We start from the raw sequence: 121896 nt of genomic DNA on the forward strand, positions 1-121896 counted from the left end.
CTCATACACCACACTCTCCCCACGACCCTCTCTCATACACCACACTCTCCCCACGACCCTCTCTCATACACCACACTCTCCCCACGACACTCTCTCATACACCACACTCTCCCCACGACCCTCTCTCATACACCACTCTCCCCACGACCCTCTCTAATACACCACACTCTCTCATACACCACACTCTCCAAACGACCCTCTCTCATACACCACTCTCCCCACGACCCTCTCTAATACACCACACTCTCCCCACGACCCTCTCTAATACACCACACTCTCTCATACACCACACACTCCCCACGACCCTCTCTCATACACCACACTCTCCCCACGACCCTCTCTCATACACCACACTCTCCCCACGACCCTCTCTAATACACCACACTCTCTCATACACCACACTCTCCCCACGACCCTCTCTAATACACCACACTCTCTCATACACCACACTCTCCCCACGACCCTCTCTCATACACCACACTCTCTCATACACCACACTCTCCCCACGACCCTCTCTAATACACCACACTCTCTCATACACCACACTCTCCCCACGACCCTCTCTAATACACCACACTCTCTCATGCACCACACTCTCCCCACGATCCTCTCTAATACACCACACTCTCTCATACACCACACTCTCCCCACGACCCCTTCCTCCAAGTAAACAATTAAAACAACAGTGTGTTCTCACAATACACCTGAATATACTCTCCTATAATTTAATAATCCCATTTAGCGCGGTGGAGCGGGGCGGGTGATGGTGCACCAGAGGCCAGGTGTGTGAGAGGGTGATGGTGCACCAGAGGCCAGGTGTGTGAGCAGGTGTTGGTGCACCAGAGGCCAGGTGTGTGAGCAGGTGTTGGTGCACCAGAGGCCAGGTGTGTGAGCGGGTGTGTGAGCACCAGAGGCCAGGTGTGTGAGAGGGGCCTACACACGTGACCAGGGACACAGACGGGAGTAACATTTGTGTGCAAGAGCTGCTGGAGATCACGTGGGCTGCTTTGGTATTAGGCTTAATGAAGGCGTATCAACTCTGGCGGGGTTATTCTGCCCTCCTCAAGTAGCCTCGCAGTTTACATGTATACCGGGAGACAGGATACTCATTCATATGTGTATACTCTTTCGTTATGTGCCAGGGTTAAATGTGATGCTATTCTTTAAGATTTTTACTTGTCTTCGGATTTTTTATGCACAAAATCTGAATCTTGGGATTTTTATGCATATATATATATATATATATATATATATATATATATATATATATATATATATATATATATATATATATATATATATATCCCTCTCAGTCAACAGGCATCACTTGACAAGAATTATGCAGCAGTCAAAAAAACCATCCTCCAACAGGAAGATAGGTATCATCAGCAGATATCGTCCAACAGATATGAGCCAGCAGGAGTGTCCAGCAGAGAGAGAGCCCCACCATCCAGGACAGACAGGCGTGAGAAGCGCACCGCAGTAAGCGAAGATCACGGCCAATCCCACCAACTCGCCCGGGGTGGAAAGTGGCGAAAGGGGCCGAAGAAGTTATTCAGGGGGAGGAGAAAGAGAGAGTTGGAGAAAATACAATTGGTGAGACTGGTGGCGGGGAGTGTGGAGCCGGCGGGTGGCTGCGGTGTATGGCGGAGGAGCGGGTTAACGGGCCGCTTTGTTCCCCGCGGCTACTTCACATCCTGGTCTTCTATGAACGGGATTTTATGGCTCACTTTTGGGTCGAAAAATAACGAAGGCCGCTCCACCACTTCAGTTGTGTCCTCATGCTTGAGGCTCTGAACATTCCTTCTATTTGGACAATTTCCTTTAAAACCTATTATCATGTTTACCGTATTCCTTCTTCCAATGTCACGAGATTCAGTTCCCTCACTGTTTCTACGGAGTACAGTCCTCTTAGCTGAGAAATGAGGCTTTTTTCCATATCTCTGGACCTCACCAGATCAGTCTGACTGATATTACCGAAGTCGCTCTGTTCGAGAGTATTTTTTTTAGAGGTACTACCCCTATGCGTTTGGAGTCCGGGTACCCCCCCTTCCCCTCCCTGTAGTGATCTTACAATCATCAAATTATATTAGTCCTTACTAAAGGCCAGTCGGCCATTTTGAGTCTACTTATGGCTTGTGTCTACTTCACTTTACACTGCGTCACACAATGTGTTGCGTCATCAACTGACACTGGTGAGAGTGAACTTGCGTCACCAGTTATATGTTGCGTCTGGAGGCCGGACGCTTGAGGCAAGTCCATTAAACTTTGCAGGGTGACGGGTGTGTGTTAGGGTACTGCCATGGTTGCATGCTGTAGGTTCCTGACTCTTAAATGATGTGAAGTTACAGTGACGAAGGTCGTATGCAGTGTTGATGTGGCTAGTACTCTAGTACTGACGCTGGTTGTACTCACTCATTACATCTCTCCACTCTGATATCTCCTCTCTCTCTCTCACTGTGACCCTTTGCCTTCTCCCTGGGAGGTACTCCCTCATCCAACTTCGCCCTCCAGACACCTGCCTGCTTCTTTCGTTTGAACAGGAGTCTCTTCTGAGAAACGGCGTCGAAAACTTTCATACAATCAGGGAAGATGCAGTTTGCCAAACACTCTCTCTCCTGTTTGAATTGCGTCATCTTGTCGTAAAACTCTGAAAACTTGGCCAAACAGGATTTCCCTTCCCCTGAAACCATGTTGATGTTTGGAGACAAATTTCAACTGTTTCAAGTGCGTGTGCGTGTGTGTGTGTGTGTGTGTGTGTATGTGTGTGTGTGTGTGTGTGTGTGTGTGTGTGTGTGTGTGTGTGTGTGTGTGTGTGTGTGTGTGTGTGTGTGTTCACCTAGTTGTGCTTGCAGGGTCGAGCATCAGCTCTTAAGCCCCGCCTTTCGACCATCATTAGTTCTCTACAGTGACTCTCTTCGTTGGTTTTAATCATATATACATGTAAAACTGTGTATAAAATTGGTTTCGGCAATTTCCTCACCTAATCCACGTGCGTGCGTGCGTGCGTGCGTGTGCTTGTGTATGTATTTACTATTGTGCCTGTAGGATCGAGCTGTGTGTGTGTGTTTGTACTCGCCTAACTGTTGTTACCTAATTGTGCTTGTGGGGGTTGAGCATCGGCTCTTTGGTCCCGCCTCTCAACTGTCATTCAACTAGTATACTGGATTCTGAGACTATTCGGCTCTATCACATCTACATTTGAAACTGTATATAGAGTCAGCCTCCACCGCATAAATTTTTAGTGCATTCCATTTGTTAACTACCCTGACACTGAAAAAAGGTTTTACAATGTCTCTCTGGCTCATTTGGGTACTCATTTTCCACCCGTGTCCCCTTGTGAGTGTTTCACCTGCGGTAAATAGTCTCCCTTTCTCAACCCTACCAATTCCTCTGAGGATCTTGTATGTGGTGATCATGACTACCCTAATTATTCTGACTTCCAACGACGTGAGGATTAGTTTCCGTCGTCTTTCCTCGTAGCTCAAACCCGCAACTCGCGTGCTAGTCTGGTGGTATACCTTTGAACCTTCTCTGATTTTGTCTTATGCTCGACTAGACGCGGACTCTCACCACTCACCTATCCCCAACCACCACTCTCCTACCCCCAACCACCACTCTCCTACCCCCAACCACCACTCTCCTACCACCATTACCACCACTCTCCTACCACCATTACCACCAACCCCCACTACCAGTGACCCAGATCCTCCAACACATCATTTATCACCAATGGTCGTGACAGCGTGTGTAGTAACCTAACTCCTGCAGCTCAATAGCCCCCTCACACACACACACACACACAAGCATGCAAGCAAGCACACATACACGCACACACACACATATGGGGCCTTGCGGTTAAGTGGACTGCGCTCGGGGGTCGTAGTCCTAAGGACCCGGGTTTGACTGCCGGTCGAGGCGGAAACAAATGCCCAGAGTTTCTCTCACGTGATGCATCTCTTTACTTAGAAGTAAATAGGTAACTTGGAGTTAGACAGCTGCTTCCTGATTGTGTGTGTGTGTGTGTGTGTGTGTGTGTGTGTGTGTGTGTGTGTGTGTGTGTGTGTGTGTGTGTGTGTGTGTGTGTGTGTATTAGATTTAAATATATGTACCAGACATAATAAGAGTAAAATATAATAACAGTTAACGAGACGTATCTCTGTATATTAACAATTATTTAACAATAACATAATTATTTTTCTCGTGATTGCATCCGAGTTTTGCTTTTGATGTTGTCCTCAGGGTATCAGATCAAGGCGCTCTATATTAACATCAGGCCAAATAAAACTGTAAAAATGAGCTTTGGAGACTTAATTCTTCAGCTTCCTTCCTCAGGTGAAGACAGGTGTAAGGGGGAAATAGGTTAGAGTCGTGCTAGAACCATTGATCCCACACTTTCCGTCACATTAGTCTTGATTCAGACTAGGGAAGTACCCTCTGGAGCATGGCTCTCTCCTCCTCTCATATCTCTCTCTCTCTCTCTCTCTCACCATCTTCCCAGTTCTCCCTTCACCACCTTTCCTACCCTTCACCATTTCCCCTACCACTTACCACCTCCCTTACCCTTCACAATATTTCGTGCCCTTCATCACCTTCCCCTGTCATTCACCACATTCCCTTCCTTTCATCACCTTCTCTAGTCCACCACTTTCCCTTCACTCCTGTAACCATTTTCACTAAATACCATCCGGACTAAGATTCATCTAACACATTAAATGTTAGTTTCTCTTATGCATAAGTGCGGTCCCCATGTCTCTCTCCGCTCTACCCGACTGTTATCCCTCTCTCTCCCCCTCTCGTCCCTTCTCTCGTCTCCTTCCCTATCCCCCTCTCTCCTCCTCTTACCGGTACTACCTTTACCACCTTCCGTCCTAACTCAAACTTAATAAGCTGGATGAATCTCAGTGAACATAAAGGGAAGACATGAGATTCAAGACATTCTAAACCCTATATGGAGCGGGTTATTTATAATTGCTATTATGAGTTCCTTTAAGGAGAGGTTTACAAGGGCTTTATAAGACCAGAATTTGAATCACAGAAAATGATTCTCCTGTATTTTCAAGTGTGCTGGTAGGGTTTGTTCTCTTAATTTGTCACTCTGTACAATATCCAAAATTTTTGCCTGACTAGAAACGTACCAACCTTAACAACCCACCTAACATCGAGTCCGATGCATAGAAAAAGGTATATATTTGTGAGCTGAAAACGTTAAAAACGTGATCTATTTATTAATAGAACGAGTTGAAAAAATACATACATCATTAACTCTACGGTCGACGTTTTTCATGTTTCACTTTCCTTTACCAGGCCGATCAGGGGACATTCATGAAGCAGTTACGCAAGTACTTACAAAAGTGTACATTTTTCCCCTCAATCTTTGACATCTTTGGTTACATTTATTAAACAGCTTACAAGCATGAAAACTTGCCAATTAACTGTTGTTATTGTTATAAACAGCCTCCTGGTGCTTCGGAGTGGGGGTTGGAATAACCCAACAATAAGTTGGGTTATCCCCAACTATGTGGTCGACCGTAGTACATAGTTACTCTTGCACCCAAAAACGCTCCACTGTTATTGTTACAAAGTCAGAGAATAAAGCTAAAACCCAAAGTTAACATTTCCTAGGCCCTAGTATCGTGCATATAGGTACCATACCAGGCCTAAGATAGCATGTATTAGTCCTAGGATTGCTTGGACATGTTACCTTGGGTTACTTAGTTACATTTCATTCATTTAAAATTGTACATTTTAATAGATTTTTAATTTCTTGCATTTATGATTTAATAGAATGGCATTTGGGGTAATTCAACATTACAAAACGTGTCGCCCAACAGTTCGAGTCCTGGCCAGGGAGGATTAATTGGGCACCAGCAGTCCTTAACTATTCGGCCCTGAACACCCAACAGTAATTGGGTTGGCCAATTGCTTGTTAAACAATGATCTTATCTTCCCCAGGTCAAACCAGTACGGTAAGGCTTACCATTGAGCTTATGGGAAGGGAACCGTCTCGGGCCGCTAGTCGCAAGACGTCTGGTCCTGTACTCACCTGTGAAGAAAAGAAGAAGAATGTTACTGGTGAGGCGTTTTACAAGCAGAATAATTAATCTATATTTAGGTGCAAGCGTGCGGGGCCCTAACGTCACTCTCAAGTAGTGATGGAAGTCCTGCCGGGTCAGTACAAACTTTACACACACTCATCATGTCCCCCACCAGCACGTGGAGTGGGGGCGGCTCTAACCTCCGAGTGTGCGGGGAGCAGAAGATGTGTGTGTGTGGGGGGGGGGTGATACAGGTGTGTGGAGGTTGTTGACTGTATGGAGGTTGTTGACTGTATGGAGGTTGTTGACTGTATGGAGGTTGTTGACTGTATGGAGGTTGTTGACTGTATGGAGGTTGTTGACTGTATGTCTCTTTAATAAGGTACTACTTGTTGTAACCATGTAGACGATGGTACAAATATCGACGTAATGTACAACTAGACAGTAGAGTTTGGTACTATTCATTTTATAGAGTCCGGAAAAGATGAAGCTATAAACCAAGCTAAAATAATCCTAGGCCTAGTACAGCACATATATGTACTATATCTGACCTCACATAGCGTGTATGAGGCCGAGGATGGGTTAGGTTTTATTAGCCAAACAGAATAATTTTCCAGTTCGTCCAAATTCAATAGTACAAAAGGCTACTTTCTACTGATCCATCATGACACACTTGCACTTTAACCCACATCGTTACTGTAAGTACTTTACCGTGAGGCGGGTGGTGGGCAGTACGCAGGCGCGGTGACCCTCTCCACCCTCCCGCAAGGTCAAACACCACCGCTCAACACCAGGACAAAAATACGCTTCTCCAGCAATTTGCCTTAACTTCCCCGAGGTAGTTATAGCTTGGTAATTAACAAAGCTTCCGCAGCGATTCCATCAACTTCTCTTAGAAGCAATAACTTCCTAATTCAGCAGACTTGTGCGGCGCCGTCTTCAGGCGGACACGTTTTTGTTCTAAACTGCAGCTCCTCTTCCGCCTCTCGCGGCTCTGTCAACACTCCTAGGTGTGTGTGTGTCTGGGGGGGGGGGGGTGTCGAGGCACTCTCCCCGTCTCTGGAGGCACTTGCCACCAAGAGGCACCAGTGCCACAGACGGAGCGGGCGGCACACCCCAGCCTTCTCCCTCCTGAGGGAGTGAGATAACACCAGCTGCACCACTCTCTCCTCCACTTGCACTGCTCAGGGGCCCGTGCTACTGGTCCAGCCCCCACAGCACAGTACTCACCAATGAGGTCCTCAATCTGGCAGACACACTTGTTGATGCCACATTATATTCTATCACATCAACGATCTCAAGTCTCGGCTCAAGTCACTGGTTGTGGTCATATTCAGCACATCCTCCTGTTATGGTAGTACTTATAGTAACGAGGAGGACTATGCTATATATATACCGATCTACAACGAAATTAGAAAGTAGGCATCGAGACTATCGAGTTGGACAAGCCGGATAATTATTTTCTACTTATGTTGCAAAGACAAACTAACCTAACCTAACCTTCCTAGGCCTTAACACGATATCTGAAGCCTAATAGATTACATGTGTGTGCTATACTAGGCCTACGAATATTTGCTTTTTTTAGGCTTCATTTTTATCCAACTCTGTAAAGTGAATAGTACAAAGTTCTACTAAGTGCTTAGAACGTCAATCTTTGTACTATAACTACAATCTAAACAGGAGAATGGGTGGTCATATTCACTCATAACCTTAGGCAAACAATGTGGCAAGTGAAGATAGGAATAACCCCAAACACATAACTAAAATAAACAAACACTTAATAAAACAAATGTTAACTCGCTTGTGGCCAACTAAATGTGACAGTTAACTATGGTAACATTCTTCACGAAAATTTCAATGCTAAATGACAATACCGCTCAGAGGTCTCCTCACAGCGGAATTACAACTTTCTCCAGCACAAGTGAAGACCCTTCTTAGTGTTGACTCGTAATTGTTAGAAGCTCCAGTAACCACAGGCTTGTTGGTTAACATGTAGGAGACCCTCGCGTCCCCTTGGTCTACATTGGTGAACACAACAAGGGGGCCACAGCACTGCCCCTCACCACAACAAGGATAAGTCTTCAACACAAGGTCCCGCAGCAGAGTCACCAACACGACAAAGGAGCTCTTGCAGCGCCTCGAAAAGAACATAATTCGGAGCCACAAATTTCCAGATTAGGGGGGCAGGAAAGGAAGAAGATTGTGTGCAAGGAAACTTGATTAGATGGTTGGGATAGAGTATGAGTGAGTGCGTGCAATCTGCTCCGACGACGGCCAATAACACTGGGAGGGGGAAAATAGTGGGAGGATGTGACGGGAATGTCCACAAGGAGACAGAGGAAGCCAAGAGGATTTAATGAAAGCTTCTCCCTCGAGCTTTTGCATCCAATATCCTCTGGGGGGAAAATGTTAGGTTAGAAGACAAAAACAAGAGGATTTATTCAGAGTTTATTGCTATCAGCGATGAATTATGCAGCCGATGCGTGAATTGTAGAGGAGGGGGAGGGGAGAAGAGGCACAATAAATGAGGGAGGGAGAGACACAAAGAGAGTATTGGGACCCCACGAGTGATTGGCTTAAGGTTTAATTAAATACTTGGTAACTGGTGTGAATGTGTTGTAAGCGCCTGACTTATGCCCAAAGGTGTGTGTGTGTGTGGGCCTGAACAATCACCTGATTAATTAAAAATATATATGCCTCGGCCTACGTACCTGCAAAGACAAAAAAATATATATATAGATATAGACAAAAAAATGGCGAAATGTTAGGCGTGGGCTGTAAGGGGGCAGGTGGTGGGGAATTACTTCAAATTCCTATGAATATTTTAGGGATCATTATCAGTTTAAAGAGGATGACCCCAAGGTGGTGTTGGACAGGTAATTGGTGAGTGGGTGAGGAGTTACGTGAGTAACTCATGTACCTGTGGCGCTGGCCCTTCCCCCCAGAGCCTGACCCCGCACGACATATGATATATATATATATATATATATATATATATATATATATATATATATATATATATATATATATTATATATATATTATATATATATTATATATATATATATATATATATATATATATATATATATATATATATATATATATATATATATATAAAGTAAAACCGCAAGGCACAAACTTCACTGGAATACATAAATAATATACTCAAATATAGGCCAGCAATCACCTCGCACGACTGCCTATCTGAAGTGAGACGAGACCGCAAACACACACACACACACACACACACACACACACACACACACACACACACACACACACACACACACACACACACACACACACACACACACACACACACTGGGTGGAAACTGAGTACCGACAGCGTGGAGTCTTTACCTAGTCAAGCAAAAGACGAACTTAGAGAAAGTTTAGAGGTACGCTACTAGACTAGTCCCAGAGCTGAGGGGGTATGAGCTACGAGGAAAGAATACTGGAATTAAACCTCACGTATCTAGAAGGTAGAAGAGTTAGCGGAGATATGATTACCACCTACATGATTCTCAGGGGAATTGACAAAGTAGAGAAATACAGGTTATTTAACACGGGTGGAACACGAACAAGGGTACAGAATGGAAATTTAGCACCCAAATGAACCACAGAGACATCAGAAACAATTTGTTTCAATGTCAGAGTCGTTAATAATTGGAATACATTGAGAAATGATGTTAGAGTCAGACTCCATACACAGTTTCAAATATAGATATGACAGACGCCAATAAGCTCAGGAACCTATACACCTGTTGGCTGATGGTTGAGAGGCGGGACCAAAGAGCCGAAACTCCACCCCCGCAAGCACATCTAGGAGAGCACACACGCACACCAAGCCTTTGTACACTAAACATGACAACATAAAAGTGGGAGGCACATATATCAGAGCACCACATATCTGACTCGGTCCCCCGCCCTCGGAGCGTCACCTCCAAACTGGTTTTCTTTAAAAAAAAAAGTTGCAGAGAGCTCTCGTCTTGACTATATTATAATACCCCTGCTGGAGCACAGATTATTCTCCCCTATCTATATATTTGCTACTCTCTCTCTCTCTCTCACTCTCACTCTCTCTCTCTCTCTCTCTCTCTCTCTCTCTCTCTCTCTCCCTGCAACATAGCGACAAATTTATCTGCATCTTCCTATAACCTATTTCCTCTCTGCCTTTCTTGCCAGTTCCTCTCCCGCACAACATTCCGTGTCTCCGATAATGTGATGATATTCACCTTCCTGTGTATGGTGTCCACCACCACCACCACCACCACCACCACCACCACTCACCACCACCACCACCACCACCACCCACCACCCACCACCACCACCACCACCACCACCACCACCACCACTCACCACCACCACCACCCACCACCACCACCACCCACCACCACAGCATACCAGCGCCTCACCGCCCCTGCACTCAACATTCCCTCTGAATATTCAGCCGCTACAGAAGGCGGAATACATTCAACACCGAGTCCTGTACCTGCCCCGGCCTAACGCTCTGGCTCACCACACAAAATATGAATTCTAATCAGCGCTCTGCCTCAGAATTATTTCAAGTTATTTATTTCCCTCGTTATCAAACCTCCCGGTGCATAAAATTTAATATATTGGGACTTTAATGCCAGAAAACACGCCAAAAGCCTTCGGCAGAAATCAGTTTTCTGTTTTGCCTCTTCAATCCTTGCTTGCTTTCCTTCTCTTCTTGTACATTTATATAATAATTGTTGGGTTTTGCTGTGGCGAGTAAGAGGACGGGAGCGGCAGTCTCCTCTACACCGCTACACAATATCCAATCTAAATGCATGCACTTCTGCTGGGGGGGGGGATTGTCAGGGGAGAGGGGGGGAGGGTGTTGTCATGTTGGGACTTCGGGGGGAGGGGGAGGAGTAAGAGAAGGGTACTGCTTGCGGCTCAAGATGGCAGCATGGGTAAGAGGCCTCTTGCTTTTGATGTCTGTAGCACCACTGTAGCCCCCCCCCCCCCCCCCCCCACACACACACACATGAATGGTCCAAGAAATGGCTGCTAAAGTTCAACCCGAGTAAATGCAAAGTAATGAAACTAGGCAGTGGAAACAGGAGGCCACAAAGAACTTTTTCAGTGTCAATAGTATTTAACAGGTGGAATGCATTAGGCAGTGATGTGGTGGAGGCTGACTCCATACACAGTTTCAAGTGTAGATACGATAGAGCTCAGTAGGCTCAGGAATCTGTACATCAGTAGATCGACGGTTGAAAGGCGGGACCAAAGAGCCAAAGCTCAACCCCCGCAAGCACAAATAGCTGAGTACACAACCATGTTCCTACTTAACTTGCACGGCCCCCATTAGGCCTCTCATTCCCAACACAGGTGCGCCATATCCATTCCACCCTGCACTCCCCCCTGTGCTTGCACTCACTCAACAGTGCAACATTCACTCACTCATCAACTTTGGTTTACATTGGTAGGAGTGCGTTGTGTGAGTGTATGAGGCGGACACCAGCACCACCACCGCCTCGACCCCCAGTCTTGGTGAGCCCCCAGAGTGTGTGGTCTGACTGGGAGCAGAGCAACCTTCCTCCACGATAGCAACAGCTATCACCGTGCTACGATATCACCCTCCAGGTCATTATAACCACGCTACGATATCACCCCCCAAGTGATTATATATATATATATATATATATATATATATATATATATATATATATATATATATATATACATATATATATATATATATATATATATATATACATATATATATATACATATATATATATATATATATATATACATATATATATATATATATATATATATATATATATATACATTATATATATATATACATTATATATATATATATATTATATATATATATATTATATATATATTATATATATATATATATATATATATATATAATATATATATATATATATATGATATTGTCAACAGCGTCAGTCGGGACATAGATCCTGTGTTGCTAAAGCGACTGAAACAATATTCCATTCAAACATTCAAATATTTATTTAATCTGTCAGTCTATCACACAATGGTAAATTATCAGAGCAATACTGGAATTGATATCAGTTATCTCTTCGTAAATGTTGACCGCCAAATATATTGTAAACTGACCTGGAGCACCATCACCACAGTATACCCTGGGTGGTGTTGGTGCACCATCACCTCAGGTATACCTTGGGTGGTGGTGGAGCTCCACCACCACAGGTATACCCTGGGTGGTGGTGGAGCTCCACCACCACAGGTATACCCTGGGTGGTGGTGGAGCTCCACCACCACAGGTATACCCTGGGTGGTGGTGGAGCTCCACCACCACAGGTATACCCTGGGTGGTAGTGGAGCTCCACCACCACAGGTATACCCTGGGTGGTGGTGGCGCTCCACCACCACAGGTATACCCTGGGTGGTAGTGGAGCTCCACCACCACAGGTATACCCTGGGTGGTAGTGGAGCTCCACCACCACAGGTATACCCTGGGTGGTGGTGGTGGTGGTGTTTTCAATAAACTTTGAACAGTTTGGGTCTGACAGAAGCAGAGTTAAGACAATAAAAGTAAACACATGTCAATTTGCACCGCCGCGTTATATTACAGAGGCAAGACCTGCAACTCCTTGTTAACCATTTGCAATTCAAATATCGAGGAGCTGCACTCACTAGCCAAGTGAATAGTTTACGCGGGTATACAGGATACTATGAGTTACTCCTGGGAATTAGATTCAAGTTCAAGTATGTTTATTGAGATAAACAAGAAATACATCTCAAAGGGATAGAGTAGCTTAAGCTATTTCTACCCCCCACGGGAATTAGATTGGCTGCTGATGAAAGCATCATCAATCATTTGTGGATATCAATGATTCAAAAATAAAATTGTGCTAAAATAATTGTTTACATTTTTTTCGCAAATGTATTTTGAGTGTGAAAGATGTTTTATATATTAGTCAGTACTAACAGGAAAATTGTATAATCTGTTAGGATTTTTCAGTACATAATAGATAGCAAACCCGATAGATTTGACCTGTTGTTTAAGATTCGCTACTCGGAATAAACAGTTGCAAGTAGCACGGGCTATGGCGATCCCGTAGCGATTATATTTATTGAAGAGATTTGAACGTTACGCGAGCTTAATGGCAAAAAATTTTTCTGAATAGTGACAATTGGTAATAGTTTCAGCTAGGTGGTACAAGGCAGTTGCCAGCGGGTGGAGGCGAGCCGTGCTGGTGGCTGAGTATTTACGTGTTAAGCCTTCACCGGGTAATATCATCTTTCTCCCAAACAACGCGCTGTGTGTCCCTCCCGCCGCTCTTTACACCCAAGAGGTACAGCTGCGCCGCCTGCCCTCGGGGCTCACCCAGCAGCACCCGGCCACCAGTCACCCACCACCAGTCACATCTTCAAAGCCATTGTAAATTCCCAACTCAGAATATTTACCTCTCATATCATTGTGTGTGAGAAACAGACCAGGGGGCCAGATTCACGAAGCAGTTACGCAAGTACTTACGAACGTGTACATCTTTCCTCAATCTTTGACGGTTTTGTTTATATTTATTAAACAGTTTACATGCATGAAAACCTCCCAATCAACTATTCTTATTTTTAGAAACAGCCTCCTGGTGCTTTGAAGTTCATTAACTGTTTAATAATTGTAAACAAAGCCGCCAAAGATTGAGATAAGATGTCCAGGTTCGTAAATACTTGCGTAACTGCTTCACATCTGGCCCCAAGTCTCTAGCTTGCAGGCCGTCTTTTGTGAACCAACACGGCTGATGTGGAACACTACAAAAAGACTCACGAAGTTGGCTTAACTCATCTAACTCTTGTTTTGATTGGTTGAGCCAATAACCGTTTGTCTTACCAAAACAAACCAAACTTATCAACCAGTTTCAACTATACCTACAACCTTTAACCTAAAAACTGACATTGTGGTAAGGAATTGTGTTACATGCATGAGATCATAAGATAAAAGTTCACGACACACACAAAAGAAGCAATTAGGCTCTGTACCTAAGAGTCAGGGGCGATACAAAGGCTATTAAACAACCTTTCCCCGCACGCTGGACCATCACTTATCAGTATGCAACCATCCACACTATAGTCTTGCAAGGATTTAACAAGACTCGCAGCTCCTTCCATCACGTATGTGTAGCAGTGTGCACCGTATATGCTCACGCATCACAAATTACAACACAACGTTTCGGTCCGTCCTGGACCATTCTCAAGTCGATTGTGAGAATGGTCCAGGACGGACTTGACTTGAGAATTTTCCAGGACGGAATTGACTTGAGAATGGTCCAGGACGGACTTGACTTGAGAATGGTCCAGGACGGAATTGACTTGAGAATGGTCCAGGACGGACCGTAAACGTCGTCGTCCCTTCACCTTCTAGTGTGTGGTCTGGTCAACATACTTCAGCCACGTTATTGTGACTCCTCGCCCGCTTAGAACACAAAATTAAGGTTCGGATTTCCTATGATCTGTTGCTTCTTAATAAAATCAAAACTACATTAATATATTCTCTAAATTAAGAACTGGCCACATGGCTACGAACTATAGCTACATATATTGAAGCAAATGTTTAATCAAGCAAAATGCATCAAAGGATTTTGTGGACATTTATACATTTCATATTTTCCATCAACTCTTCCTCAACTTATGTTCATTCCATTCAGCGGCCGACCCCAAAGACATATTCATCATTTTTAAAATGCTCTTCATTTAAAACAAGCATTTTCTAAAATAAAAATTATTATTATTATATATTAGCATATTGTGCATATTTAAGTATAGGTTAGGTGTTTGGGTTTTGTTAACGATTAATTATGTTTGTAGTATGTGGGCGAAGCATTTACAGCAACCCGTCCTCACACTAGGCTGTTTAAAGCAGCGGCCGTTCTCCCCACATGCATTCATCAATTTTTGATGAACTTTTTATTACTTTTTTATTTTTATTCATTTTTTTATTACAAATTGGTTTGTTCTCGTATATAAATTATTATTATACATAAAAAATCTATGTATAGTTAGGCGTAGGTTGGGTTGGGTTAGGTTAGGTTAGACGTAGGTTGGGTTGGGTTAGGTTAGGTTAGGTTAGGTTAGGCGTAGGTTGGGTTGGGTTAGGTTAGGTTAGGTTAGGTTAGGCGTAGGTTGGGTTAGGTTAGGTTAGACGTAGGTTGGGTTAGGTTAGGTTAGGCGTAGGTTGGGTTAGGTTAGGTTAGGTGTTTAGGTTCTGTTAGTGATTACTTATATTTGAAGTACGTGGATGAAGCATTCAACCCGTCCTCGACTCAAGTCCATTCCTTCCAGCGGTCGACCCAGCCCGTCCTCTAACAACCCGTTCTCGCATACAAAGATCCAAGCTCTTTAATCCAGCCGCCAAACCCCGTTTATGAATGAAAAACAGTTTATACACGACTTACAACTGATGACGTCCGAACACTTCCGGAACAAGTGCTTCACTGACGAATTTTGTTCGAACCACAACGCTGTAAATGCTTCACCCACGTACTACAAATGCAAATTTACACGCGTGCTATAATACGTATACATATAGACACACACACACACATATATATATATATATATATATATATATATATAGAGAGAGAGAGAGAGAGAGAGAGAGAGAGAGAGAGAGAGAGAGAGAGAGAGAGAGAGAGAGAGAGAGAGAGAGAGAGAGAGAGAGAGAGAGAGAGAGAGTGTGTGTGTGTGTGTGTGTATATTGGCGACGACCTCCAACACAGCGCGGTATGTACGACCCGCAGTAGCTGCAGGAAGTGCCTCACACACAAGGGCAGTGAACAACCACTCCCCATACTCCTACCACAAAAATAAAATAATGAGTGCTACGTTTAATTAATTCAGAGCAGGTTTTTATTAGTCGACCATCACAAGGGACCAAGTGTGTTAATTAATTAGCGCAAGTAAGGCGGGTCAGAATTTACCTCTGATATTAACCAGCGAGAACTCTGTGGATTTCAAAGAAACATTTCATATATTATTATAAAAGATAATTATTCACTGGATTTTAATCATATTCATGTGAGTATATAGCCTGATATCTTGGAAGATATTTATGCAATATAACCTGCAAGTTATTGTGACCCCTTAAAATCGTTCAAGCTGTACTCTTTACAGCGCAGACGGGAGAGATGCATACAAATTTATGTATTTTATGTATCTATTTTTTATGTACTATAGTGAGAGAAGGGGGGGTAAGTGTAAGAGGGAAGATTAGGAGGGGGGAGGATGAAGGAAATTATCAAGAGAAAGCGCCAAGCCATTAAGTCTATATAGCACTTGGGAAGGGTTCAGGATAAGGATTTGGAATGGGACGGGGGAGAGGAATGGTGAGAAGAAGAGTGTGGATATTGTGAAGACATGTGGAGAAGGAGACTATTCAAAAAAAAAGAGATAAGAGAGGGAGGAGCCGAGAGACCGGGCCGGTGCCAGGTGCCCACCTAGTTACTATATGACAGTAATGACTGACCGCTTCCGCTAAGTAACATACTGTGGTGCCTGCTTGTATCACCACACAGTAACTATACATAACTGGTGTCTACCCCCTGAGCCCTGTCCTTAATCAACACACGTATCAATTATCCACAATGCTATTATCATCGTCTAACTCTGAAGGGTTATACGATGAGGAGAGATTCAACACCCACTGAACACAAACCATCCGGAGATGATGGAACATATGAACATTAATGCTTGACACCAATCACAGCAACACAGTTGAGAAGATAAACACAAGGGCTCTTATCTACTACCGGACAACGTGTTCGCTCAGGGTGAGGCATTAACAACAAGAGAATATTTGGGTAAAGACCCGGCCGACACAGTGACAATAGGATCAAGGCTCAGGTGACCGGATGGAATATGAATAAGGACCTTCCACCAGCACAGTGGTGTACGTGTACTCACCTACGTGTGGTCACTTACGTGTGCTTGCAGAGTCCAACGTTAGCTCTTAGGCCTCGCTTTTCTAACATTAGTAGTTTAATGCAATGACTAGTTAGCTGCGACACATTCATGTGAACTATGCCATTTATTTGCAGCATTTATGCTGAAGAGTTATTTCTGACATATCTGAGATACATTAAAGTCTGCAGTTTTTAAGTGTTAAAATTTAAGTATTCCCTTGTTAAAATTTGACTCCAGATTCGCATCCCCCCCAAAAAAAAAAATTGCGGTACTTAATGCTATTAGCCGGCAACCTATTCCACTCGTCTACCTCCTTATTACAAACCAATAGTCACCTTATACCTCATGACTCTAATCTTCCTCCATCTTATAGACATCGTCGTGGGTTTTGACCAGATGTGAGCGTTTCAAACACCTTGCCCCTATCTCCCAGGCTCCTCATCCACTTGAAGACCTTGAATATGTCTTACCTCTTCCTGCGCTTTCCCAGGGAATTCAGGACCAGCTCCCACAACCTCTCCAGGAAATACAGGTAAAACCAGATCCCAGAACCTCTCCTTGTATGGGTGGTCCTCGACGCCAAGAATCAGTCTAGCTATCCCATGTTAGATTTTCTCGAGAGCATCAATGTATTATATGAAATTGGAGACGAAAATTGGACGGTGTAATCCGCGAGCGGCGTCACCACGCCCAAATATAATTGGAAGCCGCTCTTTGTGCATTTCTTGCTGATGCTTCTGGATATAAAGCCAAGCTTTCTATTGGCCTTTACCGTGCTGATCACTGTTAATCGTCACCTCCCCCACCCCCGCCCTCCAACTTGAATTACCCAAATGTGTATCGTTGGGCGGCAGGTGTGGGTCTGGGAGCAAATGTGGGCCTGGGGTCAGGTGTGGGCCTGGCAGCAGATGCGAACTTGGGAGCAGGTGCGGCCGAGCACAGCTTGTGAACGAGAACCGCACTCCACACACACGCCGTGGTGTGTGTGTGTGTGTGTGTGTGTGTGTGTGTGTGTGTGTGTGTGTGTGTGTGTGTGTGTGTGTGTGTGTGTGTGTGTGTGTGTGTCTACCAGTCTCCGTGGTGTAGTGGTAAGACACTCGCCTGGCGTTCCGCGAGTGCTTTTTCATGATTTCGTATCCTGACCGGGGAGGATTTACTGGGCGCAAATCCTTAACTGTAGCCTCAGTTTTCACCTGTTGACTGACGGTTGCGAGGCGGGACCAAAGAGCCAGAGCTCAACCCTCGCAACCACAATTAGGTGAGTACACACCACACTTCTCTGGACGCAAGTTATTACGGCTGGTAATGGAATTAGCTCTCGCAACAACCTTGCATCAGTCACGAGTCGATAGACATTTGCCAAGTTATCTTGGCTATAATGACGGTCCCTTCCTGTAAACACGTCCCTGCTTATGGCAGAAATACTCTCCCGGAGATGAGGACAGCGTTATCAGAAGTGAGGTTAGTCCAAGCACAATATTTTTATTCCTTGTATGACATTTCAGAAGATTCAATTCAACACGTTTTTTTTTGTCCATACAAAAATCATGTGGAATTGAGAGTGAGCTTCGTTTTTTCAGGGGTGGTGATGGGCAGCACTCTCAGGGGTGGTGATGGGTAGCACTCTCAGGGGTGGTGATGGGTAGCACTCTCAGGGGTGGTGATGGGTAGCACTCTCAGGGGTGGTGATGGGCAGCACTCTCAGGGGTGGTGATGGGCAGCACTCTCAGGGGTGGTGATGGGCAGCACTCTCAGGGGTGGTGATGGGCAGCACTCTCAGGGGTGGTGATGGGCAGCACTCTCAGGGGTGGTGATGGGCAGCACTATCAGGGGTGGTGATGACCAGCACTATCAGGGGTGGTGATGAGTAGCACTATCAGGGGTGGTGATGAGTAGCACTATCAGGGGTGGTGATGGCTGACGAACTCTACGGACTTGTGGTTGCACATTTCATATCCTGTGACATCGTCAAGGAGGGTTATAGAGGCCGATTTTCCCTTAAGGGTGGTACAAGGGCTAACTCTGACGTGACATGAACCAAGCGCTGCTCGAGGACAATACACACATCATCAAATGTGAGTCTTATGTAGTCTGTATCACTCATAAACAGGGGGGGGGGTTATTGACTGAATTAATGCTTAATGCTCATTTGGTGTTTGTTGATGTGGATGGGTTGCCAGTTTAACCCGTCCTTATCAACCCTAAACGCTCGTTTATTCCATCAATAAATCTCCTGTTTATAAATGGCGAAAACTACGCACAACTCACAACTGATGAATGTATTTTTCTCGAGTAGGGCTTCGATCACGTCCTCTGCTCGAATATATGCGTCATCCACGTAATACAAGTACCTACAATTGCCAAAAAACCTAACCAACAAACCTAACCTACGTTAGACCTAACTACTTAACACCTTCTAGTATGGAGTAATATTACCTCATATTTGAGAAAATACAAATTTTGAATACGGAGTAACGTTAAAACGATGAATGAGTCTTTGGGTTGGGCCGCCGCCTGGACGAGCCTAGCCTGAGTTTTTCATTCAAAAACAGGGCGTTTGGAGGCTGAATTAACGATTATTTCTTCAATGTTTACGATGACGGCTGTTCTGTTGCATACTCTTGTTGTGGTGCCCTCGTTAGAACTGAAGCTTGTATACATTCGTGAGTATATCGAGATATTTTATTCAAAACCTGAACCAAGAAGATTAGGCTTAGTCGCAAATGGATTTTCAAGCAGGCTTGCCACCCGAAATACATGTCCAAATCAACTGCGAAACTTTATTGATTGCCCATCTCAGGTCCGGACCTGAGCATAACAAAACCTTTGAGGTATGAACAAAGAAAAAGGCAGTTCTCAAGCCCTCGCCGCGTCACCTCAAGGAGCTGGAAATGGTTAGCTTTGTGAAATGGTCAAAATCCCCAGCTGAGAAGCATCTGAATATTCTACGAGGTTATCAAACCCAAGGAGCATGAAAATGCTGATTGCTGGGCTGAATATATTTTAACAGTGTGTGTAACTTTTATAGACATATACGTCTTTGTTTCCTTCATCTCTAATAGTCTTGCACTTATTTAGATTATTTATACAACAAATACTGAAAGTAAACTGTAAGAAAGATATGAATAAGTCTGTAGTCTATTACATGGTAGTCAATAAATGTACGCCGGGTGAGGTGGACAAGGGCGAAAGTTAACGATGTGTTGATTAAAACACAAAAAAGTTTAAGGCCTGTTGAAAGGCCTTTCAACAGTACCCAAGCTCAATCCTCTACGTACAAGAATGGATACATTCGTGGTCAGAGAACGAAAATTAACAAACTTTTCCAAATATTTATAAATATAAAAACGTTAAAAAGTGACTTTCTATCCAAAGGTCTTCACCCCGCAAATCGCTTTCTCGAGGGTATTGGACCCGCAGAGCTGAAGGTTCTTTATTCTCACAAGTTCCTAAGTTCCTCACTCTCAAACACCTTCCAAGACTTTACAGTTATTCTTCTTTTATTTTTCTATTTTCTTCTTCGCTTTAATGTAACACGATTATTACCAGCGTCATGGTTGTTATTACAACCAGGTGGAGGCTGCCTCCATAATACACAGTTTCACATGTAGATATGATAGCGTTCGAGAAACTCGGGAACCTGTACACCAGTAGATTGACGGTTGAGAGGCGGGACCAAAGAGCCGAAGTTCAACCCCGGCAAGCACAACTAGATGAGTGCACACACACATACACGAGAGTCCCTTAAATACATATTAACTTACCAAGTGTCCCAGAAATATATAGGCAAAAACCAAATCACGGAAAATACACACAACTAGTCCCTTAAAATAAATAAATACATATAAATACATTATATATATGTATATATATGTATATATATATATATATATATATATATATATATATATATATATATATATATATATATATATATATATATATATATATATAAAGCATGTATACACAGAACATGTTATATATTGGGAGGATGCATAAGGAATTAACATGAAAAATTAACGTGTATATAAATTTATAAATAATAAGCCTTAAGTGCTGCAGCGTCCAAGCCTAACCCTTACACTTATGGTGTGGGTGTGTGGGTGTGGGGGAGCGCGAGAGGAGTGTGGGGGGCCGCGAGAGGAGTGTGGGGGGCCGCGAGAGGAGTGTGGGGGCCGCGAGAGGAGTGTGGGGGCCGCGAGACGAGTGTGGGGGCCGCGAGAGGAGTGTGGGGGGCCGCGAGAGGAGTGTGGGGGCCGCGAGAGGAGTGTGGGGGGCCGCGAGAGGAGTGTGGGGGGCCGCGAGAGGAGTGTGGGGGGTCGCGAGAGGAGTGTGGGGGGCCGCGAGAGGAGTGTGGGGGGCCGCGAGAGGAGTGTGGGGGGCCGCGAGAGGAGTGTGGGGGCCGCGAGAGGAGTGTGGGGGGCCGCGAGAGGAGTGTGGGGGGCCGCGAGAGGAGTGTGGGGGGCCGCGAGAGGAGTGTGGGGGGCCGCGAGAGGAGTGTGGGGGCCGCGAGAGGAGTGTGGGGGGCCGCGAGAGGAGTGTGGGGGGCCGCGAGAGGAGTGTGGGGGGTCGCGAGAGGAGTGTGGGGGGCCGCGAGAGGAGTGTGGGGGGCCGCGAGAGGAGTGTGGGGGCCGCGAGAGGAGTGTGGGGGCCGCGAGAGGAGTGTGGGGGCCGCGAGAGGAGTGTGGGGGCCGCGAGAGGAGTGTGGGGGCCGCGAGACGAGTGTGGGGGCCACGAGAGGAGTGTGGGGGGCCGCGAGAGGAGTGTGGGGGCCGCGAGAGGAGTGTGGGGGCCGCGAGAGGAGTGTGGGGGCCGCGAGAGGAGTGTGGGGGGCCGCGAGAGGAGTGTGGGGGCCGCGAGAAGAGTGTGGGGGAGCGCGAGAGCAGTGTGGGGGGCCGCGAGAGGAGTGTGGGGGGCCGCGAGAGGAGTGTGGGGGCCGCGAGAGGAGTGTGGGGGCCGCGAGAGGAGTGTGGGGGCCGCGAGAGGAGTGTGGGGGGCCGCGAGAGGAGTGTGGGGGCCGCGAGAGGAGTGTGGGGGCCGCGAGAGGAGTGTGGGGGCCGCGAGAGGAGTGTGGGGGCCGCGAGACGAGTGTGGGGGCCGCGAGAGGAGTGTGGGGGCCGCGAGAGGAGTGTGGGGGCCGCGAGAGGAGTGTGGGGGCCGCGAGAGGAGCGTGGGGGGCCGCGAGAGGAGTGTGGGGGGCCGCGAGAGGAGTGTGGGGGGCCGCGAGAGGAGTGTGGGGGCCGCGAGAGGAGTGTGGGGGGCCGCGAGAGGAGTGTGGGGGGCCGCGAGAGGAGTGTGGGGGGCCGCGAGAGGAGTGTGGGGGGCCGCGAGAGGAGTGTGGGGGGCCGCGAGAGGAGTGTGGGGGGCCGCGAGAGGAGTGTGGGGGAGCGCGAGAGGAGTGTGGGGGGCCGCGAGAGGAGTGTGGGGGGCCGCGAGAGGAGTGTGGGGGGTCGCGAGAGGAGTGTGGGGGGCCGCGAGAGGAGTGTGGGGGCCGCGAGAGGAGTGTGGGGGGCCGCGAGAGGAGTGTGGGGGGCCGCGAGAGGAGTGTGGGGGCCGCGAGAGGAGTGTGGGGGAGCGCGAGAGGAGTGTGGGGGGCCGCGAGAGGAGTGTGGGGGGCCGCGAGAGGAGTGTGGGGGGCCGCGAGAGGAGTGTGGGGGGCCGCGAGAGGAGTGTGGGGGGCCGCGAGAGGAGTGTGGGGGGCCGCGAGAGGAGTGTAGGGGGCCGCGAGAGGAGTGTGGGGGGCCGCGAGAGGAGTGTGGGGGGCCGCGAGAGGAGTGTGGGGGGCCGCGAGAGGAGTGTGGGGGGCCGCGAGAGGAGTGTGGGGGGCCGCGAGAGGAGTGTGGGGGGCCGTAAGAGGAGTGTGGGGGTAGCACTTACCGGCAACAAGTAGTATAAGCAAGACGGCTGGGAGACCTGCCCAGACAGGCAGAGCGCCTAAGAGCTGTGACCTCCTCCAGGACGCCTCCATTGTTTACCTCCCGCTCAGCGCCTTCAGCGTCTTCCCTGCCAAGTGGAGGCGGGGGCGGACTCTCTCGCTTACGCCCTACGCGCCTTACTCAACAAGTACTTTACATATAAAGTTTGATTGCAATTTTCTGCATCGACGTCAGGGTGTTTGAAAGCATCTTAATATAGCCGTTAAGAGAAAGAAAGAGGTTAAAAAGAGTGTTGAGAAAAGTTCGCGAGTGTGGCAGTAAGGCTGGAAGTGTGTTGTGTGAGGCGGGAGACGGAATGGCGCGACGTTACCCTGGTGGCCGCCGCACGCCAACTGCCGGGAAACTGGGATGAAGGGGCTGTTTATCGACGTTCCGGGGACCACGGTCTACGGTAAATTTTCGTTAAAACTGTGTTACTTTTTTCGTCTTCCTACGTCTCCAAGCTGTGTTAATCTAACCCATTGAAATTAAAGGTTAAACTCATCCCTGTATTTGTATTTTTGGTACTGTCAGTGATCGATTTACTTTTGGTACTCTCAGGAGACTAGGAGTATAAGGGTATGGGACACCGACCGCAGCGGGCTGACACATGCTGGACATCTGACTCAAGACCAGGTCCTTATCACTGACCCCCAGGGGTCATACATGCCACTTCTTCATCTATATGAAAATGCCCGTCACAAATTTTATAAAGTTCCATGCATTTTAAACATGTTATGGCAATTCAACATTTTCTCTATTAAATAATTTATTTTGTGTTCACTGCCTTGCACATTAAGCATCATGGAACAATATCATAAAACTTCTCCTGTCCCGTCTAACAAAAATGACTTAATTGCATACATGAAACGAGACAAAATGCTGTAAGATCGCTACAAACTAACTGCACATTAGGGTTTTCAGGTATTCATGCGTTGTGCAAAGTACTTTATTAAATATCGATTATTCGCACACCCTTCATTATTGCAATTACCCAAATCACTCTCAATGAACTACCCAACTTCCAGCATAAAGGAACTTACTTGCCGGCCAAAGAACAGCCGAGTGCCCCTCCCCCCCCCCCCCCCCGTGACCAGGGGATAGTAGTAGGCATCCATCAGTCTCAGGAGACTATGGAGTTGCGCTCTGGTTGTCGGTCTGGAGTGGCCTCACCAGGGCGCAAAGCCAGGGTAGGTTGATTCGGGGGAGAAGCTGTTACCCAGGCAGCAGGTCCCCCCCCCCCCTCTCCACGGCGCTGAAAGTCTCCAATGGAAAGGCAACCATATTAAACTATCCCCTTGCAGCCCGTCCTCCAAACAAAGACCCGAAAGTGATTCCATCTACCCGCCAAACCCCCTGTTTATGAATGAAAAACGGTTTTCACACGACAACTGATTTCGAACAATTCCGGAACAAGTGCTTCACTGACGAATTTTGTTCGAACCACAATGCTATAAATGCTTTACCCACGTACTACAAATACAAATAATCGCCAACAGAACCTAAACACCTGACCTAACCTATCCTATGCCTATATATACACAATATGCCAATATATTATAATATTAATTTATACTTGAGAAAATTCCCGTTTTGAATGAACAGCATGTTAAAATTTATGAATGCGTCTTTGGGGTCGACCACTGGATGTAATGGACTTGAGTCGAGGACGGGTTGCCCCTTGAGATCAGCCGTGGTTCAGCTGGACTTATTATCCAGTTGGAGCTCTTATTCCCTTATCTGAATCTTGTTATAGGAGTCGACCAGAGACGCAAGCCTAACCCTTGGCTTGGAAAATATTGCAACTAATGGTACCAATAACCTTATTATAGTGTGAGGTAAATGTATTTAACAATCACTTAACTACTGTTAATAAATTATTGACCCGCGCATTTGAATTTCATTGTACATGAAATTGTAGTTGGAATGGATATAGGTAACACTTGTTGTGTCATACTGCATGTGTGACAACACGAGAAAATACAATTTTTTCGGGATAGTTTAAATAATGAAATTATTTGATATTAAGGATTTACATAATACTGTACTTGGCATAAGTCTTTTGACCGGTAAGGTAAGAATATGTCCAAAGAATGTCGAGATGGGTATAAGCGTGCACCAGGATTAAATGATAATGGTTGTAGATTGAGATGTTTATTTGTCTAAAGTTACGCATTACTGTCATAGATTCTTCCTGTAATTAGGTATAGTGTATGGCATGCTTGAGATCGATCTGGGGGCCCCACTGATAGGCTTTAAGTGGGGGAGCCAAAAGCCTATTAAAGACTTCAGAGCAGATCACAACTCGTGTGTGGGAGTAATACTGGTAATATAGTAAAGACCCAGGCCAACTGGTAAGTGTACATCTTCTGAACTTCAAAAAATGTACCTAGATGTACCACTTTCATCCTAGTGTATTCACCCTGTGAACACCCAGGCCCTAAAGTGTTTATTCTGTGACCACTCAGTCCTAACACCTAGGCCTTATAGTGTGCAAACTGCAGACAGGGTTTGGTCACGTAACATTAATCTCTGGAGTAGCCTCCCCGAAGTGCGCTTTGTGGCTCTTCATCTGTTTGTGTTGCAGCACAGAGTGCAATATATCACCACTACGTGCTGGACTTAATGCGCCACCCTCTCCTTCACGGTTTCATATTTTCATCAGTCCTTAACTTTACGATCCTCAACTTTACAATCCTTAACTTTATGATCTTCAACTGTAGAGTCCATATCTTTACTAACCTCAACTTTAGTCCTAAATTTTACACGTCTCATTATTACAGTCCACAGTTAACATTAGATACAGTAGTTACATTATACGGTCACAGGTTACAGATAGTTACAGGTACACATTATACAATTACAGATAGTTGTAGTTACAGATACATTAGTTACAGTATGTATCCCGGAAACTGGGACCACCACTGCCAAACCATTCGTCCAACAGTCATCTTGTGTTGAGCATCAGTGCTGCCCTATATCTCTCCAGGCGACCTTGCCTGTAACCATTTCACGACCAAAAATAATATTCACTCCAAACAAATCTATCACCTACGGGTTATTCATGCCCGTGCCACCTCTTGGGCGACTTAACCTTCATCAATCATTCAATCAATAATCAGCGTCACCCTTTGCCCTCAAAGATAAACACTTAAGAAGTACTTATAATGTCGTCAATACAACGAATAAATCAAATAAGCACAGGCAAAAAATCATAATAATATCAGATTCCTAAGAGATAATCAATCTTGAAAAAAAAGCTATGTAAAAGGATGGGAACAGAGTGTGTCACACTGAAATTACCTACAGCCACAATGTAACTCAACTACAACAAAAAGTGTACAATGATAATTAAGTTAAGACGGATAAATGATCGACATGTCTTACCTCCACAGCGTCCACACTGCCACTGAGGTGTGTACGCCAGGCAGGGGGAGCAGCTGTGGCATGTTGCCGCCTCCTCATATTACCACATCTACATAATTCTCATATAGAGCAACTTATATTTTCGAACTATCAGTTAAATAGCTTCATTAACTGATAATCAATAATCTCCTACATTTATAATTGTAGGGCTTAATTCCTGAGCCCATTATATGTCTCTGTAACCATTTCCACATCCGCCCACTGGATGGGTATAGGGTGCATAATAAATGAACTAAGCTAACTTCTACAGGCATACACGGTGATTCTATTATAAAACATTTCCACAATAAAATAATAGTTATATGAATACAGTGTTTCCTAGCCTCTTGCTTTAAATGCGAAATGAAAGAATTGGCAACATTGCCTGACTCCCTTTGCCTACTCTAGCAAGCGTATAGCCTACAGCAAGAAGGATATATTTCTCAGCCCATTAATTATTTCCTAACTCTTTCCTAGATTATCTAGATAATAAATGTATTTTAATCACCCTTTCAACTTTTTAAAAAATCTCATCACTCAGACTACACTGTAGACGACAACACAATCTGTGTATACTCGCCTTTTGTTATAATTTATAGACATGATGTGCAAATATTTGTAAATCCGTGACTTTTCCTATTAATCATTCAGTCTGATGTGCAATATTCAAATGTGAACTGTAATCCATGCACCCATAATGTAATTAAAATGAGCCATAAGTATAGCCTAGCCCGGCCTGGTAATTATGCACGTGTTCCTATCAATATTTACTCACTTTCTCATTTGCATATTCAAAATGCTTAATTTGCAAACTATATATCATTTTTTTGTGCCGACTATAATTAATTATGCTCATTAGCATATGAATTACGTATGCAAATTACCCAGGCGAATTCAAATTGTTTAACTAGTCATAATAACCTTGAACTAGGTTGTATCTAAGTATCATAACAGTATCTAAGTTTATTAATACTAATTTGAGGTATCTGCAGCAGTTTGCCTGCTTATTAATTTATACAAAGCTCTTAAATGTAGCATTTTCCTGTCATTATTTAAGTGGACATGGTTTTCCTGTGTTTTGCCTACCTCAAATAACCATTCATATTTCTTGACTATGTGGGTGCCAAGTGGAGTGCCGCTGACCAGGCCAGTGGCTCTCACCATCACGCCGGCTGGTGTCACCATACACAATTGTGAATGTGTACATTACTGTTTTTTTTTTAGTTTTGATTTGCCTCAAATTTGGTGATCAAGTTACAAGGGTAACGATTAAATAGCATCACTGTAAGTAATATTACAGTACATGGTCATGAAGCAGGCAAGTAAGATGTTTTAACATACATAGGCAGTGCAAGTAATTATCAAAGAATTCACCAAGCCGGCGAGGCTATGTAGCACCATCATAGGCACTGCAAGCGTTTAGAAGTATGTACCTTATGTACGCTCGGCAAGCTTGAGAACCTTGGTTAGTGCTTCGGTTATGATGTCTAGAGTAAACCAATTAATCTAATTTACTACTCGAAGAGGTGCTAGGGCTGGCAATGTTCCATTCCCACCTCGAGGCCACCAGTCCAACACCTGATATGTGTCATTCTGCGTTCACTCATTTAGTGTGATGAACACCCGCGCCTGTGATGAACACCCACACCTGTGATGAACACCCGCACCTGTGATTAAACCCTTGCACCTGTGTTGGACATTTGCACCTGTGATAAATACCAGTAGCGATGATTACTGATTAATACCTGTAACTGTGATTAACTTGTGCACATGTGATGAACACCTACACCTGTGCCTGTGTAACACCTGTAGCAAGTGTTGTGGAGGCAGGTGTGTTTGTTCGCGCCTCGCAGGTGCCGTCATGTTCCCTGCACCGTTGGACAGTGGGTCAGGAATATTTATGGGTACAGTCTGGTGTCTTCACGGCGCTGCAGGAACCCATATATTATCATTCCTAGTACACCTGCGTTTCTTAATTGCCAAGGTGAGGCACAAGACCGAAATGCTTTACGTATTAGTGGCTATATTGAATGTATAGTAGTTTGTGCTATATTAAATGCACTTGTTTGTACAGATTATGGCGCTGCCCAATAAACTCGCTCCTCACGGAAAATTTAAATAAAAACAAAATAAACCACGGAACTACCTACCCACCGAAGCCGTAAATGTCAAAACAGTAATACAATTCAAAATTCAAAAATTCAAAAAATTCAAAATTCAAAAATTCAGAAAATTCAAAATTTAAAAATGCAATTCAAAATTCAACTCGATAAAATCATCTTGACAAATAAGAGGAGCGGGGGGGGGGACTTTCACAAACCGCCGGCTTCCTGTCCTCGTCGAGGCCGCTAGTGAAATGGTCTCCCTTAGATAAATTCTAGCTCGGCTATGATGGTTGAGATCAGGGTTGCCAGATCTAAATTGCTGAAAGTAGCGAGCTGACAGTCTAAAAGTAGCGAATTTGTAATAAGAGTAGCTCAATTTTTTTAGTGAATGATAAGGGTTTCAAAGTAATATATTTTGATATATAGAGTACACTACACGATGTTAATTGTTTTATGAATATTATTTCTGCACATACACACACACATATTCACTGGGATATATTCCTTAATTTGTTCTATACCATTGGTGTGGGTGACGGGATGTCAGCTAACCTCACTAGTGTGAACACTGATGTAAAATATTTATTCATGTTTGCTGGCCTTATGTCGTCCATTATAGCTTATTTATAGTCATCTTTTAAGGGTACTACTGAGTCCTTTGTTTTAGGGGTTTTTGACTCCATTAAAATGAATTTCGCTTCATGCAGGTCGGCGTTCAATCCCCCGAGACCGTCCACAAGTGGTTGGGCACCATTCCTTTCCCACCGTCCCATCCCAAATCCTTATCCTGAACCCTTCCCAGTGCTATATAACCCTAATGGCTTAGTGCTTTTCCCCTGATAGTTCTATTTTTACTTCCATAAAATGAATAATACCAAATTTGACTTTCCATTGGTCCATCGCGTCGATATTTGACAAGCGTCTGAATAGTTACAAAAAGGACTATCTTAGGAGGGTTTAGTGAGGTGGACGGGTGATGAGGGAGTTTAGTTAGGTGATGAGGGAGTTTAGTGAGGGTAGCAAGGGGGGGGGGTGGAGAAGGGCACTGGTCGTTTCGTACATAACTGTTTAGGATATCTTCGGCTGACAACTTCGGATACACGAACTCTTTCGTATACACATGTGCGCTGGCTAGTGTTCGCTGCCACTCTCGTCTTTCTAGATAATAAAATGACCAAAAACGAGGCAATAAAAGTTGATAATAAGTTAAGAATATGAATAAATAGATCTCACATTATCATATAATTAGCAGCACGTCTTTAAATAATATGTGAGTTAGGTTCTTTTAATTGTCCTTATACAATTTAATGAATACAAAATTTTTCCTGCCTAAATATTATTATATTATGATAATCACAACATATCTGCATTAATATTCATCAATCAATCGATGTTTAATTTATTTAGAAATACATCACATCTCCACAAAAAGAGTATATCCTAATGATGGTATAAAATCTTTAGGTACGAGATTTGTAGATCTAAAAGGGAATTCGGAAGTAATAATGATACAGCTGATGCCATCTGTCGGCAGAAGAGAACACTCAACTGGCTGGTCAACAGTGGCCATAAGATACAGCTTACGCCATCTGTTGACATCAAATTACACTTATAACAAATTACCCCACAAAATACAACTAACGCCATCAAGTTTTTTTCCAACGCACTCTAAATAGCCAAACAGCAACCCATAAGGCGGGTTGTTGTGCTCGGGTAGGAGGTTCCAAGCTCCGCCCACAGATGGTATGGGGTGCATAATAAATAAAATGATGATTGGTAGAAACTCTTTGTTGACACTCACCAACAGCCAATCACAGGAAGGGATCAGCAAAAGGTGCCATCCATTTAATAAATCATCTTTATTCAGCACACCAGCCATGCTTATGATATTCTGCTTCAACTTTAATCTACCTAAAAAGTGAAATGTTAAGTATTTAAAAGTATTAATATAGTGATAATTAAATACTGCAGGATGTAACGAGTGTTACAGAAACATGGGCTGGCTACCTAACTTGTGACGTCATCAGTGGGTGTTGCCTCACACAAATAATATCGGCGATACAATGCCTCCGCCCTCTTATTGGTCTACATTATTCAGTTAGATGGAAATTTCTGTCTTGTATAAAACAGAAATTGTTGTTCTTTTGTACAACAACAAGGTTATTGAGCAAAAGGACATTTCTTATTTTACATTTTATTCATATAAGCGTTGGCATTCCCCGCAACAGCCAATCACAGGAATGTATTTGTTGGAAACTCTGCCTTCAACAAGTTGATTCCTAATGAACTCTAACAATAAATTCGTTTAATAAACGAGTATTTAGGGTCAAGCTACAGATGAACATTATAGGATAACGGTGTTTTAGCTTGCAGCTTCGTTAGACAGAATCCCTGGTCTTAATTTAAAAAATAAAGAACTAGAAAGCGTATTTGATCGCTAACTTTTCGAGAAATAAATCCCAGTCTCATATTTGCGAACATTTATGCGTTGATTTTTTGGCTTAAGTTCTTATTATAATCCCTTTTGCAATCTCAACACCATCTGGCTCGTATATTGTAACTATCTTCGTTACTTAGTCTCAAAACCTTACATTTGTCTTACATGTCCTCAACAGTAGATAAAAAAAAGTAATTGCAGAATTCTAGTTACCTAATACCAGCATGGTATAAAACCTTATTATAAGCTACCAGACGTATAGATTAGTGTTTAAAGTAATAATAATACATTATTATTAATGTAATAATAATTATTATTAATTAATTATTACATTATTATTAATTACATTAATTATTAATTAAATACATTATTAATTAATGTAAACTTTAATCTACCCAAAAAGTAAAGTGTTATTTATTAATAAAGCGATAATTAAATATTGCAGGATATAACAGGCTACCTGACTTGTGACGTCATCAGTAGGGGTTGTCTCTACACAAATAACATTGATGATACAATGCTTCGCCGCCCTATTATTGGACCACATTATTTAGTTAGATGGTAATTTCTGTCAGGTACAAAACATAAATTGTTGTTCTTTTGCACAAAGACGTATTTCTTAATTTACATTTTATTCATAAACGAGTGGCGGCATTCCTTGCAACAACCAATCACAGGAAGGTATTTGCTGGAAGCTCCGCCTCCTTATAGACGTTATCAGGAATGTCCAGCACCTTCATCTAGCTCATGGCTTTCTGTTTCATATCTTGAGTATCCAAACTATGAATTTGTTTTCGATTACTATTATAATTAAAAATATGAGATATAAAAGTTGTTACACAAAAATGGCTAAATTCTACCAATAAATGGACTGTGTCTGGTATACACACAAATGTACATTAATTTATTACTATTATCCATTATTAATTACAAATGTAATGTATACTGTATAGTTTTTTCTCTCGTCATTACTTTGGGTAATATTTGAAAGTTGTCTATGTATTTATCGATCTATTATTTTTTATGTATATCATCAACATTTTCATCATTATCATCAACATTATCTTGGAGTCAGACTCCACCAATCACTGATGGTTGTACAACAAGTGGAAGCTGCAGTTATAAAAGCAAACAAATCCTAGGAATAGTCAAACGATATTTTGACGAAGGAAAAGGTAGTTATACAACTGTATAAATCTCTAGTGTGCTTCCACTTGGATTATTATATCCACGCAGTGAGACCTCATCTTCAGCAAGATATCTGCTTTGGAGAAAGTTCAACACCGGGCGACTAAAATCTTTTCCGAACTAAGTCGACTTTCATACCGGGGACGGTTGAGGGCCACAGGGACCAGTGTCGGGCTGCTCTCGGCAAAACTATTAAATTACTGAACAATTTGGAAGATATTGACCCAGAACACTTCTTCAAAAGGCTAGATGTAAGACGAACTAAGAGCAACGGATTCGAGCTCAACAAGCCACACTGAAGGAGAGCAAATATTTGTTTTCACCCATAGAATTGAAAAGTTGTGGAAACGCATACCCGCCGAAGCCGTAAATGCCAAAACATTGCTCGATAAAATCACCAGGGCAAATAGGGGACATTTGACAAGCCGCCGGCTTTCTATTCTCACTGAGAGATAGTGACCCTCTGGTAAATTCAGGTAAATCTTAGCTAATTAAATAATTCTGAAATCTCCGTGGCGCAGTGGTAAAGCGCGCGCCCAACACGGCTCTTCGCCAGCGCTGTGACCTGCCGCCCGGGAAGGATTGACCGGGCGACAATCCTTAACTGTTCACCTAGCAGAGAAATGGTTGTTTGGCCTATTTGGCTGGTCAGGGAAGAAATTAAGATTAAGGAGCTGCTCGAAACGCTATTCATGCTAATGGCTTTACAAGAATTCACAAGAATCTACTTTACAAGAAAGAAGAACTCTTTTTATATATAAATACAAAAAATACGCTGACGAATCTTGTGAGCGTTGCGACTTGTATCTGGCATAATTAAAATATTAACTTAAATAATTCGTTTGTTAAACAATATATGATATTCAGATCTATATATTACTTTAGAAAGGGCTATAATGCATATATAAATATTAATTTACATACTCCTGGCGCTATATGCTAGGAATTTCAATATGGCGTTCAAATAATTTTAGGCAGAGGGTCTCTGGGGTCGGTTGAACGCTTCCGGGTCATCGACTACCCGCCAGTCGTCAGGAAGCAGCGGCGGTGTGAGTATGTCGCTCCCGTGTAGGTAAGGCTGATCAATTTTTTTTTTTTTTTTTTTTGCTATCTGAGCAGTTGGGAAGTACGCATGAATATATAGTCTACTCCACATACAATGCTTAATGCATTATACATTTGATCACTATTATAACATTGAGTGGTAGTAATGTCTCCGAAGGTCAGTTTCCGTATTTTTTTTTCATCCGGGTTCTGTAGTATTCAAATGTTGGTATTCCACTAATGCTAAATAGTCCGTCCTCTCTCGGATATTGTGGAAGATTTTGAGGGTCATGATTTGCCAATATTATATGGGTAGGATATTACGTAGAATACACTTCCCCATAGTGTTAAACCACCCCGTCGTCAGGCTAGGCTAGTTAACGCGGCGGTCGACCCCTGTCTCCACCTCCCAAGACGCATTTGTTATAGACTTTCATGTACTGTGTATTAAAAATAGTTTTTATCGTGTATAAATTAATTTTATATTCTATGTTTAATTAGACGTATAGTAGGTTCGGTATTTAAGTTCTGTTGGCAATTATTTGCACTTGAAGTATGTGGAGGGTGAAGCATTTACAGTTGCCTGTCCTCAGGCCAGGCTCGCCTACGCCGCCGCCCGACCCAAAGCCGCGTTCGTCAATTTTATGGCACTGCATATTCAGAATTATTCTCTTATAAGGTAATATTATTTCATCAAGTTAATAGTTTAAAAACTAAGTTTAGTGACAAGCGACAGTCCAGTGCACTGCAATAGTTGAACAACTTCCTAACGGGAAGGAGCGGGGACACCCCTCCAGGAACTGAATTTACCCGAGGCGAGAGCCACTAATACTAGTGGCCTCGATGAGGACAGTAAGCCGGCAGCTTGTCAACGGTTCCTGACATTTGCCTTGATCTTTTCCAGCTGTATTTTAAAACCCAGCGAGCCTTGGTGTTTACGGTTTCGGCGGGTAGGCGGTTCCACGGGTTTACAACCCTATGGGTGAAAAAGCATCTGCTGTTTTCTGTCCAATATTCTGGCTTGTTGAGTTTGAACCCGTTGCTCCTTGTTCATGTAACATCTGACCTTTTGAAGACAGTCCTGATCGACATCCTCCAAATTGTTGAGAATTTTAAAGGCTTCTATGAAGTCCGCCCTGTCATGCCTGGTTTGTGGTGTTGTTAGCCCTGTGGCCCTCAACCGTTCCTGATACGAGAGATGACTAAGCTCTGGTAGTCGTAAGACATAGCTCCATAGCTCTGGTAAGACATGGCTCCAGAGCAGCTATGTCTGAAGATGAGGTCTCCATGCCTGGATGCAATAATTCGTGTGGGGGCGCACCAGAAACTTATACAATTGAAGGTCAACTTTCTTTTCCTTGAAGGTAAAGGTACGCGTGATTATTCCCGGGGTTTGGTTTGCTTTTTTACTGCCGTTACGGGTTGTGTACGGTCGGGCTTCGGTTCGTGCATGGTGATGCTTCAGATGTTGTTTGTTTGATGTTGGTTGTTTTGAATTGTTTGTTTGGTTCATTCATGCTAGGCTTTCGGTTACACAACTGGTGGGGTTTCTGTTACACAACTGGTAGGGTCCAGATACACAACTGGTCAGGCTCCGGTTACACAACTGGTCGGGCTCCGGTTAAATAACTGGTCGGGCTCCGGTTAAATAACTGGTCGGGCTCCGGTTAAATAAATAACTGGTCGGGCTCCGGTTAAATAACTGGTCGGGCTCCGGGGGTGTCATTTGGGCTTCGGGTTGTGCATGGTCGGGCTTCAGTTCATGTATTGGTGTGCCAGTACCTCATGTTTCTTTGCTAGATCATCATGGTTGTTTCTTTCCTATGGCTGAGTGCATGTTTATTTTCAAGGGCTTCATTGTTCTATTTTTGCAAGAGTTCTAGGTTTCTTTTGTTATAGGGCTCAATTGTTTGTTTGCTTTGGCTTCAAAGTTAGTTGTTAAGGCAAGGGGGGGGGGTTGTTAGGTAGGGCTAAGGAAAGGTTTGTTTGGTAGAGCTAGGGAGAGAGTTTGGATGGGCTTTGGGGCTGTTTCTTTAGCAGAGGTAGGGAGGGAGGGAGTTTGGTTTGGCTCTAGGGCAGTTAGTTTGGTTTGGTGTGGGTTGGATGAGATGTTTGCTTGCTAGGCTTGCAGTTACACAACTGGTCAGGGTTCAGTTACACAACTGATCCGGGTCCGCTTACACAACTGGTCGGGCTTCGGTTACACAACTGGTCGGGCTCCGGTTACATAACTGGTCGGGCTCCGGTTACAAAACTGGCGGGCTCCGGTTACGTAACTGGTCGGGCTCCGGGGGTGTCACTAGGGCTTCGGGTTGTGCATATTCGGGCTTCGGTTCGTGCATGGTTGTGCTTCAGAGGTTTTGTTTGGTTCGTTCATGCTAGGCTTGCAGTTACACAACTGGTCGGAGTTTGGTTACACAACTGGTTGGGGTCCATTTACACAACTGGTTGAGGTCCGGTTACATAACTGTTTGTGCTCCAGGGGTTGTTTGTGTACCTGTGCTCCAGGTTTGTTTGCTAGGGCTCCATAGTTGGTTTCTAGGGCAAGTGGAGGGTTTTAGGTAGGGCTAAGGAGATTTTTGTTTGGTCGAGGTAGGAATGGAGTTTGGTTGGGCTCTGGGGCTGTTTAGCTTGGTGGGGTTGGATGAGATGTATACTTGCTTGGCTTGCGGTTAAACAACTGGTGGGGTTTCTGTTACACAACTGATCAGACTCCGGTTACACAACTGGTCGGGCTCCGATTACACAACTGGTCGGGCTCCGGTTAAATAACTGGTCGGGCTCCGGTTAAATAAATAACTGGTCGGGCTCCGGTTAAATAACTGGTCGGGCTCCGGGGGTGTCATTTGGGCTTCGGGTTGTGCATGGTCGGGCTTCAGTTCATGTATTGGTGTGCCAGTACCTTATGTTTCTTTGCTAGATCATCATGGTTGTTTCTTTCCTATGGCTGAGTGCATGTTTATTTTCAAGGGCTTCATTGTTCTATTTTTGCAAGAGTTCTAGGTTTCTTTTGTTATAGGGCTCAATTGTTTGTTTGCTTTGGCTTCAAAGTTAGTTGTTAAGGCAAGGGGGGGGGGTTGTTAGGTAGGGCTAAGGAAAGGTTTGTTTGGTAGAGCTAGGGAGAGAGTTTGGATGGGCTTTGGGGCTGTTTCTTTAGCAGAGGTAGGGAGGGAGGGAGTTTGGTTTGGCTCTAGGGCAGTTAGTTTGGTTTGGTGTGGGTTGGATGAGATGTTTGCTTGCTAGGCTTGCAGTTACACAACTGGTCAGGGTTCAGTTACACAACTGATCCGGGTCCGCTTACACAACTGGTCGGGCTTCGGTTACACAACTGGTCGGGCTCCGGTTACATAACTGGTCGGGCTCCGGTTACAAAACTGGCGGGCTCCGGTTACGTAACTGGTCGGGCTCCGGGGGTGTCACTAGGGCTTCGGGTTGTGCATATTCGGGCTTCGGTTCGTGCATGGTTGTGCTTCAGAGGTTTTGTTTGGTTCGTTCATGCTAGGCTTGCAGTTACACAACTGGTCGGAGTTTGGTTACACAACTGGTTGGGGTCCATTTACACAACTGGTTGAGGTCCGGTTACATAACTGTTTGTGCTCCAGGGGTTGTTTGTGTACCTGTGCTCCAGGTTTGTTTGCTAGGGCTCCATAGTTGGTTTCTAGGGCAAGTGGAGGGTTTTAGGTAGGGCTAAGGAGATTTTTGTTTGGTCGAGGTAGGAATGGAGTTTGGTTGGGCTCTGGGGCTGTTTAGTTTGGTGGGGTTGGATGAGATATATGCTTGTTATGCTTGCGGTTACACAACTGGTCGGGCTCCGGCTACACAACTGGTCGGGCTCCGATTACACAACTGGTCGGGCTCCGGTTAAATAACTGGTCGGGCTCCGGTTAAATAAATAACTGGTCGGGCTCCGGTTAAATAACTGGTCGGGCTCCGGGGGTGTCATTTGGGCTTCGGGTTGTGCATGGTCGGGCTTCAGTTCATGTATTGGTGTGCCAGTACCTCATGTTTCTTTGCTAGATCATCATGGTTGTTTCTTTCCTATGGCTGAGTGCATGTTTATTTTCAAGGGCTTCATTGTTCTATTTTTGCAAGAGTTCTAGGTTTCTTTTGTTATAGGGCTCAATTGTTTGTTTGCTTTGGCTTCAAAGTTAGTTGTTAAGGCAAGGGGGGGGGTTGTTAGGTAGGGCTAAGGAAAGGTTTGTTTGGTAGAGCTAGGGAGAGAGTTTGGATGGGCTTTGGGGCTGTTTCTTTAGCAGAGGTAGGGAGGGAGGGAGTTTGGTTTGGCTCTAGGGCAGTTAGTTTGGTTTGGTGTGGGTTGGATGAGATGTTTGCTTGCTAGGCTTGCAGTTACACAACTGGTCAGGGTTCAGTTACACAACTGATCCGGGTCCGCTTACACAACTGGTCGGGCTTCGGTTACACAACTGGTCGGGCTCCGGTTACATAACTGGTCGGGCTCCGGTTACAAAACTGGCGGGCTCCGGTTACGTAACTGGTCGGGCTCCGGGGGTGTCACTAGGGCTTCGGGTTGTGCATATTCGGGCTTCGGTTCGTGCATGGTTGTGCTTCAGAGGATTTGTTTGGTTCGTTCATGCTAGGCTTGCAGTTACACAACTGGTCGGAGTTTGGTTACACAACTGGTTGGGGTCCATTTACACAACTGGTTGAGGTCCGGTTACATAACTGTTTGTGCTCCAGGGGTTGTTTGTGTACCTGTGCTCCAGGTTTGTTTGCTAGGGCTCCATAGTTGGTTTCTAGGGCAAGTGGAGGGTTTTAGGTAGGGCTAAGGAGATTTTTGTTTGGTCGAGGTAGGAATGGAGTTTGGTTGGGCTCTGGGGCTGTTTAGTTTGGTGGGGTTGGATGAGATATATGCTTGTTATGCTTGCGGTTACACAACTGGTCGGGCTCCGGCTACACAACTGGTCGGGCTCCGATTACACAACTGGTCGGGCTCCGGTTAAATAACTGGTCGGGCTCCGGTTAAATAAATAACTGGTCGGGCTCCGGTTAAATAACTGGTCGGGCTCCGGGGGTGTCATTTGGGCTTCGGGTTGTGCATGGTCGGGCTTCAGTTCATGTATTAGTGTGCCAGTACCTCATGTTTCTTTGCTAGATCATCATGGTTGTTTCTTTGCTATGGCTGAGTGCATGTTTATTTTCAAGGGCTTCATTGTTCTATTTTTGCAAGAGTTCTAGGTTTCTTTTGTTATAGGGCTCAATTGTTTGTTTGCTTTGGCTTCAAAGTTAGTTGTTAAGGCAAGGGGGGGGGGTTGTTAGGTAGGGCTAAGGAAAGGTTTGTTTGGTAGAGCTAGGGAGAGAGTTTGGATGGGCTTTGGGGCTGTTTCTTTAGCAGAGGTAGGGAGGGAGGGAGTTTGGTTTGGCTCTAGGGCAGTTAGTTTGGTTTGGTCTGGGTTGGATGAGATGTTTGCTTGCTAGGCTTGCAGTTACACAACTGGTCAGGGTTCAGTTACACAACTGATCCGGGTCCGCTTACACAACTGGTCGGGCTTCGGTTACACAACTGGTCGGGCTCCGGTTACATAACTGGTCGGGCTCCGGTTACAAAACTGGCGGGCTCCGGTTACGTAACTGGTCGGGCTCCGGGGGTGTCACTAGGGCTTCGGGTTGTGCATATTCGGGCTTCGGTTCGTGCATGGTTGTGCTTCAGAGGTTTTGTTTGGTTCGTTCATGCTAGGCTTGCAGTTACACAACTGGTCGGAGTTTGGTTACACAACTGGTTGGGGTCCATTTACACAACTGGTTGAGGTCCGGTTACATAACTGTTTGTGCTCCAGGGGTTGTTTGTGTACCTGTGCTCCAGGTTTGTTTGCTAGGGCTCCATAGTTGGTTTCTAGGGCAAGTGGAGGGTTTTAGGTAGGGCTAAGGAGATTTTTGTTTGGTCGAGGTAGGAATGGAGTTTGGTTGGGCTCTGGGGCTGTTTAGCTTGGTGGGGTTGGATGAGATGTATACTTGCTTGGCTTGCGGTTAAACAACTGGTGGGGTTTCTGTTACACAACTGATCAGGCTCCGGTTACACAACTGGTCGGGCTCCGATTACACAACTGGTCGGGCTCCGGTTAAATAACTGGTCGGGCTCCGGTTAAATAAATAACTGGTCGGGCTCCGGTTAAATAACTGGTCGGGCTCCGGGGGTGTCATTTGGGCTTCGGGTTGTGCATGGTCGGGCTTCAGTTCATGTATTGGTGTGCCAGTACCTTATGTTTCTTTGCTAGATCATCATGGTTGTTTCTTTCCTATGGCTGAGTGCATGTTTATTTTCAAGGGCTTCATTGTTCTATTTTTGCAAGAGTTCTAGGTTTCTTTTGTTATAGGGCTCAATTGTTTGTTTGCTTTGGCTTCAAAGTTAGTTGTTAAGGCAAGGGGGGGGGGTTGTTAGGTAGGGCTAAGGAAAGGTTTGTTTGGTAGAGCTAGGGAGAGAGTTTGGATGGGCTTTGGGGCTGTTTCTTTAGCAGAGGTAGGGAGGGAGGGAGTTTGGTTTGGCTCTAGGGCAGTTAGTTTGGTTTGGTGTGGGTTGGATGAGATGTTTGCTTGCTAGGCTTGCAGTTACACAACTGGTCAGGGTTCAGTTACACAACTGATCCGGGTCCGCTTACACAACTGGTCGGGCTTCGGTTACACAACTGGTCGGGCTCCGGTTACATAACTGGTCGGGCTCCGGTTACAAAACTGGCGGGCTCCGGTTACGTAACTGGTCGGGCTCCGGGGGTGTCACTAGGGCTTCGGGTTGTGCATATTCGGGCTTCGGTTCGTGCATGGTTGTGCTTCAGAGGATTTGTTTGGTTCGTTCATGCTAGGCTTGCAGTTACACAACTGGTCGGAGTTTGGTTACACAACTGGTTGGGGTCCATTTACACAACTGGTTGAGGTCCGGTTACATAACTGTTTGTGCTCCAGGGGTTGTTTGTGTACCTGTGCTCCAGGTTTGTTTGCTAGGGCTCCATAGTTGGTTTCTAGGGCAAGTGGAGGGTTTTAGGTAGGGCTAAGGAGATTTTTGTTTGGTCGAGGTAGGAATGGAGTTTGGTTGGGCTCTGGGGCTGTTTAGTTTGGTGGGGTTGGATGAGATATATGCTTGTTATGCTTGCGGTTACACAACTGGTCGGGCTCCGGCTACACAACTGGTCGGGCTCCGATTACACAACTGGTCGGGCTCCGGTTAAATAACTGGTCGGGCTCCGGTTAAATAAATAACTGGTCGGGCTCCGGTTAAATAACTGGTCGGGCTCCGGGGGTGTCATTTGGGCTTCGGGTTGTGCATGGTCGGGCTTCAGTTCATGTATTGGTGTGCCAGTACCTCATGTTTCTTTGCTAGATCATCATGGTTGTTTCTTTGCTATGGCTGAGTGCATGTTTATTTTCAAGGGCTTCATTGTTCTATTTTTGCAAGAGTTCTAGGTTTCTTTTGTTATAGGGCTCAATTGTTTGTTTGCTTTGGCTTCAAAGTTAGTTGTTAAGGCAAGGGGGGGGGGGGGTTGTTAGGTAGGGCTAAGGAAAGGTTTGTTTGGTAGAGCTAGGGAGAGAGTTTGGATGGGCTTTGGGGCTGTTTCTTTAGCAGAGGTAGGGAGGGAGGGAGTTTGGTTTGGCTCTAGGGCAGTTAGTTTGGTTTGGTGTGGGTTGGATGAGATGTTTGCTTGCTAGGCTTGCAGTTACACAACTGGTCAGGGTTCAGTTACACAACTGATCCGGGTCCGCTTACACAACTGGTCGGGCTTCGGTTACACAACTGGTCGGGCTCCGGTTACATAACTGGTCGGGCTCCGGTTACAAAACTGGCGGGCTCCGGTTACGTAACTGGTCGGGCTCCGGGGGTGTCACTAGGGCTTCGGGTTGTGCATATTCGGGCTTCGGTTCGTGCATGGTTGTGCTTCAGAGGATTTGTTTGGTTCGTTCATGCTAGGCTTGCAGTTACACAACTGGTCGGAGTTTGGTTACACAACTGGTTGGGGTCCATTTACACAACTGGTTGAGGTCCGGTTACATAACTGTTTGTGCTCCAGGGGTTGTTTGTGTACCTGTGCTCCAGGTTTGTTTGCTAGGGCTCCATAGTTGGTTTCTAGGGCAAGTGGAGGGTTTTAGGTAGGGCTAAGGAGATTTTTGTTTGGTCGAGGTAGGAATGGAGTTTGGTTGGGCTCTGGGGCTGTTTAGTTTGGTGGGGTTGGATGAGATATATGCTTGTTATGCTTGCGGTTACACAACTGGTCGGGCTCCGGCTACACAACTGGTCGGGCTCCGATTACACAACTGGTCGGGCTCCGGTTAAATAACTGGTCGGGCTCCGGTTAAATAAATAACTGGTCGGGCTCCGGTTAAATAACTGGTCGGGCTCCGGGGGTGTCATTTGGGCTTCGGGTTGTGCATGGTCGGGCTTCAGTTCATGTATTAGTGTGCCAGTACCTCATGTTTCTTTGCTAGATCATCATGGTTGTTTCTTTGCTATGGCTGAGTGCATGTTTATTTTCAAGGGCTTCATTGTTCTATTTTTGCAAGAGTTCTAGGTTTCTTTTGTTATAGGGCTCAATTGTTTGTTTGCTTTGGCTTCAAAGTTAGTTGTTAAGGCAAGGGGGGGGGGGTTGTTAGGTAGGGCTAAGGAAAGGTTTGTTTGGTAGAGCTAGGGAGAGAGTTTGGATGGGCTTTGGGGCTGTTTCTTTAGCAGAGGTAGGGAGGGAGGGAGTTTGGTTTGGCTCTAGGGCAGTTAGTTTGGTTTGGTCTGGGTTGGATGAGATGTTTGCTTGCTAGGCTTGCAGTTACACAACTGGTCAGGGTTCAGTTACACAACTGATCCGGGTCCGCTTACACAACTGGTCGGGCTTCGGTTACACAACTGGTCGGGCTCCGGTTACATAACTGGTCGGGCTCCGGTTACAAAACTGGCGGGCTCCGGTTACGTAACTGGTCGGGCTCCGGGGGTGTCACTAGGGCTTCGGGTTGTGCATATTCGGGCTTCGGTTCGTGCATGGTTGTGCTTCAGAGGATTTGTTTAGTTCGTTCATGCTAGGCTTGCAGTTACACAACTGGTCGGAGTTTGGTTACACAACTGGTTGGGGTCCATTTACACAACTGGTTGAGGTCCGGTTACATAACTGTTTGTGCTCCAGGGGTTGTTTGTGTACCTGTGCTCCAGGTTTGTTTGCTAGGGCTCCATAGTTGGTTTCTAGGGCAAGTGGAGGGTTTTAGGTAGGGCTAAGGAGATTTTTGTTTGGTCGAGGTAGGAATGGAGTTTGGTTGGGCTCTGGGGCTGTTTAGTTTGGTGGGGTTGGATGAGATATATGATTGTTATGCTTGCGGTTACACAACTGGTCGGGCTCCGGCTACACAACTGGTCGGGCTCCGATTACACAACTGGTCGGGCTCCGGTTAAATAACTGGTCGGGCTCCGGTTAAATAACTGGTCGGGCTCCGGGGGTGTCATTTGGGCTTCGGGTTGTGCATGGTCGGGCTTCAGTTCATGTATTAGTGTGCCAGTACCTCATGTTTCTTTGCTAGATCATCATGGTTGTTTCTTTGCTATGGCTGAGTGCATGTTTATTTTCAAGGGCTTCATTGTTGTATTTTTGCAAGAGTTCTAGGTTTCTTTTGTTATAGGGCTCAATTGTTTATTTGCTTTGGCTTCAAAGTTAGTTCTTAAGGCAAGGGGGGGAGGCGGTTGTTAGGTAGGGCTAAGGAAAGGTTTGTTTGGTAGAGCTAGGGAGAGCGTTTGGATGGGCTTTGGGGTTGTTTCTTTAGCAGAGGTAGGGAGGGAGGGAGTTTGGTTGGGCTCTAGGGCAGTTAGTTTGGGTTGGTGTGGGTTGGATGAGATGTTTGCTTGCTAGGCTTGCAGCTACACAACTGGTCAGGGTTCAGTTACACAACTGATCCGGGTCCGCTTACACAACTGGTCGGGCTTCGGTTACACAACTGGTCGGGCTCCGGTTACATAACTGGTCGGGCTCCGGTTACAAAACTGGCGGGCTCCGGTTACGTAACTGGTCGGGCTCCGGGGGTGTCACTAGGGCTTCGGGTTGTGCATATTCGGGCTTCGGTTCGTGCATGGTTGTGCTTCAGAGGTTTTGTTTGGTTCGTTCATGCTAGGCTTGCAGTTACACAACTGGTCGGAGTTTGGTTACACAACTGGTTGGGGTCCATTTACACAACTGGTTGAGGTCCGGTTACACAACTGGTTGGGCTTCGGTTACACAACTGGTCGGGCTCCGGTGACATAATTGGTCGGGCTCCGGTTACACAACTGGTCGGGCTCCAGTTACATAACTGGTTGTGCTCCAGGGGTTGTTTGTGTACTTGTGCTCCAGGTTTGTTTGCTAGGGCTCCATAGTTGGTTTCTAGGGCAAGTGGAGGGTTTTAGGTAGGGCTAAGGAGATTTTTGTTTGGTCAAGGTAGGAATGGAGTTTGGTTAGGCTCTGGGGCTGTTTAGCTTGGTGGGGTTGGATGAGATGTATACTTGCTAGGCTTGCGGTTACACAACTGGTGAGGTTGCGGTTACACAACTGGTCGGGCTCCGGTTACACAACTGGTGGGGCTCCGGGGATTTCATTTGGGCTTCGGGTTGTGCATAGTCTGGCTTTGGTTCGTGTATGTTTGTGCTTCAGATATGTTGTTTGGTCGGTTCGTTCATGCTAGGCTTGCGGTTACACAAATGGCTCATAAAACGGAGGAAAGGGTCCTGAAAGATATTGTTGATAGGAACATTTTCCCTACAGACAAAAATCAGAAAATACAAATGACAATTTACTGTAAAAAAAAATGGTCATCCTACTCATGAAGTAGGATAACCATCCTACTCCGGACACCAAGCATAATGACTTAAAGGAAACCAACGTCGTCTATGCCTTCAAATGCCCACTTAGGGACTGTAAGCCTCAAAGAATTCAGTATATAGGCAAGACAACAACATCTCTTTCCAGGCGATTAACGATGCATAAGCAACAGGGCTCCATTAAGGAACATATAAAATATATTACTTTGAAACCCGTTTCAAATTCGCAACTTTTAGACCGTCAGTTCGCTACTTTCAGCAATTTGGATCTGGCAACCCTGCAGGTGACAGATATCCGTCCCTGAGGCAGGGTCCGTGAGGCAGGGGTCTCCCTAAGACAGGGTCCCTGAGGCGAGGTTCCTGAGGCAAGGTCCCTGAGGCAAGGTCTCCCTGAGGCGGGGTCCCTGAGGCAGGGTCCCTGAGGCGAGGTCCCTGAGGCAAGGTCCCTGAGGCGAGGTCCGTGAGGCAGGGTCTCCCTAAGACAGGGTCCCTGAGGCGAGGTCCCCGAGGCGGGGTCCCTGAGGCAAGGTCCGTGAGGCGGGGTCCGTGAGGCAAGGTCCGTGAGGCAAGGTCCCTGAGGCAAGGTCCCTGAGGCAAGGACCCCGAGGCGGGGTCCCTGGGTTCAAGTCGGCCGCTCTCTGACGCTGTAACTTTGTACTTGATGACGTCACAGAGCAGCTGATCCCCCAGCTCAAAGTTTGTGTTGTGGCGCACCACTGTACTCTCCCACCAACCTGCTCTGTGCTGAGTGCCAGGGGCTCCCCCACACCCCCAACACTACGGTATACTACACTACGGTTTGCACGAGTTTACCTATTGACTCCTGACTACCGTGGTAGATGTTAGTGGGGTGATTCCGTGAGGAGTGGAGCGAGGGGGTTGTTGACTGGTTTGAGTGTGGTGGTTGAGTGCACGAGTGCCAGGGCGTGTCTGCACTCGAGTAGTGGTGTGTGAGACTTGCAACATCATGGCATCCATCCCCATCCCCGTCAGGGAGGTGAAGAACGGTAGTGTGGACGAGGAAGAGGAAGAGGAGGTGGCCAGTTCTCCTTCCCTTCACCCGGACGCTTACGCCACCCTAAGCCACGACGAGACCAATGGGGTGCCTCTCGACACACACTGGACCTTCTGGATAGATAAGTGAGTAGCTGTAGTGTGGCCTGCACTGTGTCTTCACCACCAAGCATCACATTCACTCTAGAAAATCTACCACTTATTCATGCCCGAGCCACCTCTTGTGGTGGCTTAATCTTCATCAATCAATCAGTGAAGTATGTTTTCCCCTTGTACGGCTCTCTCTCTTGCTGGGTCTAGAGGTATAATGTTTCATTCGTTGTTCGATAGTGGACTATATCTTGAGAAATCTCATTTCATTCTCAGAAATAATTCGGGGAAAAAAATCTGAAAACTTAACCTCTACCTAACCAGAAGATTATGGATCAGTCCAATACAAACTGTATCCTACTCGTTCAGCATCCTATAGGCCTTTATTGAACATATTCTTAATTCTAAATAAAAGTTCAGTATTTAAAGGATTGTATTTAGAATTATCACTTCTTGAAAAGCGCTGCATGCTCTTATACCAGTACAGTACCTGTACAATACTGGTATGATATAGCAAGTGTCATGGACAGGGATCTTGTTGGGCTTTAGAAGTTATCCCTTGCCAAGGGTGAGGCTCTGTGCAGCCACCCATCCATTTACTGGCCATACTTAACAGTACTTAATATTTACAAGAATTTACCTGGGGGGGGGGCACTATCTCACTAGTGGCCTCAAGGACAGGAAGCCAGTGGCTTGTCAAATGTTCCCCCCTTTTGTCCTGTTGATTTTTTCCAGCTAGGTTTTTAAAATTCAACAGTTTTGGCATTTACAGCTTTGTCGTGTAGGCGATGCCATGGATTTATAACCCTGTGGGAGAAAAAGAATCATTTAAAACTAAACAAAATGTTTAGTTTTCATCATAGTTATTATTAATAGGCACAGTCATATATTCTGTATAATGTGTTTACGTAAACATGAATTGTATCACTTGTTACATTACAGTATAAGGAAAAATCCCAGATCTCACCCAGATCTGAATTGGGTCCAAAATGTTATCTGGATTTTGGAGGTGACACTGAACTGTAGTACTTTAGTTGACTTACTTGATATCTAAAACTCTTCTTTGAATTGTGCAACAAGCTGGACCATTTTTTTGCTTTTCCTTTTGATCTAGATAATTTTTCAGCAGTACTAGAGCAAGGTGGAATCGTGTATCTGGGTTGAACCAAGAAAACTCTAAAATTAAAGTTGTTACTTAACTCAGTATTAACATGTGCAAGATCAAATAAGCCAGCTTGTGAACATTTTTGTATATTTGACATAGGTAAATAAATAGGGAATACGGTGAACATTAATCCTTTCACAGCAACACCATGGTTTGGCTTTGTTTCCTGATTGGATCAAATTGCTCTTAAAACAAAAATTTATGTTTAGATTTTCTGTCTTTTGTTTTGCACACTTCTAGTAACCTTTCCACCTGTGCTATTCTTTATTTTTATAGAATAATAGGGGTGGTAGGAGAAGAAAAGATTAGTGTTCAGTGAGAATCCACAAGGTCTTCTCTGAATACTCTTTATTTTCTTCTTGAGGCTGTGGGTCCCTACAATTGCACCACAAGTGGTACCCCCTATATATGAATAGTAAATATAATACAAATGAAAAAGCAATAATTTCCTGTCTCCATTTTCCAACGGAAAATATTGTCCGAGTTCAGCAATGAATAAAAATATTGTTCTGAAGTGATTTTAATGTTTTAGTGCATATTATTTGTTATTTTCCAGAGCGACAAGAGGAGCCACTGCTGCTGAATATGAAGCCAACATGAAAAAAATATATAGTGTATCAACAGTACAAAGTTTCTGGTCTGTGTATAATCACATACCTGATGTCTCGGAGCTTTCACTTCGTTACTCATATCACTTGATGCGTGGGGATCGCCGACCTATGTGGGAAGATGAGGGAAATCAGAATGGCGGAACATGGAGAATTAAAGTATCTAAAAGAGATACCGTAAGTAGGAGAGATTTATTTGTTTATTTATTTATTTATATACAAGAAAGTACATTGGGTTCGAGAGAATACATAGCATAGTAGTTACAAGCTTGTAAAGCCACTAGTACGCGCAGCGTTTCGGGCAGGTCCTTAATCTAACAGATAATTTTAAGTACGTAAATTCTAGCAGAATGAATAAAATAACAAATACATTGCAAGAAAAAAAATGAGATGAGATAGAATAGTAAGTATATTAAAGCACATTGGTATATTAAAGCTCTGATTGATTACATTGACAACTTGATTGGTAATTTAAACAAGATTAACAGACACCATACAGCAGATTGATAGCACATATAAGAAGACAGCAATGATCACAATGGTAAAGATGTTCGGATTGAGTACATAAAGAAAGGGAGATTGGGTAGCAATAGATACAGTGCAATTTTAAAGCAAAAGGTAAAAAACTATGCAGATGAAATTAGGTACTTTTTAGTTTTGTTTTTGAATGACGCAAAAGTTGGACAGCTTTTCAATTTATTAGGGGAGTGAGTTCCATAGACTGGGTCCCTTTATTTGCATAGAGTGTTTACACAGATTAAGTTTGACTCTGGGGATATCAAAGAGATTTATTTCTGGTGTGGTGATAATGGGTCCTATTGCATCTGTCCACGGAGAGTTTCAGAGCAGGATTTGCATTTAAGAACAGGGTTTTGTAAATGTAATTGACACAAGAAAATTTGTGGAGTGAGATTATGTTTAGGGAGTTAAACAAGGGGGCTGAGTGTTGTCTGAAAGCAGAATTTGTTATTCTGATAGCAGATTTTTGCTAGGTGATGATGGACTTGAGGTGGTTTGCAGTGGTTGAACCCCATGCACAGATACCATAATTAAGATAGGGATAGATTAGTGCATAGTATACAGAGATGAGAGCAGAGTACATAATATCTTATTTTGGAGAGTATCCCAACTGTTTTAGAGACTTTCTTAGTTATGTATTGTATGTGGGTGCTGAAGTTGAGTTTCTTGTCTAGGAACAGGCCAAGAAACTTTCCATCATTTTTATTGCTAATGTTTACATTATCTATCTGAAACTGAATTGCATTTGTAGATTTGCTTCCAAATAAGATGTAGTAGGTCTTTTCTATGTTAAGTGTTAGTTTATTGGTTGACATCCATAAGTGGACTCTTTTTAGTTCATTATTAACAACATCATTTAGTATATGTGGGTTGGGGTTATGAGTAGATGAGGGTAGTATCATCAGCAAACAAAATTGGTTTCAGAATGTTAGAGACATTAGGCAGATCATTGATGTATATAAGAAATAGGTTCTTGTTCTTTCCATAAAGTCTATTTGAACTTTAGTACCGGGTCCATTGAAAAACATTTATGTACATTTGATTCATTAATTGCCTTGCTTTTCAGTCCCGTGTGTGGAAAGAGCTGCTACTGGCAGCAATTGGAGAACAATTTGAAGGTCACCTTGCTCCTGGAGATGAAGTATGTGGCATCACGGTTTCAGTAAGGGAGAGAGATGATTTACTACAGATCTGGAATTATGATTGTGCCTTGACTAGCCAAGCCACTCTCATGAAGAAAATTCATAGCTTGGTTCCTGATGTGGTATTCAGTGCTGAATTTTATAAACGTGAGTATAGAGCTAGGGTGGAGGAGATAATAATGTCTATGGCATGGTGATTAATGCAAATTTGATTACATTACCTTGCGTTGATACTGGGGGTCAAGGTCAACACGGCCCCGGTCTCTGACCAGGCCTTCCCCGTAGCATTAAGTATTTTTATAAGTTATTAGTATGTTTCTTTGTGAAGTGCTTGATGCAATATTTATTTTATATTTGACTTAAATATTCATTCTAAAATATAAAATAGAAACAGTTTTGTATAATTTGATATATAAATGTTTTACTACTGGTAAACATTGGGAAATTACAAATTATATACATTTGATGTACAGCACAGTACTGTATAGTAATATACCTGTTGTAAATGCTAGAATATACCTAATTTGCCATAAGTTTGCTAACAAGTTACTTAATGAAAGTTTTCCTTAATAATGATATAAATTCTTGTCCTTTCAGCACATCAAACACATCATGCTTATGAAGGAGAAAAGTCACAAATGGGTGGTATGATGCTTGTGAACTCATGAACAAGGCATAATGTAGGCCTGTTTGTGCTCGTATGTTAGCATTTTATCCCATAGCTGTTGCTCCATAGGTCTAAGTACACAAATTGTTGGGTAGTCTCACAATTTTCTACTGCTGGTATATTTGTAAGTCATTAAGAGTGGTTGATCAGTAGGAGATATTTATCTTTTGTATACATACTGTAGATGAAATGAGAAAACCTGGCTGCCCTAGAGCCAATATTTCTTGTACTATAATAAGATTGAAAAATTTGTTTTCGTTTATAAAATATTCTTTAACTTGTTCTTGTACTGGGGTAGTTATAGTTTGCAGTTAGAACCTGCTAGAAGACAAAGCAATTCAAGGACACAAGATGTAACTAAAATTTTTAAATATCACCATTTTAAAGTGATAATTACTGAATAGACATTATCTTAAATCCAGTAATTTTTCACTTCATATGGAGAATTGTATTTATATATTAAATACAGTACCCTATTGGGGATTTCATATAATGTAGGATATTTAACATATGGTTTCTTAATGTAAGGGATTACGGATGGTGTCAGATGCAATTAAATCTTAAACACAAGTACAAGAATTAGCACAAATGGTAGCTTAAGAACTCTATTGACATCACATTTGTTATTTTTTTATATTTTTTGCATACTTGTATTTTATTGCGAGGATGCATAACAGTTTTCCTCTTGATTTAATTAATTAATCCACAGTTGTCCTTGAAATCAAACTTCTTGCAGGAACTCAAGTTTAAAATAATTTCTGTGATAAAAAAAAAAGTGCTAGGAAAGCAATATATTCTTGTTTACATGTATGAACTGTAGTTAAGTGAGCACTGTGTGCTTCCTTTTATTCAGATTAAATATTAATAATAAATCCATTTGGATTTTAAAAATTTGTAATAATCATTCACCTAGAGCTCGAGGTACATTTCCATTACAGTACATGACAAGAATGGATTCATGGATTTGGAAATTTAGAAATAAGGGATACATTAAAATGTATAATACTTATGAAAATAGTACTTTTCTGTGTTTTTTCAAACATTATTAATAGTACTGTATAACTATTAAGTTATACAGTACTATTAATTATTTTATAGTAAAGTTATACAGTACTATTTTTAACTAGTACAGTATTTTAAAACTATTTTGTCAAAGAAACATTGAAATTTAGCATTTGTCCCATTTACAATTTTTAACCAAGACAGTAACATGGAAATCTATTTTGCTGCGTGAATATCTTTATAGTTACCAATTAAAATTTTCACAATGTGAAACTGTAGTAAAATTAATGAAATGCTTGCAAACATTTCATAGCTTTATAGCATTACTCCTGTCTTGTGCATGTATCTCTTGGCATTCTTGATTATTTGCTAATATATCTCTGTAGTATACTGTATTTACATTTCCAGTGAAGGAAGATCTTGCAGGGCTTGCTTGTTCTGAAGTGATAGGTAGCAAAGTAACACAGTAACATGTATGGTAACAATGCTGGAGTGTTATGTTGGTGTGGGCTCCTTTGCATTTACTGGTGGCCCATAATTTGTGCACTATGGTACCAGTTTATGCTAAATCCCAAAAGAAATACTTAAAAACCCAAAGTTACATGGGTTTACCCACTTTTATTATCAAGATTTATATATATATATATATATATATATTATATATATATATATATATATATATATATATATATATATATATATATATATATATATACATACATATGTATATATATGTATATGTATATATATATATATGTATATGTATATATATGTATATGTATATATATGTATATGTATATATATGTATATGTATATATATGTATATGTATATATATGTATATGTATATATATGTATATGTATATATATGTATATGTATATATATGTATATGTATATATATGTATATGTATATATATGTATATGTATATATATGTATATGTATGTATGTATATATGTGTCGTACCTAGTAGCCAGAACTCACTTCTGAGCCTACTATGCAAGGCCCGATTTGCCTAATAAGCCAAGTTTTCATGAATTAATTGCTTTTCGACTACCTAACCTACCTAACCTAACCTAACCTAACTTTTTCGGCTACCTAACCTAACCTAACCTAACCTATAAAGATAGGTTAGGTAGGGTTGGTTAGGTTCGGTCATATATCTACGTTAATTTTAACTCCAATAAAAAAAAATTCACCTCTTACATAATGAAATGGGTTGCTTTATCATTTCATAAGAAAAAATTAGAGAAAATATATTATTTCATGAAAACTTGGCTTATTAGGCAAATCGGGCCTTGCATTGTAGGCTGAAAAGTGAGTTCTGGCTACTAGGTACGACATATGTATGTATATATGTATGTATATATGTATGTATATATGTATGTATGTATGTATGTATGTGTATGTATGTATGTATGTATGTATATATGTATGTATATATGTATGTATATATGTATGTATATATGTATGTATATATGTATGTATATATGTATGTATATATGTATGTATGTATGTATGTATGTATGTATGTATATATGTATGTATGTGTATATATATATATGTCGTACCTAGTAGCCAGAACTCACTTCTCAGCCTACTATGCGGGGCCCGATTTGCCTAATAAGCCAAATTTTACTGAATTAATATATTTTCTCTAATTTTTTTCTTATGAAATGATAAAGCTACCCATTTCATTATGTATGAGGTGAATTTTTTTTATTGGAGTTAAAATTAACGTAGATATATGACCGAACCTAACCAACCCTACCTAACCTAACCTAACCTATCTTTATAGGTTAGGTTAGGTTAGGTAGCCGAAAACGTTAGGTTAGGTAGGTTAGGTTGTCGAAAAAACATTAATTCATGAAAACTAGGCTTATTAGGCAAATCAGGCCTTGCATAGTAGGCTGAGAAGTGAGTTCTGGCTACTAAGTACGACATATATATATATATATATATATATATATATATATATATATATATATATATATATATATATATATATATATATATATATTAATGTCGTACCTAGTAGCCAGAATGCACTTCTCAGCCTACTATGCAAGGCCCGATTTGCCTAATAAGCCAAGTTTTCCTGAATTAATATATTTTCTCAAATTTTTTTCTTATGAAATGATAAAGCTACCCATTTCATTATGTATGAGGTCAATTTTTTTTTATTGGAGCTAAAATTAACGTAGATATATGACTGAACCTAACCAACCCTACCTAACCTAACCTAACCTATCTTTATAGGTTAGGTTAGGTTAGGTAGCCGAAAAAGGTAGGTTAGGTTAGGTAGGTTAGGTCATCGAAAAAACATTAATTCATGAAAACTTGGCTTATTAGGCAAATTGGGCCTTGCATAGTAGGCTGAAAAGTGCATTCTGGCTACTAGGTACGACATATATATATATAATATATATATATATATATACTATATATATATATAATATGTGTGTGTGTGCAGGTGAATTTCAGAGTTATGCAGATTGAAAATGGATTAGCAGTTATAACCTGGGCTAATCTTCAGATATAGACAGATAATCTTCAGATATAATGGGCAGATATATATATGAGTAAAGTGTTCTCAGGTGTTCTCTGCAGTAAATTGGGCTCCCACATAACCAACTTTCTTTATAGTGTTGTATTGCCACTCTGGCTTAGCATTTTGTTTTGATAATTATTTCATTCTGTTTTGCAAAGTTGTTTTTTTTTGCTATAGACTATTTATATATCATTACATATTCCAAATATTTTGGACTTCATTATGTGCTGAATTTGTCGATGGAAAGTAGAGGCATCTTTAATGTTGAAATAAGGTATTGTCAAGTAAAGTTGATACACGTTGAGTGATGCCTAACCCTGTTTTTTCCCCATATGCTTATTCCCTATGTATATGCTTGATTTACAAAGGTTTACATGCACAAACATAATTCCCCCATCTCCCCACGTTAATCAGGGACTGCCTGTCTAATAAAAAAGTACTTTTAAAATTTTGTTATTTTGTGAAAACAAAATTAAAATAATTCTTGCAATTTTAATTATGAATAAAATGTAAGAGCAAATTAAGTGAATTGTTGTACACTACAACATGAGCATTTAGCTTCTTGCAACAATTTATTGTTGTTGACCAGACCACACACTAGAAAGTGAAGGGACGACGACGTTTCTACTTGAGAATGGTCCAGGACGGACTGAAATGTTGTCGTCCCTTCACTTTCTAGTGTGTGGTCTGGTCAACATACTTCAGCCACGTTATTGTGACTCATTGCCTGCAATTTAATGTTCATTGATTTTACAAATAAAGATATGCTCTTTGGTATTACTTTATTTTCAAGAGATTAAGCTTTATTTAACACTACTAATCCCCCCATCTTATTATTTTGTTTGTTTAGTAGGGCTTTAGATGACTGCAATGTAGTGGTTTTGACCTAATGAAGACGGTGTGTGTAGTGGCGCTCTTGGGGGAAGGGGGAAGGGCCCTCGAGCTAGTGCAGGTGTTGACCTTCCACCGGCCTCCTGTGTGTTTCTTACATTGGCTGCCACATTCTGTTCATGAAATTGTTTGACTGAATTCTTGATACAGTATCAACATTTCTCCACCGTGTTTGCATGTTATGTAGTTAATTCCCAGGTATTTTTAATTAATCCAATTACCATGACAAAATTATAAGAAAATCACTGTACATGGTACTGTACTTACCTAGATGTACTTGTAAAATTGACCTTTAGCTGCTAAGTCCATTATGTGTGAGCACTCAAATGTGCCTGTATAATCAGAGCTATGCTCATGGTGTCATGTCTTTATAATTTTATTGTGTGACACTTGAAACTGCTGATGGTTTTGGCATCCACCAACTTCTCACTTACATTGTCCCAAACATCCATAGCTCAGTTTGCAAAAGAGAACTTCTGTATATTTTTTAGCACCTTTGATTCCTTAGCTTGAATTTATGGCCTCTTGTTCTTGAAGTTAGTTTTCACAAATTTATCCTTGTCAATTGTCGATTCCCCATGATTTTGTGTGTCGTTGTCATATCGTATATTTTCTTCCATCTCTAGTATTTTAATGCCTCCTGTTTCTCAATTCTAGACAGCATTTAGTAGCACGTCTTTAAACCTTTTGATGTTTATTGATGTGCTTCTTGAGATATGGCCATCACACCCTGCTGCACATTCAAATATCAGCCTCACAAATGTAGTGAGCAATTTCTATAGTATTATTATTCCATTCATAAATTTAAAAGCAAATCTGAAATTTGCAAGCATAGCATGGACTCCTCTCATACCACCTCTGATGTGGTTCTCTGGTGACGTTTTACCCTTCAGAATCACTCCTAGATCTCTGTCCAGGGGCCAGATTGACGAAGAAATTACGCATGTACTTACGAGCCTGTACATTTTCCTCAATCTTTGACGGCTTTGGTTACATTTATTAAATAGTTTACAAGCATGAAAACTTAACAATCAACTGTTATTGTTATAAACAGCCTCCTGGTGCTTCAGAGCTCATTAACTATTTAATAATTATAAACAAAGCTGCCAAAGATTGGGGAAAGATGCATCCTTACCCATTGGCAGCCTTGTTGGTCTTCTGTTACTTATAACAAACTGCATACGCTTAAGAGTTGTGTCCTCATGGCCGTCCTACCACCGTAACCAGCGATGGGAAACGGCCCTGGTGAGGTTGTGTATTGGTCATACTCGCTTAACACGTGGTCACTTAATGGAGCGCTTCCCCTGCTCCTTATTGTCCAAGCTGCATTGTTCCTCTTACAGTCGTACATATCCTTGTTGAATGTCCTGACTTCCGGGACAAGCATGTCTTGTTTTCTGATCGTCCCCCGCAATCGCTTGTTCCTCGATAGAATTCTTGGTGAACTGATACTTTTGATATTGCTCGCCTTGTGCGTTTCTGTTCTCGTATTGGCATCCTTGGTGATATTTAGCACCCTCTGATTATTCCACACATTTGATGGTGTTACATAGCCTTCCCGGTTTGGTGCCTTTTGATAATTACTTACTTGGAGAAAGATGTACACGTTCATATGTACTTATGTAACTGCTTCGTGAATCTGGCCCCAGATTCTTTAGCATCTTTCCACAGTTTATAAGATTAGTGGTCTGTTTTTCCCTATTCCACATTACATTATTTGGCATTTATATTCATTGAATTCCATCTGCCATGTGATGCTTTATTCACTGTATTTTGTCTAGTTAATTTTGATGGCACGAGTGTCGTCTAAATCTAAACAAGTCGTTTATTCTTTCCAGTAACTGTGGATGATGCTAACATGTTCATATAGCTCTGAATGCCCTCTGGCAAATCGTTTATATAGACAGTAAACAGTATTGTGCTAGAACTGAACCTTCTGGTACTCCACTAGTGACATTTCTACAATCTGGTGCAGTGTGTCTATTTACTGCCTTACTTACTTTGTCAAGTTTTTTTTTTAGCCATGTCTGTAGTCTGCCTGTCACCCTCTTCTGTATACTCTAACTTCTAGAACAACCTCTTTGTGTGGAATTTTTATTTATATATTATATATAATATATATATATATATTATATACACACAGTATATTTGTTTGTAGTACATTATGTAGAGTACAAGGTTTAACCCTGCAGTGAACACATTTCATGCGACAGCTGTGTGGCATGCAAAAAAAAAATATTCCCTGATCACGAGGAAACTTAAAAAAAAATTTTATGCAGCTTATTTTGGCTGTGGTAGAGAGAGATTATGGTGACGTCACTGATTTACGATCTGATGGACAAGATGCCTTGTGAGGCATCTAAAGATCTCTTCCTGGGAGATGAAGTTGCTTTATGTCTCGACCTTTGCCTTCTTAATTTTTAGCTTGTCCTCCTTTGTTGTTGTCCTCTTCCCTTGTTTATCAACCACTCTCCAACTACATTATCCTGCTTTATATTCTTCCACTTTACATTCTTGTACTTCACCAGCTCCCTTGCCTCTCATCTCTGCACTATGCTCCAGGCAGAACTCTTGATTTTGAAGTGGTCATGTTTTATGCCATTGTTGACCTCTGGCCTGCTGTTTATCCAGTAGTTTTACTGAAACTTCTAATTAGCATAACATAGTACGAGTATCCCTTGCAGCCTCTTACAAGGGATACTGTACGTAATCTGGCCCTACTGCCTTTATTATATCTATTTTTTTTTTTTTAACTACCGTACCTCTACTGTATTGTCTATTATACTGTACTTTCACGTCTGTTTCTGGCTGTAACCTCCCATCCTCAGGCTCACTCTGGTTCTGATATGTAGTCCTCATAAATGAGACCAATTTTGGAACATGCATCATCAACGTGGTTTTCACACCTTCTCGAACTTGAGATAACCAGATTTGCCACCTGATGAGTTACTGAAGTAAATTGATGAAACTGAGGGCAGGCTGAAGACATTAAATGTCACACCATTGGATAAACAATCATGGAAGAGAGATGGTCATGACAGACAAAATACTGTGCCAATGACCTAATTAATGTTGCCAGAAGGATAATTTATCAATAAAGCAATAGGATGTTTGAAAAGGGTTGGATCAGGATGAACAAACTTAACATTGGAATGAACTAGACATACAAATATTTTCATGGATTCAAGTACAGTTACAGTATTGAGTGACACAACCTATGAGATTTGGAAGATATTACACCAGTCAAATTATGGGTACAAAGGACCCCAGTACACACATATTGATAACAATCCAAAAATTATTTGAAACTAGTGTGAATTCTTTGTGTCTGGTGCACCACCAGTCACTCTTTCGCTGCTGTCCTGGTGTTTTTCTACAAGCTGCTTCATTGTATACATGGGGAAGGTACTGGTGCAGACATTGACTCACAATGTGGCTGAAGATATGATGTCCAAACCACACATTAGAAGATGAAGAAATGACGCCGTTTCGGTCCATCCTGGACCATTATCAAGTCCAGGAGAGACTTTCTAATGGTCCAGGATGGACCAAAACAGTTGTTTCTTTGTCTTCTGATGTGAAAGTACTGGTGTCAGGCTGTCATGAGGTTGCATAAAGAAATATGATCCTATAACTCTCGGCATTATTTCAACTTTAAGCTATGATAATTTGCAGATCAGATATGCTACTCTATTGAGAGATGACCCAAACTACTGGCAAGTCGAGATTTGACTTGCCAGTACTCTGCATACTGTATTTAAGTGCATATTGTACATGCAAGTTATGAGCACTAGTACTGTACTGTCTAGAAATATGATTCCAGTATTGTAATCAGGTTTATATAAATTAAAATTAAAAAAATAAATTAATAATTTAATGAATAACAGCAAAGATTTGGGGTGTAATAACTGTACATATGGTCTAAATATTCTTGAAGTATCAGAAAGCTTTTAAGCTTTTATTATCTTTGGAATGTTGAGAGATAAGCTTTCATAGCATAACAGAGCTATACTTTAGAGTGTGCAGTTTTATTAAAATTTACTGTGTACACAGTTTGAATTTAAATTACACAGTAACCTTGGTACTGTGTACCAGTACACAGTACAATACAAAATTATTCTGTATATATTGAACCAGAAGTGTCTTCTGAAGTTACTAGTCTGAAATGAGATGGATCAATTTCCATCACTTGGGTAATGCTGGCATCGTCATTTTCTTGCATTGTTATTGTAGAAACTTCACCTTTTGGAATCAGAGTAAGAACAGAATCAGATCTTTTACTAGATGAATCTTCAAGAATCACTTCTGACAAGACATCCGAGGATTCTACCGAGGTAATAACTTCTCCACAATCGGTTGATAATGAATCATGTTTGCTTGTGACTGCAACCTGGAATTAAATGAGGTAATGTTAACACAACCCTTTAATTAATTTACACAACTTTAGTCTTTCAGAAATTGAGAAGTTATGGAATTACTGTATTCAAAATATAAATTTTCAGGGCACATGCTTATCACTCGATACAATATGAAAACCGACAACTTGTGTGGTTGATGAATTCCTGGAAAATGTCATGTTAATCCTAAGTAAAAATAAATGCAGTCAAACCCTTAGCTTAAATTGAGAGGACACACATTTCATACCCAACCATTGGAGCAATTTGTCAAGAGAAGTTGGGACTTCGACTTGATCACAAATCGAAGTCCCAATGTCTGTTGGTGTACATGTGTGGTTGGTGCTGCAATTCTTGCACGGTTAGGTGCTAGGGGGTTTCAGGCTTTCCTTTGTCCCTTTTTTGGGTGTTTTCTTCATTTTGCCCTTTTCTGCTTGGGGCTTTCCATTTTGCCTTATTACGCTTTTCCTAGGGTTGGTGCGGTTGACCCTTTCCTTCTTATGTTACTCCCCAAACCTTTCCACTGGCTTCGGGTAGCCAGGGTGTCTGTCCACTTATATAGAAGGTTACCAGCATAGCAGTCCTAGTGCCTGGGCATACCTGTAGGGAACATTCACCCTGTATGCCTTGGGGAAAACCCCAGTGGCCTTGATTGTACTGTGGGTACCTCTTCCGAGCCCGCTCTCACTTTGTGCAAATTTAAGGGTGGTTCGTCATCTGTGCCACTGGGTGACATACATATGTCCTACCTCTGCCATGTTGCCTGCTGGGTTGGTGACACCTTCGATCTTGAGTCATCTCGAACTTGTGCCCCACATGTGACGTTTTTTATCTACTCTCCTCTTGAAGTTCAGAGGAATCAGGTGGTGAACCACTTTGCATTTGAGGTTGTGTGTGTGTTGCAGTACCCATCTAGTTGTGCTTGTGGGAGTTGAGCTTCAACTCTTTTGTCCTGCCTCTCAACTGTCAATCAACTGTATCATTATGTTTGGAGATCCTTTTTGATATGTTTTGGAATGCCTTACCTTGTGTTTACGTTATGTTAGTTCTAAGGATCAATATCCCTGGTCTTTGACTAAGCCTCCTGGCTGGTGGTCTAGTCAACCAGTCTTAGATTCAGCTGCATGCATTCTCAGGTATGAATCACAGCCCAGTTGATCAGGTATCCTTTGGAGGTGTATATCAAGATTGCATGTGGAGCACAATATTGAATGTTTTAGAGCACTCTAATTTAAATTTTATTGTGACCTACTTAGAACTACTATCCATTACTTGAACCCTCTCAGTTACAAGATGGTCAGTGACTACTGTACACTGTTCTTCTATTTCACTAGGCTAATTTATTCCATAGATTTTAACAGGGGAGCCGGTCGGCCGAGCGGACAGCACGCTGGACTTGTGATCCTGTGGTCCTGGGTTCGATCCCAGGCGCCGGCGAGAAACAATGGGCAGAGTTTCTTTCACCCTATGCCCCTGTTACCTAGCAGTAAAATAGGAACCTGGGTGTTAGTCAGCTGTCACGGGCTGCTTCCTGGGGGTGGAGGCCTGGTCGAGGACCGGGCCGCGGGGACACTAAAAAGCCCCGAAATCATCTCAAGATAACCTCAAGATAACCCCCTTACTTTAACTTAATCCATTATATAAAAACAAATTCAACTATGGAAGATTCTGCACTTAAAAGTTGACATAATGAAAATGCTATTCAAGAAAGGAGTACCTGGTATTGATCTGTAATTTCTAATTAAAAATATAGAGCTCACTAGTCACTGAATTTCTTACTGGCAATTGCAACAAGAACAACATCACCTGAGCGGAAAGGCACAAAGTTTACCTGATTAGATGCATTATCCTCGGCCAGCACAGTGACCTGCATTTCCTTCGAGTTGTCATGGTCTTCATTTTCATCTGCATAAATAACAATATAACTGTCCTCTCCACTTATATCATCTGCTCCTACTAGTGATATGAATGGTGCTGTAGCAAAAGCTACTGTTCCTTCCTCCTTTTCTGCATTTGTATTTGCACTATTAGAGCCCAGTAAAAATTCCAGTTTATGACAGTCTGTAATATGGCTTTCAATGGTTGAACGCCTCATAAAACCTTCTCCACACAACTGCATGAATAGAAGAAAGAAGTATTATTACAACAATTCTAAGCATTGTATAAAATTTATATTAATAAAGGCTTCTTTTATCAACTTTATTTCATTTATAAATACTGTAAATGTACCTTTAAAATTTCAAAACAACACTGATCTAAATATATAAAAAACAATTCACAAGAAATTACTTTATATTTACTATTTATTAGAGTACTCTATGCATTTTACATACTGTATTACAAATTAATATTCTTGTTAATGCAATTTGATTTTAATGCTTACTTCACATCTGTACCGCTTGTTTGTAGAATGAACATACATGTGGGTGGCAAGATTGTTTTTCTTGTTAAAAGCCCGATTACATACATGGCACTTGAATGGCTTCTCACCAGTATGCACTTTATTGTGTTCTTCCAGTTTGGGTTTACTAATGAAAGTTTTTTTGCATATATCACAAGAATACTTCCTTATATTGAAATGAGCATACTGTACATGCTTTGCTGCTGATGAATGTGTTGAAAAATTTGCATTACAGACAAAACACTTAAAAGGCTTTTCTCCAGTGTGAGTTCTCTCATGATTTTTCCAAGTGCTATACTGTTTAAACCATTTTGTACAATAATTACACCCATAAGGCCTCTGATTATTATGTATTCGCATATGAGTCCACAGGTAAGATTTGCGGTTGAACTGTTTACCGCACACCTCGCATGATACTCTCGTTTCTCCCAAATGGCTTTTCATGTGCAAAATGAAATTCCTTTTATCAGTCAGTAGTTTAGAACAAATTTCACAGAAGAACTGCTCTTTTTTCCAGGAGTGAACAGATCGCATGTGTAACTGAAGATATCTTGATAACTGAAAATACAGTAATATGAATTAATGAAGAAAACCCTACTACACAATATCATTCACATTGTACAACACAAAAGTTTAACCAAATTTATTATACTATATTATGACTTCTGTGCTAATTTATAAACTACTTGAGATAATAAAAAGAGGTAATATGATCACTACATACAAAATAATAACAGGAATTGACAAAATTTACAAATGAATACTTGAAAACTGCAACTACAAGAAGAGGGTATAGATTCAAGCTAAGGAAGCAAAGATAAAAAAAAAAAATAATCTTTTACAACAATCAAAAAAAAAAAAAAAAAAAAAAAAAATTATCTTTTGCAACCATCAACCATCAACAGAGTTGATGGTTGAAACAAGTGAGAAGGTGGTGGATGCCAACACCATTAGTATTTTTAAAGCATCATATGGTAGAATACTGGAAAGATAGGACACCATGAGCCGTTCTTATCCAGTAACTACAATTAGGTAATTACATACACACATGCATGTGAAGACAAAATTATACGGATGCACTTGGAGTCGAGTTTCCAAGGGAAACAACTGATTAATTATAAAGATAACTAAATTTCTTCAGCAACATTAAAATTGTTCTCCAAGCTTTCAGCATGTGGAAATTGGTGAAATGTAAGTGGAGGATTTTACATCAGGTTGGCCATTCAAGGGAGGAATTTTTCAAGTACACAATGTTTGAAAGATATTGACAGAAGAATAGCAACATTTATATAGTTTTGAACATGACAAATTTCCCACACAATCTGTCTTTGGTAAAAAATTTGACTAAACATAGTGTGTGGCAAATATGTATCTTGCTTAAACAATTTAAATACATAATATATATTTGTTTATGTATTGTTCATAATATATCTGATGTTTCCCATAAAATATCTTAAAAAAAAATACAAAATGAATACTGAACTTTATTCAGATAAAACCCACAGACTTACCTTGAATGGTTTCTCACACAGCGGACACTTGTGTGGCTCAGCATCGCCGCTCTTGCTAACACAGACTGTAACGTGTGCATCTCGGTAACGCTTCTTTGCAAAAGTGGCACTGCATATATGGCAATCAAAGCTAGCATCATTCTGCACACTGTGTACGGACTGCAGGTGACGATACAGATCATTATGCGTGCTGAATATCTCTGTGCATTCAGGTATCTTACACTTGTAGGGTTTGATGTTAAAGTGCACCTGAAAGTAATGGCACTCGTGTAAAGTTCATAATATATTATATTTAAGTGAAAATTGCTTTTTGTTGAATATAATTGAATGTTTATTTACTACATCAAATAAGACTGCAGAACTTCCCACTCTACCTGACAATCACGGTAAAAATGTGCCTATACAAAATGTGAAGAAATTAAGTATTTTAACTTAATTAGTTGAGAAAATGTGATACTGTATAACACGTTTATCTTACAGTACTGTAAGATTAGTTTACCATACAGTAGTGCAAGATTGGTTCACTATATAGTAGTGTAAGATTGGTTTATTAAATAGTATAGTAAGATTGGTTTATTATACAGTACAAAAAAATTGGTTTACTGCACAGTACTGTAAGATTGGTTATAGTACACAGTACTATAAAATGGTTTACTAACTTTTCTTTCCACTTATTTATTGATCAAGTCTTAATGGCCAATCTCATCAACCCTTAAACCAGTCCTGTTATTCTGAATCAATAGACCTATGATGCTCCTTTCATTTGTGAATGATTAATATACCTCTGACTGTTCTAGGTTCCTACATAATCTATGTGGCTGGCATTCTTCATGAGAGACCTCGGGCAATCATTTGCCATATTGGGACAAAATATCCAGAAAGCCACAGTTATCTTCTTGAACCTTATTGTACACACTTGGCACCATTTCAGCATCCACTTACTGATGCCTATGTTTGGAAACATTGACACTGGAAAAATTTCAAAAACGTTTATGGGCCAAGAAGATATTTATGATAGAGATATCTATTAGAAATAGTTTGTCTGAAAATTAATTTTAACCAATAAGAAGTGGCTGACCCAAATTCAATAAAAGCCTGGTCCATCAAAGGCAAGAGGTCCTGGTTATGAAGAAGGAACCAAAAAGATAGCCAGCCGCACTGCCAGTGTTGAAAGATGGGGAATTTGGAAACCTGCACATAGTACATCACCTCTGTGGATTCCACTCAAATCCAGAAGTGTAGATCGAGGGTAGGCAAAGGTTAGCCACCATGCAATCCATCTTAATTAACAAAGGGGACCACACACCATTAGACATTAGAAAGAATTTTGTCAGTATAAGAGTAGTTAACAAATGGAATGCATTAGGCAGTGATGTGGTGGCGGCAGACTCCATACACAGTTTCAAATGTAGATTTGATAGAGCCCAATAGGCTCAAGAATCTGGACACCAGTTGATTGACAGTTGAGAGGCGGGAACAAAGAGCAAAGCTCGACCCCTGCAAGCACAACTAGGTGAGTACACCTTCCATGTTAACCAAATAACCTTCCTCAAAGGAAACCAGCAACTAATTAAAGTAAAAAGGCACCCAGTTACTGAACTCTGGGTCTCCTCTCCCCAAGCCCCGGACACCTCAGGAAGAGGAGACACTTAAGAGCAGCGCCAGGATCCATGCCAGACATAGAAGACAGAAACATGTCTCCCCACAGGGAAGAATCCAGAGAAAGAAACCCTGGAATGGCAAAGGCAATGTCTATCATAGCCTTGAGTTATCATCTCTAGATGGTTTCAACACAATACTAAACAATATATACAGTATTTGTAATATATCAAGCTACTGCAAATATGTCAAGATATATTTGCAAATATATCAAGATATATTTGTAAATATATCAAGATATATTTGTAAATATATCAAAGTTAATACATACTTTGTTATAATGGCCGATGAGGTCCCTTTTCCGCACATAAGAGGCACTGCAATGATCACATGAAAAGCTCTGTCCTTTGTGGGATGCTGCATAATGATCACAAGCACCCCGCTGAGTGGAGAAACCTTTGTGACACTCGCTGCAAATCCAAGGCTTTTTTGAGGTACCTTCAGTTCGATAGCACATCTTTTCCCGTTCTTCGCGCATCTGTGAACGTTTCTTACCCTGTAATAAAAAATATTTAATATTGCAACTGGATAGTGAGTATATATCAGGCTTTAAATCAATATGAAAAGCTCCTATCTGAGCACAGATCCAGCTGCATTTATGCAAGCCCTCCATGTGCACCAAGTGCCCTATTCTTTTGTGTTTGTGTGGAATGCAAGCACTTTTTCTCTCTTTTAATTAATAAAACTAATTTAGAATATGAATTATTTAGCAACAGATTAGTCAAGCTGGGGAAAGAAAAAATAAACAGCATTAAACTCCCGGACGCAGGTTCGAATCCTCGTTACGGCTCTTGTGGATTTGTTCATTTAAACAGCATTAAATGTAATGAAATGCCTCTTTATGGTTCTGTTTGGCTTACTGGGGCCAAACAGAAGGGTGGGATGAAAAAGTGAGTGCAACTTTGTAACATTTACCATCATTTGTTTACATGGTTTGGGGAGTTCTATGGCCATTTTCAAACCTGCAGGTCTCGAGAGGAAGCCAGCTGTGGTTTATTTTGCCTCGCTGACTTTCTGGGTGCCTTCCTCAGTGGTAGCATAAATAAATAACGTAATATATAAATTTTGTCTTTGAAAGGGGTTCTGGCTCCCCAACGGGGCAGAAAACTCCGCGACTCATGCCATCTACATCAGAGATGGTAGCTTCAGGGAGCCACAAGGAGGCTTCTCCCAGAAAAAGTATCAAGGCTGCAGTAGATGAGAATCCACAAACAGCATTACATAGAATTAGCAATATCACACATTAAAAAGACATCTACCGCAGCACTCCACTACTTCATTAGATCAAATGCATAGAGCACTTCATGCATCATTCCGTAGTTAAACACGAACACCCCATTTAACAAATTAAATCCATATACAGTAGATTTGTTTTCTGCTTCTGTACTTCTGATGCGTTTTTCACTCCCATTACCTGCTTCCTCACCATGTCTGCTTATCCTAATCATCCTCACATTCTCCTACTTACAAGTAAGTAATTATCGAAAGATGGCACCAAGCTGGGGAGGCTATGTAGCACCGTCAAAAGTGCAGGATATTCAAAAGGCGCTAAATATCACTAGGGATGCCAATACGAAAACAAAAGCGCATAAGGCGAACAACATCAAAGGCATCTGATTCACCAAGGATACTATCGAGGGACAGGTGACTGCGAGGGACAGTTGGGAAGCATGACACACGCACATCCTGGAAGTCAGGACACTCAACAAGAATACGCACGATCATAAGAAGGACAATGCAATTCGGACAAGAAGAAGCAAGGCGGCGCTCCATTAAGTGCCGTGAGTTAAGTATGTATGGCTAATACCTCCTACTTACAAATTCCCTTCAATACACTGCACTGTCACCACAATCATCGAACCAATATGAACTCTGTACGCTCCTCAAACGTATAAATTAGGCAACCATATTTTGCATAGCACATCCTCTCATTACATTTTCATTCTTTACTCTTTCTATTCATTATAGCAACATCATTAAAACTAGTTTGCTTTGTATTTTGTAAGTCTATCAAAGTAAAAAATTCAAAGAAGTAAATTTAAAAAATTAATGTCCAACAATTTCATATGCATGTCATAGAACTTACCAAAACTTTAAGTTGATTGCCGACCCCAGTTACCTCACGTTCTTCAGAAGGCACTCTAGAAAGTTGGAGGTCTTTATGCTCATCAGTACTAGTAGATATTTCTGGATCGTCCACAATTTTTGCCATACCATCCTGCGTATCATCTCCATCACAATTAGCCATGAGATTGGTATTTACATCTCTAGGTTCAGTACATGCTGGCATGTCGTGCTTCTTTCCTTTAAAGATTTCATGATTTTTGGTTGTATTCTCATCTGCTACATGTAACGCGTGTGTTGTATTACTGAAAAATGCAGGCGAGTTATCAGGTGGCAATGTGTTACTAACTTCACTAATACAGTTCGAGTTTTGGTCACAGTCATCCAAAACTTCCGTCTGAAAATTTCTTATGCTTCTCCTATCTAACTCTTTATCACTCATTTTGAGTTCCTTCTTTATCACTTGTGCTGATAATGATCCCAAAGTAAATTTTTCCTTATTTATATTAGAATTTACCACTAACAACGTATCTTCTTGCAAGGTAGTTAATGAAGAAAGTGAACTACTTGCAGTATCATCCCAAAACATTGATTCAGAATTGGGCAATACAGAACGAAAACAATTTTCTATAGGTTCACTCTTAATTAGAACCTGCTCATTTATTTTGGTAGATGTTTCTTTACATTGCATTTCTGTACCTTCTGTTTCCATTGAACATAATGAACTACTTTCTCTTTCTTTCTTTATGATACCTTTAGTGATATATTTAACCATATTTGTCATACATGCCCTTTCTTCTTCTTCACTGACAAGAACAGGAGTCAGTTTTTCTATTTCCTGTCTTCTTGGCCTCCCAGGTCCCTTCCGTGGCTTCGTTATTTCCATTATCTCGCAAGTTTCTTTCATGTATGCTTCTATATCTGCTAAACTTTTTCCAATACCTTCATTCATTTCTAATATGTCAATATCTATGTTAGATATTTTTTTGCTACCTTCTCTATCACAAGCAACTTCTGAAAGATCAGTATTTTCCTTCATGTTGCAGTGCTGAATTTCCAAATGATGTTTGTGTCCAGTTGTTCCATTTAACCTTGACATTAAATCACATTTCATTGAATTTAACTTATTCTCCATATCAGCAATTTTGTCAATAAGCAATGCACATTTCTTACATAACACCCAAGGCTCTATTATTGACTGAGAATCTATAACATAGGGTAGAAATTGCTGAAATTTTTTCAGAGCATTAGACTGATGTCCATCAGGAATTTTGTTAAACCAATTAGAGGACTTTCTAAAATCTGTGTTTGTGTGCGCTTTACAAGCTATGCACAAAGGCTTTATGACGTGGGTCGACTTCATGCATTCATCCAAAATAATGGTAACATTTTCAAATTCCTCCTTAAAATCCATGGGTTCTTCTTTCACAACAACTTGGTCAGGAGCTCCAGAAAATAATGACTCACTTTCACCGGCAGCTGAAGATTCAACCAAATCCTCCTCGTCTTTCTCATCCAGTCTCAAGTCTGTTTTGACCCGCACTGGTCGATCAGATTTGGCCAGGTGATAATTTTCCTTATGGGCTTCAAGGCTTGCTGCAGTCGAGAATAACTTGAAGCATAAATAGCAACGATGAGTTCTGTCTCTACTTGTTCTGTTAGTTCTATGAAAATTTTGATCTACACTCATTTTCTCAATTTGTTGATTATAATGTTTGGATTTTATTTTAAATTCACCATCACATTTTATGGCTTCTTCACCTGAAACATTCTTTGTAGACTTCTTTATATTAGGGACTGTATTTAATGTTGAATTACTTTCCACCACCTTGTCATTTACTACAGGGCTATCAACTTTTTTTAATTTTTTTCCCCTTTTTCTGTACTCTGAATTAAATTCATCTTCAAAATCTGACCACTGATGATCTTCCTCTTTACTAGATTCTTTCTTATTTGCTAAATTAGAGAGAGATTTTCGTTTTGATTCAACTTTTTCCTTTACTTTACAATTTATTACATGTTCCTTGAAGAGTTTGTGCATAATATATTTTTTCCCACATTTATTACACTGAGATTTTTCATGATTTTTACGATGCTTCAAAAACTCTTTTAAGACACTACACTTAAACAAACACAAGCGACACTGAAAGGACGTCTCCTTGCTGTGGACAGCTTGTATATGTGATCGTACATACTGAGCGTTGAGGAATTTGGCACCACAGACAAAGCACTCATCATTCCATTCTTTATGATATCGACGACAGTGAATTTGAAGGGATCTTTCCGAATGTAAAGTAGCACCACATTCTTCACACGTTAATATGGAAAATCTGAAAAGCAAAACAAAAATAATTATACGCTGCACTCTAGCTCAGAGGATAATTTTTAAAGAGCATTAATTGTGAATAACTATGATTTATTTGAAAGTTAAATAATAAACCCAAATAATAAATTATACAAAATTAGTGTGTTTTAGATCAAGGTAAACAAATCTCAAAATAATTACTGTAATGGTAAAAATTTTACGTATTAAGTTCATTCATAAAGTTTGCGAAGTGCACTTTATTTTAATTAACCTGGAAAATACTCCTCGTACCTGTTGGTAATGATATTTTCTTTTGGCTCCTTTTCTTCTTCCACTGGTCGCAATACCTTCACCTGAAACATTTTGATACCATATTCAAGTCATTAAGTATCCAAGACAAAGTTGAGGCTAAAGATAAAGTGGGTGTACCAGCAGCAGTAGAGTTGGAAGTTTTAGGTAAAAAATTACATGACCTCAAGTGCTCAAGTGCAGATTTTCCAACGCAGCAGTTTTTCAAAAATGAGAGTGAAATTAACAGTTGTGTGGTGAAAAAGCAAGGTAAGAAAAGCATATGAATATTGGTTGAATGATAAGGAGGAGGTAGAGCTAAATGATTCAGGCACAGAAGAGTTAATTATGGAAGATGAGCTCATCCCAGATTTGCGAGATGCTATATACAGTACTGCTCTGGGCAAAATATATGCGAATTACCATCATTGTTAGTCAAGCAACTGAAGCATTAAACAAGTGCCATGGCAAATGGATGGAAGGACAAAGCCCTCTACTGTATTCCACCCCTCTGCTGGCAGTAGAAAGAAATTATTACAAGAGGAAATTATTATTACATTAGGAAAATTTATAATTATCAGGATATGTCAAGAGGTACAGTACAATAAGTGTAAAAATCAAGATGAATGGAGATAATAACTCGCTTTATCCCATTTAGCTAAGAATGGAATATATTTAATAGAAATAAGAGGATAATAATTCAGACAAAATACAGTTTGATAGCATGTGTGAGAACGATCAAGAAATCCAACTCCAGGTAGACATACATTGGAATATAGACAGGGTGGTGCAAGGAGTATAGAGAGTATAGGAGAACAAACTGGTGAAATTAATTCAGGTCATTGCATGAGTAAAGGATTGAGTAATTTACGTGTGTTTAAATCAACAATTTAGACCTATTGCCTTACTTATGAGTCTCTGTCCTCACTACAGTCACCCAGTGACTTTCACAATCGACTTGAGAATGGTCCAGGACAGACCGAAACGTCGTCGTCCCTCACTTTCTAGTGTGTGGTCTGGTCAACACCTATACTGTATCTTCACTCTTTTTTTACAAACGACTTCTATCCAGCTTTGTCCATTACCATACATTGCTTATACATTGTGAACACTCACTTCCCACTTCCTCACCATGTTCATCCATCATCTTCCAGACCTTCCATTCCATCTACACTCAAATTCATTTGAATTAATATGCTATCTTCACCACTCTCTCATCATCCATTCTAAACAAAACCAGTCATATAAAACATTTATATGACATACCACAGATCCAAATACAGAAGCAATATTCTGTAGAATCGTGTTCTGTCCGTTTGGTCCTTTCTGCTGGTATTTTGCAACAGATGACAAATTGTGGGCAATCATATCTCCTCTGTCAGTCTGAACAATTTTTCCTTCCCCAAGAGACTTGCGAGGTAGATGCACTGTTGGATCAAGATAAATAGAATTAAAGTTTAAATAAAAAAGCTATAGATTCCAATAAAAGGATGCCATTTATGTACAGTATTAAACATTCATAACGGCAAAAACGTTTAAAAGAGGCCAATTAACTCGGATCACTAATAGACGAGCAATTAGAGGAAAGGTGAATGTCCCCTGCTCCAATTAGGGGTTCTTGAGAAGCACTAGCCCAAGATTCCAAGTGGTGAATTTGAATCTAATACGAAGAAACTATGAGACTTGGAGCAGCTTCAGTTTGGGGGTATTGTGTTACACTACAGTAATTACCATATAAAATATAGAAAGACATTTAATACAAATGTAACATAACTTACTTTTAAGAGGTAATCTTTTCTTAGTCTTGGGATTTAATAGAATACATTGTTTGAAATTGGGTGTAATAGTCAATAAAGGATCTTGGGTCGAGAGTGAAGCAACAGACATCTCGATTGGTTTAGAAGTACTCATATTTTGGACCAAACTTTTCTCCACCTCCAGGTCATCCATTTTGGAAGAATCATTTAAAGAATGTCCATTGCTGTTACTGTCTTCTTGTTGACATATGGGTACAAGATCCTCCTCATGATCCTTGCTAGACTTAGCAATACTTGAGGATGATATTGAGGGACCCATATAAGTATGTTCACTTATTTCAGAAGAATCTTGTGCAATATCTACTAAAGTATTACTCTTGAGCATCACTGATGAAACAGAGACTGGACTCCTACAATAAGAAAATAATAATAATAGTTTCAAGTACATCATTTATGAATGTACAGTTTCCGTGGTGTAGTGGTAAGACACTCGCCTGGCGTTCCGCGAGCGCTATGTCATGGGTTTGTACCCTGGCCGGGGAGGATTTACTGGGCGCAATTCCTTAACTGTAGCCTCTGTTTAACGCAACAGTAAAATGTGTACTTGGATGAAAAAACAATTCTTCGCGGCAGGGGATCGTATTCCAGGGACCTGTCCGAAACGCTACGCGTACTAGTGGCTGTACAAGAATGTAACAACTCTTGTATATATCTCAAAAAAAAAAAAAAAAAAAAAAAAAAAAAGAATGTACGATAAACACATTAAACATCTTAGATTTAACTTTGAAAATACTCTCCCAACATCCCCAGGTTTATAGTTTACAAGTTAAATATTTTAAGTATCTTATAAAATTTAAATAAAAATCTAAAGAAAGCCGTGAGTACTGTATACGACAAATACTAACCTGAGCAGAATACCCAGAGATGAATAGTATCTCCTTGTAGTTAGGGAGCCGAAAAAAAGATCATACTAGCATATTCTGGAGAGTGTCGTCAAACTATGGTAACTTGCAGTAATTATTGATGTATTAGGTTTATTTTTTATTTTTATTTATTTATATATACAAGAGTTCTTACATTCTTGTACAGCCACTAGCACGCGTAGCGTTTCGGGCAAGCCCTTAATCTTATGTTCCCCGGAATACGACCCGCCAAATTCTTTAACAACCAAGTACCCATTTTACTGTTGGGCTAAACAGAAGCTACATTTAAGGATTTATACTCAGTAAATCCTCCCCGCCCAGGATACGAACCCAGGACAAAGTGCTTGTGAAACGCCAGGCGAACGTCTTACCAGTACGCCACGGAGACTGCACTTAGTTTTTTTGCAAAACTAATTGTATGAATCAAAAGAAGAGACAATTCTACTAAAGACACTGAATATTTTCTAATAGTAAAAGATTATAGACATTAAATAATAATAAATATAAAACATCATTAGTTCATTCAGCAGTCCATACAGCATCACAGAAAAGAAAGCATTACCATGCACAAGCAATCATCCACAACACACAACAGGCAAACAGTACTCTTCACGAATTATCATGTATATTACATACAAATTCATTTACTCGAACACTGTCGGAAGATGTAAATTATGTATATTACGATTAAACTAGAAGATTTAATGTTCTTTCTTTAAGAACTTTTGTTTCTTTCAACATCATCATCTGTTCCTAATTTATTTATGTTATACAGTATTCCATAAAGCAATATAAACCTGCCTTTGCCTTTTGGACCCTGGGCAGGTATGGGCCCCTACATCCGAGGCTATTTTGACCTTCAGATGGAAGAAATTTTGGGAAGATGGGTAATCCCATTCCTTCAATGCATGAAAATCAGTATTATACACAATACAGAAAACACTAACTGTGCTGCATCCTTTCCAGCTCTATCAGGAGTATTGATAAGAAATACATCTTCAGTGCTATTGCCACCAACAACAAATATTTGTACTTGATCATCGCCAACTGAACTTGAGGCTTCACTCCCGCCACACTCTACAGCTTCAACTTCCTCCAGTGCTGAGCTTTCTTCATCATCTTCACCAATGGGTCCTAATACCTAAAGAGTAAAAATTAAAGAGTGTAAGTGAATGTGTAATTACCAAAGTGATTTTCTTAATTACCAAAACATAATTACAAGACGAACTATGCTCATGCTGCCATACCTTTCCAATTAACTATGTCATATTAAGGTTTAAAGCCTTCAGTGGTGATAGCATACCTACTTTTTTTTTTTTAGTTTAGTCCATTTACTATGCACCCCATACCCATTCTGTGAGCAGTAGTAGAAATGGTTACAATGGGTTCAAGAGCCAAACCCCAAATTTTTTTCAGCTAAGCAAGTTATAGGACTGAATGGGCTGCATTATTAGTAATGAGAGATATACTGATGTGATCACAATTTTCACTGGTATCTTATGTGCCTCTAACATAAACTCGCATAGAAGAAAAACAATCCCTTAAATTGCCCATTTCTAAGAGCCTATGGAGGAATTGTGTCCCCTGAATATGCAGGAATAAACAAAACTGATAAGAGTATATAAGATATGATGCTGGAGACAACACTAAAGCTGAAGACAGAAGTGGAACTCATCAGTATAGATCTATAGGAAGATAATACCTGAATGATCTGGCCATCTGGAGTCTGGAAAAAATAGTGTCCAGAAGGTGAGAGCTGCAACTGAGGTTCAGCTTCCCCTTCATTATCTTCTTCCTCACATGTTTCCTGCCGTTCACTCTGTTCAATTTTCTCTTCTTTAACTTTTGGTAGGCCTGCATCCTTAAAAGTCTCAGTCTTTTCAACAACAGAGGAAATGGCAATAATATCTGTGACATCTTTCTCATCATCTGAAACAATTTACATATATGAGGACTGAGTAGAGATTAAATATAACGGCATGTAGCTTCTAACAAGTCTTCAAAGGTCATGAACAGCCTTCAACATCACAGTGGTTCAATTAATCAATGCCATATTTTCCCTACTTCTCCTACTTCTATCAGAAGAGACATCAGCCCAGAAAAGATTGGAGATAACATAGAAAATTTCCATTTTAAATTACACCTGTTTGCCTTACCTTACGCACCGAACAGCATCATGGAGATCCTGCAACACCAAAATTAATATACATTCATTGCTACATAATCATAATAAATATGTCAGCAAGTAGAGGTTCATAAGAAACCAGTACACAGTGCTCCTTAAATGAAATAAACATAAACAAAGCAGCCATTATCCCACTCCAGGGAGCCGGTTGGCCGAGCAGACAGCACGCTGGACTTGTGATCCTGTGGTCCTGGGTTCGATCCCAGGTGCCGGCGAGAAACACTGGACAGTTTCTTTCACCTTATGCCCCTGTTACCTAGCAGTAAAATAGGTACCTGGGTGTTAGTCAGCTGTCACGGGCTGCTTCCTGGGGGTGGAGGCCTGGTCGAGGGCCGGCCCGTGGGGACACTAAAAAGCCCCGAAATCATCTCAAGATAACACACACATTCCCATAGTGGGTAATCAGCCTTATCAAACTCTAATAAGCAGCATGAGGTTTATAAGTATATACTATACAGACATTTATCACTATAGCAAGAAACAGTATGCTAAAATGCTGTTTTTTAATTATGCTGGCAGCAAAGAAACTGATAATATAATATAATTTCTTTGTTTGCATAGACAACTGTGTACCATATGCAAGCATAAACATGGAGGGACAAAGCACACATCCATAATGTGTGTACATAATGCTAGTACATAATGTACTAGCTCTATCTATTAATGTACTAGCTCTATCTATTGTATGTACTAGCTCTATCTATTAATCCAACAAACTTTGTAAAATCTCTTGTATGTATGTACCTTACCTAAATAAACATTTATTTATTTATATTTATTTATCCAATAAAATGCACTAACTGTATTAACAAGTGCTTTATTAACCAAGAGAAAATTACCGTATTCACAATGTATCTTAGCAGTTGACAAGCCTTCGGCTTGAATTTATTAGTTGCCAATGTAAATGATTGGTTGAGATACTTTTAAGCTCATGATAGTTTAGTGGGTAGTGCATGTGTCTGCGAAGTACAGGAACACAAGTTCTATCCTACCACATTACCTCAAATAGTAAAACCATAATAGTGCTGATTATGTATAGCACTATTTCAATCATCCAGAACAATGCCACTTTCAAAAAAGAATCTTTTCAAGAAAGTGACTATGTATCATGTGTTAAGGTAGAGTTTTTTCAGCAATGTTGTGCTAAACATACATAGACCTTAGCAGTATTTATTCATTCTGCAAGTGTAGAGTATTGTAATCACTTCAATTTAAGTTATAACTTTCTCTAATAGATATAAATACAAGAAAGGGTTGATTTGTGTTGGCTTAACCCTGTTTTCTCATGGAATAGCAGGGAAAAATGACAAAGAACCAGCATTGAATGTAATGAAACACCAATTTCTAGGCGAGTTCCAGAGACTCCCCGGAGCCTACGGGGCTCCCCCCCCCAGACAATATATTACATGGACCAAACAAAAAAGTACAGTATGAATAATTTTCTTAAGTACAGTACTGAATAATAGTTTATATATTTTAGTGCCATACCTTCTCCACTGACTAAAGTAACTTCCAAATTTGGAGTAAGAATGTTCGTAGAATTGCTAACCGCATTTGAAGCAAGAACGGTGTCACTAATTTCTTCTGATGATCCAACAAGCTGAAAAATTTAAAAGATTACTATAAGGATAAACATAATTTGCAATCACATATTTTTTTTATTACAGGGGGACTAAAAGCACAGTAATATTATACATAACTCCTGGGGAATAACCCATGATAAGAATATTATGATATTGTATTCCTAAAAATACAAATCCTGCCCATCTCATGATACAATATTATGTACATATACATTATGAGCATTGATTGACAGTTGAGAGGCGGGACCAAAGAGCCAAAGCTCAACCCCACAAGCACAACTACATGAGTACAACAATTGCGGACGAGCAGTCACAATAACAGGGCTGAAATATGTTGACCAAACCACACAATAGAAAGTGAAGAGACGACGACGTTTCGGTCCGTCCTGGATCATTCTCAAATCGATTCTCACAATCGACTTGAGAATGGTCCAGGACGGAGCAAAACGTCGTCGTCTCTTCACTTTCTAGTGTGTGATTTGGTCAACATACAACAATTGCCTAACTCCCAGGTACCTATTTACTACTAGATGAACAGAGGCAATAGGTGAAAAGAAATGTGGCCAACAATTTCAGTCGTGCCAGACACTCGTACCCAGACCCTCCAAATCTTCTCTGAGGTTGCATCCCATGGAAGGTTCAGCCTTAGGAGGGACCTTGGTTCAACTCTAAAGTATACATACACAGGGGCTTCCTGTCTCCGACAAAACAAATTATTTCACAAATTATTTCCCATTACTCTTGCTCTAATAATTCTTACTCCATCTCACTCATCATTTACATTATCATTCAACATTTTATTACATAAACCAGTACATCAAATTTTCTTTCCTTAAAATGATTACCTCCAGCTTCCTCCTGCACTTCATTTATTTCACACGGTTATAAGAAACTTCCTTTATGTCCGGGGCCTGGGAATTTATGACGCAAGTTTTATCCTTCTTGGGCAGGAATTTGGGAAATGGGTCCACATTCTAATCCCTAGACCACGTTATTAGAGAGAATGCCAAACATACTGCACTCTGCAAGGTGCTGGGAAGTGAAGCCACCATAAACAAATATGAGTAAATTACCTGAACTGGGTCACAAACAATAGACACTGTGCCTGACTCGTCCACTTCATACTGCAACTGAGCCGACTCAATTAGAGATATAAGCTGCTTCACATCTGCCTCCTCCATTCTGAAAATTATTAAGAACATCCTTAAATCAATAGCATGATTCTACAATACTGTAACTACAAGACTAATATTTTCATATACTTTATGCTTCAACACTGGAGTACAATATAAGTCACTATCAACATTAAACAAGAAAACTTTCCTTTAAATAATTTTATTTTAAAATGTCTACTGAATACAGCAATGCTATTAAATGAGATTCGGAAGGAACTACAGTATGATGGAACTGAAATGTGTAGTACTTTAATGTATAATTTCAGCAACAGGCACATGAATTGAACTTGCATTTAATTGCTGAAAAAATCAGCAGTGGAAGTTTTTTTAATAAGGTACAGTGCAACATTTGCAGTACTGTAAATACCAAAAATTTATTAAAACCTTAAGTGGAATAGAGTAAATAAAACAGAAGTGCCCTGAACTAAGTTCTGAAGTGGGGTGTAATTACCCAAGTGTAGTTACAGGACGAAAGCTACACTCGTATGTCCTCTCTTCCCAGCACTCTTTGTGATACTGTATAACGCTTTGAAACTACTGACAGTTTTGACCTCCACCATCACCTCGCCTAATTTGTTCCAACCGTCAACTATCCTATTTGCAAAAGAAAAAGGAAAGTATCGGTGCCCAGCCTCCTGGGCCATTGGGGATCGAGCGCAGACCTACGTGAAGCAAGGTGTTTGCTGTACTGACCAGTCCAAGTTGTTGGACCAACATGAGATGTAAGAATAGTACAGTGGCTGTGATGTTCTTGACTCTCAATTATGAATCTCTGGTTCGATCCCCAGGTGGGACAGAAAAGGTTGGGCACATTTCTTTTCATCTGATGCCTCTGTTTGCCTAACAATAGTTAACCAGGAAGTTAGACATCTGTTGTGTTGTACCTTATTACCTGATTTACCCGAGGGCCACTAACCCTAGTGGCCTCGACGAGGACAGAAAGCCGGTGGTGGCTTGTTGAAGGCCCCCCCCCCCATTTTCCTTGAAAACATTGTACTGTCACTCCTCAATAACTAATTTGTATAAGCCGTAAATAACCTCAATGTGTTCGTTCCCACAAATAAGTGGGAATTTATTGTGGGACGCCTTTGAGAGCCCCAAGACGCGGCCTGGATTACCCCAGGTGAAATTAGTGGTGATGGTGGTGGTGGTGTGATGGTGGTGGTGGTGTGGTGATGATGGTGGTTGTGTTGTGATGGTGGTGGTGGTGTTGTGGTGGTGGTGGTCGTGTTGTGGTGGTGTTGTGATGGTGGTGGTTGTGACCAAGGGAATACAATATGGAGCAGTTCCCTGCGAGGAAAGGTCTCCAGAGCTCACCTGGGTGTGGGACACGCGGGGGGAACCTCTCCATAACATCCACAACTCTTAACTTGTGGCGATGTTGTTAGTCGCGTCTCAACCTCCACAATGTTTACATTCCTTCTCTAGTTTTTTGGGGCTGCGACTTTCATTAATAAAAAAGTTTTTAAAATTGATTTTAATTTCACCTTTTAATTGTAGATAATATCCGTTTTTAGGTATAGATTTTTTTTTAATTTGAGTTCATTCAGATAATGAAACTTTTCCCTTTCCTTCGGGCGCCCTCGTCTACAGTGGTGAAGAGTGATCGTTCACACCACTTCTCGCGGGAAATTTAAATTCAGAGAATTATTTTCAAGATTTGTTATTGTATATATATAGAATCTTTCTTAGCTTGTCTGTTTGTGGCGTATAGGAACACTAAAAAGTGCGAATAGTGCACAATAATTCACCACACCAGTAATTTAAAAAGTATAACAATGCCCATCACAACTAGATGTCTATAATATTTCTTCTAGTGTGAACACTGATGTAAAGCATTCGTTCAGTGCTTCCTGCCCTTTTAACGTCTATTATAACTTGGCTAGTCTCATCTTTTAAGGGTCCTATCGAGTCTTTTGTTTTGGCTTTATCTATCAAATTACAGTTTCAAGTCAGGATTAGAATAAAAAAATAAGGTTTTGTAAGTGTAAATGAGAATGAGAATGTAAAGATAATGTTAACAAATGAGAACAGAAAAAAAATTGAAAACTAAGGCAAAAAACACAGGAAACTAGCAAGGATCAGGGCATGTACCGTATCATGTACGGGAGAAGGTTGGATGGGCCTCACCGCAGTTGATGCAATGAGTTTGGGAAGAAAGACAATTTGTCTTAGAACAGCCGGGGTCACCACACAAAGGGCAAAGGGTATCTTACTACTGCACTTAGAAGAATCTTGTGAGTTTCCAACAGCTATTACAGAGGCGTGAAGAGAGTATGTATTCATGAATAAAGCCTCTGGAACTGGCAAGAATTTTGAAAGATGGAAAGCTCCTACCATCAGAAGTCATCTTAACTACTCAGAGGTTGATGACAACGGCCACGAGGGGGTTGAGTGGACGTGTATATCTGGTGGATAGAATAACCTTGGGCCGCAAGGATATATTTAATATCCTCATGCAATCTTTGAGTTCCAATATCTAGTTGCAATATAGTGTGGGAGAATGACTGTCAATGCTGGCATTAATTGGGCATTTTAGGAAAACTGGAGCAATGCAGGACAAATGAGGTAGGTGGGCGGGTACCTCCTGAGACAGGGCCGCAGCCACATGCTTCAGTCCAGATGGGGTTAAAAGTAACAGCTATCTACAATCAGCTAGGTGCTTATGGATGTGTAAATCATTAGGGCGTGTATATTCTTTGTGACAAACATCAATATATTTAGGCCAAGTAATAGGGCCAACCAAATCTTGAAACATAGCAGGGTTTGAAGGAATCTTGTGTATTTATTTATTTATATGCAAGAAGGTACATTGGGTTAATGAGAATACAGAGTATTCATGTTTTACCTTCTTGTAAAGCCACTAGCATGCATAGCGTTTCGAGCAGGAACGCCAGTATTTGAGTCCGGCGAGTGCCATGATTCTCCATTAAGCAGGGGGCAGTAGTCACAACGATAGATTGAGCCACTCCAGGTGACAAGGTTTAACATGTTTGTTAAACATGCAATTTTTAACTTTTTGTTTTTATCCTTAATTCAAATGTACATTTGAGTATCCCTTCAGTTTGGCCAATTTTCTCCGCATCTACTCCAAATACCTACCGGCTGCTATAAAGGATCCTTTGACTATACCAATAATTAACAAGATTCTTTTTCATTTCTGGCAGTATCAGTTATATCAGTTGTCCTACATTCATAGTAATTATTTAAAAAAGGCACCAAGCCAGAAAGTTTGTAAAGATATTCAAAAAAGTGTTAAATATCACAATATGAGAAAGACACAAGGCAAATGATATAGGTATCCAACTCACCAAGAATGCTAACAAGACAACCCCATAAAGACATTAGGAAAGCACAACACTAACATCCCAAAAATTGGGGCAATCAACAAGGTGCACAACTAAGTGGGACACAACACTTTGGACAAAAGAGAGCCAGACTTTGTTCTATTAAGTGACCATGAGTTAGATGGGTGTGACCGATATGCAACCTGCTAAAGTTGTCTTCCATTACCTATTACAGTGGTGGGAGGCCAAGGAAAAATGCCACATTTAAGAGCACACAATTTATTACCTGGAATGCCACCACCAACGGTTGTAGATGGTAGCATGAATGACCAGAAGGTAACTCATAGCCATATCGGGGCAATACCATGAGGGCAAGGATGGAACGACTCGAGGAGATATTGCGAACACAAACCAAAATTACCCTTTCATTTATGTTTCCCCTCAAAATTATTTGACTTTTTCATATCAATTTTAAACAAACAACATTAATTGGTAGTTAAAGCAAGGCAGCCTTACCTTATACTAGGGTTTGCAAAGCCTTGATATTTACATTTTTATTTTACACTAGTGTGTGTGTCTTGCAGATTTAGTGCATGGAAGAATTACTCAACTTTCTAATGGTCACAAGATTTGGAATACGCTTCACCACAATTCTGTAAATGATCATTTTGGTTTAAAATGTACTCTCGCCACAAATTAGTCTGGCATCATGTTTCGTAGGCACTCTGGACTAGAGCATTTTCAAACTTCTAGACATGCCACTAATACATTGGAATATCCTGAATGTTAATTTATAAGTCAGCATTATCACTCCTACCCATCTGTTTCATAAAAAGCAGGCCAGATCAAAAAGTTTAAAAAAAAAAAAATAAAAAGGTACCAATCTTGTGGCTGCCCAGCTCAACTCTCGTGTACCAATGGAACAAATGACTCGAGCATATACAGTATTATATATATTGGATCATCAAAATTAACAACACAGGTTAAAAATAAAAATACAATTTATTGAAATCTTTGAGAAGTTATACCAAATAACTTATGAGACCGATTAGCTTTTAGTAATTTAAAAATTTATACAAAAAAGTTTAATACAATATTCTACACACACTGATAGTAACATGTATACAGTATTTAGAAAATCAAATATTACATTCATATTAAACTAGCTAGTAAAAAAAAAACAAAAAGACCATTTCTAAACCTAGTGGGCCAAATGGTAAAGTGCAAAATGAATGGCTGGACTCAATCCCTCCAGCATACTACCATTCACAAACAAAGGCTTTGGTCAATTCTCCCATTGCATACAATTTCTAGTTAATATAAAATACCATTCACTGCATATGCATTTAAATATTCACCAAAATGCAGGAAGGTGTAACTAGAAAACTGACGCTAACAAATGAAAAATGTTTTACATAACTTACCAATTAACCTCACACCGGAGAGATGATTAAATAAGCCATTTATATTAATTAATATTCTAAGTTACAATAGATTCCACAACACCATGATACAAGTGTACTGACAAATTTTCTACCAGAAAGTATCAGATAATCATAATTTATATATATATATATCTGTACATATGATTTAAATGTTGAAATATGAGATATTTATAAAAAAAAATAAAAAACACAAGACCTTACATTACTTCTTAATATTTATGAAAATACTTATATTAAGAGGCCATCTGTTTTAAGCTTGACCCGACATTTGTTTTATTTCTGAAATTAGACGACGATTGTATTCTTTTGGATCCAACGGTGTGCACGCAACTACTGTACACTTCAAACGGCTCTCGTCCTGAAAAAATTTGTATGAAAAACAATGTAAGTGGAGGCGACAAATGAATATTCTACACTACATGATCTACATTATTTTAATATTTAACCCCTCAATATAAATCATTAACATCCTGGGTAACAAACAAGATTTTAGAAACTATTTGAAGCCAAAGTTAAATTTTAATTTAAAATTGTATACTATATCTTGCCAGTTGTAAGTCTGAAATGGAGTCAAATATCAAACTGTTTTCCTCAATTGTGCATAAAGCACAATATGGTACAAATTTAATTCTTCAGCAAGTTTATTCAAAAACTTTTGCTGTTTAAAAATTCCCAATTTAGTTACAATGATTTATTATATATTTTATATGCATACACTGAAAATATATACATGTATAATATATATACACATACATACATAAATAAAAACATATACACATATACTGTATACATATATTGTCTGATGTCTGACTGTGAATATTTGGTTCTTCTATCACACCTTTTTCATAATTTATGCTCTTTGGTGCAGTGGTACCTCAGTTTTCGTATTTAATCCGTTCCCAGAGAAAGTACGAAAACTGAAACGAATTTCCCCATAAATAATTTAAATTGAATTAATCCGTTCCACACCCCATATAGTTCATTCAAGCAAATTCACATTTGTATACATGGTTAAAATTCAAGTAAAAATCTAAATATAAGAAGGTTCAATTAATCAGATAAATCTAGTCTGCTATTGACCAAAACATTTTTGCACTCATAGGTGGGAGGAACATCTAAACAATTTAAATGGTGCAGTAGAGCAAGTGAAGGATTTAAGAGGGAAGAGTAAAAATGGAAATATTTGAAAAACCCATGACGGCACATCTAAGTTGTTTAATTTTTTAATTAAAGACCTGTCCAAATTTAACCAAATTTTAATTTAACCACAAATTTAACCTGTCCAACTTACATTGTATGTCTCCATCTTGACACGGAACTTAAAATTATAACTCTGGAATGCAGCTGCGGTGAAGACATTCTGGTAACCTTCAGGATTATTCTCTCTCATGGAACCCAGTTCTTGGGCTGTAACTCCAAGCAGAGTTTCAGCCTGATCTTGGAACACTGTTACCCACTGATTGTCTGTGAAGTCTGCAACGTTGGCCTATTGCAAGAGAAAATGGTTAATGAATATCTACTGTTATTGATATTTGTCATGTGAATCAATGACAATGTGATTATTGACATGTGATTGACCCACAAAATTAACTCAATTTAACAATTGCAGGACAATATGCATTAAAAAAGGAATAGAAAAATGATAAAGGGGCCAATTAATGGAATTAAAGTCCTTAAATTATTAGTTTATAGATGGTCTGATAACTCGTAAATCCAGAAGATGAACTCACTTGAAGCAAAAGTCGCCAGGAGAATGTATCAAACTCTCTGTTGCACTTCTCACACCTGTACATGCCATTGTTCATGTCAATAACCTTCTTATTGCATGACTCAGTGGGGCAAGCAGTATAGAGGGAATTTTCCTTTTTCATTAAAACAATAGTTGCTTTATTTGTATAATAGTCAGCAACATCAGCAGCACTTCCCAAATTTTCAAGCTTGGCTTCAGAAAATACTTTGAAGTTGGTACCCATACCTGAAAACAATTATTTTATTAATATGATTACTGACAATGAAAACAATCTTAAACAACGATGCATTGCGTATCAAATAACCCGAAATAGTTCACGCCAACAAATTTTCATCAACTCTTTCAATTGCCTCGTGTTAACCTTTACACTGTTAGTTAACCTATGGCAGCTTCCACTTTATGTATGAGAGGATATAAATAGAGCTGCACCGTAAGTCAAAATCCCTTCACATTGACCGAGAAATTTGTACATGTATGTAACATCTTAATTTTTTTTTTAAATATCTTAAAACTAATATGCTTTTGGTTTAAACTTACACTGAAAAATGTGCAATTTAGCAATAGCAAAAGAACAGCAAGTACAGTAATATATTTACCTCCTGTACTTCTTTGGTTGGAAAGATTAATTGTCTCAGAATTATTTCCACCATTGTCAAACCATCCCCTCAACTTGTGAGCTTCCCGAATGTCAGGGTTAATCTGTAAAATAAGTTTTAACATTTGAATAATGGAAAGAAATAAAGTTTACCCGTGCACATACCAATATTTTATATTCCAAATTAGGCTCTTATATTGTGAATTCTTAAAGCTGACATAAAAATATCAAAAGGGCCAATGTTTCCATATTAAAAATGCAACAAAATCAGACAGACGAGCTCAGCCAATTCTGCATTAAAGTGTAATCCAAGCATCTCGGCAGCTGATCATGGACATACAGTGTGCGAGTGCCATGCTCAATATTATTAGTAAAAAAAAAAAAAATTCCTTGGACAAGGCGGCATGGTGAATCAGGCTTATAACAGGGATAAATCTTAATGAGGCCAAAGAAACAAATGAAGACTTGTTAAAAATTATGATAAAAGTGCTAGGTAGGTGGTTTTTTACAACATACAACAATCTAGAAAACTAGATTGTTTTCTAAAAGTGCTGGACCAACCGGGCTGTGATGGGTATGTTGGCGGATCCAAGCAACAGCCTGGTGGACCAAGCTCTCACAAGTCAAGCCTGCCCCCGGTTAGTCTTAAGGACGCGAGTTTCATTCTTTTGAACTCCCTTTATTCTGAACCATCATAAATGAATACGAGGTCCTGTAGCTCATAGCCTTCTTGAGGTTATCTTGAGATGATTTCGGGGCTTTAGTGTCCCCGCGGCCCGGTCCTCGACCAGGCCTCCACCCCCAGGAAGCAGCCCGTGACAGCTGACTAACTCCCAGGTACCTATTTACTGCTAGGTAACAGGGGCATTCAGGGTGAAAGAAACTTTGCCCATTTGTTTCTGCCTCGTGCGGGAATCGAACCCGCGCCACAGAATTACGAGTCCTGCGCGCTATCCACCAGGCTACGAGGCCACCCTATGGCCACCCTACGAGGCCACCCGCCTCTTCAATGATGGAGAGAGGGGATGATTATTGTGAACATTTTTTTAACTTCCCATGACATGAAGAAAGTTGGTGGTCCTCAGGACCATTTACCTGAAATGAAGATGACGATAACAGTGACAGAGAACGTCCATTGAAATCCGACAATCTGGCTCCCTTCACAGCTAGAATAGGTTGCTGGGATCCGTCAAAGCTTTCTGCTGTAGTCCCCCACAACGTCAAACGTACCTGTGTAACAAACTTTTCTATCAAAGGAGGTTATACAATATTTTGCAACATTCAAGTTTCAAATGAAACAGCTTCTTGCCAACAATTTATATTAAAGTTATATATAACCTAATAGTTATAAGTTATATTAAACAGAAAGTGCCGGACCAGCTATAGGAATGAAACAACAAGTATGAGATTAACCAGTGATTATTAATTCATAATCACAATGCATGTTGTTATGATTATGAATCATAATAACTAAATTATCGGTAGAAAGGTTGTGTTTACTACAATCGGTTGTGCATGAGGCAGCCATATTGAAAATGACTCCTAATCTGTTCGACGGCAATGAGGCTACGAGGTTTCAGCCGTTTTAAGAAGTCCGTTTAGCAGCCAAGTATCAGTTTTAAATAACTTAAATTTACCGTACTATCTGAATTAAACACCTTAATGTATTGAACAACTCAGATTAACAAATTCATCAATTAAACTTAATAAATTAAATAAATTTTCAAAACTACTGCTCAATCTGAATTTTAGTAACAAACCTCCCACTGTGGGAATTGTGTGACAGAATTATACAGTCAACTCGCTTTAAAATAAAATAAAATAACTTATCCACATAATCCTACAGAGGCTAAAGGTATCTAAAACTAATAATTTCATAGTTATCCTTGTGGTAAATATATGCATTTAACATTTAAGAGATGAACTATTACAAAAGTAAAACATACTTCTCTATTTGTGTCATCTACAAGCTGTATGTCCCTCTTCTTTAGTTCACGGCCGGTTGTTCTCTGCTGGATAGTGCTTAATTCCATTGTTTCCTTGCACACTCCAATAACATCTGAGAATAAGAAGACATTTATGCTTATGAATCTTACATGATTAAGTGGACATTCTTAACTAATATCAAGACTAAGTACAAGTACTAAAACATTAATAAAAATGGCTGCATTAGCAAAATAGGTTTTGCAAATTCTTTTAAAAAACAATTACACAGTGACAAAATAAAACACTAGTATGTTTTTTGTACACTTAGACGACAACTTATGTCTCATGATTTATTTCAGTACAGGAATTTGAGACAATTTACTTTTGCTTATAAATCCCTATATTTAGCAGCATTTGACATCTGTAAGGTTATTATCTAATCAAATAATAAACATTATACATATATACAAAATTAAGAAGAATTAATTATTCAAAATACTAAAAGAGCCAAGTAATCAGAAGAATTAGTGTTCATCCTTTTTTAGTAAAGAGCGGTCACGTGCAAGGTAAACGATGGGTATGCACGAGTAAAGAGTGGACGTGACCAGTCTGTGCTACAAAAACTGCAATTTTATTTTTTTAGATTATTACAAGAAATTCAGCCAAGCTGAATGTTTGGCTAACACAAATAGGAATGGACCTTACATATTTTAGAAAAATCCTTTATTTACAGTATCCAAGGGTCAATTTTTATAACCACAAAGATGTCATCTTATGTCAGTTTTTTGACAAGATGACATGATCACAGAAGTCTTACCGGAGAAGTCCAAAAGTGAACATATTCAAAACTTTTTGAACAACAACTACAGTACATGTGCTTGGTAAGGTCTATTTTGACTGACAACTGCTAAAGGTTCAACGGTTGAAGGCTCTTGGCTTTCTGGTGAGGCTTCAGTGGTTAAAGGCATTGGCTTTCTGTTTTTACCAAACAAGAATTAAGTTTTGCTTGCCTCCTGTGTTCATTGCCCTCTTCCTCTCTGAGAGGGCGATTGTTGCTGCTACCAGATAGTCTTGGTAAATTAAATCATTTTTTGCCATGAAAACAACAACGTTATTGAAGAAAATGTTTCACTTATGGCATGGCACTGTGGTATAATGCAAGGCAAAGAGCACATGGCCTGTTTAGCTTGACCAGGCCTGGATGGGTCCACTTTAGACAGGCAGTAAAAATCCCCAAATTTTAGCAGGAAACTACAGTCTTCAGCCTGTACACAGTTTTTAGTTAATTTGTATTTGTTACAGTTAGATATTTCTTTAGAGATTTTATTATAATGAATCTTTTTACTATAATTCTTGGTTATTCTGTACAATAATCATAGGCCCCTCCACATGCCCCTCATCCCCCAGAAAAATTTGACAAAAATATTAAGACTTATTTCTGGATATCCAGTTCAGTGTGTTTGGATAACCGAGCTTGTACAGTACTGAAGAAATGGAAAATAGTACTAGTCAAAAACTATATAACTATAACCAATCACAACAAGGGTTGTGACAAATTCATAGAGAATAGTGAATGAAGACATGTGAATAAGGTAGCGAGCTTATACTAAAGCTTCATCTTTGAGCTCACTTGTTTTAAAAGCATAAAAGGGATAAGGCCAAGAAATAATAAATAAAAGAAACAAGATGCTGAATTTTGAGAAAATTTCTTGATCAAGGAACGGAATTATCAATCTCTATATATATAAAAATATCATTTGAATTAAGCCGATTGGTAGCTGATATGCAATTCAAGGTATTTGTGGACATATGCAACTATGATGAAACTCTTAAAGGTGACTAACAAAAATTAGTACTGCTTACCCAAAATATTATCTTTTTCTAAACTCTCAAGCTGATCCAAAGGAACAAAGTTGAACTGCATAGCAGGGATTGCCGTTACTTCATGACAGGGTGTTATCTGAAAAATAAATCTCAAAATAAGGTGCACAATTTTAAATCAGGCCTGCAAAATACAAGGCTGTCACTCACAACCAGGCTTTTTTTTAATGTCCTTTTCTGCGAGATATCATGGCAACATGCAAATCTTTGGGTTACTTGAACTCAACAAAAACTCTTTAAAAGAAACATTTACTGAAGAATTTTACATCTTAGACAGTGAATGTAGTATGAATGATTGAGATGTGTATGACAAGGAAGAAACGGACAATGGAAGGATAGTGTGAGAGAAGACAGGATGAATGTGCTCAGATGCGGACATGTAACCTTTTCTTTATAATCCAACCAAGCTCTGAACACGTACAAGAACACTTTACCTCAGTCATCTTATTGAAAGACATTTCATAATCATTGTTGAGGTTTGAGTACTGTTTGTTAGCAGATTTGAGGGTGGCACTTGTAATGAAGTAAACTTTATTTATCTGCAATGAAAAAGGAATCCCGATTAAAAAAACATTAAAGTTTCATAAAATATATTTTTTACAACACAAATTTAAAGGTATAATTTGAATGAGTGAATAGAACAAACATACATCCATACATATAAATATGGGGGTTGGTTGCCTCTCACTACAACTCTGATTCCTAATAGTTACTCATTATCTTCCTAGTTTCCCTATGCTTTTCCAACTAGCTGATCAGCCTCTTGTGGGGAATATTGAAACAATCAAACTTTAAATACATCTTCAAATATTGAATTCAACGTTAGAAAATAAAAGTATTTTTAAAATACAATTTATACAACTACAGTACTGGGAATATTTTCTTTAAGATCAAGGCATGTATGTAGTGAGATTTATTGTAGTAAGGGCAATTAACTTTCTAGAAATGGCTCAAGGACTTAACCTCATGTATTGTCATGTTCAATGGTTCTGAAATCTGCCTCCTGTGATTGAATGACCACTGGGACCTTCACTACTCTACCAAGCATAAGTACTGAAATTGTCATGTATAAGCTCAAAGACACTTACCAGCTATCACAAGGATAAAAAACTAATTCAAGTGAAAACAGTAAGTAGTCATGGCATGGATAACTTATGTCTAACTACCCTTTGTTATCATCATTCTCTTAGTCTTTAATTGTCTATATGCTCTTTACAAGTCATTACCTTACCTCAATCAAATCAAAGAATTTGTCCACTTGTTCATTAAAAGCTGTTGCACGAATTTCTCCAGATTCATCGAGAAGATCCATGGAGAAAAGTTTACCTTCACCCCTAGAGTTGGACCATGTTCGAATAGCTGACTTGTTGCTAACTCGAGCACATATGGTCCACCTTGGTAACAAATTAGTGTGTTAATTTCACTTCTATTTAGGTTAAATGAAAGAAATTGGCTAGTAGTACAATATTATGGCATGAGATTTGTATTATGAATTCTGATAAAATCTAATGATGCTATTGTACTTTTTTATACACTATGTTAGTAACCTTCAAAGTCCAGCTTTAGGCAATTAAATGTAACCAATTACTGTGTCCAAAATACTTGTGCTTCGGAGCGCAAATTTACTGCTCTGATAAGTGGGTTAATATGCAAGACATCATCTGTAAATATTAACGCTTAAACTGCGGTTATCATCACACGTTTCATGGGGGTAATTCTGTTATACTTTAATTTAAACTACTACTGTCTGGGTTTTACACAAATGATGCTTGTATGGATACATGTCAATATTGATGTAGTGGAGTTTATGCCACTATTTTTTCACTATGATGTAGTGAAAGTCCTACCATCATTTCATGATTGCATTTGCTATCCATCCTCTGGTGACATTCTATGAATCTCATCCTCTGGTGAATGAATAACTTTGAACAACACGGGAAACATCTCCCGTCACGCAGGGTGCAGTCGCACCTCCACAGCTCTCCCGTATCATCTATTGATACTGGTAATGGCTCAAATGGGCCACCACTTACGGGCTATTCATGCCCGTGCCACCTTTTGGGTGGCTTAATCTTCATCATCAATCAATCAATTTGAACAACATTCATTCTATGAATGAACGCCTGTGAAAGCTCTGGCAACATTCATACGACTGAAAGTTCTGGTGACAATCTATGAATGTCGCCAGAATAACATAACCCTTAGATCTCTTTCTTTGCTAGTTTTTTTTAATTCCTTTACACATAATTTGTAGGTTGTATGTGGTCTATTTTCTCCAATTCCACATTCCATAACTTGGCATTTATTCACATTGGCATGTGGCAAATGGAATGTGGTGCACTGAATGAACTGAAGCACTGTGGTGCTCCAAGCATTTATTTTATCTAGAACAATTTAAAGGGCATGACAATCTTCTAGGTCTCCAATCTTCCCTAGAAGCTTATCATCATCAGCAAACATGTTCATATAAATCAATATTCCTTCTGGTATACCTATCTACTAGCAGAAGGAGATAGCACCACTAGACGGTGCTATCTCGACTGTGTTTATTACGTGTGTGTCAGGGACAACATCAGTATCTAGATTCCAGCTCCAGACAAAAATAAACAAAAATGTAGTTACACAAAAATAGATTAATTGAAAAAAAGTATGACCAATTAACTATTGTATTTTAAGCATATACTTTTTGTAAGGCTTACTTATTTTGGTATGGAGTAAGAGAAGCAATTGGATGAACATTTCCACCAGATGGAGTTTTTGCAGGGGACACCCCTAGGTTTGGTGTGTTGCGCTGTCCTAGGGGATTACGTGGTGAAGGGGCACCTGTAAATGTGTCCACATCAGGTTAAATTATAAAAGGTTGTAAAAGTGAGTGTTTCAAGATAGCAAAAGAAAAAATCTGGTGAATACAACTATAACCAGAAAAAAATAAATTAAGAATTTTTTTTATTGCAGGATATTGGTTCCAATGAAAGACATTCCATAGTACAAAACACAGGAGTGATGGGGTGGTGAGAGCACTTAAGATATGTATCACCATGATCAACTATCAGGGACCTAGGGAGTGAGACCTAACTCTTTATGACATGTCACTTACCCTTTATCACCATACACACATTTTAAAGCGCTTGACGTTTAAGTTCCGTTTTGTACTTTTTCTTAATTAAACCAACCAACCACTTCACCACAAGCTTTCCTCTTTCTTCACCTCCATTGCTTTACCTTTGACATGCTTCTTTAAATAATCTACTTAAAAAATTTAATATTAAAGCACATAATGCAAGAGATTGGTGAACCAAATTTTATTTTACAAAAATATTAACACATACTAGTGGCTGCCATGGAAGGCATTGGTCGAGAAGGCTGCTGCGGCTGCTGTTGAGCTCTGCTTTTGTTAGGATCATAACTCACTGGTTCTCCCAGTTTGATGCCCACGTCTTCACCAGATTGTTGCACCGTTAAATCAAGAATGATCAGCACCTACAAAATAAATATAATTGTTTATTATGACAAACTATTTCTTTAAGGTTTCCATATGTTAACTAGTGAACCTGCAAGAATTTGTCTAGTTTGAAAATTCAGGAGTGATTTTGTTAAACTAAGAATTTATTTTAATATAGACAAGCCTTTTATATAAATTTATTTTAACAAGACATTTACAAGATAACTGCTGAATTTACAAAAAAAAATATTCCCAGTACATAGTATGAAATCTAAAGCTATAACTACAGTACTGCAATACTGTGCCTTTACAATATTTACAATAATTAATTTTTAAAACTACTAACATCCGTTTCTAAAAATACATGTGCATGCTTTATCTGAATTATAAGAGATATTTTGTTGTTGACATTAGGGCAATCAAGAAAGGAATCTATGGTTCCCTATGCCAACAGATTTCCTAACATTATATATTCTTAAAAACAAATCTTCACCCTTTCATGGTACACACACAAAATATCCTTACATCACTACAACTGCCCAACCTACACTCTGTACGGAGCACAAACTGGTAAGAAAAGCCACTATATAACTGCTTATAGGCTAACCTTTCTTAAAATGCACTAATGCCTACACTGTACAACAAAAATCTTCCTTAAACATATAATTTTAACTTGATAATTGTTTCATATAACATAATACATATTAACCTAATACTGACCGACCACAGTTTGTGTGACAGTGGGGTTGGAGAACTACTGAACCATTAGCCAGAGTGCATGGGGGCAATGCTTAAAACCCTGATTGGGCATCATTTGCAAGCCTCAGGAATCCTAAAGGGTTCAGTGCAATTCCAGGTTGCATTGCTTTTGACCATGTCGTAGCATGGTGGTCTAGGGCACTAGCTTGGAAGTCCCAAGTGAGCGGGTTCGAATCATCCTCATGGAACCTACTGATTTTCTCATTGATACATCATATTAATGTGAATTCATTGTGTATACAAATAATAAACTCATCAACTAAATTGGCTTCTAGGGCACACTTCAGATGAGTTGGTGTAGGATACTGCTCTTACTTGCAAGTTCACTAGGTACATAAATGACATTCCTAATGAGCCCAAACCTTTGTTAAGAGACAACACACATCATCCACAGTTTACATATTTTCCTTTATCTCACCTTCTTGTTATCCTGAACAGTATTACAAACATAACGGTTCATCTGTATTATGCAGTTATTGGAAATCTCTCCAGTGGCAACCTTGCTGTTGAGCTGTGTGGCTAGCATAGCGAAGCTGCTTGACCACTGGCCATCCGACACCAGCAGGCGGTATCGTTCTTGAGCACCACTAGGGATGCGCTTCATGGTCTGTGGGAATTTGCATCAATTACATAAGAGGAAGAAATATAATTAAGCTAATAGAATATGTAGTGCATTAAACAGAAGCAAATTAAAACCTAGTCCAGAAATCCATTAAATAAAATACCATATTAAATGTGCTTTTCTCACTGATGAAAGCTGCAGGCCATTTATTATTTGTCCAAGCCAGTATGTATGATTATATGGTACTATACAGAAAAAAATGACCTGTTTCAGAAGTTTGCCTTAAATAGACGAGAAAATTTTTGTTCACGGTTTTAGGTCATACCACTGGCAGTTTGAGTCGTCATAGCCTACAGTCAACAGCAGGTGGTCTAGCACTAGATTAGACAAAATGATTATCATAATTTAATTAAAATCACAATGCTAAATATTACATACTCAACAATTGATCAAATGAGGGCAAGAGCTGATGAGTAAGTTGGTGTATGCAAGAAGAGGGAGGAGGAGAGACAAGGGGCGGGGAGAGGAGAAAGTGGGAGTGAATAAGGGAATAAGGGAGGGGGAAGAAAAAGAGAAGGGGAAAGGGAGAGAAAGAAAGGGAATACATACAGTATAGGAGAGAGAAGTGGGACATTTATACGAGCATCAATACATTTGAAAATTTTCTGCAATATTCCTGGGTGTAATTTCATCTAACACTGCAAGTACATTTTTTTTGTCTTTTGGTTCATGTGGTGACCTTACCTTAATGTCTGACAATGAGATGTGACATTAATATTCTGGAACTGGAAAATATTATCCTGCAAGTTGATAATATTTTCTTGTAAAATACATGTCACTGTTTAGATACAATATATGGATACTAAACTGCCTATTTTTGCAGACAACTGATTATACCTTAAATAAATTTAACATTTCTATAAAAATACTGTAGCATTGCAGCAAATTTATTATAGTATCACCATGTATTTTGATTTTAAAATATTGTGAGGGCTGGAATCTCCTCCAGCATTTAAATGTTAAAGAAATAAGAGTAAACAAAGATGAAACAGTTTATAATATATACAGTAAACTTACCAAAATCTGAAGAACTGGGTTCTCTGGATGAGCCCCCTCAATTATGTCCTGCAAAGAATAATTCAAACAATCATTTCTGCACTGATCACAATGCCTATGTAAAGCAAGTAATTCCTGTTAATGCAAATTATCTTTATTATATTGTGAAGCAATAAAAAATATAAATAAAAATTCGGTACAGTACCTTAAAAATTCTGAAAACTTAAAAGTCAATAATTCAAAGTTCCAAAAGGAGATCCATACTTTCCAATGCCCTAATGGAAAACCTTGTGATTATATAGATGTTATACATTATTTAAAGGACCGTGCATATGGACACGATTGCATTAATAGACATTCTCCATTGTGGGATTTATTTCTTTATAGCAAGACTTGGCATTCACATGTAAGTGACTGCTACATTTTCCACTTTCACAATGCTTTGCTCTTTTGCATAATGTAGCATTTTTCTACCCCCATCCTTCCAACAGGAGTCAGAATGACCACATTTGAGATATGTAGTGTCAGCATGAATGTGGTCAGAATGACCACATTTGAGGACCTGAAAAGTCCATGGGTGATAGAACTGCAAATACACTGCAACATAAAAAATAAGGACCTCTTTATAACAATTTTTGTTAAATATCAGATCACCCCCCCCCCTGCCAAAAGAGAATGTTGACTGTAGGAATTAAGCACTCTACAGGAACTATGTATAGACTTATGTTTAGCAAATGATAAGAATTTGGCAAGATACTCCTGTGTTTAACCCTTCAATAAAAAATATAATTCTTAGATATAAAAATAATCTGTTTAGTATTGCAGCATCCAAAAAATTTACCAGGATGTAACCAGAGGCCATCCCATCCCACAAACACAAAGACGTTAGGATGTGATAGGTAAGGTAATTACAAGGAGAAAGCATTAAGCCAATAAGACTGTATACAGTATCTCCTGGGAAGGGAACAAAGACAAGAAGTTGGAATTTGAGGATGGAGTGAAGGAATGATGCTCAACTACTTGGACCATATTGAGGAAGGAATGCAGACCCAACAAGAGTCGCTGTACTGAGCAGTCAGTGTCAGAGGGATGGTCAATACCACTGTCCAGGTTTGCTTAGAGAGCAGTTGTCATAAAACTTTTTTATTCATTTATATATACAAGAGTTCTTACATTCTTGTAAAGCCATTAGCAAGCACAGTGTTTCGAGCAACACACAACGTTCACCCATTCACTGCTGGATGAACATAGGCTACAGTTCAGGATTGGCACCCAGTCAATCCTCCCTGGCCAGGATACGAACTCAGACCAAAGCTCTCGCGAAGCTCCGGGCGAGTCTTTTACCACAGCGCCACAGGGACTGCAAAAAAAAAAAATACTAATCTCAAGCGTCCCCTATGAACTAAAACAGTGACAAAGTATTAGGATCCCGGTCTCGATAGATGAATAACGAAAACAATGAACTAATGCCGTATTTCCATGCTCGTAATAGCAAAAATTAAGAGGCTTTGTACATCTTAAAACACGTGAGAAAAAGTACACATTTGTTCTTTAGATGGTGCAATCATGCCTCGTCATACAAGACATAAATATTGTCAATGTGGCCAGCGGTCGGGGCTTACAAGACAGGAGACAACACTATGGACCGTAAATAACAATAACTCAAGAGTCCACCTCCGCCACACACCAGCAGCCAGTTTAATCATCAACACAACCCATCACCCACACCTTCATGACACGCATGCAACAAACACGAGCAACTCACGGCGATCACTCCTGTGCTTAAGCCAGTCATGGTTACGGGCAGTGTGGCGTGTAGAGGGAGAGAGAGGGAGAGGAGGGCTGGAGGTGCAGTACAGGGAAGCCTCACCAGACCTCACCACTCTCAAAACACCTTTTGGCGGGAGCTGGTCGGGGAGGGCAGAGCGTAGGCTGGCTGCGTCTTACTCTCAGCTGCTGCACACTTCACCACATATTCACCCATATCTTCACCCTAACTTTTGTCTCTATATACATTATATCATTATCATTATTTTATTAACGTCTCTGTAACAATTACTATTAAAATATAACGTGGGTAAATCAAAGATGTGAGAAGATTTAAATTGAACTTAATATTTAGACACATTTTACTCCCCCCCCAACCCTCTCCCACGTCAAAAAAATATTAATATATTTACTCTTACTTAATAATAATAATAATAATATTTTATTTAGGAAAAGTACATACATAGATGCAGTTACAAACATTCTGATTGATTTATAGATAGAGCTAGTACATACAATACCTAAAGCTAATAGTACGCATAGCGTTTCAGGCAAGGATTTATTTACTCATCTCACATTCTTCATAAGTTAGGGATAAAATATAAATGCAGTTTTCTTACAAATAATGGTCATAATAATATAAAACAAATATGGATACAATTATATTTTGTGAAGCATTAACTACCTTGTATTTCAGATTTTAAATATTGTGCTGCCTATAATTTGGATGAAAAGAACTGAAAGCATTGCAAATTATGGCTTATTTACATCTGATCCACATATGAAACTTCCAATGACAATATATGATGCAATATACTAAACATATATTTCATTGGCTAATTTGCATACATTCTATATCAGAGTAGGTAACTGCAGAAGACCTATTGGCCCATACGAGGCAGCTCCTATTTACATCTACCCAAACTCCTTCGTATATATGTCTAACTTACTTTGCAGAGCTCTATATGTACCTTATATACGTTGGGAAAGTATAATAATAATTAGTATGTGGCAAAGGCTCCTGCAGTACATCGGGAACAGGATTAAACATGTACATGTCTACATGCATGTGAAATCATGTCCTCTGTAGGTATATAATATACAAACTTCCAGTCAATAGCTGCTAGCCTACCCTAATTTGCACTTGACAGTATGTTATATATCTATAGGGCTCCATTTTCAACATATTTATTTCTTTTTTACTTTGTTTAATATGGATCCTAGCTGCGATATCCATCTTATGGAACCGCTTACCCGCCGAAGGCATAAATGCCAAAACCCTGCTACAATTCAAGATAAAATCATCAGGATAAATGGTGGAGATCTTTGACAAGCTGCCGGCTTCCTATCCCCGTCGAGACCACTAGAGAGATAGTGGCCCCCTCAGGCAAATTCAGGAAAAATGTTGGTGGTTTGGGAGGGGGGGGATCAATCCCTGTGAGGATGGCTCATAACCCATTATCCTGCGGATTCAATCCACAACCGGGATGGAACTGAACCTAATAAATTCTCTTTAAACTAATTAAATTTTATATATATGCTGAAGTAATTACATACCATTGTTATTTGGCCATCACATATCTAAGATCAATATGTTAAAATATTGGAAAAATAGGAGGATTAAAATGTGAAGAAGGCTGAAGCCAGAGCCAGAGGTAGGAACACGGACAGAGTGGTCCTGCTCATGTAAACATGGCTGAGTTTGGGGCCCATATTACCATCACAGCAAGGAACCGTCCCTCAATATTCGATGTCGTGGCCCAAGATGGTCTTATGTCCACCCTACAGCCAGCTGTGAAACATGTTCTGAAGGTGACTTTGTCAACTGAGGCTAAAATATACTAGTGTTAATAGTGCAGGTTTCTCGGAGGATATTAAAGTTTTAAGTTTCCAGGGAGGAATTATGATGATTGTGTTCTCGTCTCTTCCCAGGCATTGCCTATGGTCTTGACTCGTGTATGACACAACATTTGTAAACATTGTTGATTGTTTAATACTTAGTGTCAATGTATTTGTGTGTGTACTCTGCTCTTGGAGGAGTATTGCCTACTCCCACTACCAGCCATTTCAACAAAACTCATTTTCCAATGCTCTAAAATAAATAAAATATATATATTTATTGTTAGATTTAGCTGTGTTGGCTAAGATTGGGTGAGGCTACTAAGATTTTAAAAATACATTAGAAAATTGTCATGGCAATGAAGGGCTGTGTATCCATTGTATGCAGTTTTATATAGCGCATATCCTAAACAATGGGTTCTTACACATTATTTACACACTTGAATATTTCTTCACTGTGTTACGATATTAAATTAAATCATTAAGTATTTAATAAAACCCTGCATCACATTCAGAAATAAAAGCATTGAATAAAAGGGAATGAATGATGTTTTAAAATATTAGGTTAATGTTTTGTGCTTTCCAGGTGATAGCAGAAAGCAATCCTGAGAAATATGGATGGTGTCTGAAGTATAGCAGTGAATTATTTGTAGCATTTAATCTTGTTATACAACATCACTACTTATCTAATTATGGTATGTAAATGTAAAATTGTATATTGTATTTATTTTCCTCTCCTTAATCTGTTGATTATTTTTCTTTTGATAAATAGCTATCTCCATTTATATATGCTTATTAATTTTCATGCACACAGATTTATTAGCTTTAAGGCCTCACAAAGTAGTCCTGCCTTTATTTTAATCTGAAGATTTTGTCACTGGAGCATTTCGTTTCCATGTACTGTACTCTAAAGTGCCTCAAGCATGTCAGTTTCAGTGAGGAACCAAGTTCAGTATAAAATGCAAAGCTGTGTTTCCAAAAATTCACTGGAAAAAGAAAAACCATTCCCAAACTAACCTTTAAAAGAAGATTTGTCCCTTGAGGATCAGGTAAAATTTTTAGAAATGACCCTGGACCCCTCACCTACAGTAACTAAAACACAAAGTCATAAGCCATTGAATGTACTATATACACTGGGTGTCTTTTCCCCAGCACAATGAATTATGTATTTATGTAATGATGATGATAATAGTACTAATGTTGTACTTTATTCAGACATTGAACTTCATATGTTCAGAACATTTTTGAGTGTTGCCTTCTTTTAGTGATGTCACTATTAAACATTTTTGCATACTGGCATTAACTACAGATACCATGTAGATATAAGAACTCCATTCTATTGATTTTTTTTATAAATAAGACAAATACTTTTTGGCATTGTTCCATTATTATTAAATACTGTAGTGGATTGTAGCATTAAGCAGTCCATCCACTATGTAAGTGTCTGTCTGTGAGTTGGTCTGTTCGAATGTGACCAGTGATATCTCGTGGTAACATTCTGGAGTAACACCAGAGGGATCAGCTATACTATTTCAGCACTATATATGGCCCTGAGATATGATGTAGTCCCTATGGCACATGTGCCATATATTGCCTGAGGGACTGTGGGTCACACGTCTTAAGGCTTTAATGGAACATACCCTATTGGTGACAGAATAATGTGCTCAGAAAGGTATTTTGCACTAGCTCAAAGCTTGTCTTTTCTCATTATATCCTGAAATTCTCAAGGCTTCTTTGTTAATGTTTCAGGAGCATCATTTGCTGAAAATTTTTATGATCTGAAGAGAGTCCCTCTGAAGACAGAAAGGCACCTAAAACCACTAACTCTGTCAAATACTGCATACTTGAAGTCACTATCAACAATTGTAGCTTTTCCATATTTTTTGAGTCAAATGGACAGCATTTATCAAGATGTGCAAGATAAGGATGCTGATGGTAGACTTTCAGATAAGGTAATATCAAGAGAAGTACATAGTGAGTTTGACAAAATATTAAAATACAGTATGTATTTTATATTTATTACTCAATTATTCTAACTCTAATTGATTTTATTTTTCTGTGTAGCCAAAAACATAACTTGACATTATTGTCCTGTTTCAGGGATGGATAAATGACTTGCAGAAGCTGTTGCTGAAACTGTGGCCTTTTGTGCATTTCTCATGGGAGCTCCTGACACTTACATTTTATATCAGGTAAACTTACTTGTTACCTTTAACTAAATTATGAAAATATAGGTTAAGATATAAATTTTTTTATTTAATAACAAGAAGGTTGCTTCAAGAAAAATCAATACACAGTATGTATAATTCATACTGTACTGTATATGTATATACTATTTACTATTTGTGCCTGCAGGATCGAGCTATTAGCTCATGATGCATGTTCATCTTCATTTCTATGGTGATCAGGTGGCTGGTTGATGTTCCACCTATGGTCCTTCCCACGGCAACAGTATGAAGTCTGGTGGTGTGTATTCTGCCATTTCCTCTCCTGTTGTCATTGCTCTTCAGTTTCAGTTTTGGTTTTCTTGTCTTTTATTTCTTGGCTTTTTCTGGATTGGCATCTTATGCTGAATACCGTCACCTTGTATGAGGAGGCACTGGCAGAGTTGCTCCAGCTTGTGTTTGGGGTTGATGCTTCCTCGGGCCTGTTTCATAAGCTTCCTTGGGTGCTGTTTCACCTCCTGCCTCCTCATGTTCCATCTAAGCCTCCTTAGTCTTTGGACGGTCTTAATTTCTTCTGCTCATTTTCTGGTGTCTCCTTTGGTCCGTGATTGTTTTCTTCAGGCTTTGTTTTTGGTCTCCCTCACCTCTGGTTGTTGCATGGATGTGCTTCATATCACAGCTCATGTCTTAAATTATACCCCACAACATAAATATTTCTGGTACAAATAACTTGACTATCCTCCCATTCCATTCTATGTCTTTGCTCAAAATATGAGTGTGAACTTCCCACATCATTAAAATGAATATTACTAAATCATTTTAAGAGAAGTGAAGCATGCACTTCATTACACCTTATGGCTTCTTAATCAGTTTACAATACAAGACAAATTCCTTTTTTTCCCATTCTCGGTTGAGTTTTAGTGCTTGTATAGCTGTCAAAATTTCTGATATAAACAATGATGCTATTACACGTAGGTGGACATTAAATGTTATCAAAGTAATTAAATGTACACCCTGTACAGTACAAATTTTTGAATCATGAGTGTAGATTCTGTGCATATATCATTAACAGTATTTTTACAAAAAGAGTGTTTTATCATCTTGAAAGAACAAAGTCTTTGACTCTACAACAATGAACTTAAGGAATTGCCTTGGGGAGAGACTGAGTGACCAGCTCAGACAAGAGTACCAGATTTATGCTCTGCTTTATTTCTGAGGCAGTATACACCGTTGCTCCCACTCCCACCCTTTCTTTCTCAGCTCTCTTTATTTGGTCTGCAGTTTTTATTTTGTGCTTTGGTTGCATGAGGAATGGGAGGGAAACATTGTGGTGAGACCTTCCTAACTGGTGGTGATTGGTGGTAGTAACCTAAGGGTAGCTTGGTAGTTTGGCATCGCAAGTCTTGGAGATCTATGTTGCGGAGTTGCACCTTGGGTAGGCTTTTGGGTTTCAGGGCAAGCACTTTTTCTTTCTTCATACTTGGTTGGATTGAGTATTCTCCAGTGTCTACCCGGCATCGGTATAGTCCAGTGGAGATAATTTTGAAGTTTTTTTTTATCAGGTTGGTGTTGAATGTTGACCTGCCTGACTATTGCTGATGCTATGAAAAGGCTAGTAGAATCTTGCTTTAGGGAATGACTGAGTGTACTGCTTAGAAAAGTACTTTTTATAAACTCAAAAATACTTTTGTGATTTAAATATTTATAATATTTATACTATTGTGAGATATGTCTGATATAGGGGCTGGGAATACTTCTCTTGATCAGCTGTCATTTAAACAATGTATAAAAAGTTTTCTGGTCAATTAAAAGAACTTTTGCAAATGTACATTTTTCATTAGGAACAAATAATGACTTACTTTTTTCAGATATTTAATAGGGAAGAGTCGATTTCATAGTCCTTTATTGCTACTTTGTGGAGTTCGTCTTGAAAACCTTGACAAGGAAGACTATGAAATCATTGATATGAGAACAGAAAAATTGCTCTCCTTCAGAAGTATAAGGTAGTATAAAGTAATATTATATGAGTGCAAGAATGACACATTATTTGGAGATAAAATAGGGAATTGAGTTATTTGAAATGCTCTTATCTGAGCATCCACTTGCTTGCTTCCCAAGCTATTACCCAAGGCCCACCCCTATAAAGAGACTGTTACAGATTTTGAAACAGAAGTTCTATGCTTACCTTCCTAAAAGTAACTTTGATTTATCTTAATTTTGTATTTAACTTGTCAATCTTTTGTTTTCCCAGAGGCCTACAAGATCTTGGTCAGTGGCTAATTGAAAGAATTGGTTCTTCCTTGATGAACTCTTTAGAAGTTGGGGCTTTCTTCCTCCAGTTTCTCGATTGGTTTTATTCAAGTAGTAACACTCCAAGATCCCTCATAACACAGCCCATCCCACCACCACCTCAGGTGCAGTAAAAGTTGTGTGTACAAAGTTTAATAGAATAACTATTGAGTGTTTTGTCACTTGTAATACCACTGCAAGAAGTTCACAAAGTTTGGTATGTATGGTAGTAACTGATGCTGGAAATTCAACTAAATGTTCATTCTAGTACAGTAGTCGTAATGGCTTGGGGCTTTCTCCTGATGATTCCCTCCTCATAATTCAAAAAATCTAGCCTTTTATTTTACTGCCTTGTAAGTAAAATAGGCCATATTGTAAGAATTGCGAGGTATACAAATAAAAACAGTTATATAAACAACATAATGCTTTTATGAAAAGTACTACCTTTAGTTTTTTGCATTGCTATTTTACCTTGTATAAACAAACCTTAAATGCTGTAATGTACAAGATATTTCAGACTGTGGGAGTACAAAGAATTGGTGGCTTGAAGACTGAAAATTGTCCAATATGCCTGAAGACAAGAAGGCAAGATACTGTTCTGTCTGTTTCAGGGTAAGTAGTTAATGGGGATCAAACAAATGTGTGTTTTTGTGTATATTTCACATTAATGTTAAAACTTTACAAGAAAAAGTCACAATTATACAAGATTAGTGGTAAAAGACTTTCACTATGAGAGAGAGAGGAGGGAGAGAGAGAGAGAGAGAGGGGGGAGGGAGAGAGGAGTGAGGGAGAGAGAGAGGAGTGAGGGAGAGAGAGAGAGGGAGGGGGAGAGAGAGAGAGAGAGAGAGAGGGGAGAGAGAGAGAGGGGAGAGAGAGAGAGAGAGGGGAGAGAGAGAGTGAGAGAGAGAGGGGAGAGAGAGAGAGAGAGAGAGAGAGAGAGATAGGGGGGGGGAGGAGGAGAGTGAGAGAGAGGGAGAGGTTGGGGGAGGTGTTTATACCAGGTTAAGATCACCTCACTCACAGTACTGTTATAGTACATAACTTTGCATGGCCAGCAGTAGTATTCTTTGACCCTGGTGCAAATTATCTCATTCAGATTACAGTGTTGAAATTGAGAACTGATGAAACCTTGGATTCCACAATGTGTAATTTACCATAATCGATTATGAAGTTTGGTCAAGGTGTGCCTGCAGTACTTTACAGTCCACCTCAGTTCTTACTCTCATGATCTGTATCCAGTAATTTTGCACTTCACATTTCATCCCTGTGTGCCAATTTGTTATATTCCCTCATGATTAAAATCCCTAAGTATCATAGCTGTAGATCCTCTTGCCACTATAGATGGAAAAACCCAATATAGTATTTACCTCGTGCATAGTTTTTTCAATAAAGCATTGACTTAAATAATGATAAAGCTGCCATACTTAAATATAGTATGCCCATGTAGTTACTCATGGTTTGTATTTTATTACTGACAGTAACCTAAATGTTGGTCTAAATGAGATTCATGCAGGTATTGGCTTCATGTTACAGGTATGTGTTCTGTTATAGCTGCATCTTGCCTTTTGTGAGACGGGAAGGCAAGTGCCCCGTCACGGATTATCCGGCATCTACTACTCAGCTCATCCGAATATACCAAGAACTGTGATTCTTTTTGTTTTGTACAATTGTAATTTTATATATTATTTAGGACAGTGTTATACTTATTTTAAGGAGATAATTTTCCAGAATGGATTAAACAAAAATATTTATAAAATGATCATAAAATATTATATTCATTAAATCTTTTAAAATACTATGTTCATAAAATATTATATTAATAAAATAATAAATGGCTATATTTTGTAAGACAAAATAAAAAAATCTGAAATTGTCATTTTGTTACCATAACCCCTTCATCTGTGTCACAACCAAGGATGTGATTGCTATTATTGCGTAAGCCGAGCATCACAATCAGGAATGTTTTCATGTGCCATACAAGATTTAAGTCCCATAGGGTAAATGGGACAAGAATACACTGCCTGAGGTTGGTAATAAACAGCCACCATCTGTTTAATAATCCTGAGCAGGCAGAATGGGTGGGAAGGCCTCGTTTTATATCGAGCTACCAGAGAAACAATGGGCAGAGTTTCTTTCATCCTATGCCCCTGTTACCTAGCAGTAAAATAGGTACCTGGGTGTTAGTCAGCTGTCACGGGCTGCTTCCTGGGGGTGGAGGCCTGATCGAGGACTGGGCCGTGGGGACAATAAAAAGCCCCGAAATCATCTCAAGATATACAGTACCATGAACGATGCAGCCCCCTCAAGCTCTTGAGGTCGACATGTGGTGTGCATCACAGTACTCTATCACTTACTGATGGAAAAAATTAATAAGGAACTGCTAGAAACAGACACTGATGATTCTGAGATTGATAAAGACTATGAACAGGGGTCAGATGAAAGTGATACAGATAATGATATTAGTGCACAAGTTACAGATCCCAGGGCGAGACCTACATCATTGTGTCACAGCTGAACATCACCACCACTAGCGGAACACTGGCCACCATGTGGAGTCGGTGCCACACAGTGTTCCAATACCCCATGAACACAGGTACGATGATTCATTCTCTGGATTTATAGTTTTAGTAGTGGCACCACTAGTGGTAGCATTTTACTGTATGTGGTGTTACTAGGCATAATTTTACTGTGTCAGCTCCTCGTCCTAAAAAATTATAGTGTGATATTGCATGGGAAAATTGAGGGAAGAATGTCCTGATGTTAAAGTGTGTGTGCCTGCAGTGTGCATAATAGAAGGGGCTTCATATCCTAATCATAGCTTTGTTGGTGATGGGATGCTGCCACAGCCAGAACTGTGGGATAATGTGAATTTTGTTCTACAAATTCCTACATTTGATGAAACAGAAATAGATGTTACAGATGTTTTCACCATATACTGGTGATGTGTGAAAGTGATTATTTTATGGCATACTTTGATGAGCTGCTCATAGAACACATTTAGGAAATGAACAGATGCACGGAAAGATCTTTTGCAAATGAAGGCATACTTGCACATTCATGATTGCAGCATTGGGAAGATACCACTGTGCCTGAAGTATATTTCTTGTGCCTCTGTGTGATGAAGCAGTCAATAAATGTCATCCATGACTGTTGGAACAAAAACTCTATTGTCCTGTCACTTATATCTGGGAAATACATTTAATAATCCTAATCTTTATTCACAAGAATGTGTACAAATACTGTAACATAAGAGTACAGTAATGTACAATTGAAGGAACAGGAGTTACACATACTAATGAAGCCACTATTATGCAAAGTGTTTCGGGCAAAACAGACAAAATTTAACATTGTAAGGGGGGAAAACACTTAAGTCACTTATTATTTTATTTTTCCCATTATTAAGGAATGCATTTTAACTATCAAAGAATTTTATTAATTTATTTCTTGCACATTGGGGGGATGTCAACTATAATAGGGGGTGTAGTGCAAGGGTTAAGCTTCCCCAAAGAAATCTGGGAAGATTTAATTTTGAAGGATGAGTAAATATAGTTTTCTGAGGGTTTTATAATAAAACAAAACATCAGTAGGTAAACGCCATGAAAATGGCATTTTATATTTGTCACTATACTGTATTAACATTTGTATCCCACAAGCAAAAATTCAAATTGAAAATAATACAATAACAAATCTTCTGTCGTACAAGTATGTACAGGTATAAAACAAATTGGTTATGATTACCCATTTATGTTACATAATGGCACAAGATTGTACAATATATAACATTTGACAAATATTACCTGTACTGTACAACATACCTCTATACAAATGTTAAATATATGGGTAATTATTATGCATTTAGAAAAAATATATACATATACATACCTCCACTTCAAGAATCTTTTTATATAATTGTTAACATTATTCATGAATATATATAATGGCTGTCTGACCCATGGAAACATGACCCAATAAATTCAACTATGGGGTTATGGGGTCATTCTTGTATTGCCACCTGTGGTTACACATAGTACATCGGAAAGTGATAATGCTCTATTTTCTAGACTTTTACAACTTTCAGCTTTCTTTTGAATATATTGTTATCACATTGTTTAATCGCATACACGTAAGAAGATAAAATAAGAGAAAAACAAAATAGAGGTACACAAGTAAGGGAAAATATTATTCGGGCAATGGTGCTGTACGAGTGCAGACAATGGTACACTTCATCTTCAAACTGCAAGATGTTCACAGTACAGGCATGTTATTTTAGTATGTACCAATGCTAAAGCACAAAGCAAAAAAAAAAAATTAAGAGATGGACGAGGATTAGGATGCCTTTCAGTAATGGATATTTTTTATCACAACTTTCAAAACTAATGAGTAAGCCTGCTCTTTTTCAGTGAAAAATGTTTTCTACATTTTTTAAATTAATGTGAAATTAATAATTATAATTCCCTTTCTTGTACAAAAGTTAACATTGCCAACATACAAAGCATTGTCTTACTGCAGCACTCTGAATATTAACCCTTGTGATACCTTCATATAGTCCAAAGCTTAGCAGTACTGTAATGCCCAGTGTATTTGATGAAACGTTTTGCCCTAGGTAACAGGAAAGAGCAGCTGAGCAAATACTAAGGTAAGCTAGAAGGCAGGAAAATGAATGAAAAATTTAATTTACTTATTTTATCATAAAACTTAATAATTTACTTTTTTGACAAAAGAATGAGAGAAATATAATGTATTACAAATACCAGCAGCTCACCAATTGTGAAGGTCAACTTTAATTTGGGATGACATATTGAACTAATTTAATTATCATGTGTTGCAATGGCTAACAATCTATAATTTGAATACAAAAAATTATTTTATAATTTCATATAAACTAAAGCTTTGCATCAGCTTGAGCAGTTACAAGAGGTTGGTGGCGAGCAGCCAGGAGTCCAGTATCTGGGGCAGACTCCCTGATAATCTTCTGAAGCTGCTTGAACATTGGGTGTGAAGAGCCACCTGCTAAGCATAGGATCACAGATTCACTTGTAGTCAGAAAAGCTCCACTGTCTCGTAGCCTCTCAAAAGCATACATCCTATGGAAAAAAAGAAATATATATAGACTGTGTGTGTGTGTATATATATATATATATATATATATATATATATATATATATATATATATATATATATATATATATATATATATATATATATATATATATGTGTGACTGTATGTATGTGTGTGTGTGTGTGTATATATATATATATATATATATATATATATATATATATATATATATATATATATATGTCGTACCTAGTAGCCAGAACACACCTTTTGGCCTACTATGCAAGGCCCGATTTGCCTAATAAGCCAAGTTTTCCTGAATTAGTATATTTTTTCTAATTTTTTTCTTATGAAATGATAAAGCTACCCATTTCATTATGTATGAGGTAAATTTTTTTTTATTGAAGTTAAAATTAACGTAGATATATGACCGAACCTAACCAACCCTACCTAACCTAACCTAACCTATCTTTATAGGTTAGGTTAGGTTAGGTCCCCGAAAAAGGTAGGTTAGGTTAGGTTAGGTAGGTTAGGTAGTCGAAAAACAATTAATTCGTGAAAACTCTGCTTATTAAGCAAATCGGGCCTTGCATAGTAGGCTGAGAAGTGCGTTCTGGCTACTAGGTACGACATATATATATATATATATATATATAACTAATCAGCAGAGGCATGGTACTGATCCATATTGCTAATGTAAAGAATCCAAATTTTTTAAAGGAACTTGTTGCATGATGCATACACATACCAAACTGCAACTATGTGCTGAAGCTGTCTGCCTCAGGCTGTATCACCACCAGTATCAGGTTCCCTGATATCTGAACCTTGTACATGGTCTTTATCACTATATCATTAAATTATACTGCAATTATTCATTTCATTATCATTAAGGTATGTTGTGGGCACAAGCTGTATGTTGGTGCCATAAGCTGGTGCTGCATGAGCTACTCACTGTTGCAGTTTCAGAACCGAGGTTTTTACACCCAGAAGGGGTGCCCCTTATTTTGTTACCGTGGGGGTTCACAACGACCCTGGTTGACATGTACAATTGAAGGGTAAAGAAAAATATTCCAGACTAAATGGACCGAGGGCAGGAAGGGAACATCAGCACCCAAGATAACTTATGAAATGGTGCCGAGGATGAATCAATACTGAATGCAAGCAACAGCAGCTCCACCAAAGCCGAACGATGTGAAAGTAAAGCCGAAGAGGTGAAAGTATTAAGCATTAGATGTTGATCCACAAAGAACTAGGACCACCAGATCAGGCACCGAAGAGAGTTGATGGAGAAAGAGCACCATTCTTACTGTTATGTGATGAAAGATGCAAGTAGGACACCAACTATTCAACCACCTGCACACCATACAAATAGTGATAAAGCCATGTCAAAATTGGATCCCCTACCAATCCAGACAAGCAGTTTGGTAGCTCTAGATCAAACCATCAAGGTACATCTCCGGGCCAGTCCAATGAAAGAGGCAGAGTCAAAGAAAAACATCTGGGTTTGGACACTCGGGCCAACTGAGCCAAAAACTAAAAATGAACCAGGCACCATAGAGCCAGAAGGACCACCATGCTGGTGTACATCTCCATTCTGAACAACACATGAAGCAACAACTGAACTGAGCTGGGGGGAGGGGGGGGGGGGATATAGTGAAAACTTGGCCTCGACCAGTCCAACTGGAAGGCATCCGTCAATGAAAGGTGCTGGTTCCACTTTCCAATGGGAATGGAAGTGAAATTTCCCATCTGCAAGAATATTGTACACAACCTGCACTATGAACCAAACTGATAAGCTAGAAGCCAAGCTACACGGGTCCAGGTAGAAAAAGGAATGCGACTCCCCCCCATAGTTCAGGGAATGAATTGCCAGGGAACAGTCTAAATGGAGCCCAGAGACAGGTGGACTGGCTGGGAGCCTAAACCAGCCAGTCCTCAAAACAGTTAAGTCAGGAACCCAGAGAGATGCAGTAGGCTTAGGAAAGATGGGCATTCACCAATGACACAGGCTGAGGGAACATAGTACAGGTATTCTGTATTTTACAGTACAATTTTCATGTACATAATTCTTTATCCTGAAATATATCTTACTTTTATTCCAAGACAATTTTAGACACAAGATACATTTCATGATCTGTGAGGCATTATCAAAAAACACTATTTTAGGATGTAAAAAAAAATAGAGTTTTGTTATAAAAATAATCAGATCCAAGATACAGATTGACTTCTCACAAGTCAACCTGCCCCAGGCCAAGCTTGGGAAGTAGAACTCCCAAAACCCCATCCGGGAACGATCCAAGTACATACTAAAGGATTTTTATTTCAAAAATTTTTCACAAGTCCTAGTACTGGTGTATGCCAAAATAACATACCTATTTGATAGATTGGCATGAATGAAAACATATTATATACCTGTCTATCATGGAGCGTGAAGAGCAAGCATCTACCACCAAGTGAACATCCAGCCCACTCTCTAGAAGGTCTAAAGCTGTTTGCTGAATGCACACATGAGCTTCAATGCCACAAATCACTACTGATTTTATCTGAAAGAAATTTTTGTTAAGTTTTCAGGACAGTCTGCTACTTTTAAACAAATTGTTGTTTTGCTTTTTTAACATTAACATATTAATAAACATTTTATTATTCAATAACACTGAACATTCCTCATAACTGAACATTTGTATGTTTCACTAAATAAGTTGTACCAATATGTTCAGGCCATTAAGGATTTCATTAATACGAGGATCCACTGTATATTAGGGATAAGACCATCATAACTTTGGAAGATAGGGGTGGTTTTCAGTTGGTGAAAAAGGGAGGGAAGCAAGGTACAGCATGCTTCAGTTTAATGTTAGAGGGGCTAAGTGTATATGGGTGAAATAAAGGGATCATACGGTAGATGAAAAATGACCAGGATCTTGGAAGAAAAGTTTGGAACAATATGTGAAAGATGTGAGCAGTATAAGAAAGTTTTAAAAGAGTAAAGGGGGCCTGTGTGTTAAGAGACTATGGGAAGCCTTCTACTGTGAGTGTTCCCTGATGGGAAGTTCCTGTAAGGTTCCCAGGTTCAATTCCTGGGATGGGCAAACAGTTGGGCACATTTCCTTTCATCTGATGTCTATTCACCTAAAAATTTGTCGTTTGTTGCATCCTAGGAAAGATTAGAAGTTGGCTAAGAAAGATCTTTATAAGCCCAAAAGTACAGGCTTCATATCCCTTACAGCAGTTCATTATGTGATAGTTCCTTTATGATATGTGATATCATGTACCCTATATGATAGTTTCAAAGTACATTCTCATGAAATAAATGAGTTTCTAGGAACAGGCTTCAGATGAGCTGAGGTAGGATAACAGCTCTTGCTTGCAGTTTCACTAGGTATGTCATTTGACAGTCTTATGAACCTCAGTCTTATTCAAAAAAAAAAAAAAAAAAAAAGAGAAATCATAAAAATAAGTGATATTGTTTTGTTTTTTATTCTGTAGGCTAATACCTCCCTACCCGAAGGAAGTGGGATATGGGGCAATGATGTGTACAGTATATATAAAACCCCATTTACATACAACAAGTTAATAACCTCTTTGTTCTTGATGATTTCCTGGATTGGAGGAAGATACATCGAGAACTTTGTTTTGTCAAATACTGGTACTTCATTTTCTACAACTTCCAATTCAGGCACAGTGCATCCAAGTCCTGTAAAACAAAATAACAAATTACTATAATGTTTAGTTCACTTTGTCAGTGAGAATCTAGGAATAGGATAAATCAAGAGAATGTAGGAATAGGAACAGGATAAATCGAGAGAATGTAGGAATAGGAACAGGATAAATCGAGAGAATGTAAGAATAGGAACAGGATAAATCGAGAGAATGTAGGAATAGGAACAGGATAAATCGAGAGAATGTAAGAATAGGAACAGGATAAATCGAGAGCAAAACTGCAATAGAGCGATGCACTGTACTAAGACAAAACTGTACAGCATCATGGGCCTAAAGTACACACTACATTAGAAATAAGGGGCATGACTATGCAATTGTAGTGGTCACTAATTTGAAATTTTAACCCGATTATTTGTTTTACAAATCATGCCAAAATTTGAAAAAAGAATTCATTAAAGTAATCTGAATTAATTTTTCTAAATATTTATTGGTCAATGTTAATTCTTTGCTGCATTAATGGACGAAATGACATGTTGTAACTCCCAAAGTACAAAATACCCATTTTGATGCATTTGTACCCATGATAGTTCACCACCCTGGAGTACAGTCAAATACAGTTCGACTTATTACCTGGAGTACAGTTTGGCTTTGTTAGCTTAGGTTAGATTTGAGTTAAGGAAGGTAGGATTAGGTAGGTTTTTCAATTCAGGTGGCGAATGATCTTGGGTATGACAAGTGATATTGAACACAGGATGGTTTTAAAACTTTTCTAACCTTACCTAAGCTTGCACGGCCTAACCTTACCTAACAAGGCCTAACCTTATCTAGGTTTACACGGCCTAACCTTACGTAACAAGGCTTAACCTTATCTAGGCTAACACGGCCTAACCTAACCTTGAGCCGGTCGGCCGAGTGGACAGCACGCAGGACTTGTGGTCCTGGGTTCGATCCCAGACACCGGCGAGAAACAATGGGCAGAGTTTCTTTCACCCTATGCCCCTGTTACCTAGCAGTAAAATAGGTACCTGGGTGTTAGTCAGCTGTCACGGGCTGCTTCCTGGGGGTGGAGGCCTGGTCGAGGACCAGGCCGCGGGGACACTAAAAAAGCCTCAAAATCATCTCAAGATAACTTCAAGATAACCTAAGCTAACACGGCCTAACCTTACGAGACATACGGGTTGAAGCATCAGATAAAAAGGCAAAGAGGCGTGCAGGGCCCCATGTCAACACCGGCTGAGTATCAGCTAACCAACCTGAGTTTACCTGAGTTTACCAGACGCCAACATTAGTGGCCTCGTCGAGGACAGGAAGCCGGCGGCGTGTCAACGGTCCCCTCAAACCTGAACATACACTAAACAGCTAGAAGACACCTTACCGCAGCTCAAGAGTCAGCTGTCACAGGGCGACACCACTATACTAATATATACAAGACAAGTACCGATAAGACCCGTAGCCTCTCTCTCACCTTTCGGGTACTGCTCCGTGCACACAATTGGCAGCTCCAGCAGTTTAAAAGCCCTCAGCAATCTGTTGGATATTTCCACTATCTCTGGGAAATACTCTATGTTCTTCCTGAATTTGTCTTGCAAATCACATAAAAATAAGCAAGTATTTTGAGGGACAAGTCTGCCCAAGTTTCTTCGCACTACCGCCGCCATTATCAGCTGCTGTTGCTGGCTGCTGCTGCTGCTGCTGCTGCTGCTCTCCGGCCGCGCTCAGCTGTTGAAGAGTCCCTAAATTGTTTTAAATTATCAGGTGAATTGTGGGGTTCAGTCCGTGAGCCCATTATGTGCCTCTGTAACCCTATCCCACTACCGCCCACAAGATGGGTATGAGGTGCATAATAAATGAACTAAACTAAGGGGAAAGGCGTCAAGCCATTACGACTATATAGCATTTGGGGAGGTGTCAGGATAAGGATTTGAGATGGGACGGGGGGGAAGGAATGGTGCCCGACCACTTATGGACGGTCGGGGATTGAACTACGACCTGCAGGAAAGGAGACCGTCGTTCTACCGTCCAGTCAAGGTATGTGGAAGCTGATCAGAAGGGTCCATAGAATTACCCCAATCATCCCAAATCAGGCCAAAACTACCCAAAACGTATTAGCATTACGTAAGTAATGAAGAAATATGGTATATTTACTTACTATAATGTTGGTGCTACACGTAGAACATGATCAAACCTATTTTTTCTCTGAAATAATCTAATTTCATAACGAAATGAGACGTAAATATGTGAGAGGTGACGCCATAGGAAGTCGACGGTCCAAGCGACAATTGTGTGGAGCGACTTATCCAAGATATATGGTCGCCTGGAGAGTGTTTGCTGCCATAACAGCCTCCTGTACACAGTGATCCAGTCGTCGTATTTCATGGCTCAAATTGTCGCAAATTTAATTGGTAATATTAACAAGTAGAATGTGTATTTATAATAATATTTTTCATAAACAGCCACAAAATATTTAATATTTATTAAAAAAAAGTGTCTGGAAGTTAAATCAATTCCACATGACAATAAATTTGTTATATAGATACTAGCGTTATTCGTTGGTATGCGTTCGCTATTTAAACTACTCCAGTCCTTTTCGTTCATAGAACACCGAACCCTACACGCTCTCTGATATATTGCTTAATTAACAAATATTCACAAATAAAGATTATATTTATATATGTTATCAGAAAGGCAGATATAAAATAGTTTGTGTTAATGCATCACAGAGATTATACCTTATTAGAGAGGAAAAATATTCATATTTTAAACAAGGCTTCTTGGCCGACGCTCTCCCTTTCGATGGGAACTATGACCTTTTGAAAATCAATGTTAATTGAATCTATATATTATAAAAAACGAAGTTTTTTATGTCATCAGAAAGACATATAAGCTGCATGTTAATACTTTGGTATAAATATAACTGAAGTGAAAGTGAAGATATATGCCTTTTTATAGTTACTTGATGGCTCGCTCAGGGAGTGTGAAGGCCTGCACACAAGCCAATCAATTTTATAATTAATGTACATATATGCAAAGTAACGTCAAAGGTTTTTATTTCAGAATGAAGACAGATGTAAGAGGAATAATAAGAGGAAATGAAGATGAAGAAATGATAAAAAGAATGGCAATAGTGGATAGTAGTAACACACTTAAGAATTATTCAGTAATAAATACAAACTCGTCCTTCACCTATGATAAAGGAAAGTCAACTTGGAAGGATTCAATTTACATGAGATTAAGATTAGGATACAAATATATCTGGCAATACGGAGTTGATGTCAGTGAAAAAGATAAGGAGTGTAAATTATGTAGTATGCCGCACGCCCACACCTTAGAACATTATGTATTATAGTGTCAACTTATTGATAACTATAGAAATAAGGAAATAAGTAATGTACCACATCAAATTGTTTGTATGTGTGATAATGGTATGATAGACAGTATACTTAGGAGCTACAAAAATTTTGCCCCAAGAGTGTAACAATTGTATACTGTACTTACTATATTAACCTGCAATGTTAAATGGGATTCTTGTAATGTTAATTGTCTATTTGTACTTACTGAATTTGTGCGCCCCTTGAGGGACTTGAAGTAGAGGGGGTAGAAATAGCCTAAGTTACTCTATCCCTTTGAGATGTATTTTTTTCTTGTCTCAATAAACATACTTGAACTTGAACTATAAATATTTTTGGCTTCCTGATCATAAAGTTACCGCCGCAGTCGAGGGTAAGAGACCGGATGTACCCCATATACAAGCCGCACTAGCTATTAGTTCATAAAAGCTGACAACTTACCCAGATAAACATTACTTCCTAATTATATATATATATGCAAATAATACAATTAAAATGTTTAAAACATGATTATATATATGTATCATGTGGACAGTTTTTAATGTAATTTTTTCTCCTGATATTCGGGTTCTTTATTATGCTTCATCTTGAGGCAAAGCCCAATACCTTACGCCATATTGATGCTCTGTCCACAGATCATTCTCTCTCTCTCTCTCTCTCTCAAATCATATACATTGATGGTTTCCTTCACCGCCACACGGGTGCAGCTGCAAGTGCAGTTGCCTCTACCCATCAGACAGAACTATTTGCCTTGCTTGTTACACTAAAATGTGTACAAGTGTGTGTGTCTATGTATGTATTAACACGATATACTGAACGGGGCGAGAATAGCTTGAGCTACCTCATCCATTTGTGTGTATTTTACCTCAATAAACTTATTTCAATTTCAATTTCAATTCAAGTCTCCAAACTTGATGCATTAATTGTAAGTGATTTTCTACCATCCTGCATTAATTGTAAGTGATTTCTATCATGCTTAATTGCGCGCAACTCTTTAAGACACAATTGTAACATAACCGTGTCTGAAGCTAGACAGAAAACACAACATTATTAGTGATGGTAACATAAGCCATTTCATGTGAATTCCATCTTCGTTGACCTCCGAAACTTGAGGAATGGTCCAGAAAATAGCTACTAAAGTTTAAGTCAAGTGTGAAGATACTTTAGTTGATACTTAGATACTTCCAATAAGTGTAAACATAAGTGCTGACGATGCTACCTTCCTCTATTCAGACCCCAACCCAAACGCACTATATAATAATGAAAATAATAGATTTAAAAAGTCCACTCATGGATGTAAACTAACAAACTCACATCAAACATAAAAAAGACCAACTACTATTTTTGTTCGAAAGTAAATCCTGAAACCAAATTCAACTTCAGATACACAATGTTAACATTAGCAATAATGATTATGGAAAGTTCCTTGACCTATACATAGACAAGAGACTGAACTTCAGCACCCACATACAACACATATGTGGGTGTATACACACACACACACACACACACACACACACACACACACACACACACACACACACACACACACACACACACACACACACACACACACGCACGCGCACACACACACGCACACACGCACACACACACACACACACACACGCACGCACACACGCACGCACACACACACGCACACACACACACACACACACACACACACACACACACACACACACACACACACACACACACACACACACACACACACACCAGGAAGACATTTACAGAGAGTAGGGAATTAATTAGGTATCTGGTAGCTAGTTAAGTGGTTTGGGATTTATATCTTGAGGTACTGTATACAATGTTCACAACATAGCAATGTATAATCATTTCATTGTATACAACACATTTTGGTGAAATCCCACGGTATTCCTAGACCAGAATCATAAACATCTCTGACTTCCCACAGCAAGGCGCCGGGCACCGCGGGCTCCAGGCATGATGATTTATGTTTATTTCTCAGAGAAGTAAACAGCCTGCGGCAAAGCTACCCATATGTGTAGAGCTCAGTACTACAGATGAAGAACAACAACGTAAACATTTTTGACGTTGATTAGCTTGCTCAAACACCACTAATTTCCATAAAATAAATATAGACAAAACATTTCTGCTACAAAAATAAATGAGAGTAAGAATGCTTGTGGTCTCTTGAAGTGCAGGATAATTAAAATAAGTTTTATATTTTATAGATATAGTACTTGTTTACAGACTATATAAATCACCACGTTAATTTCAGTACAACCTAATTGTTCTTTCGGTTATTGAGATTCTGCATTTCTTGGTCCCGCTTCTCAACTCTCCAATAACTGGTATATTACAGTACTGAAATCAATGTATGTATCATTTATATTTTCGGTTTACATTACGACCGTTAATTTATAACCTTGGCGGAAACTGGGTCAAAGGCTCTTGTTGTTCATGGCTCGTCGCTGAGTCGGAACTTAAGATAAATTGGAATTGGATAAATTGGATAAAAAACCATATCAGCGTAAGCGCCCCCGAAGTGAAAGAGCAGTTTAATGCTATATAATAAATGTGTTTTGGAAATAGTAGCTGACGATTTTGTGTTGATATTGCATATCTCTTACCTAATTTGTATTATGAAATATGACATGATAGTGCGTTACAGACTTCAGTTAGGAAATAATTGGACTTGTAATGTGATTACTGATCCATCTGTATCCCAGTCATTTTACTATGTTAATTTTATGTAATTTATTCTTAAGCTTAATAACATTATTTAAATGTGCTAAATTTCCATTTATATATATATATATATATATATATATATATATATATATATATATATATATATATATATATATATATATATTATGTTTCCAAATTTCTGATGATATACAACATATTGTGGTTTATAATTAAGTTCTTATTAATAGTGATCCTGCATCAAAATTAACAATGTTCAAATTCGGTTTTGTATGTTAAAATTAACTACATTTTTATGTTAATTTCTTTCTGTAAATAATGATGATAAAGTGCAATAAAGGTATGATTGAGACAATGTTAAATCGTTAAATCCTAAATATATCTTGAGTCTTATACTTGAAATATTAAATGAACATATAGTGTGTAGTGTAGTGTTTCAATTATTATTAAGAGGGAAGGGTTGGGGGTAATGGTTCATATGTCCACATTCGAATGCCCCTCTTCCCAGGACTGGGGATGCGGGAGTGTACAATAAACTATACCCACCTCCGGCAGCAGCTTGTCGAAGGCGGAAGTGGAGTCTAGGCCGTTTGTCATGAAAATTATAGTGTGATGGCTCTTATTTTTATTATGGGTACATAATAAGATTATGCCTTTATTCTTAATTTATATTACAATGCTGGTAAAATACACTTCTTGATGAGTATGGAGTACAAATGAACTCATTGTGTACCCTATACTCACAGGATGAGTATAGGGTACACAATAAACTACCACTCACATCATGGGTATGGGTTGCACAAGAAACTATCGGAGAGCAGAGTATGGAAAGCAAAGTAAACAAAGATTCACACGATGAGAAAGGGTTCCACAATGTCCTATGACTCACAGGATGAGTATGAGGTGCATAATAAATTACCATTCATAGGATGAGTATGGGTTTCACAATAAACTAAAGGTAACAGGATGAGCATGGGTTGCACAAACTATTGGTAACAGGATGGGTATGGGTTGCACAATAAATTACTGTGCTAGGATGAGTGTGAGTAGGATATATATATAAACATATTGTGGTTTATAATTAAGTTCTTAATAGTGATCCTATCCTGCATCATAATTTACATAATATATATATATATATATATATATATATATATATATATATATATATATATATATATATATATATATATATATATATATATATATATATATATATATATGTATATATATATAATTAGGAAGTAATGTTTATTTGGGTAAGTTGTCAGCTTATATGAACTAATAGCTAGTGTGGCTTGTATATGGGGTACATCCGGTGTCTTACCCTCGACGGTACCCTCCTTACCCTTATCCGCGGCGGTACCTTTATGGTCAGGAAGCCACGGATATTTACAATGGGGCTCGGTCAGTCAATATGATTCCTTTGACATCACTAAACTAACTCTTATGTATTCTGTTCTCGTATTGACAATTTGAATGACATCAAGAATATTTTGAATATCTTCTGATATAGATGGTGCTGTAGTTGATTGTTGTTCATGACAAGTCCAATGGGTCATTAGCATCGCTCAGATTAGTGGGAATAAATTCTTGCTGCAACAATGAGTGTTCTCAGAGCTAACTAGGGTAACTAAAATACTTATTTCCTAAATAAATACTTTAATTGTAAATATTTGAAAATATATGGTATGTATCAGAATTTCTGACGATATAAAACATATTGTGGTTTATAATTAAGTTCTTAATAGTGATCCTATCCTGCATCATAATTTACATAATATCTACTTCTGTTTTGTGTATTAAAATGACTACTTTTTATGTTAATTTCTTTCTGTAAATGATGATGATGATAAAGATCAGTAAATGTAAGTAAGAACATAAGAATGAAGGTAACTGCAAAAGACTTATTGGCCCATACGAGGCAGCTCCTCGTATGGAGCTGCCTTTGATAAGTAATTACCAAAGAAGGCACCAAGCCGGGAAGGCTGTGTAGCACAATCAAATAAGTCAACTGCTCCTGAAGAGGACGGTATTACTTACAGTTTACTGAGATTAGTCTCACAAGTACCAGGTAATCCACTTTTAGTGTTGTACAGAATGAGTTTAAGTGAAGGAGTATTACCTGATGATTGGACAGTGTCATTGTTCCCATCCCCAAAGCACACTCAGATAATTATAGACCCATATCTCTACCATAATTTTGTCTATTAGCACAGTTTTCGGCGTGAATGCATTTTGGTTCTACAAGGTAGCCAACTCCATCAAAATATTAAATATGTACCCAACTCAATTAACGATTAATCAACCAATTACTCCATGGGATAACTTGGATCTAGCAGTTGATTTTGTAAATGCACCCAAGAAAGATAATGTACACTCTACATTATTAAAACAGTTAACACTGTGAAGCATCACTGAAAGTACTCAGAGTATGGGTAACGATGTGTATCAGTGCTATACCGACGGTTCTGTAGAAGAAGGTGGACGATGTACCGGATGTGCATGTAATATATTTGAACAATCTTCTCTCTTACATACATGAATGAAGCGCTATGCTAAACTGTGTAATTACTATTTGAGTACTGGAACACTTGATGATATATTGAACTTGTACCCTAGATTGACGATGTAACGTATCAATTATACAATGAATGTATGTGATGTAACTCTATAACCTGAGCTTGTGAAAGCACCTTAATCACCTTCAGTGATTAAGTGCTTAATTGCACACTAGTTTCTCTATCAGTTATCTCACCTTGTCAGAGTAAAAGAGACAAATATATGTGTATGTATGTGTTCAGAATTCAATTTCACCTTTGTAAATGCACGTTAATGACACTATGTAAAAGACACATCGAACACTTTATGTAGGGCATACGTAAATCTGTGTATTTATGTATTTACGTATGTAGCTTAGCCTAGCATTTTAAAAACACTACAATCACCTTATGTGGTTGATTGTTCAATAAATCCCTGAACTATATGTTTAACAAATCTCTAACCCTATCAATGGAGTTAGTTTAGTTCTTATATTATGCACCATATACCCATCTTGTGGGCGGTAGTGGAAAGGGTTAGAGTCCATGGCGGACTGAAGAAAATGTATATATGATGGTTAGCATTGTTAAATGTGTGGCCACGTCTGTGGTAGAAAATAATACAAAAAAATCAAATAAAGGTATTATTGAAACTTTATACGAAAACATTAAATCCTAAATATATCTTTAATATTATACTTGAAATATGGTATACTTTGCTCTCTCCATCGTACTTCTGCACCTGCTGGCAAGTGGTTCGGTGCAGTGTGCAGGTGATGTTCATTACTGGGTGAGCTGGCAAGTGGTGCTCACCTGCCAGCTCACCCAACGAAAATTTGGTTTTTAATACACTTACACATTTATTGGGTCTTTCCTTCACCTTCATTCAAGCACTAGGGTATTACAGTAAGTGTTTTAATTATAATATTTATTAACGTTATTATTTTTAATTTTTATTATTATTAGTATTATTATTAACAGGAGAGGATCGAGTGTGTGTGTGTGGGGGGGGGGGGGGGAATAATGGTACACATGTCCACATCCCAATGCCCGCCCTTCCAGGACTGGGGGTGCGGGGGTGTACAATAAACTATACCCACATCCGGCGGCAGCTTGTCGAAGGCGGAAGTGTAGCCTAGAGAATTTGTCATGATAATTAGTGATGACTCTTATTTTGATTATGGGTCTGTAATCCAGTTAAGCTTTTATTCTTAATTTATATTACAATGCTGGTAAAATACACTTCTTGATGATGAGTATGGAGTACAAATGAACTCATTGTGTACCCAAGTTCAAGTTCAAGTATGTTTATTGAGATAAGCAATAAATAAATCTCAAAGGGATAGAGTAGCTTAGGCTATTTCAACCCCCCTCTAATTCAAGTCCCTCAAGGGGCGCACAAATACTGTGACTACAAATAGACAAATAACATTACAAGAATCCAAACAAGAATTGTGAACCCTATACTCACAGGATGAATATAGGGTACACAATAAACTACCACTCACATCATGGGTATGGGTTGCACAAGAAACTATCGCGCAGAGGATGAATATGGAGAGCAAAGTAAACAAAGATTCACACGATGAGAAAGGGTTGCGCAATGTCCTATGACTCACAGAATGAGTATTAGCTGCACAATAAACTACAGGTCACAGGATAAGTATGGGTTGCACAATAAATTACAGGTCACAGGATGGGTATGGGCTGCACAAACTACCGGTAACAGGATGAGTATGGGATGCACAATAAATTACGGGTCACAGGATGAGTATGGGTTGCACAAACTACTGGTAACAAGATGAGTATGGGATGCACAATAAATTACCGCACAGAGGATGAGTATAGGGTGCACAAACTGGTTGGGTAAATGGAAATGGTTGGGTACATTTCCTTTCACCTAATGCGACTATTCATGTGTCCGGACTTTCAATTCAGTTATATTTATGCCAAAGTATTAACATGCAGCTTATATTTATGTCTTTATGATGACATAGAAAACTTCGTTTATTACAATATCTAGATTAAATTAACATTGATCTTCGGAAGGTCATAGTTCCCATATCGGTAAGGAGAGCGTCGGCCATGAAGCCTTGTTTAAAGTATGAATATTTTTCCTCTCTAATAAGGTATAATCTCTGTGATGGATTCACAAAAACTATTTTATATCTGCCTTTCTGATAACATATACAAATATAATCTTTATTTGTGAATATTTGTTAATTAAGCAATATATCAGAGGGCGTGTAGGGTTCGGTGTTCAATGAACGAAAAGGACTGGATCACTGTGTACAGGAGGCTGATATGGCAGCAAACACTCTCCTGGCGACCATATTTCTTGGATAAGTCGCTCCACACAATTGTCGCTTGGACCGTCGACTTCCTATGGCGTCACCTCTCACATATTTACGTCTCATTTCGTTATGAAATTAGATTATTTCAGAGAAAAAATAGGTTTGATCATGTTCTACGTGTAGCACCAACATTATAGTAAGTAAATATACCATATTTCTTCATTACTTACGTAATGCTAATACGTTTTGGGTAGTTTTGGCCTGATTTGGGTGATTGGGGTAATTCTATGGACCGGATCAGAATTACATTTCACCTTTGTAAATGCACATTGATGACACTATGTAAAAGACACATGGAACACTTTATGTAGCATACATAAATCTTTGTATTTACGTATGTAGCTTAGCCTAGCATTTTAAAAGCACTACAATCACCTTCTGTGGTTGATTGTTCAATAAATTCCTGAACTATATGTTTGACAAATCTCTCACCCTGTCCATGGAGGACAGAAGAAAACGTATATATGCTGGTTAGCATTGTAAATGTCTGGCCACGTCTGTGGTAGAAATATAATAATAATAATAATAATAATAATAATAATAATAATAATAATAATAATAATAATAATAATAATAAAAGTCAAAATGGCTGGGTTGAGAGTCCCTAGCATCAGGGTTGCCAGATCCAAATTGCTCAAAGTAGCGGACTGACGGTCTAAAAGTAGCGAATTTGTAGCCCAATTTTTTGTTAGTGATTGAGACGGGTTTCAAAGTAATATTTTGATATATAGAGTACACTACACGATGTTAATTGTTTTATTAATATTATTTCTGCATATATATATATTATTTTTTAAACCTTTATATATATATATATATATATATATATATATATATATATATATATATATATATATATATATATATATATATAACTTAATTTGAAAATTTCATTACACAAAATGGGTTACAACATTGGTTACATGCAAGGTACAAGGCTACTTGTCAAAAGTTGTAGAGCCCGACCAGTTGTGTAACTGGACCCCGACCAGTTGTGTAACCGAACCCCGACCAGTTGTGTAACCGGACCCCGACCAGTTGTGTAACCGGACCCCGACCAGTTGTGTAACCGGACCCCGACCAGTTGTGTAACCACAAGCCTAGCATGAACGAACCGAACAACATCTGAAGCACAAACATACACGAACCAAAGCCCGAAACCGGAACTCAACCAGTTGTGTAACTGCAAGCCTAGCAAGCAAACATCTCATCCAAGCCAAATTATAACAGCCCCAGAGCCCAACCAAACTCCCTCCCTCCCTACCTCTGCTAAAGAAACAGCCCCAAAGCCCATCCAAACTCTCTCCCTAGCTCTACCAAATAAACCTTTCCTTAGCCCTACCAAACAACCGCCCCCCCTTGCCTTAACAACTAACTTTGGAGCCAAAGTAAACAAACAATTGAGCCCTATAACAAAAGAAACCTAGTATTCTTGCAAAAATACAACAATGAAGCCCTTGAAAATAAACATGCACTCAGCCATAGCAAAGAAACAACCATGATGATCTAGCAAAGAAACATGAGGTGCTGGCACACCAATGCACGAACTGAAGCCCGACCATGCACAACCCGAAGCCCAAGTGACACCCCCGGAGCCCGACCAGTTATTTATATAACCGGAGCCCGACCAGTTATTTAACCGGAGCCCGACCAGTTGTGTAACCGGAGCCCGACCAGTTGTGTAACCGGAGCCCGATCAGTTGTGTATCTGGACCCTACCAGTTGTGTAATAGAAACCCCACCAGTTGTGTAAC

The 121896-nt window shown here is 39.7% G+C and overlaps 6 protein-coding genes and 1 long non-coding RNA gene across 11 annotated transcripts in view; 3 read left to right on the plus strand and 4 right to left on the minus strand.

Moving 5' to 3' along the window:
* Window positions 1-23236, minus strand: part of LOC123763648 (sushi, von Willebrand factor type A, EGF and pentraxin domain-containing protein 1) — an 89441-nt gene extending 66205 nt beyond the window's left edge. The window contains exon 1 of the mRNA XM_069304341.1: window positions 22856-23236. Within this exon, the coding sequence (XP_069160442.1) occupies window positions 22856-22946 (91 nt within the window). The 5' untranslated portion in view covers window positions 22947-23236. The remainder of the gene's footprint in view (window positions 1-22855) is intronic.
* Window positions 23237-44509: 21273 nt separating this feature from the next.
* LOC123763647 (eukaryotic translation initiation factor 4E type 3) lies at window positions 44510-50628 on the plus strand. Its single transcript, XM_045750905.2, has 4 exons — window positions 44510-44980; window positions 46666-46894; window positions 48303-48525; window positions 48976-50628. Exons 1-4 carry the CDS (start codon window positions 44808-44810, stop codon window positions 49044-49046), a joined length of 696 nt encoding a protein of 231 aa, XP_045606861.1. The 5' UTR covers window positions 44510-44807; the 3' UTR covers window positions 49047-50628.
* A 6718-nt stretch (window positions 50629-57346) lies between these two features.
* Window positions 57347-77183, minus strand: LOC123763644 (uncharacterized). Of its 2 annotated transcripts, none has more exons than XM_045750901.2 (14): window positions 77049-77183; window positions 75630-75738; window positions 74462-74573; window positions 72491-72717; window positions 71736-71929; window positions 69887-70275; window positions 69375-69535; window positions 68112-68173; window positions 65538-67845; window positions 63723-63947; window positions 61793-62041; window positions 60264-60839; window positions 59712-59993; window positions 57347-57876 (listed from the first exon to the last, which is right to left on the minus strand). In XM_045750901.2, exons 2-14 carry the CDS (start codon window positions 75735-75737, stop codon window positions 57601-57603), a joined length of 5169 nt encoding a protein of 1722 aa, XP_045606857.2. In that variant the 5' UTR covers window position 75738; window positions 77049-77183; the 3' UTR covers window positions 57347-57600. The 2 variants fall into 2 exon arrangements, with proteins under 2 accessions (XP_045606857.2, XP_069160444.1); XM_069304343.1 differs by lacking the exon at window positions 77049-77183 and adding an exon at window positions 76183-76291.
* Window positions 77184-79958: 2775 nt separating this feature from the next.
* Window positions 79959-94383, minus strand: RPA1 (replication protein A 70). 2 transcript variants are annotated; one of them, XM_045750902.2, is made up of 14 exons: window positions 94200-94383; window positions 92456-92503; window positions 91235-91423; window positions 89945-90095; window positions 89315-89438; window positions 87847-88009; window positions 87050-87154; window positions 86598-86694; window positions 84755-84867; window positions 83904-84038; window positions 82810-82912; window positions 82194-82438; window positions 81755-81949; window positions 79959-80821 (listed from the first exon to the last, which is right to left on the minus strand). In XM_045750902.2, the coding sequence occupies exons 1-14, from the start codon at window positions 94227-94229 to the stop codon at window positions 80714-80716; spliced, it is 1806 nt and encodes a 601-aa protein (XP_045606858.1). In that variant the 5' UTR covers window positions 94230-94383; the 3' UTR covers window positions 79959-80713. The 2 variants fall into 2 exon arrangements, with proteins under 2 accessions (XP_045606858.1, XP_045606859.1); XM_045750903.2 differs by having other exon boundaries at window positions 80563-80821; window positions 89315-89411; window positions 94200-94367.
* A 1443-nt stretch (window positions 94384-95826) lies between these two features.
* On the plus strand, window positions 95827-102368 carry Pex12 (peroxin 12). Of its 2 annotated transcripts, XM_045750899.2 has the most exons (8): window positions 95834-96013; window positions 96627-96735; window positions 97790-97992; window positions 98141-98232; window positions 100074-100208; window positions 100457-100619; window positions 101012-101106; window positions 102028-102368. In XM_045750899.2, the coding sequence occupies exons 1-8, from the start codon at window positions 95894-95896 to the stop codon at window positions 102140-102142; spliced, it is 1032 nt and encodes a 343-aa protein (XP_045606855.2). In that variant the 5' UTR covers window positions 95834-95893; the 3' UTR covers window positions 102143-102368. The 2 variants fall into 2 exon arrangements, with proteins under 2 accessions (XP_045606856.2, XP_045606855.2); XM_045750900.2 differs by lacking the exon at window positions 100074-100208 and having other exon boundaries at window positions 95827-96013.
* Window positions 102369-104074: 1706 nt separating this feature from the next.
* Window positions 104075-120604, minus strand: LOC123763507 (isochorismatase domain-containing protein 2). The gene is made up of 5 exons (XM_069304344.1): window positions 120518-120604; window positions 110676-110929; window positions 109129-109244; window positions 107966-108096; window positions 104075-105578 (listed from the first exon to the last, which is right to left on the minus strand). Exons 2-5 carry the CDS (start codon window positions 110866-110868, stop codon window positions 105377-105379), a joined length of 642 nt encoding a protein of 213 aa, XP_069160445.1. The 5' UTR covers window positions 110869-110929; window positions 120518-120604; the 3' UTR covers window positions 104075-105376.
* On the plus strand, window positions 110887-114287 carry LOC138352100 (uncharacterized). Of its 2 annotated transcripts, none has more exons than XR_011222715.1 (2): window positions 110887-111325; window positions 112265-114287. It is a non-coding gene; the product is annotated as an uncharacterized lncRNA (long non-coding RNA). The 2 variants fall into 2 exon arrangements; XR_011222714.1 differs by having other exon boundaries at window positions 110900-111238.
* Window positions 120605-121896: the final 1292 nt, after the last annotated feature.

Source organism: Procambarus clarkii, chromosome 52 (genome assembly GCF_040958095.1).
Source record: "Procambarus clarkii isolate CNS0578487 chromosome 52, FALCON_Pclarkii_2.0, whole genome shotgun sequence".
Taxonomy (NCBI): domain Eukaryota; kingdom Metazoa; phylum Arthropoda; class Malacostraca; order Decapoda; family Cambaridae; genus Procambarus; species Procambarus clarkii.

What these genes read in the sequence shown, in the direction of transcription:
- LOC123763647 (XM_045750905.2), top strand. Translation starts at nt 44,808, where the DNA reads ATGGCATCCATCCCCATCCCCGTCAGGGAGGTGAAGAACGGTAGTGTG. An exon ending in TGGACCTTCTGGATAGATAA is followed by an intron (nt 44,981 to 46,665) that starts GTGAGTAGCTGT and finishes GTTATTTTCCAG; the next exon opens with AGCGACAAGAGGAGCCACTG. An exon ending in AAGTATCTAAAAGAGATACC is followed by an intron (nt 46,895 to 48,302) that starts GTAAGTAGGAGA and finishes CTTGCTTTTCAG; the next exon opens with TCCCGTGTGTGGAAAGAGCT.
- LOC123763644 (XM_045750901.2), bottom strand. Translation starts at nt 75,737, where the DNA reads ATGGAGGAGGCAGATGTGAAGCAGCTTATATCTCTAATTGAGTCGGCT. An exon ending in GCTGGAAAGGATGCAGCACA is followed by an intron (nt 70,276 to 71,735) that starts GTTAGTGTTTTC and finishes TTCTTATTGTAG; the next exon opens with GAGTCCAGTCTCTGTTTCAT. An exon ending in ACAAGCGGTACAGATGTGAA is followed by an intron (nt 59,994 to 60,263) that starts GTAAGCATTAAA and finishes CTATTCATGCAG; the next exon opens with TTGTGTGGAGAAGGTTTTAT.
- RPA1 (XM_045750902.2), bottom strand. Translation starts at nt 94,229, where the DNA reads ATGACTGGCTTAAGCACAGGAGTGATCGCC. An exon ending in AGAAAAAGATAATATTTTGG is followed by an intron (nt 84,868 to 86,597) that starts GTAAGCAGTACT and finishes TCTTATTCTCAG; the next exon opens with ATGTTATTGGAGTGTGCAAG. An exon ending in TCAAGATGGAGACATACAAT is followed by an intron (nt 80,822 to 81,754) that starts GTAAGTTGGACA and finishes AAATTTTTTCAG; the next exon opens with GACGAGAGCCGTTTGAAGTG.
- Pex12 (XM_045750899.2), top strand. Translation starts at nt 95,894, where the DNA reads ATGGCTGAGTTTGGGGCCCATATTACCATCACAGCAAGGAACCGTCCC. An exon ending in ATGGTAGACTTTCAGATAAG is followed by an intron (nt 97,993 to 98,140) that starts GTAATATCAAGA and finishes GTCCTGTTTCAG; the next exon opens with GGATGGATAAATGACTTGCA. An exon ending in CTCTCCTTCAGAAGTATAAG is followed by an intron (nt 100,209 to 100,456) that starts GTAGTATAAAGT and finishes TTGTTTTCCCAG; the next exon opens with AGGCCTACAAGATCTTGGTC.
- LOC123763507 (XM_069304344.1), bottom strand. Translation starts at nt 110,868, where the DNA reads ATGGCGGCGGTAGTGCGAAGAAACTTGGGCAGACTTGTCCCTCAAAAT. An exon ending in CACGGAGCAGTACCCGAAAG is followed by an intron (nt 109,245 to 110,675) that starts GTGAGAGAGAGG and finishes TTTGTTTTACAG; the next exon opens with GACTTGGATGCACTGTGCCT. An exon ending in AAATCATCAAGAACAAAGAG is followed by an intron (nt 108,097 to 109,128) that starts GTTATTAACTTG and finishes AATTTCTTTCAG; the next exon opens with ATAAAATCAGTAGTGATTTG.